Source organism: Pyrus communis, chromosome 16, assembly GCF_041283825.1.
Source record: "Pyrus communis isolate YQ-2024b chromosome 16, ASM4128382v1, whole genome shotgun sequence".
NCBI classification, from domain to species: domain Eukaryota; kingdom Viridiplantae; phylum Streptophyta; class Magnoliopsida; order Rosales; family Rosaceae; genus Pyrus; species Pyrus communis.
The window spans coordinates 6,184,197-6,323,347 of record NC_142580.1 but is presented as its reverse complement, the minus strand read 5'-3'; the positions used below and the strand labels follow the sequence as shown (position 1 = coordinate 6,323,347).

Genomic DNA, 139,151 nt, shown 5'->3' with positions numbered 1-139,151 from the left:
GAGTGCTCTTGAAGAAAAAGAAAATTCTTGTGTTGGATGAGGCTACAGCTTCTATTGATACAGCAACAGATATTGTAATCCAGGAGACAATAAGGAAAGAAACGAGTGGATGCACCGTGATCACTGTGGCTCACCGGATTCCTACTGTTATTGACAACGACTTGGTTCTAGTTCTTGACGAAGGTAGTGTAAGAATTCTTAAAATAGGGCTTTTTCTTACAGTAAATTTAATAAATATAAAACAACATGGACTTTTACGACCAGCGAGAAACATGGAACTTTACGATCAGCGAGAATACTTATGATTCCTAGTATAACCTGGTCCCTAGGTTTTTCCCAAAAGTGATAGAACATTTCACTTTTGCGGATTATTGGAAAACGTATTATTGCTCAGGTGACATGCCCTGAAATGATTTTTTTAACTTGTTTGAATCATACAGGCAAGGTTTTGGAGTACGATTCTCCAGCTCGGTTACTTGAGGATAGTTCTTCGGCATTCTCCAAGTTGGTGGCAGAATTCTTGAGGAGATCTTCCATGAGCGGCTGCTACAGAGATTCATGATTTTAACGATTTGGTAGAGATATGCAGGAACCTTAATCATTCCAAATATCCGAAATGGTTGGCAACATACTCCTGCACAGGCCTATGCCTTCCCATGCTAATCCACGCAAGGGAATGTGCAAAGCTATATCAGAAAAAAAAGGCTTCCCTCGGCTGAGTACAGAAAATATGGATGCCAGTTGACGCTCGGGAAGTAGAGGCACATCTTTGTAACTCTCAAACGATGCAGTTGGTTCGCGTTATTAATCTTACTACCCAAATGTTGACGTGAACGGATGAAAGATGATATTCTGCAACTGAAAGGTGCAGTACCGATGGAAGTTGAAACGCCGGAAGAACCTGCAGCTGGAATGGCACTCTTTCGTGCATGCGCAACTGATGTCGCAATGTCTCGCACGGTGCAAATCTGTTCGTATCCCTGCCTGTGTCGACTTCAGAAGCCAGGCAACAACCTCAGAAACATGTCTAACGACTCGTGCTGGGGTCGCTCACGGCACCATTACCAGTAGAACTTGACAGCCTTTCGATGGAAGCTCATACCGTGAAGATTGAAGTCCCAAAATGCTGGGACTGCAAAACAAAGTCCTAAATTATTTAAGTCCTAAATATGTTATTTAGCTTTTGTAATAATCCCAAATTCCTTCTTTCATTTGTCCACGGAATCATCGGCTAATTAGTTTACACAAAGATCGGCTAATAAGTTTGTGTAGAAAAATTACATGTGCAATGTGAATAAGTGAAAAACTCCAAATATAAAGGTTGCTAGCATTTCTCCAACATATAAACTTTTGAGTGTAGGTTAAATTATTATTATTATACAATAATTTAGATGTCCTTAATTGACTGCAACATAATGAAAGAGAAATTAATGTAAATAGACTAGAAATATTAATTGAATAAGCATTTTTTTATTGCTACAGTTCAAATTATTTGAGTTTAACAGTCAACATATTATTTGAAATTTTAAATGTGCAATATTGTTTTAAGCCTTCCTGCTTGACACGTCCCGATCCCAATGTCCTCGGGATTTCGGGATGATCACGTGCTGGTCGACATTTGAGGGGTGACGAAAGCCATTTAATTAATGTAAATGCTAAGAACATGCAAAACATGCATATAAATTGGGACTAATCATGCAATAGGGACGAATAACACAATACTAAAGTTCAACTACTAACAATTTAATATCAAGATAATGCATGACATGTTCAGAGCATATGTCTAATACAGAGTACGAGCGGAAATTTAAGATAGAAAAGTGCTATTACAGTAGATGCTGAAGCAGACAGAATATAGCAAGATATCACTGGTAGGGGAATGCCTCGTAACTCAGATTGAAATCCTCGTTCCTAGGTCTTGAAGGGGGGGAAAACAAACATGAGTGGACCAAGTTGATATATATATATATATATATATATATATATATAAACAATTATCACATACTAACCCCCATTTTTTATGAAAACACATATATCATGATAAAATAGGTTTTTCGAAACTTAGCATGACGTGCAATGTCTCAAAATATATCTTGTATAAATAATAATCACTAGTGAATATCCAATAACCCTCGAGCCTCATGCCAGCTCCCATTTTCTGTGCCAGTTGCCAGAGGAAAATTACCCCCAGGTCGTTATCTCTCAGCCTTCACCTGTTGGCCGATAATACATTTGCTCACATAATTCGCCACATCATGCTTCATTCCAACCCAGTAATAGAACGGACGGATAGTGCGATACAGTTTGGTGCTTCCCGGATGCATGGCATATGCTAAAATGTGTGCTACATCCAAGATTTCCTTCTTCACCGCTTCATTATCCTGAGGCACGTACAACCTGTTTTCCAACATCAAGGCTCCATGCCTTCGGATATTAAAATCTTTCCTCTTCCCCTTCTGCACCTGACTCTTTATGTCGGCACATTCCTGATCAAGTTCCTGGGCTTCCCTGACCATATCCACCAAAACAAATCTAACATGAAAGTATGCCAACCAAGCTCCCTGATCACCTAGTTTCATAGTAACGCCGGTTTCTTGAAGAGAAAATAATAGCGGAACATGGATAGCTCTAAGGGAAGCAAGTTATCCGTGATATTTCCGGTTAAGTGCATCCGCCACTACATTGGCATGTCCGGGATGATATTCGTTCGTGCAATCATAGTCAGTGAGCGTGATTAGGAGTGACCTAAAGATAAGGAAGTGTTAAAGCATGTGGCTGTGGTTGAGCGTGATTAGGAGTGAAATAGATGACCGAGGGCCCTTCTAGATGGAGCCAGGTTAGGTCACTTTGATTGCTTAAGCCTAGCTAGCCTTTAATGACAGTTTATTCTCAAGTTGGCATATAAGACTGAAAGAAACATAATGTTATTGTCAACCAAATGGGATAAGTCCAACTGCCCAAGAAAAAAGAATCAATTGGCAAATGTCTAAAATGCCCATACACAAAATCTTCCTCACTATATGGTTAGCTAAGCACAATAAAAAAAATTTCCTAGAGATAGTGAAGTGTTAAAGCATGTGGTTATGGTTGAGCGTGATTAGGAGCTCCTTTGCATCGTACATCGTGCAATCGGTTTTTATCAAGTACTTTTTTATATTCAATTTTAAATAAAAAAAATTTACATTGATTTCTGACTACACGATGTACGATGAACAGATGTGATTGGAAGATCCCTAGGATCCTCACAAATTATGTGTTTTGGTGAGTACAAATTATACTTATGTTAAGTTTGATATTTAACCGACAATAACTAATTGATTTGGATCGATTTTCGGTTTATGGATGCGCTGCGGGCTGTTACTCTCACCCATTCCCAAAAATAGCAGCTGCCTTTTAAAAAAAAATGCATCACTTTCTCCATTCAGCCAGAAGCATACAAAAAAGTGAAAAAAAACCACACACCAACCTTTCTCTTCCGTTAGCCAAATGTAGGGAACCAAAAAACAAGGGCCACAAATTCGGCCAAAATTCAACAAAAGCCACTCCAACCCGCACGAGTTCTCTCCAGCCTCCCCTCCATCCGTCATCCTTTCAATATTTTTATTCACTTCATATCACCCTTTTCAATATTTTTATTCACTTCGTTCTTTCCGTCAAGTTTAAGAACTTTCACTCTTTCTCTTCCTTTGCTTTATCTCTCTTTCTCACACTTAGTGGTGAAGTCAGGAATTCTCAGGAGAGGGGCGAACTTAAAAGAGTGCAAAGTTAAAGAAAAATGGCAACAACCAAATCTTTTTATATAATAATGTCTTCTATAATTAATCAACACAAACAAATTACAATTGTTGCAGGCGAGGTTTCATGTCATAAAAATGTCACATAATAGGCTTATTATCAATAAAAGCAAATACATCTCCCTTAATGTAAACAACCATGCTATGACTCAACCATTGATCTCCAATTTTGTTACGCAATGGTGTTTTCACAATCCTCATAGCAGAAGAAGCTTTTGTTGGAGAACAATTTAGAAACAATAAAATAACAGAAATACAGAACCGAAATACTTATACTTTATTATTCAAAAATACTTGCAATACAGAATGCAATAACACAATAATTACAAAAAATTAATATGATACTAACTTGAATGAATTGAAGGTAGAGGCTAGCGCAAACGCTATGTCCTTCAAACAATATTTCCGTCTCACTCGTGTGCTTGTGGTTATACAACGTCTGCTCGACCAGGATACAACTACCTAATTCTACAACCCGCACTGGATTATAAAACTCTAGCGAATTGCTTTGTGTGTTTACTCTATGGAAAGTTTGTACGGAAGATAAGGAGGAAGAAGAAAAGATAATTATTGATAGAAATGAGGACTCCAGTTATATAGGCTATTTCATACCTCTTCAAACACCTTTTGGATGTATCTGAAGCTATATAGCTCTTTCCAAAAAGATACAACTCTTTCCAAAGAGTTGTGTTTATTAATCAAAACGTTTTTAATTAATTTAATTAAAAACTTAATTTGAAATTAAAACTAATTGATAAATTAATATTAATATTATAGTATAATCCTCAAGCCTAATCCACACAACCATAAGGCCCAAGTCTTCAATCTATTTTCAAATGGTCCAAGTTTTAATTACTAAGAAAAAGGAATAAGCTTATATAAAGGCTAGTGAAAAAATACTGTTGACCAACGTAGGATAAGAGAGTCTCAAACTCCAAGAGCTTTCTCCATTGAAGCGGTTGCAACCGGTAACACCAAAGTCAATGTAAGAAGCTTAGTGCTTCACAGTTTCAGGCCGAACCAAAGGGGTTCAAGTCTCGCTCCTGCCTTTGTTTTCTGGCGAGCGGAGGGGCGGCCGCCCCCCTTCACTCCTATGTAGCTTCGACAGTGCTCACACTCCGGCTCCTCCATCACTCTCTCCAGGTAGAATTCCTCTTTTTCTCTCTTTTGATTATTACCTGTTAAACAAAGAAGGATGTTGATCAACTGAAGAGACAGCAACAACGTTGGGTTTCGATGACGCAGGAGTGTGAGCAAAGGCAAGGGAAAGTGGCTCTTATGATTGATGCGGTTCCGTTAACCGCAGTTCGAAAATTCTAGGAATCACTTGCCGGACCGATTATGTTCGGTGTGGTTTGGTTTAACTAACGAAAATAAAAAATAAACAAAAAAACAAACCAAACGAACCTATTGGCGCGGTTTGAACGGTTCAGTTGATTATTTTTCATCTATTTTTTTTTTTTTTAATGCCCAGCCCTAATAATCACAAAATCAAAAGAATCAAATCGCACAAAACACTAAAACCAAATCCAAACAAGAAGCAGACAATGACCCTAATAACTCCATTAATTAGTAATTCTCCAATTCATTTCTCTGTTGAAATTTTTTCATGGTTGTTGTTATACGAATTTTATGCCAACATGACAACCAAGCAGGCAAGTACCATTGGGGCATTTTATCAAACATTGGAGTGCCTGCATGTATCTAATTTCTACTTCAAATCATCCAAACCCCACAAATCAAACTTCAAATAAATTTGATCCAAAGAATTAATAGAATCAACAAAACACACCATATACTTCAAAGACATAAAATCTAGTAATCACAGTAACCAGGACTACAAGATTTGGTGGAGATGTTTCATGTCGTCGCCGTAATGGAGAGAGGGAGCTATGGGGTATGTCAAAACTTTTACAACTTGTATTGCACGGGCCCACTGTCACCTTAACGTTTTGTGTCAATAACACAATTACATGTAAAAAAACTTTAACACATGTCATTGAATTATTAACACGTGATGCTACGTGATGGATACTCATGCCATGCAAATTCTTACCAGAACTCGACTTCAATTGTCAACAATTTCAATTCAGAATTATCTCCAAAAGGCTAGCTCAAAACTTCAAAAACATTTGTTTTGATTTAACTGTTGCACTAGTTGGAAGGCCGATGCATGCAATAGGAGTTGCATAAATTGCATTCTTTCCTTTGTGTTATACACCACCAACTTCACTCGAAGAGAAATGATTGTCACACTTTCTTTTTATCTTTCTACACTTGTCAATTTAATTTGTTTTTTTCTCTTGATTCACTATTTTATTTAGTCAAACACCATGACATGTTTGTTACCATAAACAAATTTTATTGGATCGAATCAGGAAACACATGAGCACTAAAAACATAATCAAACTGCAGAGACGCTAATTACTCATTTAATTTAAAGACGTGAAACTGATTTTTCCTTTACATTACCACCAATTGGGGACTTGAGCAACGAGATGAACCCACTGTGAAGTTCAAACTTGGCCATGTCTTCCTCCGTCAAGCTAAAATATGACTCAATTCCATCACCATTTTTGGTGTCCATAAAAACTATCTGATTAGCGATGCCCATGGCAGCCTGGCTCACCCACGTAGGCTTCCCCCAACCAAAATCAGCATCATACATAGGAAATCTGCACAAACTCGAAAAGGTCAACGTCACGAGCTCTCCTATTGCGGCCCTCTCCATTCTTTTCCTCATGAAATCCAAATGTTCTTGATATCCCTCTTGAAATCTCCTCATGTAACTATTGTCAATTTTCTTAATTTCCTCTATCGCCTGCCTCACAAGGCGGTGGCGCTCCTCCCCATTAACCGACGTTGGAGTTGCAGTGGCAGCCCTGTAATAATTCCCAAAAGCATGTTGGGACACTGGTGGATCACATCTTGACCGCAGGTCCATAATGCAAACAGCTGTGTACAAAGTTTGAGTAGTTTCAAGTGGTTCTCTAGGCCTTGATGACAGAAAGATGTTCCACAAGAAAGCTGATAAGGCCTCAACTCTTGAAGGGTGATAGGAGCATATTCATGCGACTTAAATGGCTTGTTCTCGTACATTTACGTTATGTTTCTTTAGTTATTTTAGTCCTTTATGCTTCTTTCGTGTGTTTTTAGGTTCATATGGCTAAGGAAGCAAAAAGATGCATTTTGGAGCAAAAGGAATGGACGAAATTAAAGACCAAACTATCATAACCACCTATCATCACTTATCATCACCACATATCATTCATTTATCACTTATCATAATCATTCATTTATCACTTAACATATCATTCATTTATCACTTATCATATCATTCACTTATCACTTATCATATCATTCACTTATCACTTATCATAACCATACACTTATCACTTATCATACTCATAATCATCTACACATTTCAACCATTTAAACACATGCATTTCAACTCACATGCACACCCACCTCTTTCCACCTAATCCACATGCTTTCACAACCTAAAACACATGCACATTCACCCTAAATCAATCACATACACAACCTGCCATCATTTCTCCCCCCCTTTGCCGTGCATTGCACATCAACACATTCCAGCTTTTCTCCTTCTCTTTGCAGCCACACTTCCACATGCATTCCCTCTTTTCCTAGCTGTTTTTCCATCATTATTTCAACCTAACATTCACCCACATGCACCCTTTAAACAAACCCAAACATGCAGCCACATATTCCACCCTTTGCCGTGCAAAACATCTCCATTTCAGCACACTCCACATGCAATTCCAGCTTTCCAACCTAGCCACATTCACATGCATTCACTCATAATCATTCACCAAACTTGCAGCCACATTTCCACCTATTCCTAGCTGTCATGTTCCCTCTCATTTACCTATAAATAAGCATGCATTGCAGCCACAATTCATTCATTCCATTCACAACACAACACACAACACAAAAACTGCCCTTGTGCCGTGCATCACCTTCCATTTTGTGCAGTTTTTCTCCTCCATTGCAGCCACTCCAACCATTCCCCACTCCATTCCACATACACCTAAAGCCCTAAACATCTCCTTAGACCTTGTGCTACAACAACGAGGAAGAGAAGAGTGCCTAAACGTTCATACAATTCAAGTTTGAGTTGTTAGAATGTTTAGGTGTTTCTTTGATTTCAATGTTTAAATTCAATTCTCTTTGTTTTGTACGTATGAGGAATGGAAGAGAAGAGTGCCTAAACGTTCATACAATTCAAGTTTGAGTTGTTGGAATGTTTAGGTGTTTCTTTGATTTCAAAGTTATGAGGAACTAAACCCCCCTTTAGCTAGGGGGTGATTCGAAACTATGTTTATGTTTGCAATATGAATTGATTAACTTTCGTTGGAATTTCATAAGTTGTTGATTCAATTTGTTTAACCGTTTGATTGATAACTTATTTATGTATGTTTATTAAGAATGTGCGCTTAATTTTCATGCATGAATATGACGCTAGAATATAAGTGAGTTTCACCTAATCGTTATGAACTTATATTCACAAGTAGTGGAGGTTGCTTATAAACAATCGCGTTAAATGAATTCTTGGCACGAGTTTCATGCTCATCATAGTAACGAATGCCTCGTCAACACTTATAGTTTTCATAATGCTTAATGATCTTTGATTGTATCTTTATTGTGCTGTTCACGTAAAGGACTTTTGGAGAATGTTGTGAATTGCGTTGCGCAAACCCATCCAATTCATTAACTTAAGGAAAACTTGACGGTTAATTTAAGCGGACCTAATTAACCCGGGGCGTTGAGTTTCATAATTTATCGAAAGACCAACTGAGAATCAATCTTGTATGCAAGTGTAACATGTGTGGAGAAGAACCCATTGGCTATTCCATCATCCATATTTCATCACATTCATATTTACGTTTTGCCTTTAATTACAATTTGTCCATTTAATTTAATCTCGTCCAAACACAATCCCCCCTTTACTTTATTGTTCAATTTAATTAGAAATCAATTTAGTTTGTGTTTTTAAAATATGGTTTAGTTTGGTGTCTTATATTGTGTTTTTACGTTTTTGAGTCAAATCCAAGTGATTTTGCAATCCCTCCTAATCCCCGGCCTAGAACGATCCCTACTTACATCATTACTACAATTGTCAAAAAGAGAGTTTAATTTGTGTGCGTATAAATCACGCATCAAAGGGCATTTATGGGTTTTTGAAAACTCCATGCTCTCTTGGTATCTCGATCTTAAAGCCTCAACCTTTGCCCCATCAAACACAAACCTCCTGGTTATGATTGCTTTCCTTTTGGTGATGATAGAAACCCCTAAATACCCTTCCACATTTCTTGGTGGGAAAACTGAGGCTGCAGAAAAATCTGGACAAACAAAAATATTGCTACAATTCTTAGCAATAGCTGCCCAATTGTTGACGAACATAAAATATGACAACGCATCAGCGATCCTGTGGGATATACAAGCGCCAATTGCAAATCCTCCACAATCAAACACGCTGAGTTGAACACCGAGGGGTATTTCAGTAGCTTCAGCTGTCTTGAAGGGCAAAAATCTGTTCTGGTCAGACTCAGAGAGAAGAGGGTTGGTGATCACATCGGAAAGGAGTTGGGATTTAACTTTGGCTTCAAAGAATGGGACGCCTTGGTCACTGCAGTGAACAACGAGATTGTGTTTGACTCGGCCGGCTAACGGGTAGTAATGGGTTAAGACTTTGGACAAAGAAGTCTTGAGGATGTCTGATATTTGAGTGAAGGTTTTGGTGCCGTCGCCGTCGGAGCTGTAAAAGTAGATAAATTGCATGTATGCATGGGGAGCTAATTGATCGAGAAACGAGAGCTGGTGATGGTGGAGATGGTTTGGGGTTGGAGAAGATGGTTTGATGATCTCTTTGGATATTACTTCAACTTCAATCTCCATTCTCATTTATTTCTCACCTACTAACAATTGACATTCGAAATGCAAGGCAATATATCTCAGCCATTACGCTTGCGTAGTTGACGAATGGAAAGACCCATCAGAGGAAGCTCTTGCTGGTGACAAAGGAATATTAATATTGTAGCAAACTCAACAGTGAAAGCTTTTGAACGCCCATACCTGCTTCTCCTCGGCACTTGCAAGCGGGTCTTTACCCTGCACAACATTATGTCTTCTTTGCTAAAGCCAGAAATTCCTCCTCCATTTTCAGCCATACAATTTGATCGGTTTTTAGGTTTTATTTATTTATTTATTTATTTTTTTACTCATTTATGTATTTTAGGTTTTTGGCAATTTAACTAATGATGTGGCAAGACATGATTGTGTGGTCTTTAAGTCTTTGAAGGTCATTTCAAAGTAGGTGGGAAAATAAGACTTTAGAGTGAGCTTAGTAGCATTCATAGAAAATAATCACGTTAATAATACTTAATAATTAAATCATCAACCGACATATTATTTAGTTTAAAATTTTAATTTAAAATTTTAGCACAATATTTATAACGTTAACCTGATAATTAACCTTAAAATGTAAAATGACAAAAAAATTATAAAGAATTTTATTTTAAAAGAGTTTCAATATCATTTCTCTACGACATCACAATTGAATAACCTTGTATATTTCTCGGTGGGAAAATAGGTGCTGCAGAAAAGTCCGGACCCACAAAAATATTGCTCTTCCCTTGCATCACAATTCGCTAGAGCTACCCATTTGTTCACATATGTAAAAGATGTTAACCCATCTGCAATCCTACGTGAAACACATAAGCCAATGCAAATCCTTCACAATCAAACACAAACTGAATTGAACCCCAAAAGGTATTTCAGTAATTTCATCTAGTCTGCAGGGCAACAATTGGTTGAGATCAGAGATCGAAGGGTTGGCGATCACTTCAGAGAGGAGTTGGGGTTTTGTCTTTAGCTTCGAGGAATGGGATGCCTTGATCGTTGCAATGAACAAAGAGAAAGTGTCTCACTCGGTCGGCGAAAGGTGAATATTGGGCTAAGATTTTGGACCAAGAAGTCTTGAATTTGCTGCATCAGTACATTTGAAGTTTTCGTTGAGGAACTTTTTCATTTAAATTTGCATAGCTCGGTGGTTTTTCATTTCAATTTGTATACCTTTGTGGCTTTGAATTTATATTTAATTTTGCCTACTATTTATGATTAGTATTAGCACTGATCTTTGCCATCAAACTTTTTCACTTGAATTTGCATACGTCTGTGGCCCTTATTCGCACAGATTTATTTCTTTGCAGGTAGACAATTTTATAATTTTACACGCGCGCGCACATATATATATATATATATATATATATATATAATAATCAAAGATTATTTTTGGAATAATAATGGGTGGAGAAATAAAATTTCAATTTTTTTAACTTTTTAAGGTGTGTGGAATCGTAATGTAGGTGAGAAAATAAAACAATGAGGTGGGTCTAGCAGCTCTCAAAAGCAAAAACGCCATTGGTTCATGGGACTTAATCATCACCATGACAACATCCATTGTTTTATTTAACTTGAAGACTAATGAATTGCACGAATCACAAACATAAAGAAATAAAACCCATAATGGTTTTCATTATTTTAGGAAAAACTTGAGAAGAAATAAAACCCATAATGGTTAACATTATTTGTAACATATCACACAAACATAAAGAAATTAATTTACACAGTTCAGCAGCACCCAAACAGTTGAAGAACCATAAGAGCAAGTCTATCCCTCCCAATTACCCAAGCAATTGGGTGATTGAATCCCCCAAAACCTACAAAATCCTCTCCACCCCAAACCCAATCAGTCGGGCTACATGCAAGGAAGCAGAGCGACTGCTGAATCGAGCAGGAATAGCCTAACCAACCGCATAAGGCTATGTGATGTCAGCGTGTGGCCAGCCTCATCACTCTACCTTTGTAATTCCTTCTACTCTGTCAATCTTTATTCATACTTGCATGGTGAGAATTGTGGTAGAAAGACGTTACTATGGTCAGCTTAGTGGAAAATGTGAGATGAGCAATTTGAAATGTCTACTTTCTTCTCATATAGTCATATGTATGCTTTAACATATGGCAGTTTTAATTATTCATGAGCAACTGAATTTTACTTTTCTTTTCACGGTACACTTAATTTCGTAGATCAACATGTGTGTTTTTAACGAATTTTATTAATGCGTTTGAGGACTAATTGAAGAAAATATTCAATTCTTTCAAAAAAATTGCTCTCTCCTCAATAATTACACTCTCGTTCCGTCATCTTCTCTAAAAATGTCATTGATTTACATTAACAAACTTCTAATTTTTCAATTTGTAACAGAGACGCATACATATGATGGAGAAAAAAATTTGAAGTGCTATTAAGGAAGTTTGGAAATGCTTATGAGTATACATGTGTATATAGGATTGTAATTATGGTTGTATATGTATGTGTAAATAGAGTTGGTATTGCCCCACAATCCAATTATATAAATATGCATTATCATCTTAAATTCTTAATTAGCGTGGTCTTTCATTTTGAATTAAGCATCCTTTCCACACAACCAAAGAAAATGTGCATACATACCACCCTTTGCATAGCAATAGCCTTGAAACGCTTTAGGGGAATGCCTTGATATAAGTATTAAATAAAGACATAGTAAATCATATACTTTTATTAGAAAAAAAAAAAAAAACTCCTCTTACTATATATTTGTACTATCTTTTTAATAAAGATAAGATCCATATGTGTTCATGGACCGTACATCTATTAAATTGATGGTACCAATGATAATACAAATATTTAGTAAATGTAACATTACTTAATACTTCTTTTTCTGCAATCAGACTTTGTTCCTGAGGAACAACTTATTCAATCCAAATTGCATTATACAAAACGAATTACTAAACCTTAGCATCTTGTGCTGGATAAGTACATGCCAGCAGCTGCTCATCATGTTGGAACTTAGCCATGTCTTCCTCCTTCAAATTCACCCATGCTTCAATCCCACCACTCGACCCAGCATCAATGAAACAAACCAGGTTCTTAAATGGAAAGCTGGCCGACGCGACCCACACAGGCTTGCCCCACCCGAAGTCCGTCTCATAATATGGGAACCTGCACAAGCTGCTAAAGCTAAACGACGCTACTTCACGCTTCATAGACTCCTCCGCTAGCTGCTTCAAAAACTCCACGTGCTCGTTGCCCTCTTTGATTTTGGCCATGTAATCACCGTCGATTGTCTTTATCGCCTGCCTCATCTGGCGCACCATCCCGTAACACGTGTCCTCTCTCTCGTCAAACGACGGCGAGGACATGACAAACCGGCTCACGTTCCCGAAATGGTATTCAGGCGGTGGTGGGTCCATCCTCGTCCGCAAGTTAACGGCGTGAGCCACTCTGTAAAGAGTGTTGGGGTTCGGCTTTCCTTGAGTGGAGGCAATAAACCGGGCCCATATAAATGCTGACAAGGCCTCAATCCTACTTGGCTTTATCTCATTGGCTTTATTATCTGTATATCTTGACCTAAGAGAAGCAATCGTGGAAGCACTGAAAACAAACCTTTTTGTGACGATTTTTTCTCTAGCTTTCTCAACGCTTGGTTTGAATCCTGATATGCTTCTAGGTGGAAAGAGCGTGGCCAAATCAAAAATTGGAGGACTGACTGTACTATTTTTAATGCTGCAATCTCCACGAGATATCGACGCCCAACTGTTGAGGAACGTGATGAATGACAATGCATCGGCAACTTTGTGAGAAAAGCAAATTCCAATAGCCATGCCACCACAATCGAACATGTTGACTTGGATAGCAAAAACCAAGTCACCGACATTGTCTAGTTCACATGGGAGTAGTTTGTTGAGCTGGTTTGGGTCTGGTTCGGATATGACATCGGAAAGTGGTGGGGACCTCACTCGGGCTTGGACATAAGGCGCACCTTGGTCGTTGCAATCGATGAAGGCATTTTCAATGATACGTCCAGCCAACGGATAGTATTGTGTCAAGGCCTCAGATAAAGATTGTTTTACCCTATCTGAATAAGTTCTTGCATCGTTGACATGATGATTATTGTAGAAAAAGATCATAGGCATGAAAATTTGTGTTGCGATTTGGTCGAGAAAAGAAAACTCATGCTTACAAAGATGGGGTGGGGTTGGCATAGAAGGCTTAATGTAAGCTCTCTCAATCACTTCAATCTTCATCTTGTAAGGATAATATTGTTGAGAAAAGAGAATGCAATTTGCTTTGATATGTGGAAGACTAGTTGTATATAGCAAATGGCAGCAGATGGTGTCGTATATTATTGTCTTAGGGAGTGTGACATTTATGGTGCTCGTCAGCTCGACTGGTCCCAAGCCAGTAGGCCCTCTTCTTATCTTTTTAACGCGTTGCATTCAATATGGAGGTGTTTAGTTTTCTTCAAAGCTAAAATGAAGTTAGGTTTCAATGCTTATGGCCCAAGAAGTTAATAAAATGTTTAATAAGATGGAGCCCGTGGATAAGATGATAGTCCCAATCTATTTACTTCTACAGATTTTTTAATATGTCCGAAACACGGGACGGTGTGCATTTTATGTCATTATATAAACGGAAGAATTTTTTTTTTCAATTGTCTTTCTACGTGTCTAATAATATATGGCATATGTGCTAATGTTTGGACAGTGAAAATCTCTACTCTACTTGATGCATGCCGGTTCAAAACACTTGATTAGGTGGCGGAGACTTTGAAGACTTCTGTTTGTATGGAGATTTCAAAGGAAATCATATCAAATAAATATATGCATGAGTAAATGCAAATTAAAAAATAATGAACTTTTGGGTTTTTACCGGGTTTGGCATAATAATACTCCAAAAAGAAGTGGACAATAAGGTTGGTGCGCTTTAACTTTACGCCACCTTGGCAGATAAAGGATGGCGATATGTACAGAATTATGATTTGGCCATCTTAATTTTGGAAAAGGATACTCGTAGGATTCTTTTTCTAGGGATACAGATGATCGTTTATCGTATATCGTATGATCAGTTTTCGTTAGGTATTATTTATATTTAATTTTAAATTTTAAATTTCAAATAATTTTTTACCGCATAATGTACGATGAACGGCCACGATCACGGGATCCTTTGGATCTCCACGAAAAGGATCCGGCGAGGATCCTTTTCCCTTAATTTTTGTAATGGAATATCATGTAATCAAATTTGAAGTTAGGAGCAAATTCCAACCGATATATCAATCTTATGTGGATTGATATATGAGTTTTCATATGTCAAATTTGACATATGAGAAAATGTGATGTCAAATAATTTTTAATTATTTTATTGTGTGGATCCCATTAATGCACTAATTATAGATCTTGAAATTTTATTTTAATTGATTTCTTTTTAAAATTGGTCCTACAAATATTATTTATTACAAAAAAAAACATATCGGTTGGAAAAAAAAAGAAAATCTGACATTGCCACATCAGTCATCAAATTAACATTTGACTTTTATCTTTTGACATCTCATTCAGAGATGCACTTATGCTTCAAAGTTTACATTGACTTTCCGTTTTTGTGTTACTTGGATAATTACACCATCGATAACTTGTATAACTGAACCAAGCATTGCAATGTATTATGTACGTATGTAATTTTTGTAAAACATTAACAATAACATAATTGAACACACCTTAGTTTTAGGATGTACTTTATTTTGTAGACATTTCTGACTAGAGAAGTGTTGAGAATGAATCTCAAATTAATAGGAGGAGGGATCTTGCATGAACGTTTAAGTAATTTTGTCCATTTTTCATATTGTCAATTGATTTTATGGTGGAACATCAACTTTTCATGATATCAAAGCAGGTTCTCCCATGTGTGAATCATAATGTTCACACATGCTTCACGTCACCTGGGAGTGTTGTCTGCGTGTTTGGTTTGAAAATTCACCTTGTGTGAGGAGTCGTGTTAAGAATGAATCTCACATTGATGTAAGGATGGACCTTACATGAGTTTATAAGTAAATTAAACTACTCTCCATCAATTGGTTTTATAAAAAACCTTAACTTTCTTCAAGGGTTGATCAACCCTAAGTTCTAATCTTTCCTCCCACCTCACTAATATCAACTTTGAATCTCTTTAATTAGTTGGTAAACTTAGTACGTACTTTGATTAGGAAGAACAATCGGGATTCAGATCTCTAAATTGAGCGTACAAATGTATGAGTATTATTATAGTTGTCTACACAATTTAGAAGCGTACGAGCATACAATCTTAACCAATTTTATATTTACACCGAGGAAGGTGGATAGCACTCACTGTTAAGAAATTGAATAATTCAAAACCTTGAGCAGACAGTCATTGACCAAAATCAACCAGAAATATTATAGGGAATTGTTATTAGCACTCTAAAAATTTCATTCTACACTTCTCATAAGTGTATTTATCTTTCTAATTATAGAAGGTTTGGTGTGACAAATGAAATTTTTGACGTGCTAATAACAATTCTCATATTATATTCTATAACCAAAAATTAAGGAAATATTCAAATAAAGAGTTTAGTTGGATAAAAAAATTCATCTAGAATAATCGTCAGTACACAAATCTATATTATTATTAAGAGAACCCTTCTTGTCAACTTTTTGCCACTTTTTTTTAAATTTTGCCCTCACTTTTGATACACAATACTTACATAAGGAGGGCAAAATAGTAATTTTGTATCTTTTACATTTTTTTACCCTATTTTGCCCTCACTTTTGATACACAATGCTTACATAATGAAGGCAAAATAGTAATTTTGTATCTTTGATAAATTGACAATCATATCCCTATTTTTCTTATTTTATCTTTTGATACACAATATTTACATAAGAAGGACAAAACAATAATTATGTAATATTAAGATAAAATATGCACTTATTAAGAGAAATTGTCCCATCATCATTTTTTTATACTCTTTTTAAAATTTTAAAAACTAATCACACTCCTTAATGAAAAAACAAAAAATAAAATGAAATTGTTCACAGACATAGAGTGTGTGCTCATCGGCTAGTATTCTTTAATTGCTAGCCTCATCATTGTATGCAAAACTCCACCTAGTACTCAGCTTGAAGATATTTGTATGGCAAAGGGTGACGTTCTTCTTTGCACTTTTGTGGTTTCTTTTTTTAGGAACTTTAACGAAAAGCTTCCAGTACTATTCTCTTTAACGAAAAATCATATTTGTACATTAAAAAATCAATCCTGATACTATTCATTTTATCCTTATAGTTAAAACTCAAAGTTTTGAATTCATTTTCATTAGTTTTCATTTCTTTTTCTTTTTTTTAATGGTTTTTCAGAAACTAAGAATGTATATAATGTCTTTTTTTTTTTTTTTTTTAAATTATTATTATTAAGGAAGAATGTTCAAAACTATTACAACTATTTAAGAAGTTTCATACTCAGGATGCATGATTGGAAACTCAACATCATATCTACTAAGATATTGAACCACATACAAGGATGTATATAAATATCACTTGAAATCTACACATATGAGATCGTTAAAAGGCCAAAACGTAATAGATTAAAGTAAATTTACAAAAACCTACCTAGGACTTTTCTGATCAGAAAATTAAGTGAGATCTTTCACGTAAGAAATAAGCAGTACATATATTCAGGAATCAAAATATTACCATTTCCTCCAAAGACACTATTTTTTTTCAAAATTGGGAATTGAATTCCTTATCTGTGTAGGCCCCATTTTTGTTAAGATTACAGTTAGTAAATACTTGAATAATTCACAGCTGGAATCCATTTTCTTAGGCCATCTCCAACCGAAGGGTCCAGAGGGCCGAAAATAGCCCGAAAACTGGTCCAACAAAGGGCTAGGCTAGAGGGCTCATGGAATCTGAAAGGGCCAAAAGACTGGAGGGCTGGCCAGAAAATAGAGCAATCATGTCAGTTATAACCGACAAAATTGCTTTAAAAAAATTTTGCTAATTTTTTTTTTTAAATTTTTAAAAGTTCTAATTTTTTTTTCCTATAAATACCAAAATCATTCATTAAATTTAAGTTCTAATTATTTCTGGTTTTTTGGGCCAGTTACCGTTGTAGTTTTTAAATTTAAGTTGTTGTTGAATTTGAATTTAAGTTGTTTTAGTTTTTAAATTTAAATAATAAATTATGTTTGGGCCTATGACCCTTTGGCCATCGGCTGAAGACGATTTTTTGTGACAGGGCTAAAACGAGCCCTATGGCCCTCGGTTGGAGACGAGACAAATATGGCCCTATACTGTTCATTAAAATATTAATATCTTGAAGGGTCAGGAGGCTAAAACGAGCCCTCTGACGCCATCTCCAACAAAGGGTTGGTTAGAGGGCTCGTTTTAGCCATCTGTCCCTTCAAGATATTAATATTTTAATGAACAATACAATGCCATATTTGCATCCGTCTCCAACCGAGGGCCAAAAGGTCAGAGGGCTCGTTTTGGCCATGTCATAAAAAACCTTCTCCAACCGAGGGCCATAGGGCCAAACATAATTTATTATTTAAATTTAAAAACTACAACAACTTAAATTTAAAAACAACAACAACTTAAATTTAAAAACTACAACTAAAATTTAAAAACGACAAATTAATTTAAAAACTACAAATTAAATTTGAAAACAACATTAACTTAAATTTAAAAAAGAAAAACTAACCAAAAGGGCTTCAAAATTTTGAATTTTAATAAAAAAATCATATACAAACTTTATTTAATAATAAGGATAACAAAAAAAAGAAAAATAATAAAAAAATAATCAAACCCAACCGCGAGTAAGCACGCGCCAACCAATTCAAATATCAAATAAAGGCTTTGCTGTAACTGTAAGCAGATAAAACTGATAAGAAGACTAATGTGCAATGCAAAATAAGTAGTGGGAGTAGTACAATGAATGATGAGATGGAATGGATGGATGAAATAAATTATTTTTGCAATGATGAGATGGAATAGATGGATGAAATAAATTATTTTTGAAATATTTCATTGGAAAGGAAAATGTGAGAGTGAAGCTTTAATTACTCTTTTTTCTTTTAGAGAGGGAGAGAGAGAAATCTGTTTACGTACAGAAAGAAAGAAAAGAAAAGTAGTAATTTTCAACAGAGAATCAACGATGCAAAAGTAGCACGCAAATTACTTTTTAAATATTTCATCGGGAAGGAAGAGAGAGAATGTGTAAGGAAGAGAGATTGTGAGGGTAGAGCCAACCAAATCCTTTCACACTGACATCAACAAACTCCAAAAAATTTTAAAAAGAGAGAGAAATTTGAGATAAAAAAATGTATTGCTCATAGTAATTTGTAAGGAAATAGTTTAAAAAATAGTGATAGTGCTAGTGTTCGATTTTAAGAAATAGTCAGTGTTTAGTTTAGGAAATAGTTAGTTTTTTGTTTAAGAAATAGTCAATGCTTAGTTTACGAAATAGTGACAGCACTAGTTTACTAAAGAGTGATAATACTAGTGTTTGGTTTGAAAAATAGTCAATGCTTAATTTACGAAATAGTGATAGTACTATTACTTGGTTTAATATATAGTCTATTGTGTTTGGTTTAAGAAATAGCCAGTGTTTAGTTTACGAAATAGTAATAGTACGAGCGTTCAGTTTAAGAAATAGTCAGTATTCAGTTTACAAAATAGACAGTGTTTAGTTCAAGAAGTAATGATAGTATTAGTGTTCCGTTTAAGATATAGTTAGTGTTCAGTTTAAGAATATTGTTCAGTTTAAGAAGTAGTCAATGTTCAGTTTACAAAATAGTGTTTGGTTTAAGAAGTAGTCAATGTTCAGTTTAAGAAATAGTGTTCAGTTTAAGAAATAGTGTTCAGTTTAAGAAGTAGTCAATGTTCTGTTTAAGAAATAATCACAGTATTAATGTTCATAAAACTAAATAATGAAAATTTTCTTTATTTTTGATTTTGTAATATTATTACTTAGTTTGTTCTAAAACAATTGAAAAAAATAATCAAATAAACAAATAATAAAATAAAAATAAAATGTTTATGGAGTGAGGTGAAAGGAGAGAGAAGAGTGGGGAGAGGTGAAAAAAAATAAAAATAAAAAAAGAGAAAAAATTGATGTGGATGGGTGAGGTGAAAGGAGAGAAAAAAATGGATGTGAACATACGAAAGAAGGAGAGAGAGAAAAAGGTAGAACAGTTAAGTGGGGAAGAGAGTGTGTGTGTGATGTGACGCACGTCACTCTATGTTTTTTTTTGTTTTGTTGTTACGTAAAACTTTTGTCATTTTCATTAAAATTTGAGTTCTTTTTATTAAAGTTTAAGTCTTTTTTATTAAATAAAGTTAGTATATGGTTTTTTATTAATTAAAAGTTTTGAGAAGCCATTTTCATTAAAGTTTTCATTTAAAAACTACAATAACTTAAATTTAATATCCATAATCAACAGCTTCTTCATCATCTGTCATTGTAGGAGTATAAAAAATATGAAGTTAATTATAGGAAAAAATGGAATTAATTTTTTTTTTTTTGTGAAATAGAAGTTATAGGAAAAAATGGAATTTAAAAAAAATATGAAACAGATTTTTTAAAATAAAAGTTATAGGGAAAAATAGAATTAAAAAAAAATATGAAAAATAGAAGTTATAGGGAAAATTTTGTAAATAAAAAATAATAATAAAACTGTAAAAAAAAAAAATTCAAATGCAACGGCTAGCTAACGTCAGTTAGCTGTTGCATTTAAATTTTTTTTTTAAGCATTCTTGTCGATTATAACCGACAGGAAAGATGATTTTTCTTATCAGCTCTCCAGCCCTTTCCGATTCCGTGGGGCCCTCTCAGATTTCACAGCCTTTTAGCCTAATCCTTGGTTAGAGATGATTTTCGGACTATTTTCGAACCTCTGACCCTCTTGACCCTTCGATTGGAGATGGCCTTATGTTGTAGGCATATCACAACGTAACGCTTTTAGGTTTTTACTTTTTTTAGCTAATGCTTACAGTTAATAATAAGTAAATGGCGTTAGCTCTGTACACTTTATAGGTTTAACTAATATTATAAAACTCTTTTTCATAGGATTAGGATTAACCCACTACTCTCATCAGTCCGCTAGTTGAAGTTTACGTGTAAGAATGCAGACCAGATTATAGGATCCTATCCGGATCTTTTCTATCAGGATCCCTTTATCGTATCTGTTCATTTATCATCTTGCAGTAAAAAATTATTTTAAATTATTTATTTAAAATTGAACATAAATAATAATTGATGATAACTACCAAAACTATATGATGAATAGACTCAATAAAATGATCTCAGTAATCCTTACAAAGATAATTAAAAAAAAATTCTCATCCATTTCAAAACTTGTATTCATAACGGCGTTGTCAAAGGTTAGCTCACAGTGCGCATCAACCACATTAAGTGCTCATCAACTACATTAAATGCTCGTTAAGTGCTTTGTCTGCCCTCTTAATTTTGGTGTCCGTTTGTGTTCTTCTGTTTTGTATGGTCACTGTTAAGTTACGTTAATATTTTATATTTTTTATAAAGATAATAAGATAAAAATAAATAGTAATATAAAATATTGACGTGATTTTACCGAAATCACATAAACAGAAGAGCACGAAAGAACACCGAAAGTCGAAAGGCCGACAATTCTTGTCCCTCGTTAAGTGCTCATCAACCACGTTAAGTGCTCAGATAAGTTCATCCATGACGCCTGACAAAGATCAAATCCCTAATTACATACTGACAAAAGGTCAAATCCCTAATTATAGAGTATGTCACTATCGATAGCAAATACCCAACAAGAAACCATTAATGAAAGAACTGTCTCGAAAACCAAGCACATTATTTTCAAGTTGCAATTCCATAAGGATATGTAAAAGCTGCAAGTGTTTGCTTGAGCATTTGGATAACTTGTATTCATATTAGACTCGCCTCAATGGTTAGATCCGGCTTCAACTTTTAGGTTAAATTCTAAAATTTGGGCAAATTTAACTCATAATGCTCATCAAAATTTAGATTTTAAATTAATTAAATTCTTCTTCAATGATTGTGTTTAAAATAAGTTGTGGGTTAAACATAAAATTTTAAATTTGTAAATACATTAAATTCAACGACTGAAATTGAATATGATCAAATCTAACGGTAAAAAAAGAAATCTAACGACCCAAAATTAAATCTAATGACTAAAACAAATAAAAAATATTTAAATCATAATTCACCCAAAAATTCTATAAATACATATTTTCAACTTTTTCAGATTCTAAATATTTTTTTGGTTAACATATTCATAAAAATAAATTATGATAATCTGCATCAATTTTATTTTGAAAAAAAAAACCTAAAAAAAGTAGTCTAAATTCATTCTTTAATACTCTCACACTAAACTTTTAATCTAGAACCATTAGAGTAAAAAAATTGTGACAATCCGTTCCAAATTTTACGTTTTTATTTTGTTTTAAAAGCGTGAATTTATGAAATTGCCCTAGAGGCAAGGACTTTGACTTCTGTTGACCATTGTCTAGAGAGACGTATGACTTATTCTTTTAACATATTCTCGTAATACTCATGGATGTGAACGCACAGGCGAAAGCCGTTTACGAGTCCGGATTATAACGGTATAGTTACCGATGTTCGAAATTGGTTATTCAAGGTTTAGTGTTAATTAAATTAAATCCCCAATCAGAAATTGGTTACTCAAGGTGAAGCCCAATTAGAAATGGAGGAAAGAAAAGAAAAAAAAAAAAAAAAAAAAGTGGCTTCCTGTCCACCGCACCCACCACGAGTTCCCATTTTCCAAGGCCGATTCCGGCCAACTCCGGTGGAGTTTTTCGATGCCACCACCATTATCTTGAAGCTCTCATTCCCCTCTACAAAACCCACCCAAGAACCACCTTGATTAACCATGGTATGTGGCGGTTTGAGGCCACGAAAGTTGACGAAAATCAATAGTGCTCCGGCCACCCTTTTCGATTTTCCAGCAAATCGGCAAAGCGATGGCTGATGCCACCACTTGGGCTTTGTGGCCTATTATCCCAAGAGCAAAACCCAACCAACCTTGACCCCGTTGGACCACCGTAGACGACGAATCGACGTCGGGAAGTTTTAGGCACCCGCCGGCTTTGTGGGCAAAATTGACCATCTTCCGTCCGCTTTTGGACTTCGTGGCAGGGACCAATCATTCAGGACTCCTCGATGCGTGCACTAGAGAATCATAGCGTGGACTCCAGGTGAGTGCATCTTTTCCTTTTTATTGTACATATTATTGAGAGTTCTATCGACACTTTTAAATTGATTAGGTATATTACTTTCATATATAATTATTGTGAATGCTTGAAGTACTATATGAACTACGAATGGCTTGATCCCTATTTAGGGTACGTAGGCAGTCTAACGAGACGTTAGATGCAACCATAAAATATTTGAGACAAAAACCTTGCTTGGGAAATTGAGTAATGCGAAGGAAATTGGTAAATGCAAGTTTTAGTTTTGTGAATTAGTTAGTTAAATTAGTGTTAATTGGGTTGTCATGGATAATTATCCCTGAAAATAAGTAGTTCAGGACCGTATCACGATATTGTCTGCTTTGGGCTCTGATACCAAATTGTCACATCCCGGCCCGGGGCGGATCACTTCCCGGGCCCGCTCCACCACCGTATCACGATATTGTCTGCTTTGGGCTTACCATTCCCTCACGGTTTTGTTTTTGGGAACTCATGAGCAACTTCCCAGTGGGTCACCCATCATGGGATTGCTCTAGCCCCCTTCTCGCTTAACTTCGAAGTTTCGATGGAACCCGAAGCCAGTGAGCTCCTAAAAGGCCTCGTGCTAGGTAGGGATGGGAATATACATTTAAGGATCACTCCCTTGGGCGATGTGGGATGTTACATCGATTCTCGCCAAAGACGAATTTGAACCGCATCATTGCTAGCCCATTATAAGGTTAAGTCCACCCTCTCCCCTTAGAGCATCCCCAGTGAGGAGGTATATAGGGAGCTGAAAAAGTAGTGGATATAACCCATTTTAGAGCTTTGAGGAATCTTTAGGATTTTATAAAATAATATTTCCCAATGAGGGGCTATTTCTTTCAGGCTATATATATATATATATATATATATGAAGTAATTTGATTATGCGATAATTTTTTTTTTTTTTTTTTGTGTTTACTTTTCTTAAGTTAATTTTTGGACATGCTATCTTAAATTTTTTTTCATGAACCTTTCAACCTAAAAAGTTCAAGTTGTGACAAAGTGAGATTTCATCACTTATGAATAGTTCGTTAAATTAGATTCTCTTATCTCAATCTCATCCGTTGAAAGAAACAAACCTCCACTTCGCCCTCTGAAATAATTGATGTTCACATACAACACAACAATTTACCTAGCACCAATTGGTAAATTAGTATCATACAATTTTGAAAAAAAATTATTTGAAAATTTCACCCACCAATGCCCATGAACGTTAAATCAAATTGAAAGTTTAATTCTTATGGAATTTAAAATAATCATTAATTAGCCAAATTGCAAGAAAAATAAGCAAGAAAAAAGAATAAAAAAAAAAGAATAAAATGAGAGAATAAGTGTATTCGCAAGTGAAGCCGTGAAGGGAGAGTGATAGAATTTTGCTCAATAGGTTGCTATTTTTCTGTGGGACCCACTGTTTGTTGGGGCTTGATGTAGCCCAATTTTATGCTACCAAATAAAGGAAGTTGCTAGCCCCAGTGGTGGATTTAACCCCATTTTCCGGCTCATTGGGGATGAAATTTCTCACTAAGGCTTGAAATGTAGTAACCTCATGGAGGATTCATTGTGGATGCTCTTAGTGTAGATAATATCGTGGATTAAGTCCAAAAACTCTTTCAACATTTTAAAAGCACTTTTATACAAGCTCTTATTTTTGCTAGTTCTACTTCTACTTGAAGTCATAGTCATGAACTCATTTTCGACCCAAAAAAAAAAGTTGTGGACTCATGGGGGACAAGTGTTTTGTTAGAATTTGCTCATGTGCAGAGTGGGCCTTAAGAGTGTAAAGTGGTGTCACTGCACATGGCCCCAATTACGATTTTACGTTATCTGTATATATATTTAAATTTGCAATGACATACCAAATTCTTCTCGCAATGCAATTGTCTTCCGCGTCCATGTACCATAAAACACATGACACCACCTCCAATCTAAATGTTAAAAACAATTCCGTAACTACATAGTTACACAGTTATACAAGTATATAATTACATCTAAAAGTTAAAAAACAATTCCGTAATTACATAGTTACACAATTATACAACTATATAATTACAATCGTACAATTATAGAAGGGTGGTGGTATCCAAACACTCATTTTAACCTCTCACACACCCTAGTTAATTTTTGTTTATTGATCTTCTTCAATTCCTTCAATTTGCTAGCACTGCTTTGACAGAATTGCACAATTGTGTATTACAGAACGATGTGTAGTTTAGCTCGTCTGGCCCTACATCTACTTCTAGTGTAATCACAAAACTTCGTGTGTGTATGTGCACGCGCCAAATTCCCTACTCTTCTTCATTAATATTTATCGTATTTTCTTTACAAAAATGACATATTATACGATTGCAAAGTTACACAATTAGGCCACATGAAAATGATGCAAAATGTAAGAAAGAAAAACAAAGAAACTCTCTCATGAGAGCGTAGCCTAGGTGGAGGAATTAAGAGATGAAGATGATTGTAGAATGCTCCACTAAGGCTCGTGAGAAAGAGCTGGAAATCATACAACTCTAAATTAAAACAACAAAAGTAGGAGGTGAAAAAAAAAAACACGATAGAGAAGAGGATTACATGCACTGGAGGGAGAAATTATAGGCTTTGAGGCGTTAATTTAGGGGTTTTTTTTTTTTTTGCATATTTCCTATAAATAATTTCTTGGTCAAGTAGTTTTTTTTTTTTTTGGTCAAATTATATATTTTGTTAGATTAACCACTGACAAAATTTAAACTCACATCGTGCAAGAGTTCAACACATTTCCACCATTGTGGTAAATGATCACTTTTAGACAAGTAGTTTAAAACAGTTGTAACAATAAGCTTTGCATGAATATATATATATATATATATATATTTTTTTTTTTAATTTTTTTTTTTTGAACAAACGACATCATTACTATTATTATTTTTGTCAAAACAAACGATATTATTTATCTTAAGAAGAATTGTACCAAAAAATAAAATAAAAAAAAAATTGATTTCCGACCACAAGGCTTTTCAATCGCACTTTCATCTCCGTAGCTGCTGGGACTCGGAAACCAAGACTAACGCTAAGTGATGGGCCTGATGGCTATGCTGCTAGTGACACTTTACGAGATACTGTTTTTGATGGTAGCGTGGCCATTATTGAGTGTATGATCCTCAGATTTTGAAATCTGGGCTTCCGAGTCTTATCAAAATCTAACGAAGGAATCCGTTATTAAGCGTACGATTCCTAACTACATCTGTTTTTATGCTCTCTACATTTATATGTGAAGAAGGATAATTCTGTTTTACTATCTTTCTTTCTTCTTTTTTGTGTCAAAATTCTGTAAGTGAGCCTTAATATGTTAAGATAGTAAGGATTGGCACCTATTTGAAGCTTAACGGTCACTCTAGTACCATTTACACATAAAAAGACATAAGATATGTGAAGTATCGTCTCACATCTAGATAAATTACTTCAAATTATGAATTTACTAAATTTGAAGGGAACTTATTTACTCAAGTTCTGCACTTCTACTTGAAGGTCATAGTCATGAATTTTTGTGAGAATTTGGTCATGTGTACATCACGAGGGCTGGTTTGGTATTATTGTGTTTTGAAGAAAAAAAAAAAAACTATTTCTGATGTGCTGTGAGAATAAATTTATTTTTGCTGCTTCACGTTTTCAGTTTTTTTTCACTCAAAACTATGAAAATAAGTTGTTTTTAAATATTTACCAAACACATTTTTAAGCTCTGCTTTTTTATATCAACTTTTTATAAAAACACCTCAAATACCAAATCAGTACCTAATCTAACGATATCTGCTTTTGAAGGGACAAGCCCTACGGCTCAAGTAACTACTCACGGACCAAACAAGTTTATGATTGCGTGGCTCAAATATTAGCCAACTGAAGCCAAAAGTCCTGATTGGCTCATCTTCCATTGCAGAGGCCCAAATTCTTGAACAAGTTTATGGTTTATGGAACTTACACAACTTAGAACTATTCTACAAAAATAACTTGAAAATAACAAATAACTGGTGTGATGTGTTATCAATATAAAATAAGAAATGAGGGGATCTTCTTTGTGAGAATTCCAAAAATCCTCCAATCAAATCGTTCATCGTATACATCAAGTATTGTTTATATTTAATTTTAAATAAAAAAATTTACAATAATTCATGACCGTACGATGTACGATGAATGAATATGATTAGATAATCTCTGAGATCCTTACATTTCATAAAGAGAATGTGAAGAGGATGCTCATTCTAAAATAAGTATGTACTTCAGTAATAATAACATCATATAGCTCACAAAATTTTTAGCATCACCCACTGCAAAAACAAGAACATCAATTGAGTTTAAAAAGATGATCATAAAATTCTCTTAATACAACCCCAAAACTCAGAAACCAAAATTAAGATTGAACAAAGAAAATGGCCATCACTCAACTCAACTAACATTGATGTCCAAAATCTTGGAAGTAATGGAAGCCTTCGGAATAGTAATATACAAGACCCCATCTCTAACCTCAGCCTTGATCTCCTCAAACTGAATATTCTCCGGCAACGCAATCCTACTGCTGTACCTCCCATAGCTCTTGGCAGACCACTCCTCCCCGTTTTCTTCCACCACCGCCCCATTCTCCGTCTTCTTGGCCGCCTTCTCAGCCTTCACAACCAGCATTTTATCCTCCACCCACACCTTCACGTCCTCCTTCGTCATCCCCGGCATGTCGAATCTCATATTGTAATCACTCTCCCCTTCTTTGATCTCCCATGGCGTCCTCCCCCTGCCGTACACTCCTGCCTCGCTTGGCAATGGCGTCGTGTACCCGCCAGAGCAGGCCAACGGGTCCTCCATCATCCTCTCCATTGTTTCCATCATCTGCTGCACCGTCCTCGTCGTCGGAAACCGATCCCACAACCCTGCCAAATATCAATTTGTTATTCAATTAAACTATTCAAACCTAGGGCATGTCTGAGAGACTGTTTCTGAAAATGCTCACCAAAAATAATTATGACTTAATTTAGGGCATGTCCGAGTGACTGTTTCCAATGTAAACACTACTGGCATAAGCACTTACGAACAGAAGTACTTACTACGCAAGCAATCTCAAGCAAGTCCAAGAAGCTTAAAAGTTTGAGGGGGGAACTCGAACTTACCGATGGGTGGCGCTGGGGCAGCTCTCTTTCTAGGCTGGGCTTCTTGTTGTTGTTGTTGTTGGAGCTTGGCGGCCCTCTGCAAGTGGTCGAGGTTGTCTCGTGCATCACCTGCCATGGCCTTGATTCTGTTCTTACCGTAGCTAAAACGTCCACCGCCATGAATTGGTTTGTAAAAAACTGGTATCGCACATTTTTGGTTTTTGCAGATGGCATTGGGAGAAAAAAGGCTGAAATTTGCTATGGCCTGAGACATTTTTGTATCTCTCAATTGTTGTGGGCTTTTGTTTATTGGTCGAGTGATGTTGTAAGTTGTTGGCACCAGAAATTAATGGAGTTGTAGGGTACTGTTTGGTAGACAAGAAAATCGAGCCCGAAAGTGAAGGACAATGGAATTTGAGGAGAAACGAACTAGGTTGTCCTATATTTAAAGGAAAGCGTAGACCTTTCTGGAAGAAGAAACGAAGGAAGAAGACGAGAGTTTCAGAACCTGACACTGACAGTTCTGGAAAGCTCTAGAAAGGAGAAACCTCACCTGGATAAGGAAAAATCTGGGATACTCGGTGGCAAATTCGCACGACGTCGTTTTGGTCAATTGGCATTTCGGCATTTACAGTTTTTGAAATGTACACTACTCGCGGGAACCTCATTCTGATAAGACATAATCAAATTTCTTTAGTTTGTTGAAAGAAAAGTGTTTGCAAATTTCCCACAAAAAATTGCTTAGTTATTTATGGATGAAGCATCAAATGAAAACAACACCCACCTCCATAATTACTAATTAGATTATAATTTGTTTGTGATTAATGTTGTTAATTGGACTACATTTGTTGATCACATTATTGACCACTTCTCTAATCCATGTCATTATGTAAATCTCACGTATATATGTGGGTACACCTTCTATTTTGAGAAGTGATTAGTAAATGTGATACAAATAACATTATTATTATAAACCAACATGCATATGAAAGGAAAATATATACTTGCATCCATTGCATGGAAGGGTTAGTCCTTTGCGATTAACTTGTTTTCATTGGACAAATTTCATGATCATAATCATTTAAAGTCATATTTAGAAAAAACCAACCAAACTAAAAATCACTTAGTTATTTATATGTATCACATAAATGGATTGTTTACATGGTACAAATATTTTTTATTTAATTGATACATATAAGTGATTAAGCGATACATGGTTTGATTTACATTTGTAGCGGTCATTTTAATAATAATTAAGAAAATGAACTTTTGAGGTTATGAAGTTTATACAATAAATATATGCTTATAGCAAGAGATGGACAGAGTGGTGCGCTCCATGGAATAGATGGTCCCAAGTTCCTACTCCCAAACGAAATTATAAAAAATAAATACAAATGAAAGAATATTATTTTAATTTTGTCAAGAAGAAAAAAGAGTTGGCTCAAATTTTAGGATGTGACTTTAATGACTTTAATGCTATGTAGTAGCATTCAGTGTTATGAATATTTTAACGGTTAAATTTGATTTCCACAACTATTAAATCTTCTATTTTTAATTTTAACCATTCATTTTTCATACTACTCAATGATACGTACCACATTAAAGAAATTTACAGACGGTTGTATCTGTCGTTTGTCTACATAAGCTAATATTAAATTGTTAAATTCTCTCCATAAAAAAAATTTGAGAAATGTTTGCCATAAATAAAAATGGTCAACAAAAAAGGAACTAGACGTTGGAAATAAAGCTTTAATTTTCAAATTAATGGGTCCCGAGTCACACTCCAATACAAATAAAGGTTGTTGCTTTCATATGAACGTTGAGGTGTTGATCCAATTTAGTGAAAAATTAATAAATAAAATTTCCAAGAAAACAAAATAGGAGAGACATCTCCATCCAAGAAAATCAACAAGAAACTATAAACCCAAACTCTAAAGGCAAACAAAAACTCACACTCCCTTCCCCTCTCTCTCTATAAACCTTTCTTTTTCTGCACATTTTATTGGGGTATAAACTGTAAAACCAAACATGGAATGGACCCAATAAGGCGTTTTTCTTGAATTCTAAATCACAATTCAAATTTCTAGCCATATTTTAAACGACCCCATTAGAGGAGAAGGCAAGAACACTGAAATGGGTGAATCGACCTACCTGACGAGATCATTCTCCGACCCTACTGAAGTCAAAGAGGTCAGTCGTCCTTCCGCAGAATTTTCCATTGCTTTGATTCTTAAAGTTTATCGATTCATGGGTTTTTCTTGTTTTCTCTATATCTTTGATGGGTCTTGATTCGATTGGTTTGTTTTAATCGCATTGCGGTTTGTTTGGCTGCTGAGAAATCGTGGGAAATTTTGAGAACTTGGGCCAGATTGGTGTGGATTTTTGTTATTTTTAGGGGATGAAGTGCGCGTAATATTGTAGTTTAGGCGGTTTTCAAATGGATGCATTCAGTTCTTGGTTTCGTTCAGTTTGTTAGAGAGAGAGAGAGAGAGAGAGTTTCATGGTGGTTTAAATGATATGTGTATCTCTCTAGTTCTTGCGGGATTATTGAATTTAGTGTTTGGATGGACTTGTATGATTTGGTTACGTTTTTACGAGTAGGATTTTGGAATTCACTGAGGAAATTGTGATGTGCTTTTCATTGCAGGGTGACCCCCTTCGTTGCCTAGGAGAATCGATCTCCTTTGGTAGGTATATGTCAGAACCTCTCTCTTGGGAGAAATGGTCTGCGTTTTCCCACAATCGCTACTTAGAAGAAGTCGAGAAGTTCTCTAAGCCCGGCTCTGTTGCTCAGAAGAAAGCTTATTTTGAAGCTCACTACAAGAAAAAAGCTGCTGAGAAAGCAGCAGCCTTGCTTGAGCTGACAAATGCTGGTGCCTGTAATGTTACAGCGTCATCAGTAAATATGTATGCAAATTACGAGAGCCCCTCCATGGACATAAACTCGGCGAATGGTGGGAGCCAGATGGTCGTTGATAAAGAACAGGAAAATGTTGTTCCAAATTCTGAGGTAGAAGTATACTCAGCTGATGTGAATGGCCATAATCAAAGTGTTGAAGGGAATCAACTGGATACCGCCAAGGTGGCCAGAGCAGAGGCGGTAATTCAAGAAAGTGTTAATTTGGAAATATCTATTCACGCTGAAATCTCGAACCGGTTTGAAAATGGCAAAGACCAAAATGAGATTGTTGCCACCCTAGAAGAGAAGATGCCAAATAAGGTAATTGTTGGGTTTTGCCCTGTTTGGACTCTTGTAAGTTGTAATTGCTTGATCACTTTTTCTCACCACACAAACTGTTGTCATCTTTCAGATCCTCCAGGAAGCTGCCGGTGAGGAGAATCTCGCTTCAGCGAGCAAGAAAAGATTGATGAACTCTTCCCCAAGGTTATCCACTAAAGGTAGACCACCCAAGGTACCATCGCCTCCTGCCAAACAAGCAACTCGTGTGCAAACCTTAAACGGGAAAAATGCCACTCAAATGGGTAAGAAGGTTTCATCGGACTTAGTTGACAAGAGGAGTTTAACTGCAAAATCTCTCCACATGTCAAAGCATTTCACTTCTCATGGTGGTGAAAGTGAAATCAGTAAAAGAACTTCGCCAATTGTTGAGAAGACTAGAGATTCGAGAAGTAGTACAACTACACTTAATATCTCCATGAATAATCCAGCTTCTCGACGAACTGCTATTAGGGTACGAGTTCTTACCATTTAATGTTATTCTTTATTCTTCATTCATTTGATTTCTGTGTCTAATGCGACACCTCTAATAAGAATATTCTTTTGCCAACTTAAGGCATCTGTTAGCGGGGTATTGATGCAGTCTTCAGTTGACCCATGGTCCAAAGATAGAAGGTATTCTGCATTGTACTTCACATGTTCACGAAATGTCTCAGTCCATTGCATACTCCCTCACCATTTCTGCTATTTATACATGCATTGAGTACTCTAACTTATGTGATCGATTACATTATTTCCAGGGCGAAAACATTACTTAATAAATCGGTAGCTGGACCAATTGCAGATGGGAAGTGGATATCCTCCTCAAAAGAGTAGGAACTTTGCTACTGACATGCCTATGAATTTTTCTTTATGTTCATTTCATCTTTTATTATATCTATGCTCTGGGGTGCTTACCTAAAATTGGCGTTATTCTATTTTTAACTTTGTTTTTTTTTTCAGGAACTGATAACTCTTTTTCTGTTAATTTTAGATTTACTTAACAACAAACTCTACGAACTTTTATTCGTATAATGTTCTAGATTGTATTCTGATTGGACTAAAATGGTTAGTGTACTAGATTTCAAAGGGACTACCAACATTTTCATAAACTTATGATTACGCTTTTCTGTTTGGCAGCGAATCTTCTACTGCAAATGGAAGTAAACCACGACCCCCTATTGTATCCTGTCCTTTTAGATTGAAGAGTGAAGATAGAGCAGAAAAGCGTAGAGAGGCAAGAATCGATATTATATTTTTAGTTCCCTCCTTATCGTGCCATGCTTCATTAAATATTTAGGGTTTCTTTGCTAAGAGAAAAGTCTCTTCTTTTGCTGCACCAGTTCTACAAGAGTCTGGAAGAGAAGAAAAATGCCAAGGAGGCTGAACGTGACTTGGTGCAACTGAAATCCAATAAAAAGGTTAGTTTCTTATGAAAATATTGGTAAGGGGTTTCTTCTTTTTCGAGTTTTGCAATGCGAGTTGAATTCTGTAACGTTTCATTTACTTTTATCTTTATCAAACCATTTGAAAGTTTACATAAAAGAAAGAAAATTTTATGCAGAAAAAAGCAGTGGGGGATGTTAATAAACTGCACAACAGCACTGCCTTAAAAGCGAAACTAAACCAAGATCTGTCATCGGCATCGCAATTTCCAAGTGATCACTTGAACAAGGTATACACATTTTCTTCCAAACTTTGTATTTGTATTAGAGCATGCAGTGAGGGCTTTCAATAGTATTTGGAAAGTTTCTACTGCAATAACCTTTCCATTTTATCCCTCTAATGTATGTTCTTTTATTAACGGCGGACATATATTTCTTGCACATTCCTCTGCTACAGTCTCGGTCACCAAAACTTGGGAGGCACTCTACTGTCAGCAAGGTTCTGGACTCAAGCTCTCGACCATCGGTCAATTCTCACGGCTCCAAGTACGTCACACAAAAATCTAATGTGAGCACAAATCGAACGGTGCCTCCTCATTCAAAGAAGAATGCTCACGAAAATTATCCTCCCAATATCCAGAGTTGAGGGTGTCTAGCTCATGATTATGCATGGAGATTGATTGACTCAGCCGGTTGACACCCTCTGATCAAAAAGAAAAGGGAAAGGCCGGTTACTGCCCAGAAGAGCTGCAACTACTTTCTGTAATACGAAATATGGGGTAAGAAAATAAGTATGCGAGGATAGTTTGGTTTCCTTTCGGGGAGGGGGGGGGGGGGGGGGGGGGGGCATTCTGTTGAGGTCTTTCAGTTAGAAGTGAAATTTTGCAGGGTTTATCTTTCATTTTTTACTCAATTGTTAGTTTCATATGCTTTTCGTTTCATAACTTGCGGGGAGAGAACGATGAGTTTTATGCAGAGGTACAGACTCGACAAGAAAACCATTCTGGCATAGATACAAGAAATCTAGTGCACATCTCATCAAATTTAAACAAGAAAGCTTATTATGCTAGGGTTTTGCATCACTCATATTGTACACATTTCGACATTCAAATCCAAACCGGTCAGAGATATAATATCCAGATTCATTAAGTTGGGGTACTCAACTTATATTGGCTTACCAAAACGGAAAAAGCTATAGATCATTCTTCGTTGAATTGCGCAAAAGAATAGTGCCGGCGCAGGGGCATATCACGATATGAATGGACCTTGATCTATGACAGAATATTCTGATGGGTCACGTCACATGGATAATCAAATCTCAGTGCATCGTACAAGTGAGGAACTTCAGAAATAAGTGCAGGATCATTGTACTCCGGGAACTCTATGTTTTGAAGTCCGAGATTCATGCCATAGCAATCACCTTGAAACCAACAAATTTGAAAGTCGTCATCCAAAGAAGCAAAAGGTGATGCACTTCCCACGATTAGGTTCCTTTGGGCAGATTCCAAATCAGTAATGCTACTCAAGTTGAAGCCCTGGTTCTTCATGTTTGATGTACTAGTGGAAATGGTCTCAGAAAGTTGATGGTTGACTACACAGCTCTTGATTTGATCAGGAAAGGAGTCTGCCGTGCTTCTTGTTGGACTTACATGGCTACCCTGATTATTTATGTACTCAGAGTACGAAGGCTTACTCTTAGCAGGGCCAGTTACATCTCCCTCCGCGATAGAAGGTCTTGGACTAATGGAAGGAATTGATTGTAGTCGATCAACTTGGAAATGGCTGTGTGGACCGGGCAGTGGTGGCTTGTTGAATCCACTGTTTAACTGAATAAGTGGCTTCTGCTCTTTTTTCAATTGAATTTCATTCCAAGAATACTTTGTCCGGATAGTGGATTCAAATTCTGTGAAGTTTACTTCAGATTCTACTGATGTAAATGAATGACTGGGGTGCACCTGCGGAGTCCTAATCTTCTGAGAATCAGGAACATTGCCATTCAAAACTTTTTTGGTTTCTGCATAAGAATTATTGAAGTCCAGTGGTGAACTCCTGATCTTCTGCGAATCAGGAACATTTCCAATCACACCATTTTTGGGTTCTACACAAGAATTATTGAAGTCCACCATCTGTAAACTCCTGGTCTTTTGAGAATCAGGAATATTTCCGTTCGAACCTTTCTTAATTTCTGCTACAGGCTCTGAAACAATCCCCTTTGCATCACCCTCGTGGCTCTTCGGATCCACACACTGAGCAACTAAGTTATTGCCAGAAACTCTGAAGCTGCCATGTGCAAAATCATTTTGTTGAATGCTGATCGAGTTCTGAAGGCCAAAACTTCCTTGAGCATCTTTTGAGGGAGAATCGGAATGCTTCATCCCACCAAAAGAAGATTTAAGGTCATTTTCTTTTTGCAGCCTACCCAAGTAGAGCCGGTACTTCTGCACAGGAACTTTCTCAGTGAGAATAACCATGAAATGTAACCATACTATGTATTACACTTTAGCTTTTATTACCCCTTTTGTTACAAGAGAGACTGAGTTCCATGACTTCAGTGATAAGAAAATAGTGATCTACTAATTTCAAATAGCGATCTACTACTTTCTTCATACGTATTTTAAGTTTGACTAATCAGACTGAGACCAAAGAAATGGGAGCAATGTTCGTTGTCACTATACTTGTGTGTGTGTGTGTGCGCGCGCGCGTCTACATATTAATATATTATATACATATGTATGCATATTATTGCATAAGGAAATTATCGATCGCAAGGTATTCTGGGTACCAAGTTACCATAATGAGAGTATTGCTGTGTACAAATCCTACTAGGTAAGTGTTTCAGATGTTATCAGGAAAACTAAACAGTGAGGTATTTACCTGCAAGTGGCTAGCAACATTTTCTCTTGTCAACCAAGGCACGTTCATCAGGTCCAGTATTTTCTTCGGGCCAACTTCTGCCAAACAGACATTACACATCATCGCTCTGAAGAAACATAATAAAATTGGTGGCGATATTATTGAAAAGCAGCACAAAATGTATTCAGACTTATGGTTCATGATGCTGATCCAAAAACCTAGCTTCATAAGCAAGGAATTTACTTACTGTCAAATCCAATCTGATGTACTGCTTTTACAAATTTCTGATGAAGATCTACAGACCAAACAACTCTAGCTTTTTTTGCCGACGAACAATCAGCAAAGTCTTTGTCATCGTATTTGTTATCGACATCCTTTCTTTTTCTCGATGAAGTGAGGTCATCTGCGCCAAGAAAGTATCCCTCATCATACTGATCTGATCCACTTCTTATAAGCTGAATACCTTCGACGCTTTCATGACTCTCAATGTCTTTTATCTCATGTATCTTCTTTCTAAAGACATGCTGCCATATATTACGTAGTTCTTTCATTCTTATCGGCTTCAGAAGATAATCACACGCTCCATGTTGAACTCCTTTCATAACCCTACTCGTTTCTCCATCAACAGACATCACTGCACAAGTAAAATGGATATGATAAGTCAGAAATTAAGTGGTGACAGACATTTTGCTTTTGAAGACAAAGCTTTCTTGGTCAATGGCGGAGTACTGACTAATAACTGGAAGATCCATCTCAAGTCCTACATGCTCGAGAAGTTTAAAACCATCCATGTCGGGCATGTTGACATCACTGATTACAATGTCATATCCATTTTTCTTTTCACGAAGCAAGCATAAAGCTTCTCTTGCCAAACCACATGTAGTCACTGAAACACAGACAAAAGAGGGAGGAAAATTCCATCAGAAATAATGAAAAATTTGGCTGATTATATTTTCAAACTGATCAAAGCATCCTGTCTAACAGTTGGAAAAAAAAATCCTGTAACACAGACGGAATTCATGTTCTAAGTTTTTAAGGACTGCATTATGAATGGAAGCCTTCTCTATCTTGTTTAGATCATGTATAAGTAATCATACATAAGAATCTCCCCCAACATAATCAAAGTAACTACCGTAAAGCTATGCATCTTGAGCAGTGACTGTAAGACTGCTTCAGTTCCACATATGAAGTACCACAAAAATTTGATTGAGCAAGGATCATAAAGTATGTTAAGGTATTACAAAGACAAAGAGATTGCTAGAAGGGTCTTTGATTAGCGTAGTTGAAACAAACATCGAAAGGAAAATGCACTACATGGCACTTAAACCCAGAAATCCAAGCATGACAGCAAGATTTGGACAGTATTTAACTGCAGCAAGTTGTCCATACAACTGATCAGAGTAATAATTCTACAAGTCCACTACCAGAGGCACCAAAGAACACTCCAGTTGTCTGAAATCGATCAACTTTACGCACTTATATTCGATAGAATAATAAATAATTAGAATTTGATTAAACTAACTAATAAAGGAAACAGTACACTTTGTTCCCAATTGCACTGTTATCACATTATCCTCCTGCATAGCAGCCTGTAAAGACAATCAAATACTCAATCTCAACTAAACCCTGATCATCCTGCTAATCCATTTACTTAAATCCAAAATTCGACAACTAAATTGCTGCTTCTGGGGAGATTAAAAATCCTTGCTTTTAACAAACCCAGTTGTTCAAATTACCAAACAAGATCGAAATTTTACTGATAAGTAAGAACCCACCAAAACTAAACCACAACTAAAGAAACCCATCTCAAAAACACCAAAAACATTCAGAAATACCATGAATTTCCAGAAAAAAAGTAGAGGAAAAAAAGTGTAAAAATTGGAACTTTAAAGAATGATTGAAATAGAGGAACAGTGGGAAACTGAGATAGAGTGAATTAACCTTCGTATGAGCACTTCTTGAGCATCTTTTCTAAGATCTTAAGCCAAGTGGGATCGTCGTCGACGACGAGGACCCGGAGCCCAGCCGGAAACGAATCGTTCCGGGGAGAAGAGAAGCTACTATCCATTGGGAAAAAGTTAAAAGGAAGGAGGAAGAGTTAAGATTGATGTGGGAGGGGAGCAGAGTGGGGACTTACAGCTCGAATCAGACCATATAGCTTAGGAATGTCTCCAAATTTAAAAAATGGCTTTCTTTGGATTTTATGGCAATGTTTTTTTGAGAGAGAGAGAGAGAGAGAGAGAGAGAGAGAGAGAGGAACCAACGAATATTTGGCGCCGGATGGCTTAACAGTCACTGTGGTTCACGTTAGTTTCTAATCATTTTTTTCTTGGATTGGCAAAATATATATTTAGAGACATGTGCAAATAGAATGAGTTGCAAAATTTTTTAATAAAAAAAAAATTAAATAATAATTCTCTGTACAAATAAAATTAATTATAAACTTTTAATTATCAATAGAATTCGAGGAACATTAAACAGGTGATAATTCGTGGTTTATATATTGTTTATTTTTCATTTAGTGTTTCTCAATAGAACACGTGACAAAGTTTTAATCATATAAAATCGAAGGACACTAAGCAATAAAGTATACTTCATCAATCGTCTATTGTTTGCTTAGTGTCTACAGTTGTATTTTTTTAATATGGCTAAAAATATATGCTTGGGTTATATGATTAAAAGGAATAAAAGATAAACAAGTTTTACCATTGGTATCCAAAAAGAATATGGGAAAGAAAAGTATGGTAACTATGAAAAATTGGGGGTAGAATCTTAGGTTAACCAGATAGAAGAAGTAGAATCTAAAGGTGGGAGTGAATATGCTTTGTGAAAGAATGATTGAATGAACAAGGGCATCTTGTAAAGGACACATAGGTAGCTTAATGCATCAATTTCAAACACAAATCACGACTAATATCTTCAATATCACGTTATAGTGAAATGCACGAATGAGATTTAAAGAAACAAATCTTGTTCCTTTATCGATTTCATTTAATATATATTTCTATGCATTTAAAGTTACGAAATATTGTAATCGTATGTCAAAGTGTGATTTTATTAGATTTATCTTACGTGCAAGGACTCCTTGTGTAAGGACTCCTTTATTTACTTTTCACCTAAGATCCTTTTACAATAATATTTTATTGTGTGTTCAAGGCCGAAAGAAATAAAATAAAAGGCAAAGCCTCCCTCTTTGTTGGGCAAAAAAATCTATTGTTTATTCTTGTAGACCATGAGAGGAAGGTGATAGAACAATTTGGAGTCATGTTTTTGTTGCTTTTGGTCAAAAATATGAATTCATGCATGTTGGATGGAAATATTTTTGTTATCGATGAGATTCATCACTCTATTTATCATTATTAGATAAATTTAAATTTCAAGATATGTGTAGTGAATTGACATAAATCTCAAATTTTAAACTAATCAAACGATTATAAGTAAAATGAAGAGTAATACAATCTCTTGAAGATGATGAGCTAAAATGCACCTCATGTTGGAGAGGACAGGTGGAATGCATTTGAGAGACAAAGATGAAAAGTTGTCTGAAGCATTTTTTTGTAGTGGTTGGACAAAATGCCAAGACCATATGAACTTTAAGACAGCTGAAACCCAATTGGTACCAAACTCACAAAATTTGACCTTTTAATTCTTTCAACCAATGTTTGTAAGGCATGCATGTTCTTTAGACCAGTCTGATTACACATTTTCCAAATCCTTCAGCGGAAGTGGAAGCATATGGGAAACCCCTTTTCTTAATTTACTTGTTTAATGTCATTGCTAAACAAATAATTCATATAATTAAAGTATCTTTAAGTACTTAGGGTAAAGTCAAAATTTTTGGACAAATGCATGCATGGCACATTGTGCGATCCGAAAATCAGTCGCGGCCAAGACCTTAGGGCCTTCTTTTAGAGAAAAACTTGAGTGTAATAGTCGATATGTATCTCCATTTATCTATCTCATATATCACCTGACTTACTTACTCATTACGTAATTTGATTATGTCTCTCCCCTTACAGGTAAGAATGTCTATTGCTATGATTTTTCACTAGTATTAATGGACCCATAAGTGTTTAAAGAACTAAAAACCAATAAGAGAAGGACAAAACATCCTTGTTTGTTTACATTTTACAGTGGCATTAGCAATCAGCTTACACAGTGTATTTTGTCTCCATCTCATTAGTGCGTGGTTTTCAGTCTTTGTTTCTTGTCATATTTTAAACCTGAAATTAGAGAGATTTTAACCCTCATTAAATTTAGGGTAATGCTAGTAAGACTAATTTTTTAAATTAAATTTTGTAAATCATATGTCTTGATTGTTGATGATTAGATTATTATTTAAGTATTGATTAAAGTGTTTATTTCTTATTAGTGACATATCATATCATATCATTACAAATTTAATTTAAAAAATTAGTTTGCCTAACGTTGCTATTAAGTTTAACATCACGATTAAGTAACGACTTGCATGATGCTAATCTCGAGGGAACATCTAACTTTTAACAAAAGAATTAGTCCTTAAAACTATTTTCTATTCACTCCAATAGCTAACGAGGCCTCTAGATAGAGATGACATGCATTCAGTGACATAGGAGGATTCTGATTAAGAAAAAATTATTGGCCGAGTTTGCAGATTTTTTGAAGAAATATTTAAGGTTAAGGGAGGCTAATCATCATCCTTAATTGAGGCCACGATGACCCTTAGCAAAAAAAATATTGAAGCTAGGAAGGATAGTGCCATTTGCTCCATATTGGTGCAAAACAAAGTGACATCTTTTCTGAAACTCCATTTAAAAGAACGGTTTTAGTTGTGCCAATGATCACTTAATTAGGTTTCTTGACCAGCAAAAACAAGATTTTCTCACGCACTTTGTGAAAGAGACACATGTATACATTGAAGAGAAATGCTAAAGAGATTCTCTTAAAGTGAGACTCTTCATGGACTCTCTGTCACCTCACACTTTAACGTCAATAATCATGTCAACATTAGAAAATACTGTGCCAAAAATATGAGGTAACAGAGAGTCCTACTTTTAAGAGTCTCCTTAGCATTTATCATGCATACAAATAACAAACAACGATTTATATCATTATAGCAGTCTTCCAAGTTAATCATGCATTATTGTTATACTTATAATGAAACAATATCTCAAGTCAGTCATACATTATATACATTTTTAATTTTATTACACAACAGTGCATGCTTTGTTTAAGATATAGTCGCAACGTCACAGATATTTTCATTGTAAGTAAGTCTTCCTCCACTTTGCGTATCCAAAATGCAAATAATTGCCATGTGGAGTGAGCCTAAATACGTTATTTTACTGTTTAAAAATGAGAGTAGTTGATGGTTTTGTCACGACAATCCACTCTTTCAAATGCCAGAAAGACTCACAAAAGCATTTCAACCTCCATAAACCACTATCATGATTAATTAGTGGGTGAGCCATTAACCCTCGATATTTTTCTCCTACAACTCTCAAAAACTTTGAGGATTTATAAAGCCTCTAAGGGCATACTTTTGGGAGAGTGGGAGGTAGAAAAGGACTTTGAAGAGATAAAAACTCAATGGCTCTAAAAGGAAATGCCCACTTAGAAATTCTACAATAAATTACTTAAAGAGAGGGTGAGCATGATTGGTGACTAACAAATTAGGAGGATGAATCCCATTTGCAACTTCTCATCAGTGGAGTGCCTTTTTATTTGTTTATTTAAAAGTTAAAAGAATATGACTCTGCCCTTATGCTCTCCTATGATGCTTCCCCTATTCTTTACCCATTTAATCTTTTATTTTGTTTTTACTCCCCCTTTTAACTGTTGTTGCGATGCTGAAGGGAACTTTAACGAAAAGTTCTGGTACTGTTTATTTTAACGAAAAATCACATTTTTACACTAAAAAGTCAATTCTGGTACAATTCATTTTATCCTTTATTCTGTCCTTATCGTCAAAACTCAAAGTTTTCAAACTCTTTTTATTAGTTTTCCTAGTGCTGAATACAATGAGCAACCACTCTAAGAATATGTTTGGAGAAAAAGTTCAGTAGGATCTGGTCAAGTTACTCTCGCAAAATAGTATGGTATGCCTTTTTCGAATACAGATAGGATTACGTCCATGTGAAAGTGTCTAACTATTCAAATTTCGGCTGACTTACTCAAATTTTTTTCATATGTCTAAACTTGTCGACAATAAAGAATGTTGGGTTGTCAAAAAGCAATATGTGCAAAAAATAAGTGTAGTGAAGATGAGAATGCTTCGTTGGATATATGGGAACACAAGAAAAAATAGAATTAAGAATGACAATATCCAAGTAGAATTTATACAGATTCTACTTAGTGGGATAAAATTTGATGATTGTTGTTGTTGTATGTCTAAACCTGTGTGTAGGCGCACCACGTGATGCGTTAGCAGTGGGTTTGATGGATTTTTGGACCCAAAGGTTCAGAAGCTCAACCTAAATGATGAGAGATTTTGATAAATGGGCATTCATTTTCTAATTGTCACGTATTATTACCAATTCATTAATATTAATTTCTACCGGTGTATTTACGATGATTAAAACTTTGTGGCCTTAGCAATTTTACTATACTGATTTTGTTGGGCAGAACACTGTGATAGGAATATTGCATGCCAACAACTACATAAAACAAACTTGGTTTAGCTGTGCCAGAAGTTACTCAACCAGGTCTCTTAAAGATGCAGTTCAAGGTAATTCAAGCCATCCAGTGAAGTTAAACAGCATGATTTAACATAAAGGCATAGTAGCTTGCTTCCTGTTGAGGGGATGATATGTGTTTGTTCATCATGACAAGGTAGGCACAAAGGTATCCCCTCTTCGAGCATTCGGCTATCCTCACGGTATAGGCAATCTCCCGTCCTACACTTACCGATGCTCAGCGGGGAAAATCTACTGGTGGCGACTTCTGGAGCTGGATTGGAGCACAATCAAGCTCAGGATTGTTGCTCTTTAAAACAAAATCCTGGCCACATAACCAACTCCCTCAAGGTTAATCTTATTCAAAGTAAAACCTATGATTCTACTAACGCCATCTCTAATGCACCGGAGACTTAAAACTCGTATTTAATGAAATTTCATTAAAATGAAGTTCCATCGTGACATTACATTCTTAACAAAATAATTCTTGTGTGAACTTTATCATTATTTTATAAGAGATCATCAAGTAATGAGCAGAGACCATGAATTGCCTTCCATTCCAACACTCAGGTTTCAAAAAGCTGAGTTGAATACCAAGCTTACCTCTTATACATATTAATCTTTGAATATCTGGTGCTTCCGCCAGAGACTTGCAGGTGCCTTGGTCATTGGAGACGGGCAGGATGCTGCCAGATGCAACTCAAGATTCTCCAAAGCTACCTGCTTATCGTCTGAAAACAGGCATTCGGTATTTTAGTTGACTATATACAGCTACCATGAGACAGCTCGTCAACCCGCCATGGCAGTTTACATAGAACTTCCCTATATTAGACTATATATACATTGAGGTAACGAGTAATCTGTGTACTTGCAACTTCATTCTTCCTTTGTGAGTCAGAGCATGTAATCATATACCACAATAGGTGTTGCCGGCACAACAACAGGTAGATTTTCAATATAAAGATAGAAACGTCTTAGGTTCTCCTTCGCAAGGGTTACTGCATCAATAACATCGCCGATGCTAGTGAGAACCCACAAATCTCTGGAGCTGACTCTCTTTAGGCTGCCGCGGCAAAAAGGGCAGGATTTCGATCTTGCATTCCTGGAATTCAGGCACATTACAGAATATATATTTTCCACAGGATATCATCACCTCACAGGTAAGTAAAATGATTTTCAGTTTTCGTTAATAAGCGAACAAGTGAAAATGGAAATTGATCATACCAATCATGGAAGCAGGTGATGCACATGGAATGTCCACAGTTGGGCAACACCATTTTTGTACAGTTTTCCATGCATATCCCACATTCATCATCTCTCTCTAGATCGTTATCCGAATGCTTCCTCCGCTCTTCCATCCTCTTTCTGCCCAAAACATCTGTGCATCGGCTTCTCTTATTATTATTATCTTCCAGTTCGTTAAATTCACCTTCGAGTTGTCTAAGATAAGGGTATATTACAGCTGCAATGATTTCCAGCATAATGCGCTGAGATGTCGAAACAAAATTTTCCGAGTATGTTTTCAATAAGAAGCAAACAAAAGAATAGCATACCATAAAATTCCCTTAAAGTGGCGACCTGTTCTTTGGAGGACAACGAAGGCATTCCATCCTGTACAATATCATAAGCTTAATTTTGGTCTTTAGGCGACAAAAGATTTTCTTTCTGCAGGAGGCAAGGCTACCACGAAATATAACGAATAAAGCATGAAACCGAAGAGCAGCCCACCTTGTATACAAGGATGTGGAGAAGGCCTAAATAATTGGGAAGTATATCAGTGCAACGACAATCCATCCATTCAATGAGATACAGGAAGAAAGGTGCAAAGGGGCTATAAGACAATCTCATTTGGATACAGTTCCCACCATAATCTCCAGGAAGAGCAGCTGCCCTGCAAAAATCCCATCTCAAAAACCAATGAAAAAAAAAAAGATCAAAATATATTTGAACCTCATCTGGGTGTAAATTGGCAACATAAAAGCAGTAATGTATATAAAGCTGGAGAGTTTCTCACCTAAAAAACAGCCTTAAGGAAACAGTGTTAAACTTAAATGCCAAAAGGAAAATTAAGCAGCAAACTCGTCCTTCTCTCTCAAATGACAAACACCACCCAACAACCATAATTCAGTTAAATTAACCACCCAACAGAACAAACCACCCAGAAGAGGAAAATGCACACGGATTATCCACAGTTTTGATTGATCACCAATCAAGAACCGAACTTGATCATAAAGAAATAAACACCAACAAAAAAAAAAAAAAAAAAAGATTTTTAGAGAAAAGAGAGACTCACAAGGTATTGGCATGTTGGATATCAGCTTCAAGAGCTTTGATGGATTCTCCATAAGAAGACTTGCAGGCCTGAGCTTGCCACATATGTTCTTTCTCTTCTCACTTTTGAGTTTTGGGAAGGAAAAACAGAGAGAAGGGAAATAGAAGAAACACAAAAGGAGGAAAGAGGGTGGGGGATAAGATGAAAAGAGTAGACTTTTGTTTTTGGGTGGAGTTCGTTTGGTTTTTGTTTTTGTTGGTGAATTATGTTGGAGGTTGGAGACATTTGATGGTGGGGTTTATAAAAAACAGGAGAGAGAGAGAGAGAGAGAGAGAGAGAGAGGCAAAGGCTTTGCTTAGTGATCAAACCTTTTCACACTTGGAAGAAAGGGATGCCTTCTCTTTCATTATTTTATCTACTTAGTGAGGTTTGGGCTCCTACTTGCCCCTTCCATCCAACTCCAAGACCAACTCTGACTTTTGATAATTGATACTTTGGATTAAAGTCCTCCTTAATTGATGTTGTCAAAGAATAAAACCACCCACTTTTGGTACTAACGTATATTATTAATCAAAGTATTAAGCTCCTCCTTATATCTATGTTGGTAACCTTTTGGTGCCATCGCCATGTAAAGGTAATTAGGAATATGTTAGGGAGATCAATTTTCGTACCACATTTATGTATCATTTGATGTTGCAAGTTATGTGTACATGTCACATCAATTAATTAATTTATTAAATATTGATTATATTCATCACACATGTGATGGTACACCAATGTGGTATAAATATGTGGTTTCCCTAACAATACTCATGGTATTAATACAGTAGTATTATAATACATGTATTTAGTATTATAATACATGTATTTATTTTATATTTATTAATATTATGTATTTGAAAATTAACTATATTTTCACTCATATATGACATGGCCAAAGCTCCATTTTCAACAACACTGATGTTGTCTCCAACTTGGTAATTATTGTCTGCACAATCCATTTGATGTGGAGTTATGATATTTAAATTCTTATTTTCCCGAAAATATAATTGATGCAGGATGTTTCAACATGCACATCCTTAACATTACTCTCTTACTCTTAGTATCAAAATAGCCACATTGTGTTGTGCACAACACAGCCACAATAAATTGAATTATGCTTTGCATGAACTAGCAATGAGAAGATAAGTAACTTTCAGTTGTTGATGTATATTTGAATACACAGTCGACCCGATTGATTAATGCGTGTTTAGTGTGTGAGGCCAGAAGTGATGAATAGTGACCAAGTCTTGGGTGTCAAATAAATATAGTAGACCCTTAGAATGGACTTCAGCCCATCATTTACTTTTAAGGTTTGAGCTTGGCCTTTAAACTTTGTTGCTACTCTGTGCTGTGCCTAGACTTGGACACTTGGGCCCAATAGAGATGTAGAGGATATCTTCTTCTTCGATAAGCCTCCCAAGAATGCAACAGCAATGTACACAATAAATGGTGATCTTAAGTCTATCTACTCGACTGAGAATGGATTAATTTCTCATGGAAAATATTTGGCTTCTCATCTATGTATAATTTTTTCTTAGTTTTTTTTTTTTTTTTTTTTTTGAACAAACGATATTATCTACATTACAGGTAAGTAGTGAGCTAAGTCTCACAATGAACTAGTAATAATGTGATTTAAATTCGTCTTTGGTGATAATCGAATCTAAGACCCTATCATTTATCAATGATGAGGAATACCACTAGACCGTAGTACTAAGTGTCAGATTTCTTTTAAGAGTGCTAAAATTGTTTTACGATAATTGAACTCTTAAAATACTTTGGCACAAAAATAAAAAGTTCTTTTAAAGAAACGCATGTTCTTTGAGAAGCATTTCCATTTACTTCAAAGTTGCACTTGGATTGTTTTTTTTTTTTTTTTGAACAAAAGATATTATCTACATTAAGGAGAAGGGGATGAGTTTAGCCTACAATAGGCTAGCAATAATATGGTTTAAATTCATATTTGGCGAGAATCGAACATAAGACCTCTGAAGAATAATATCATTAGACCTTAGTATTAAGTGTGAATTGTTTATTTTGTGTATAATGACATTATAAGCGTTTTAGTCATCCATGTAAGTCGAACTTGATACATTTACAATTAAAAAAAATATATTAAACTGTAATATTAATAATGCACATTTATATGATCTACCTTTTGAGTTGTTATTAACTTATTAGTGATAATAGAGATGGGAGAGACCACAGGGGATTGCAATGTACGTGTCCAAAGAGAGATTTTCAATGTATCAGGAATACGATCCAATATATTAAGTATTATAATATAAATAGACAGATACTTGAAAAAAAAATTTAACCACTTATATAATGACACTTAAGACCATTTTCAAAGAAGATGTTAAATTTTGAACATAAAATTTAAATTTGACAACCTACATGGCACTTTGACATATTTTAACATTTCACTTGCCACCCGATATGTCAAATTAAACTATTACTTTATTACATTATTTTGTGTTCTTAATTTTTGTTTTATATTTTAAATTTCACAAATATAAATCATTCATGATAATTGAAACCCAACAAATAACTTTTTATTGGTTGAACACTAATAAGGACATGATCCTCATCTTGTTGAACGAATAACTTTTTTCTTGCTTCCAGACGCTGAATCAGAAGATGAGTCGAAAAAATTCGAGGTATGTTCACTATATGAAGTTCTTTGTTGAACCCAGCACCACGAATAACTTTTTTCTTGCTTCCAGACAACAAAATTTCGTCAGTTTAAACACTGAGCTCTCTCTCTTAGATCGAAAGAATATCTATCTTTTTTATTCATGTGATCAGGAGATGAATTGTCTTCAGAATCTCACAGGGTTTCTCATCCATTCCGTACACACATATTCCATAAACATTCACCAATTTTCTTTACCAATTAATTAATCTTTTTTCATTTCATTTTTTTTTTCCACATCTCATATCCTCTGTTTTGCCTCTCCATAGCTTCGGGAGCTAATCCTAGGAGACCTTCGTTCTCTAATCTCTATCGCTACTCTATCATTGATTAAAAAAAGAAAGAAAGAGGTAGGATATCAACTGACTGCACGTTCAACAATCAATATTTATTATAATAAATAATTAAACTAATTAAAAACATTTAATAATTAATTAAAAAATATTTGAAGTTGCTGTCAAATTTGACAGCAAACTCTTTTGCTGCCATTCCATGTCATGCCACATAAAATTTGACATTTCAGTTGGAAACAATTAAGGACCGTCTTTTTTTACTGTTATATCTTATAAGAACATTTTAGTATCTCCTTTGAAAATACTCTAATATGCTAAACTATATTTTCAGCATACAAAAAAATTCTGGTGTCCAAGATAATAAAGAAGGCATGAAGTCATCATCTTCATCCTTTTCAAAAGTTGATAGAAGCTGGAGACAAGTTGGTCCAAAAGGGATATCAGAAAAGATAATTCGTTGTATGCAAAAGCAAAAGCCAATTTTAAAGCAAAGAGGATATTTAAGTGCCATCAAGTCTTGATAATGTTGCTCCCTTTTCTTTCACTAAAGATGCTAAATTCTAATTCGTCAAGGCTTTCATCGTAATTCCGGTTAAGTTTTTATTTTATTATTATTATGATCATATATGCTTTGGCAAATTGTCAATTACATCTTTATGAATCTCATAGATTATACTAGTCTTTATGCATGCGCTCACGCGCATGTATAAAGTATTTTTTGAATTACGACATGATACGCGCGACTTATACGCTTTAAATGTATTTATATGTGTAAATTAACAAAAGGAAAGTCAAATATTTGAAGTAAATGAATAATTTTAGATCATGCTAGAAGAAACCCCTCATAAACCAATTAAAGCAGTTGAATTCACATAATAAAATCGATCTCTATAAAATTTACATTAAGAATAGAGAAAATAGTATTTAATAAACAATTGACTGAATCACATTATTATTAGTCCATTATAAGATTAAGCCCACCCCCTCCTCCTTTGTGTAGATAATATCGTTTGTTAAAAAAAAAAAAAAAATCATTTAACAACTAATTTAATCATATTATTATCCGCATTTGAAAGATATTTTTTATAACCGACATTACACGCATCTTAAGATGTTTTGAACGTGTTTAAAAATAGAGAAAATAATATTTAATAAACAACTTGTTGAATCATATTATTGTTAGCCCATTGTGAGGATAAACTCACCCCATCCCCCTTAGTGTAAATACCCCTTAGTGTAGATAATATTGTTTGTTAAAAAAAAAATCATTTGACAATTAATTTAATCACATTATTATCCACATGCGAAAGACCTTTTTTATAACCGGCATTATACGTCTCTTAAGATATTTTGAAAGTGTTTTAAAATAGAGAAATTGTATCACATTATTGTTATTTGTTATAAAAAAAAAAAAATCATTTGACAACTAATTTAATCACATTATTATCCGCCTGTGAAATACCTTTTTTATAACCGGCATTACATGCCACTTAAGATGTTTTGAACGTGTTTAAAAATAGAGAAAATAATATTTAATAAACAACTGATTGAATCACATTATTGCTAGCCTATTGTGAGGTTAAGCTCTGTCACATCCCGGCCCGGGGCGGACCACTTCCCGGGCCCGCTCCACCACCGTAGCACGATATTGTCCGTTTTGGGCCCCGACCACGCCCTCACGGTTTTATTTTTGGGAACTCACATGAGAACTTCCCGATGGGTCACCCATCCTAGGAATGCTCTCGCGCGCTACTTGCTTAACTTCGGAGTTCCTACGGAACCCGAAGCCAGTAAGCTCCCAAAAGGCCTCGTGTTAGGTAGGAATGAGAATATACATTTAAGGATCACTCCCCTGGTCGATGTGGGATGTCACAATCCACCCCCCTTAGGGACCCGACGTCCTCGTCGGCACATTTCCGGCCAGGGATTGGCTCTGATACTAATTTGTCACATCCCCGCCCGGGGCGGACCACTTCCCGGGCCCGCTCCACCACCGTAGCACGATATTGTCCGCTTTGGGCCCCGACCATGCCCTCACGGTTTTGTTTTTGGGAACTCACATGAGAACTTCCCGATGGGTCACCCATCCTGGGAATGCTCTCGCGCGCTACTTGCTTAACTTCGGAGTTCCTACGGAACCCGAAGCCAGTAAGCTCCCAAAAGGCCTCGTGCTAGGTAGGGATGAGAATATACATTTAAGGATCACTCCCTTGGGCGATGTGGGATGTCACAAGCCCGCCCCTCCCCCTTAGTGTAGATAATATCGTTTGTTAAAAAAAAAAAAACCATTATTTGACAACTAATTTAATGTAATTTAATCATATTATTATCCGTGTGCGAAATACCTTTTTTACAACCGACATTACACGTCTCTTAAGATGTTTTGAACGTGTTTAAAAAGAGAGAAAATAATATTTATAAACAATTGATTGAATCACATTATTGCTAGTCCATTGTGAGGCTAAACCAACCCCCTCCCTCTTAGTATAGATAATATCATTTGGTTAAAAAAAAAAAATCATTTGACAACTAATTTAATCACATTATTATCCGCGTGCGAAAGACTTTTTTATAACTTGCATTATACGCCTCTTAAGATGTTTTGAACATGTTTAAAATAGTGAAAATAATATTTAATAAACAATTGAATGAATCACATTATTGCTAGCTCATTGTGAGGCTAAGTCCACCTCCCTCCCGCTTAGTGTAGATAATATCGTTAGTGTAGATAATATCGTTTGTTAAAAAAAAAATCATTTGACAACTAATTTAATCACATTATTATCCACGTGCGAAAGACTTTTTTTTATAACCGGCATTACACGTATCTTAAGATGTTTTGAATGTGTTTAAAAATAGAGAAATTGAATCACATTATTATTAGTCTATTGTGAGATACTAATATAAAAAATAAAAATAAAACTAATTTAATGTAATTTAATCACATTATTATCTGCATGCAAAAAACCTTTTTTTTATAACCGGTATTACATGCCTCTTAAGATGTTTTGAACGTGTTAAAAAATAGAGAAAATAATATTTAATAAACAATTGATTGAATCACATTATTGCTAACTCATTGTGAGGTTAAGCCCACCCCCTCTCCCTTAGTGTAGATAATATTGTTTGTTAAGAAAAAAAATAACAATCATTTGATAACTAATTTAATCACATTATTATCCGCATGGGAAGACTTTTTTTTTATTTTTTTATTTTTTTATAACCGGCATTATACGCCTCTTAAGATATTTTGAACGCGTTTAAAATAAAGAAAATAACATTTAATAAACAATTGATTGAATCACATTATTACTAACTTATTGTGAGGCTAAGCCCACCTCTTCCCCTTAATGTAGATAATATCGTTTGTTAAAAAAAAAAAATCATTTGACAACTAATTTAATCACATTATTATCCACGTGCAAATGACCATTTTTATAACCAGCATTACACAACTCCTAAGATGTTTTGAACGTGTTTAAAAATAGAGAAATTGAATCACAAAACACACAAAAATTAATTATTTAAAAAATAGTGTTAAAATAGTGAAAATGCCCCTACCTTATTTGATGCATTATTTTGGGATGCCTTTAAAGTTTTTTGTCTTAGGGGCATTTTTATCCAAATTTGTTTGTTGAAGCTTGGTGACACCAAAATCACTATTCACATTTTCCATTGGCTTTATATATAAGATAATATTGTTTGTTAAAAAAAAATAATCATTTGACAACGAATTTGATCACATTATTATCCGTGTGGGAAGACTTTTTTTTTATAACCGGCATTACACGCCTCTTAAGATGTTTAAAATGTGTTTAAAATAGAGAAAATAATATTTAATAAACAACTGATTGAATCACTTTATTACTAGTTCACTGTGAGGCTAAGCCCACCCCCTTCCCCCTTAATGTAGATAATATCGTTTGTTAAAAAAAAAATCAATTGACAACTAATTTAATCACATTATTATCCACGTGCAAATGACCTTTTTTACAATCGGCATTACACGCCTCTTAAGATATTTTGAACGTGTTTAAAAATAGAGAAATTGAATCACATTATTGCTAACCTATTGTGTGGTACTAATTAAAAACAAAAAAACAAAAAAAAAAAACAAAAACAAACCATAAAAATTTAATTATGTAAAAAATATTGTTAAAAGGACAAAAATACCTCTGCCTTATTTTATACATTATTTTGGGATGCTTTTGAAGTTTTTTGTCTTGGGGTCATTTTTGTCCACATTTGTTTGTTGAGCTTGGTGACACCAAAATCACTATTCACCATTTCCATTGACTTTATATATAAGATAATATTGTTTGTTAAAAAAAAAAAAAGTCATTTGACAATTAATGTAACCACATTATTATCCGCTTGGGAAAACTTTTTTTATAATCGGCATTACACGCCTCTTAAGATGTTTTGAACGTGTTTAAAAATAGAGAAATTGAATCACATTATTACTAGCCTATTGTGAGGTACTAATTAAAAAACAAACAAACAAACCACAAAAAAAATTAATTATTTAAAAATACTGTTAAAATGATGAAAATGACCTTGCCTCATTTGATGCATTATTTTGGAATGCCTTCGAATTTTTTTGTCTTGGGGGTATTTTTGTCCAAATATTTTTTTTGAAGCTTGATGACACCAAAATCACTATTCACCTTTTCCATTAGCTTTATATATAAGATTTATGAGTAAATTTTACGTATTTTTGTACGTTACAATTAACTGCAATATTTTTAGAATGAGGATATGTCTCAATGTTATTAATGTTGTGTTGATGCTTTGACTTTATAGTTTTTAATGTGTACTCGGTAAAATTGTTGGAAGTCGTCGATATCCTTGATTGCATACTTAGTTGTAATACTTGTTCTAAACATGTACATTTACGTAAGTGCACATGATTGAGTTGTGTTCAATTCGGTCCAGTCTATGCCTCACATCACAACTAAATCAACGTTAGCATCACAATTTGGTTTAGTTCAAGAGTTAAGCTAGCACAAAGCAACTAAATTTTCTTACATACATGAAAGTTATCTTAAATTGAATATTGGGCTGTTTAGAAAACGTCGTACGAAACCGAACACAAATCTTCTCCAGATATGTGCAACCGGAGCCTGGGGATTAATGAATCCAGACCATTGAAATTTGATCCAACGGCTACAAACAGATGATCCCTCTAAAAGTTATAATAATTATAGCCATTGATCATATTTCAATGGCCCGGATCCATTGATCCCCAGGCTCGGGTTGCACAAATCTGAGGAGGATCTGTGTTTTACGAAACGAAACCAAATTGTTGCGGTTTTGTTCAGGTAGTTTAAGATTACACTTTTTTAGTGTGAAATTCAAATAAATTCAAATCAACCATCCCTTTAGTTTAACAGGTTTGAATGGTTCAATCAGTTTTTTTGTCCACTCCTACCATTATCACGTACTAACAATTATACACATGTTATGTATGTACTTATTAAAATTGTAAAAATAAAATTTACAAAGAAAGAATATAAAAAATGGTTGCAAAATTTTCTTGCTAACGACTTCAAACAATTAGGATGTTCATATCTTTAACGATTGACTGTTTCTGGATAATTATTTCGTCACTAAAAGCTTATTTTATTTAAAAGAAAAACGTGATAGAGAAAATGAGGACAACTAATATGCTTACCCACCTGCGAGGGTGTGAAAAAAATAAATATAAAAAAACTATTTTGTGTTTAATTTATTATATTGCCCCTAACTTTTATTTTATTTTTTGTTGATTAATAGGTAGTTTAGAATTTCTTAGGTGAATTTATCTCTCCTAGGGTTTGTCTTGGGTACCAGCCAGTCAGCAGGTCTCTACAATTTCTCCCAGAACTTTTTATCCTAACCGTTAGATGCAAAGAGCAAAACCTCAACCGCACATTTATCGTAGGTATTACAAAAGATTGATTATTGATGCTTTTGTCGGTGACGATAGAAACAATGGATTGTAGGTGGTTAGTGGTAGGGTGGTGGCACTTACTACTTACACAGTGAATTCTGCAGAACCAGAAACACATGCATGTCAACCAAACTTGTAAGTAAATAGAACAAAAGCAATAAAGATTTTGATAGCAACATCTCAAAGTGTCGTCTGTCAGTCTTGGCCACATTGTAAACATCTGCAGCAACATCATAATTTGGTAATTTGTGTACCAACGTAAGTTTTTTTTAGAGGGACGACTTGAAGCGATGCATGTATTTCAAGACATTGTTAAAAAAATCTATATACAACACAGTTCATCCGCCAAATCATTTTTGAAACGCAAAATAATGGCTTGAAAGTTGATTCTTTATACTCTTTTTCAAAGTGAAAATAAAGCTAAACCAAAAAATGAAACCAGAAATTAATTTTCTAAGATTCTAAAGATCTGAAAAAAAAAGAAACGAACGTGGATGAGCATTGCAAACTCGTAAATAAAAAAAGTGAAGGGTACGTGGACCCCTTGCTTAGACAAACATGTTCACCTAATTACAATCAGTTTCGATTTCATCGAATGAATGAACACAAATTCTCAACACTGGAGAAAACAGAGAAAAATGGTTTGTTTTGTCTCATGAAATGATCAAATGGGTTTCTCAGTCGTCCTGTTCATAATTTATCTTTGCTTTATATCATCTGTTATTTCCCAGGTTCAAGGTATGTGATTTTTTCTGGTATTTAATTACCCATTTTTAAGAGATTTTCACGATTACAGACGCATTCGTTTTGCTAGGAATTGTTGGTTTTCGGACTGACGATATGTTTGAATTGAGTATATGCAGATTTTGTGAGCATAGATTGTGGAGGGACAAGTAACCACGCTGACACAAGCACTGGACTGGCATGGATTTCAGACATGCGATTCATGTCCCAGGGAAAATCAGTCCAGGTCGAAAACCCTAATGGAAACTTGCTGCAGTTTCAGAGACGCAGGGATTTTCCCATAGACAGCAAGAAGTACTGCTATACGTTGAACACTGTGGAGAGGAGGAGGTATTTAGTCCGGGCAACATTTCAGTACGGCAGTCTCAAAAGTGAAGACACATATCCGAAATTCGAGCTTTACTTGGATGCCACGCAGTGGGCAACCGTGACTATTTTTGATGCTTCAAGAACATATGTGAATGAGATGATCATCAGGGCTTCGTCGGAATCTGTCGATGTGTGTATATGTTGTGCAACAACTGGGTTTCCGTTTATATCGACTTTGGAGCTGAGGCCTTTGAATCTTTCGATGTATGCCACGGACTATGAGGATGAGTTTTTCTTGAAAGTTGCAGCTAGGGTGAATTTTGGTGCTCCAAGCAAAGATGCTATAAGGTAGAAAACCAGATTGGATGTTGATGCTTTATTTTTTTGTAAAGGCATTAGGTAATAGAGGATTGGACGGACAGAACTGAGCACCAGAAGTAGGCTGGTTCGGATAATGTATCTAGTGATTTGATCCTTGAGTGAGAATTTATTGTTTTTCGCAGGTACCCGGATGATCCATATGACAGAATTTGGGATTCTGATCTTGTGAAAAGGCAGAATTATCTGGTTGGAGTGGCACCAGGTACAGAAAGAATCAGTACATCAAGGGATGTAGACACAAGGAGTAGAGAGTACCCCCCTGTTAAAGTAATGCAGACCGCGGTAGTTGGCACAAAGGGAGTGCTGAGCTACAGATTAAATCTGGATGGCTTCCCAGGAATGGGTCGAGCCTATGCTTACTTTGCGGAAATTGAGGATTTAGGCGCAAATGAGATCCGGAAATTCAAGTTGGAGCAACCTTTCTCGGCAGACTATAATAGTGCAGAGGTAAATATTGCTGAGAATGCAAATGGGGACTACACGCTTTATGAGCCGAGCTACATGAATGTGAGTCTGGAGTATGTTCTGCCATTTTCCTTTGTTAAGACCCCTGATTCTACGCGAGGGCCGCTTCTAAATGCAATGGAGATAAGTAAATATGTTCCAATCGCTGCAAAGACCGATAGGCGAGATTGTAAGTCCATGATCTTGGTGTTGTTTTACTTAAAAAAGTTTGCATCGGATTGGATGCGGTTTATCATTGATGAGCTGATTGCTATGCTTGGTTTTTAATCAGTAGTGGCGGTTCTGAATGTGCTTCAGTTCATGTCTGCTGAAAGTCTATCAGTAGATGAAGGTGATCCTTGCGCTCCAACTCCGTGGGAATGGGTGAATTGTAGCTCCACAGCACCACCAAGAATCACAAAAATGTAAGTTCTTCATACCTTTGCGACAACTCTGCTTCATGTCGATTTCTGTTACATTGCTATTCAATACTAGGATATTTAGTTGCCAACAAATTTTTACTGAATATTGTAGCAACCAACTTGAAACATGCAAAACCATCTGAAAGAAAATATACAAATCACAGGGAAATTTCTAGACGCTAAGTGAATGGTTCAAAGTTAGAGTCATCGAGTTAGCTTTGAATGTTCATCAAAAGCACCTTTTAGGGTGCAGTGCTGATATACAAAACCTGAATTCATTGACAGAAATTGCTTCTACATCAAGCATTCAGATATCAGATCTTCATCTTCACTTCTGAACATCACACCGGAAGATATCACTCACTCGTTATTTCATTCAGCACAGTTGCTTGCTTATAAGTTTGTCGATGGATGTCTATTAAAACCCCTTTTTTCACAAAACAGTACAAGGTATTGCATCAATGGACTATTTTAAGTAAAACATCGTAGGTCATGAAAATTTCGTCATGACTGAAAACTTAAAAATTGATCAAATGTCTCTACAGATATTAAGCATTTTAAGTTTACGGAACCCTCTAACTTGTGGTATAGTGACCTTTCAGGAAAGAATGTGAAGGGTGAAATCCCCGTGGAGCTTAAAAATCTGCAGGAGTTGACAGAGTTGTATGTGCTATTATCCTCTAAAGATGCACGCCTTTGTATTTTTTAATCATTACATTAAGTTTGCTTGCAATCTTTCTGTGCACTTAGGTGGTTGGGTGGTAACTACCTTACCGGACAATTTCCTGACATCAGTAATCTTATCAATTTAAAGATTTTGTAAGATCTTCGAATTTTCTCCAAACTTACATATTTGAATTCGGAGAACATAATTTTGCTTCAATTATGCTTTTCTTTCATATTTTGTCAACTTGGAAGGCATCTAGAGAACAACAAATTGAGTGGTTCACTACCTTCTTACCTGGCTAGCTTGCCAAGCTTACAAGAACTGTAAGTAGCTATTGGATTGTGAGTTGGATACTTCCATGTATCATTTGGATTAGTATTGAACATTTTCCGTCGTGGGGAAATGCTGTAATCTGATTATCTGAAATCCTTATGTGGCAGGTACATACAGAACAACTCTTTCAGTGGGGAAATTCCTGCAGGACTGTTAAGGGGGAAAATCACATTTAAGTAAGTTTGCTTTTCACTGATCTATGCAATGAAACAAACATGACAATATATTGTAGCCTAGAAACTTATCGACAGATATACTATTTCATCGTGCAGATATGAATATAATCTTGGATTACGTAAGGGGGAACGAAAACAGAAGCATTTCAAGTTGATAATTGGAATTTCTGTTGGAGTAGTTGCAACTGTATCATTGTTATTATTAGGGACTCTATTGATATTGCGTAATCTTCAAAGAAAGTCATCTTTTCAGAGAAGTAATGGAAAAGGTTTGTACGCAAGAATCTGTTTGCTCTGCTGTTCACAATTTCTGCAATGTAACATCTTTTCTTGTGCATCAGGTGACTCGCTGCGTGCCCGCACCAAGCCTTCAACTGGCTATTCAATTTCTCGTATGGATGAAGGCGTAGCTTGCTACATTACTCTCCCTGATCTGGAAGAGGCAACTAGCAGCTTTTCGAAAAAAATTGGCAAAGGAAGCTTTGGGTCTGTATATTATGGAAAGATGAAAGATGGAAAGGAGATAGCAGTTAAAATGATGGCAGAGTCATCTGCCCACATGAATAAGCAATTTGTAACTGAGGTAGCACTCTTGTCACGTATTCATCATCGGAACTTGGTTCCTCTAACTGGATATTGCGAAGAAGAACATCAATGCATTCTGGTTTACGAGTACATGCACAATGGAACCTTACGCGATCACATACACGGTCTGCACTCTCATAAAAAAGTTGTTCTTTGAGTTTATGTTCTTAGTTCTAACAATTTCATCCAAATCCATGACAAAATTTGGTGACAACAGGTTCTACAACCCAGAAGCGCTTAGACTGGCAAACTCGCCTTCGCATTGCAGAAGATGCAGCTAAAGGTATAAGAGGGAACTTCTGATACTAATGTATGCATACTTCATTTTTCAAGCTCATGCTATTGACACGAATTTACGTATGTATAGGTCTCGAGTACTTACATACTGGATGCAACCCTAGTATCATCCACCGGGACGTGAAAACAAGCAACATTCTCTTAGACATAAACATGAGAGCAAAAGTGTCGGATTTCGGATTGTCTAGGCAAGCAGAGGAGGATTTAACGCATATCTCAAGCGTGGCTCAGGGAACAGTAGGCTACCTTGATCCTGAGTAAGCCCCATGAATCGTATACGAAAAATTAATTATGTTCACAATCTCTCCTGTATGCACTTAAATCAGCCATGTTAATTGTCGGATGCAGGTATTATGCTAGTCAGCAATTAACTGAGAAAAGTGATGTGTACAGTTTTGGGGTTGTTCTTTTGGAGCTGATTTCAGGAAAAAAGCCAGTTTCAACAGAAGACTTTGGTTCTGAGTTGAACATTGTTCACTGGGTAAGCTTTCTGATTCACTTAAAAAGCTTGTCTGAAAAATTAGCAATGCCTCTTTAACTTAGTACCTTCTTCTGGTTTGCTCCTCTCGACTTTCAATTTGGTTTTGAGACTCCATAATCTATTAAAATGTGCCAATACTCTCAAACTGTCAAGTTTTCCGTCCATTTGAGGGCTATTTTTCGTCAATCCATTTGAAGAAAACTAATGGAAAATGCGATAAATTTGACATTTGGGAGCAAAATGGTGCGCTTGAAAGATTAGGGAACTCATGTGGTCAGGAAAGGCTGAAATGCCTCTGTGAGTCTTCCCGGCCTTTGGAAGGGGTGGATAACCGTGGCTTGCCACCAGTTATCCCCCTTTAAAAAAAAAAAAAAAATGGATTAGGGAACTCATAACCAAACTGAAAGCCGAAGGAGCAAATTGAAAGCAGGTTTATAAATTCAGGGGCTTTGCCAATTTTTACGGAATAAAAATTCAATGGCCGGTTGATATGCGCGGGATTTTCTAGTATACTCTAGTGTGTACAACACCGACATCCGCCCCACATTCATTACGTCATTCATTCTGTGCATACCATACACCGGAACATAATAGAATTTTCGTGTTATACACACCATGTAATCCTAAAAAATTGTTGTTTTTCCAGGCAAGATCCTTGATTCGTAGAGGAGATGTTGAAAGCATCATAGATCCTATCCTAGCAGGAAGTGTGGAAGTTGAGTCCATTTGGAGAATTGCTGAAGTAGCAATCCAGTGTGTTGAGCAACATGGAGTTTCCAGGCCAAGAATGCAGGAGATAATCGTGGCCGTTCAGGATGCTACGAAGATTGAAAAGGGCAGTGAATCCAACCAGAAAATATCACCCAGCAGTAGCAGTTCAAAAGCACAACCCTCCAGGAAAACTTTGCTAACAAGCTTTCTGGAAATTGAGAGCCCTGATTTGTCCAAGGATTGTTTAGTCCCATCTGCCAGACGAGATGATGATATATGAATGCGCTTTCTTTTGACATTTCAGCACTTTAACACCAACATTACTTTTCTTTCTCATTTGAAAATTGTAATTATTGGTTGTACACGCTATATATGTAGTGGCGAATCAAGAATTAGAATTTTGTGAGAATTTCAAGTTTTTTATAAAAACAGACCGCGATGAGCGTAAAAAAAAAAAAAAAAATTCAGTTTATATTGTGAGAATTTGTCGAGTGTTGTTCATGTAATCTTTCTAGATATGTCTAGTAGGTACAAAGTGACCCGTACAAATGATTCAAAATGTCTATGGAAGATCTTCACATGTATATTTTCTAAACTCCAGTCCTGGGACCACCTAGGTCCCAATGTGCATCCACCTCTATGTACACACATAGAGAAGTAATTTCTATTACAAATAGTTTGACATGTTATGTTGCCGCACATGTCGGTTATGGTTATTGAAGTGGGTGGACGTGCCTTTGGTGCGAAATTGCACTTCTTGAAAAGTATATTAAGCCCTATTAACCTCAGTTTATAAAATGGTTTTAGTAAGAACTCTTGTTTATGTGTAGAAGAGTATTTGCCATCATCAATCACTCATGTTAACGGATCTAGCAATTGGTTTACTAGATGGTTCAACATGGTTAATTTCCGTCTTAATTTGTGTTAACGTGACAACTTCTTAATTATTTGTTTTACATGCGTGACTCCGTGACACCTTACTGAACTGATATCTCTCTTAAAAAAATTATATTAACAAATTGTCGATGCAAGTGAAGTGTTAAAACGTCTGAACGGTCTATAGTCGTCCATGGTGCGTGCAAAAGATGCTAAAACATAACCCGTGTGGAAAACGACATGTACTTAGACAAATCATATATAGAAATGTATGATGCATATATTCCATGTATCCGTCGGGGACGGCGTGGGTTATCATGGCAAATCCTACCCAAATTATGTCGGCTCGCTCAGTGTTGTCACCACTTGCCCCACAAGTGGCCTTATAAAGGGAACGGGATGTTCCGCAACTTGTTTTATAGGAAAATTAATAAAAATAGATTGAAAATTTTGAATTTTAACGGTAAGGATAAAATAAAGGGTAAAGTGAATAGTACCATGATTGACTTTTTAGTGTAAAAATATGGTTTTTTTTTGTTAAAATGAACAGTACTGTGAGTTTTTCGTTAAAATTCCCTTGTTTTATTTGTTACTTTCTCTTTTTGTTTCTGTTAAATGTCTTATTTTTCTTTGTGAAAATGGTTTAACTAATTTAGCAAAAAATGGAGAAAGAGCCCCATAAATTAAAGACCATCTGTCTTAATATTTTTTTTTAACAAGCGATATTATTTACATTAAAAAGAAAGAGATAGACTTAGGGCTGGTTTCGTATTGCTGTGCTTTGAAAAAAAGCTGCTTCTGCTGTGCTGTGAGAATAAGCAGCTGTGAAATAAAGCAGCAGAGTGTTTGGTAAACTTTTTTGTAAAAGTGCTTTTGAAAAGAAAAAAAAAGCAGTATTAGAGTGTTTGGTAAACTTTTATGTAAAACAGATGTGAAAAAAAGCCAGTTTTTCAAAGCTAGGTTTTGTAGCTTCTTGTTTTTGGCTTTTTTTCATCCAAAACTGTGAAAAAAAGCTGAAGCTGAGTGTTTACCAAACACAAAAACAGCTCCCAGCTTTTTTTGATAGCAGCTTTTTTCAGAATCAACTCAGTACCAAACCAGGTCTTAGTCTCACCATATGATAATAATAATTTGGTCAAATTTTTTTTTAGCGAGAATAATTTGCTTAAAAAAGGATATATTCACTGCAATAGAGGAGAACCAATGGATTTTTTTTTATAGAAACTTGAAACATGTCTAATTTTATGGCACAATATTAGGTTTAGTTTAATTCTTAATTATTTTTTTAATTAGATCATCAGTAGAGAATTCATGCTAAGCCACACGATGACTTTGCTATAAAAAAATATATTAAAATTACTGTATTTGAACTTAAATTTTTTAACTTATATGTAAAAAAAAAATTATTAAGTGATAAATCAATACAATTAAACAAATGTCAAATCATCATAGGAAGGCCGCAAGAATAATTAGATATAATTAACATAAACCAAAATATTTAAAAAAAAAATATCCACATTAATAAGATAGGATTCGACCCCCTTTCTTTTTAGGTTTTAATGGATAGAAAGTGGTTGATTAAGTTTTAAGGGACTTATTTGTATCTCCACCACAATAATATTTTTCATTATATTGCTTTCCATATGGGTTTCTCCACATGATCTGCTTCAGTCCATGGATAAGCCTCCAAATGTGGGCCCTTTCATCAGATGATTGCAGATGAACGGTTCTCATACACAGAAATAAAAACCCACAAATTTGAACAAAAATATAATAAAAACCCACAACCAAAAACACACCCACATACGCATTGAGTAAGTTTCCGTTTGACCTCCTCTTTCCGTTTGACCTCCTCTTTATTATCTTAGTTGAAATTGACGATTTGGATTTTTTTTTTTTTTTAATTACCTCATTTGCAAAAAATGATAGGTTTTTTAGCCAAAATTGTTTATGAGATTCGCATAATTTCTCATTTGGTCCTTGAGATTTGAAATTAATAGAAGTGGTTCCTGAGTTTGTCCACCATCAATTATTTTGGTTATTCCATGAAATTTTTTGTTAAATAATGACCAAAATGACAAAAATACCCTCAAATTAATAAACGTTAGGCCAAAATGATTTAACAAAAATTGAGAGTATTTTTGTCATTTTATCTCCATTTCATAGAGATTTTTCAGGGGATAATCAAAATGATTGATGGTAGACAAACTCAGGAACCACTTTTATTGATTTCAAATCTCAAAGACCAAAGTGAAGAGTTCTACAAATCTCAATGATCATTTTGGCTAAAAGCCGAAATAATATTTTATACCAAATTCTTCTAAAGTTTGGAAAAGAGAATTTAAACTTTAATGCATAAAGGAGAACACATTATTCTAATCAACTTAGAATATCTCTAAAGGAGATAGCAAAAAGTTTCTATAACCATTTGGCACTTTTGTGCTACTTTAAAATCTGTCACTCCAAATCATTCTTTAACTAACTCTTTAAATTTTTTTCTCACTTTAAAATATTAATATCTTAACTTTATTATACCTCATCGGCCCAAAATTTTATTCTAAAAATCTTTACTAAACAATATTTTTGAATAAAATATATTGTGAAACGCAACTTGTTAGCTTGAAGAAGTACCAATTGACTAAATGGTTGCTAACTCTCTAGTTTGCTAATTGGATTCCACCTCCGCTGAAGAGGTATTTTCTACGTGGCTAACAAATTTAACTTTGCTGCCCAAATGCTACCTTGTTAAAGATGCTATTAGTTAAGCCCACTTCTACCAAATATGAAGAAAAACAAATTATATGTGATTTGCTAGTCTAGCGGTACCTAATACTCATCGTCTGTTTAGTTGGAACAAAATCAAATTGACTTAAATGAATGTGAATATAATATATATTTATATCCTATGTCAAGCTTGTATAACAAGATTCATTCATAAAATAACCCAAAACCAGAAAATAATTATCCCAAAACATAATAATATTCGTAAATACCATTGATTAAAAAAAATTAGAAAGAAGCTGAGAAAAGGCACCTTGGCAATATAAAAAAGAGAAGCAAATATACATAAAGGAAAAGATTATGATAATTAAGAAGTAAGAACACAAATTAAATGAGGAGGCAAAAGACGCAGTTTATCCTGAATACGTATGCCGCTCTGACCGTATAAAGCAGGCAAACTCCGAAAAAGGTCGGTCTCAGGTCCGCCCCCCGTTGAGAAAAAAGATAAGGAGAAAATAGCCTGGGGATATAAACCTTTGTGTCCCTGTCTCTCTCTGCTTTTAGTTAGTTTGTTTGTTTTTGGTGCTTGCTGGGTATTATTTAATCTCCCTGCAGAAAGTAGAAAAAACCCAACAAAAAAAAAAAGGGAACTTTCTGGGTGATCTTTGTACTTGGTAGTCTCTGAGAAGAGAGGGGAGTTCTTGCTCTCTGTTCTTTGTTAGAGAAAGATAGGAGAGAGAGATGGAGATGATTTATTACCAGCCGTCTTACCAGGAGTCCTTGAGTGCTTTAGAAGCAGATATACAGCATGCAAATTCTCTGTAAGTTGCTTTATTCCTCTGGAAATTCTTTGTTTTTGTTTCAATTTCTCTGTTTTCCTATTGTGGTTGTGAATATCCTTTTTTTCCCCAAGTGGGTAGTTTACTTTTATGTTTAACTGCAAAAAGCTGTATTTAGGTCATCTGATCATCACAACCCACATCATAATTTTTCAATTTAGGCAAGAAAATGCAAAACCCTTTGTCAAATTTGCCAATTTGGGATTTTTCTGGGGAGCAAGTTTGTTTATTTATTTATTTATTTTTTTTGGGGGTTTTGATTTTATCATGGTTGGTTATTAGATTGAAATGTAAAGTTTACAACTTTTGACATATTACTAATTCTGATTTTGATTTGGGATTCTTCTGGGGAGAAAAGTTGTGGTATTCTTCTTGGGTTTTGACTTGATCATGTTAGAGTTATCAGATAAAACTGTGAAGTTTGCAACTTTTGACATGTTACTAGTTCTGATTTTGATTTGGTCGTGTGCAGAGCTGCTGCAATTCCGAGAGGCAAAGGCGGTGCCCGGTTTCAGATGAAATTGGTGTACAATCACTTGGCTCCCCTCTTTCTGTTTTTGTTGCAATGGTTTGATTGCTCATGCACTTGCCTGCTCCCAAGATACCTATATTTCTTCCATATACTTGTCTACAAGGTTTGGTTCTTTTCTTCCTCTCTAGTCTATTCGTTGTTAATCGATGCGGAAAGGGAATTTACTTTTGTTGCTCCACCTAATTCGGGCATGCCGGTCTTATTTTGATACAGGTATACACAGATGGCAGGCCTAGCATTTCAACTCATGGAAGGAAGGCTTCTATAAGGGACTTCTATTGTATGTCGAATTTCCTACTTTATGATCATTGGATGTCGTTTGGTTGTGATTTGCTCGATTAGGTTTCTAACTTAGTTTGCTTTGTTGAAAACCGAATTGCAGCCGTTATCTTACCGTCTCTTCAGCGGCTGCACGGGGATTTGGGGGAGTTAGATGATTCTAAAGATGGACATCCTAGGGTTCCCAGCATGGAAAGCTCTGGAAAGAAGATGATTAAGGGAGATGGTAGCCTTGTCAATGCTGAAGGGGAGAGAGAAGAGGAGTGTGGGATATGTTTAGAGCCTTGCACCAAAGTGGTCTTGCCTAATTGCTGTCACGCAATGTGCATCAAATGCTACCGCAACTGGTAAGTACAAGCCTTCGCTATATCCCTTATCCGTATCCATGTCTGCTTGTTTCTCTAGACAGTTATTTATTCTTTGCACTTGCAATGCTCTGGTTTAATTTCAGGAGTAGAAAGTCGGAGTCTTGCCCATTTTGCCGTGGTAATATAAAGAGAGTTAAGTCTCAAGACTTATGGGTGCTCACTTGCAACGAAGATGTGGTAGACACCGAAACGGTTTCAAAAGAGGACTTGTTGCGTTTCTACCTCTATATCAACAGCCTGCCGAAAGATTACCCGGACGCCCTCTTCTTGGTGTACTACGAGTATTCTAATTTGTTTTAAGAGAACGAAGAATGGTGTAGAGATAGAAAAGGCCCTCCTGTTAAATGTAAATACAACTCGGTAAGGAACTTCTATTCGATTTTTACACAAAACAACGGTTTCAAATGTTATGCATATCGAAAATTTACAAGTCGTTGTAATACTGCTTCATTTACTGATGTCAAAGTTTTCATCTTGAGAATCAAGTTCTGTTATAAGTTAGATCCCCTGATCTATTACTCTAGTTAAAATTGACCTCTCAAATTTTTTTGTTTGGTAAATTAATTTCTGAACTAATTGAAATCAGCCAATTAACTTTTTTCACGGTCAGAGATGAGATTTCATCCACATTGCCTTCAAATATTGTCATGTGACCAGCACGTGATTCACTCTTGAAGATGAAGTCGTGCTAGTGTTTGATGGCAAATTGGATAAATTTTCATTGAATCTTACGACAAATGGTTAATTGGCTGATTTTAAATAGTTCATATAGTTAATTTTCTAAAAGAAAGATTAGGTTGTCAATTTCAATTGAGGTAATAATTGGAGGTTTGACTCTGAATTTAACGGTCAAAGCTCGAAAAAACTCGACGACTCTTGGCCTTTTAATTATGTAGAGCATTAATGTGATTGGACGTAGGATACGTCAAGGGTAAACAATTATCGCCTCCTGTTGAGCACATCTTTAAGTATGACTCGAAGCCCTCGACGGGGTTAGTGGGTGGATGGACCGCAGAAGCAGATAATGTGCTCTGGCAGCCTATACATGAAATGAAATCAGACTATGTGCTGTGGTCTCTTTCTTCCATCTAACCGTCAAGTTAACATGTAACGCTTTCTCTAAAGAAAACTCGATCTTCCATATATAGTGAGGGATAAGAAATGGATGACAGAGCTATCGATTAGCATCCAAACAAGTGAAAGGTAGACTCTGCCTGCGTAAAAAAGTAACGGTTAACTTGATAGTTCGACAAAAAAGAGTGAGAATGTAATTTAACTCTTTATTCATAGGTTGTTTTTGTTAATTTCGAAATGACATATTACATATCCTATGTTGAATGTATTAGTAACGTTAGGTTATGATCATGGTAAATTGGTAAAAATGAAAATTGACCTTGAAAGCTTAGTAGTAGTTTAGTAATGAATTGAGATCCTCTCCGGATCACTCTACACTGAACAGTCAGAATCGGAAATCCTGATCGTTCAAAGAGAGAGTGAAGTTCAAAAATGAGATGAGCTAATAAAATGAACTAACGAGGACTGCGAGGTTTAAATTGAGCAGTCCAAATTTTTTAATCTTGCGACTTTCCTGTGTCCGTAGAGATCTCGACGGGTTCAATAATTTGGTAAAAGTTTAGTGTAATTCACCAAACGTGTAGTAACGGTAGCCATTGACTGCACCATAACGGAAAGATCAAAACACAAAATAAAATAAATAAAAAGAAAAATAAAAATAAAATTGGTGGGAGAAACCAGAGCAGGGGGTAACGTGGGAAAATTACAGTCAGCTCCGCAGTCTGCAGGATCAGAGAGACACCGCCCACGGTGGTCCTTATTCATCGTATCCAACGTTTTGAACTGTTACCGGATTCCACAGGTCAAATTTCTAGGGTTTTGGTCTCAATCGGTGATCATTTCGGAGCTCTCTGATTGATTTCTAGGGATTACGGGGATTGAATACTCCGGTTCGGTTGGGTTTCGGATCCGGGCCTTGTGGCTGAGGAGGGAGGGATTGGTTTATGCGCGCCATTCCGATGTCTGAGAAACCTGGCTTGAAGCAGGTTCTGGAGGACTCGGCAGCTGAGGCGGAGGGAGATCATGCGATTCGGGGTAGTCCAATTCCGAATGGTTTGGCCAAGGATTCGAATGTGATTCGAGACGACGTCGCCGAGCCGGTGAATCAGGTAAGCGGAGAATTCTGGAATTGCAATTTGCGAAACGGTGCCGTTTCAATTCAATCGGGGGTGCATAATAGCTATGGTATCGGTTTTAATTGCAGGAATTAGGGTCGGGGTCGCCGGCGGCGGACGGAGTCGAAGACGACGATGACAGGGTTCCGGGAGATAAGGGCAAAGTGACGGAGGATTCGGGGAAAGAGGAGTTCGTCGATTGCTCGGAGGATTACGCCATGGATGAGGTGGATCGCCTGCGGCTTTTGCTGGAGACTACTGTTAGCGAGAAGGAAAGTTTAGCGCGCCAATTCGAGGTTGGTATTTGTTTTATTCAATCGAAAAGACTGATGCTTTTCGAGGCATTTTCGTGTTTTTGGTATTGATTGTTGGTTGTTGTTGTTTTTTAAAATGTAGGAAGAAAGAGAGGCTTTTGGCAGAGAAATAGCAAGTCTTCGGTTTCAGCTCAATGCTTTCACTGATCCACAGCCCTCGATTGGCGAAAGCGGTAATTTTGTTAATACCCGATGGACTGAGTTGATAAATGAATGTTCTGGACTTGTTAAGACGGCGTTGGAAAAACAGGTGCAGACTGAGGCCGCAGTGAGAGAGCTTGAAGGAGTTGTGTTTAAGAAGGATCAAGAGATTGAGGAACTCAATGCCAAGGTCAATGAGTTTTCGGTATTGAATGATGTGGTATCAATTTTTTTGAATTCTGCTCAGATGTCTGTGGAAGTGTCATCTGAGGCTCAGATTGAGAAGGATACACACGTTGAATTTGTGACTAACAGGATGTTGGCTTCCCTTAAGGGTGTTGTTGATCAACAAGAAATGGTGGATGGTTCTATAGGTGGAAAATTAGCACATGTTGAGCAAGGCACTTCGATCTTAATTCAAAAGTTGACAGGGATGCTTTCTGAAATTGAGCAACTTAGACAGTGTTTACCGGAGGCCAGGTCAGATCTTGACTCGCAGGAGTTAGGGGGGATCTTCACTGCTGCCCGTGATGAGTTACTTGAGCACAAAAGAAAGGAAGCAGAGTTTGTTGAAAGATTGAGCCATCTGGAGGATGAAAATAGGAAATTGATTGAAGAACTTGAAAATCAAAAAGGAATAGTTGAGATGGTAAATGCGGCTCTAGGACAAACAAAAATGGAACTAGAGCAGGAGAAGCATAGGTGCGCTAATACCAGAGAGAAGCTTACTATGGCCGTGACAAAAGGGAAGGCATTGGTACAGCAACGGGACTTGTTGAAGCAGTCCATTACTGAAAAAACAAGTCAGCTTGAGAAATGTTTGATTGAATTGCAAGAGAAGTCAAGTGCACTTGAAGCTGCTGAGTTAACCAAGGAGGAATTGATTAGAAGTGAAAAATTGATTGCATCCTTACAAGAAATAGTATCCCAGAAGAATGCAATCATTGAAAGTTTGGAGGAGGTTATGTCTCAGACCGGTGTACCTGAAGAACTTCAGTCTATGGATATTCTAGAGAGACTTCGGTGGCTTTCGGATGAAAATGATAAACTCAAGGGCATTTCCCTTGAATTCCAAAACTTGAGAGATGCTATGCATGCAATTGATCTACCAGAAGTTATTTCATCTTCTGATTTAGAGTATCAAGTGAATTGGCTTAGGGAATCATTTTCTCAGGCCAAAGAGGAAGTTCTTATGTTGCGCAATGAAATTACTGCAACTAAGGAAGTGGCACATAAAAATATCGACCACTTAACTGATTCACTTTCAGCTGAGTTGCAGGCAAAGGAATATCTCCAAGCAGAGCTGGACAATCTGACATCTGAATACCAAGAGATTGTCAAGAAAGAGCAACAGGTGTCTTTGGAGAAGGCTGATATGGCCAAAGAGGAAGTACTTATGTTGCGTGATGAAATTACTGCAAATAAAGAAGTGGCGCGTAAAAATATTGAAGACTTAACTGCTGCACTTTCAGCTGAGTTGCAGTCAAAGGAATATCTCCAAGCAGAGCTGGACAATCTGACATCTGAATACCACGAGATTGTCAAGAAAGAGCAACAGGTGTCTTTGGAGAAGGCTCGTAGGGCCAAAGAGGAAGTACTTGTATTGCGTGATGAAATTACTGCAACTAAAGAAGTGGCGCGTAAAAATATTGAAGACTTAACTGCTTCACTTTCAGCTGAGTTGCAGTCAAAGGAATATCTCCAAGCAGAGCTGGACAATCTGACATCCGATCACCAAGAGATTGTCAAGAAAGAGCAACAGGTGTCTTCAGAGAAGGCCAATATGGTCAGAATGTTACTCGATGTGTCTGGAGTTGTAGTGGACAATGAAAAGGTCTATGAGCCTTCCTCGGACACTGCGTTGCTAATTGACAGATGCATTGGGAAGATAAAAGAACAGAGTAGTGCCTCACTTGATTCTCCAAAGGTTGATGCTGAATTGTTTGAAACAATTCAAACCCACCTGTATGTAAGAGATCAGAAATTGATGCTTTGTGAGACTTTACTAGAAGAGGAGACTCTGGTGAGGTCAGAGGTGAATAATCTATCGAATGAGTTGTGGGATGTTTCTCAAAAACTTGTAGTTTTGAACGAGGAAAAGGGGACCCTGCAGAGAGATTTTGAACGATCAGAGGAGAAAAATACTGTGCTAAGGGAGAAGTTATCCATGGCAGTCAAGAAAGGTAAGGGACTGGTTCAAGACAGGGAAAACTTGAAACATCGTTTGGATGAAAAGAAATCGGAAATTGAGAAGTTACAGCTTGAGTTACAGCAGGAACAATTGGCACTTGCTGAATGCAGGGACAAGATAAGTAGTTTGTCTGCTGATGTAGATCGCATCCCAAAGTTAGATGCTGATCTAGTTACAATGAAGGAACAACGGGATCAACTCGAACAGTTCTTATTGGAGAGCAATAACATGTTACAGAGAGTAATCGAATCTCTTGATGGCATTGATCTTCCTGTCGATCCAGTTTTTGAAGAGCCTGTGGGGAAGGTGAAGTTCATTTCAGGATACATAAATGAGTGTCAGGATGCGAAGGAAAAAGCAGAGCAAGAATTGGGAAAAGTAAAAGAGGATGCCAATGATCTGGCTGATAAGTTAGCAGAAGCTCACTCAACTATAAAGTCTCTGGAAAATGAGTTGTCAGTTGCAGAGAATGATATTTCTCAACTTGTTGAACAAAAGAGGCAAATGGAAGTGGGTAAGACCAATGTTGAGAAAGAGTTCGAGAAAGCAATTGAGGAAGCTGAGTCTCAAGCTAGCAAGTACGGTGAGGTTTGTGCATCAAAAAAGTCACTGGAAGAGGCGTTATCACTTGTAGAAAATAATATATCTGTGCTTGTCAGTGAAAAAGAGGGAGCTTTAGCCGGTAGAGCTGCTGCAGAGACAGAGCTAGAGAAAGTAAAAGAGGAAGTTGATATTCAGACTGGCAAACTAACAGAGGCCTATAAGACCATAAAGTTACTCGAAGATTCCCTATCGCAGGTACAGGACAATGTTTCTTTACTCATTGAACAAAACAATGAAGTTCAAATTGGTAGGACCAGTTTAGAGGGTGAGCTAAAGAAACTGCAAGACGAAGCTCGATTCCACGATAACAAGGTAGCAGATGCCCAGGCAACCATAAAATCACTGGAAGATGCATTGCTGAAGGCTGAGAATGATATTTCTGTACTTGAAGGTGAAAAGAAAAATGCTGAAGAAGAAATATTTACTCTTAATTCCAAGTTAAATACATGCAATGAAGAGTTGTCTGGAACTAATGGCAGCACAGAAAGCAGGTCCATAGAGCAAAGTGGTCACCTACATAATCTTCACCTGTTACTGAAGGATGAAACTCTGTTGTCCACTGTGAAAAGATGTTTCGAGAAGAAATTTGAGGGCCTGAAAGATATGGAACTCATTCTAAAAAATATAAAGGACCGGTGTGTTTCCATGAATTTAGAAGAGCTGCAAAGACACCAAGTGTTGGAGGTATATATGCTTTTCTGTGGAGAAAGTTTTGTTCCTTACGGTTCACTTTATTTTTTCTTTTGTGCATGCCATGCAGATGCTGGTGGACCAGAATCCATTTTGCATTTTGAGCTTTCCTTTTTCTTCTTTTTATATTCTCTTTTTGTTGTCAATTTCTTACTTCTTCCCGGGAAGAATATGTTTGGCTCTGACAAAACCAAACTCCTTTATAATTAGAATGTCGCTGTGATGTGTTCCCAATGACTGAATATTTTTTATCTTTGTTTTAATGAGCTCCTTTTATTACTTATTCCAGGAAGATTTATATGTGACGAAGTCTTTCTCAGATGGCCTTGACAACATTTACAGTGTTGAAAAGGATAATGGTGAGGCCAGTGTTTCCGATGCTGATATGTCCTCATATTTGAAGAAGACTGCAGAAAAGTTTCAGTTGCGAGACAATATTCTTGCAGAAAATGTTGAACGCTTCTCTTCTTCTGTAGATGAGTTTATTGCAAATCTGTTGAGAAATCTACAGGCAATAAGGGATGAAGTAATCACTGTGTCCGAGAACATGGAGTCTGTCAAAGAAAAAGCAACTAATCTGGAAATAAGTAAACAGGAACAGGAGGATACAATAGCCAGTTTAGAAAATGATCTTAACTCTCTACTCTCTTCTTGTACTGATGCTACTGGAGAACTTCAGTTTCAAGTCAAGAACAATTTACTTGAACTGAGCTCTGTTCCTGAGCTTGAAGAATTGAAACAGTATCTGTTCCCAGAAACAGGAGAAATTGGTGGAGAGACCACAGAAACCAATGAGCAAGGTCTATACGGCAGCAAATATGGGAAAACCGCAGAAATGTTGTCCATTTCTATTAGAAAAGTTAAAGCTTTGATTAAACAGTTTGAGAGCACAAGTAAAGTGGCAGCCTCTACAATTGAAGATTTGCAGAGGAAACTGACAGAAGCGAGGACGACTGTTGAGAAAGCTGTTGAAGAAAGGGATCTTGGACAAAATAGGATTTCCAAGTTGGATGCTGATGTAGAAGCATTACAGAATTCATGCAGTAAGCTGGCACTTAGACTAGAGGATTATCAATCCAAAGAGGATAAGTTTAACGAAAAAGAGGCTGAAGTTTTATCACTGCGCAATGCTTTGTCAATGAAGGAACAAGGTGAATATCTTCTCTTTGCTTTCTTATTCTCTTTCTGATGTTGCTGAACATATTTACTTTGATGTTGTAATGACTGTAAGTGCTCTAATGACTTACTTATTCATGTTGCTTGTTTCAGAGGCGGAAGACTCACTCCTGTCAGCATCTGAAATCAAAATCCTCTTTGACAAGATCAGCGGGATTGAAATCCCTATGCCAGAGTCACTAGGAGGAGAATTGGAGCCCCACATTTCATCTCATGTGAATAAACTATTTTACGTTATTGATAGTATTACTGACCTTCAGCATCAGATAAACTTGTTGTCTTATGAAAATGATGAGCTGCAGTCAACTCTTGGGACTAGGAATCTCGAAATTGAACAATTGAAGGAGGAGGTTGAAAGTTATGATGGAGATAGACAAAGTAGAGAGAAGATGAAAAATGAACTGTCTCTGCTCTTATATAGTTTGGAAAAAATTATAGATATGTCAGGAGGTAATGATTTAGTAGGAGACCAGAAATCTTCTGGTGTGACGGGACTTCTATCAGTATTGGAGAAGCAGGTTAGGGCTTTACAACTGGAATCCGAAAGTTCAAAATCAAAAGCCCAGGAACTTGGTACTAAGTTGGGAGAGAGCCAAAAGATTGTGGAGGAATTATCGACTGTGGTTAATTCACTTCAAGGAAGGACTGCTCAGTCAGAGATTGTCCAGGACAGGAGCATCTTTGAAGCACCTTCGTTGCCTACCGGTTCAGAGATATCTGAAATTGAAGATGGGGTAAATGTTCATTTATATGATTCCATTATAATTCCATTCTCTGCGTCGTTACCATTTGACTCCTTTTGAACATGTTGATATATGCTTTAAAATTTCCAATTAAGTTGAGGTGTCTTACGGTGCAAAAAATAGTAGGTGTGCCTATTGTTAGTTGCATGCCGAACAATATCAGTTGTGGTTTTTTGTACGGAGACCTGTAAGAGTTGAAGTTTAATCAAAATTTTCAGGGATCACATGGAAAGAACGGGATATCTCCTGTCCAATCAGCAGCTCATGTGCGAACTATGCGAAAGGGTTCAACTGACCATCTGGCAATTGAAATTGGCTCTGAATCTACCCGGTTACTCAACAGTGAAGAAACTGATGAGGACAAAGGTGTGCACTTTATGATTTGTCTATCGTTCCAAACACTTTTAAGGCATGGTAAAACTTATTTCCTTCTGTTTTTATTTTCTTGTCCTTTTCCAGGTCATGTATTCAAGTCTCTCAATGCATCTGGTCTCATTCCAAGACAAGGAAAGTTGGTTGCAGATCGAATAGATGGAATTTGGTAAACTCCCGAGATTAACCTTGTTATATAGAGAAGGGGGTCGCGGTGGAAAACATCAAAATCCTTTCTTCCTTTCACCTTGTTTTTCTGAAACCTTATTACACGAAAACCTTAGTAGCTGCCTAACATCTAACACAGCATATTTAGCCGTTGTTTTGATCAATGCAGTCTGCCACATTTCCTATGTTTCACCTTGATTCTTATTTGTTTTTCTAATCTATATACGCAGGGTATCTGGTGGGCGGGTTTTGATGAGTCGCCCGAGGGCAAGGCTCGGACTTATCGTCTACTGGCTCTTCTTGCATCTGTGGCTGCTGGGAACCATTTTGTAACCAATCAAGTCTCTGGTTGTCCCTCATTAGGGTGTGCAACCAAATTGTATCATAGACAGACATTTCGTCATTTCCTTTTGCCGTTCATTTCTTTCGCTTTGCATATATGTCCCATCCCCAAACTATAAAATTCGATGCAATCACATTTTTTTAGGTTGCAGAGAATCAAATCGCAGGTGGAAATTTTTCCACATTTTGTTACTTGTTTTGTTTCATCCTAGTAGTTTGGTATACGACACTCAGTGAACCTCATATCTCTGTCGTAAATCCAGTAACACAGACGCACTTCTCAACATTCGGAATTTCTCATTTGATGTATCGTGTTTCTAAAAATTATTCGTGTGATATGACACGAGAATAACTCATGGTACGGATTCACCGTCATGATGATGTTCGTTGTTAATAATACAAACATATAGGAAAAAGGTAATACATATTTTTATATTATCAACATGTATCCGTGCATGCAAGTCTTTAATGATCAAAGATTTATGGTTATTCACCATTCTATTTGGCATCAAACGATTGAAATTATAACATCAAAAGCACATCAGCAGATAAATGATGGTACACGAGAACATTTCTGCGAAAAACATACAGGATCCATCCCTGGTGTTGTACCGGCTTTCAACTTTAGGATATCCCTTGTTTGTTGTCTGTCTTCAAATATCCACGTGGCAGCAGTTGTGGTGGTCGTTGGTTGTTCGATCTTGGGACTTGAAGCTCCGGTCGCTCCCTTGCTTCTTTAGCTGTAAAGCACGGGGCTTTTAGCAGCCGTTTTTACTCCATAATTTTACTCACTGGTTCGTAAAACGCTCGTTAAATCTTCAACTTCCATTTTTTTTTTGCTCAAATGAATAAAATCTAAACCGAAATTTCATTTCCTAAACTGGGTTTTTACAGGAAACCAATTTTGGATTGGACTGTGGCCTGCAATTGGCCAATGGGTTCCCTTTCTGTGATCCCATTGAGTTGGGGAAGCTCTATCTTCGTTGGTTAGTCCTTTACACTACTTAAAGTTATTTCTTTCTTCGGATAAATTTTTATGGTATCGAGAACACAAGTCACGTGGTGGTATAATTTGAGTAGAATTGTATCGCCATGCGGCCGGTACACTGAAAAATTGGCCTTCTGTATTGGAGTTTATGATTATGCTTCTTGATTTGGTAGTATAAAGTTTGAACCTTTTTGTTCAGGTGGGAAGTTTGACGTGCACAAAGTTTTGCCTCCCAAATTATGTAGTGTGAGAATTTCGTGTATATTTTGTTTTTTGTACAGTATTTGGTGTGTAGAAGTTGGGTTTTGATTTTGTTATGATGTGAATTCAATTGTGTGTTTCTGTTTTGGCAGGGAGTTGCAATTAGCCCGAGAGCTTTTGCAAGTCAGAATTCGGTGAAGAAATTGAGAAGGGACGGGCAGGCACGAAAAAAGGTAGCAGATAAGAGCATTGCTTCCGAAGATGATTGTGTTAAAAATGACGAGAATGTGGAATCTTGTGTTAATTTAGCTGCAGAGGAACCGGTTGCATTCCCTTCCAGAGGTGCTGTGCTTCAGGCTTGCACTGTTACATCCGGGTTGATAGCGGCTTTGGGTATAATTATTCGACAGGTAGGATTTACTTAGTGTATTCCTGAATCGATGTTCTTTCAAATTTTCGATTCACGCAAATCAACTGTTTTCACTGTCCTATTTTACCTTGTTGAGAACAGGATCGTAGGCCAGTCTGTTTTGTAGACCAGGATATACATTTTGGACCTTGTCGAACGCACATGCTGCACTGAAATTTCTTAAACATCATGCTGTGACACAATTGTCCTTGTTTCTGATTATTTTATGTGCTAAAGTTCATATTTTGTCTGAAAAAATCAATATGTTTTCCCATGAACGTCGACTAGTCATGACCATACACATCTTCCATCAGAACCTGAATTATAAATTAAAAGTTGAAACCTTTTCACCGAGGCTCGAGTTTAGTTAATAGTTAAGACATTCTACTCTAGAGTATAATGTTATTTTCAGGTTTTGTAAAAGGAACAGAAAAATATGGTTGGAGTTTTGCTTAACTTGGCAAGTAATCTGCATTTTAAATTTTATATCTTATCTGCAACTTGCAGGCATCTCATGTTGCATCAATGGAAGGATTGCCTGTCTTTGACTGCTCATTGGAAGTACCATGTATGAACATTCACATACTATCTCGATGCAAGAATTCCCCGTGAAAATTTTATTCTTTTTCTCTTTGATTAGAAGCAACAACTGCATCTTTGGCAAGGACAGTCTGTAAGCTGTTGCTGAAGCAAGATTTGTCTAGAGTGGGTTGTTTCAGTCCCAAGTCTTATACTACAGCACAATACTTTTTATTGCCTTCTTCTGTGTTTTCCTTTATGTTTCCGATTTTAATGTCTTTTTCTGGATTTAGTTGTTTCATTAGTTTCAAAAGCATAACTTGTTTCTCCCATCGGGTGCAGTTGATTTTGAGGTGTGGCATCTTCAGTTGATTTCAGGATTGGTCATTCTGATATCACTTAGCCGATATCTATTATTGAAGACATGGCCGGATTTTGCGGAGTCCAGCGAAGCAGCCAATCAGCAGGTATCTACTTTCTGTTCTAGCTGTATATCTGCAAGGACTCAGAAGAGTTACCACAAAGGATTTGCAGTCAATAGTTGTCTCTGTCAATATAATAATTCAGTCCCACATTGCTGCTTGAAAACATCCCCTTTTATTGGTAGTGTCGTCCATAGTTGATTCTGCATCTTTGACACAAATTGTTTCCTGCAATTTAGGTTCTTACATCACTTCAACCTTTCGATTACATAATCGTTGCATTTTTGCCCGGGGTCAGTGAGGTTAGCTAATACTTGTAAACAGATTGTAGTATTGTTCAACTCTTCTCTGCTCAGCTAATTTTGCATTAATTCATCGTGCATTGGACGGGCAGGAAATTCTTTTTCGGGGTGCCTTGCTACCACTTTTTGGATCTAATTGGAGGAGCGCCTTGGTAGTCGCCATCATTTTTGGTGTTCTACACCTGGGCAGTGGCCGAAAGTATTCCTTCGCTGTTTGGTACTTATCCTCTTATCTCTAACACTTCAGAAATGGTTCATTCATGCCATTGCTAGACAGTTTTTCTTTTTTCATTTCATGTCACGTATAATTATTTCGATGAACTCTCATGAAACTGCATTGAAGATTAGTTATGATTTTGCGTTAAAACGTGTTTCAGGGCAACTTTTGTGGGTCTTGTGTATGGTTATGCAACCGTCGTCTCCTCTAGCCTTATCGTGCCAATGGCTTCTCATGCAGTCAACAATTTGGTTGGAGGGATGTTATGGCGTTACCGATCAGATTCATCACGGAAGATATGAGAAGACTGCCACTGTCACCCTTACTAGAAAATGTACATAATTTGTCTTGTAACTTGGGGAATGTATAGCTAGTGAGGCACTATTACTAAAACGTATTACTTCTGTTTATCTGTGAGGAAGAAAGTTGAAACAAAACTAATGCACGCACGTTTGCATAACCACGCGAATATTGTGCAAGTTTTGATTCATTTTGTCGGTGTTTCGTACCATGTATGTACTCCAGTCAATTCCATTATTTTTAACGTATTTGTGTACTTTTAAAAGAACTTTTGTCATCTTTTTTATGCCATCAAAAAACTTAATGATGTAAAACTAGTAAAACTAAAATTTTGAGGTGAGCAACTAAGATGACGCAAAGACATCAATACTCGATCAGTTGTCTCTTCATGATATTGTATGATTGACATAGAACGCTATGATTATGGTATATCCATGCCAAGTTCTTCTAACATTGTAGTTAAAATGCTGTTAATCCAAACAAGTTCAAATAAAAACAAACAAAATTAAACATGAATTAACCAACAAAAACCTGTTTAATCTAATTTTTGGCACCGTCGTTGACCAATAAAAACAAGAATCGAAACCGCGAGTAGTGTTGCAAGTTGCAACAGCTTTATTCGAAGTTTGGAAACGCAGTGACGGGTACGAGTACATCCCCTTCCCGCAAAAGCTGCCGTGGTTATTCGCGGTTTGCTTAGAAATCATCAAATTAATAGGGACGCCAGCGTTTTGGATAATTAAGCAGAAGAAGCAGCAGCAGCCTTTGACCAAAAACGCGCTTTTTCAAACGGCAAGTTTTGTTCCCGCGTCCGATTTGAGTGGGCGCCTACTCGATCTAGGAAATACCGAACCCTTCGACCTTATCCTTTTCTGCCTTTTTACTCTCTAATTTCCCTTTATATATTTTCTCTTAATCCCTTCTTTTCAATCAAACAGTAACTCCTAATCTCTCAGATTCTTTGAAGTTTAAACCCTCTCTGTGAATTGATTCCAATCTCCCCAGATTTACCCATCAATGGCAGCGGTAAGTTTTTTTTATTTTTTTTTCCTTCATGTCTTGTAAATCTTGTTTTCCTGATCTTAGAGATGTAGGGTTTGCTTTTCTATCATCTGTGCACGAGACGTACGTGTGTTAGGATTTTTAAAAAATGACAGATTTTGTATCGATAACACGTGAGTGACGATCCATCTTATACAGAAAAATGGACGTTCGAAGTCCAAAAGTCACAGAAAGATCAAATGTGTGATTATTACACAGGAAATTGTTTCCATGAATAACATTGTTTGCTTACTGTATAAATTGTAGTATGAGAAGGGAAGGGCGTCAGTAGGGGGAGGGGGACCTCTACCAAAATTTGGGGAGTGGGACGTGAACGATCCGGCATCGGCTGAAGGATTTACAGTCATATTCAACAAGGCCAGAGACGACAGAAAGTCTGGTGGAACTCCATTGATTAATGTTGCAGCAGCACCAGAAAAATATGCTTCCCGTAAAAAAAGTGACAAATATAATAATCACCCCAAAAAGGTAATAATAATTATTAATATCCATGCCTAATTATTTAACAAATTAAGTCTGTTTATATCTCTAAATTCTGATTAACCTAATTGAATGTATATCACAACTAATTATCTACCTACACTTTGTGGATGCAGAACAAGTGGCTTATTTGCTGCGGTTCTTAGGGTTTCTGCCCATTGACTCATTCGAAAGAATCTTGCACGACAAGAAAACAATATTGTTCTTCTTATTCCTTGATCCTTATTATTTTTTTTTTCTTTTCAATTTTGATGTGTTACTCCTTGATTTTTCCGTTTCAAGGGGAGCGATATATTGAGGAACGAATAATGAAATACTATTTAATTTTTTTCATTAGCTGTTTTGTTTTATTTTATTTGCCCAATCTGTTGAATGCTAATGCAACTGGTTGACAAATCTGTAATAGTCACCTCTAGATCACATTTTCAAGTACTCTTGGCCAAATCATAGAAAAATTCTTTCGTTACGGGATATCACGCGTGCGATCATATTTAAAAAAAAAAAATTAGACTCCAAGTATTTGAGACGGGGGAAAATTTTGAGTCAGATTGCTTTACCAGTTGCATGGTGCCACATCATTTAATAGTTCCGCATAAACTTTCATTGACAAATATATCGATATATTATTGACAATTATTTAAGTAAATGTAGTGATGGAATTAATAAGATGAACAAATGCGGTAGTCAATAATGTGTGAATATACTTATTGATATTGAATGATTTGACAAGCCAATTAATCAGATAGTTTCAAATTCTGCCGGTAATACACATTGATGTATGCTCACCACCGTTTAGTGTGGTGTATGCTCATCACCTTATTTATTACCGTTAGATGAGTTTGAATTTTGAGATTTATGCCTATTTACTACATAAATCTCTTTAACAGTGATAAATAGGGTGGTGAACATATACCACACTAAATTGTGGTGAGTAAAACTGCTCTTAAAAATTTGTCCAAATGATGGCCTTGGTACTTACATAAGCTTGGTGTGTTGTTTTCACGATGGATAAAATTTGGATACTCATTAATGAGTACCTTTTGATTTTGCTCAGTAATATTTGAACACATGTTTTTGTTTAAAAAAATAATGACTGCGTAATTAGGTTTTTTTTTTTAACTTTTAAAAACAAAAAAACACGCAAACACTTTTTTATTAAAATTCGGATCCTCGTCGGATCCTCTTTGTGAGAATTTAGAGAATCTGTAAATTGTGTCCGTTCATCATACATCGTGCGGTCATAAGTTTTTTTAAATATTTTTATTTAAAATTAAACACAAACATTACTTAATAAAAATTGACCACATAATACATGATGAATGGACATAATTCACGAATTCCTAAGATTTTCATCAAAATGATACGGAGAGGATCTAGGTTTTTATTAGGCACTAAAACATTATCCTTGTGATGAGATGGCTTTTTAACGAGCCCCTTGCAATCTTAGGGCCTGTTTGTTTGACCGGATTAGGGGGGACTGGACTGGACTAGATTGTAGTCCCTTGTTTGGTCTGCACCAGGATTAGATTTAATGAGCTTAGGTCGGACTCGCTCGGATTATTCACCTCGCTACAAGTTCTTAACGAGGATCCCCAAAAACTACGGGATTGCTAGTCCCATCTCCCTCTTCTGCAAGTAGCGTCGCTCAAACCCGCATGAGCAGCATCAACCCTCCCTTCTCCACTAACCAAACCAGAAACGACTGTCGTCGATCTCTGTCGTCTGGTAAACCTAGCGCCCTTTTGGCATCTGGGTTGGTGATTTGGGGTTTTTGGCCATCTGGGTTGACCCGAACGACGGTAAAAAGGGGTCTCATGGTGACCCAGATTCTTCCGTCAACAAGATTGAAAACTTTAGCATGAGTGTCGTGACTGTGAGTGATTTTTCTTGACCAAACTATGATTTTCCCAGAAAATACAGGTACCAAATCTGAAGAAAAAAGAAATACAAAGAGAGCGATGGGAGAGCATAGAGGTGAAGCGAGAGAAAAAAAAAAGAGGGGAGTGAGACACTGCATATGGGTCTCTCAAAGATGCAAGAACAAACTCATAGAGGACATCGTATTACTCTTGCGTTTTTTGTTTTTGGAAGAACCAAAACATGCATGAAAGCAACCCTTGATTTCGATATCTCTCTCTTTCCCTCCTGTGGGTCTCTCAAAGATTGTGTCTTTCTGAAAAACATGACCCTGAAAAAAAGGTGGGGCAAAAATGGGGAGAAAAGGGAAATAGGAGGGAGAGGCGGAGATACAAAAATGGGGAAAAAGGGAAGGGGAGATAGAGAGGTGGAGTGAAAAATGAAGATTACAGATATTGGAGAAGGCTGATTCTAGAAAGAAAAAAAAAAAAGGAAAAAGATAAAGTAATAATAAAATATTAATTAATATATATTAAATTAATATAAAATAATATAATATTGCAATCATGCTTCTTAGTCCAACGCTGCACCAAACGCTTTACTAAATCAGTCCAGCTTAGTCTAGTCTACAATCCAACTTAGTCTTTGAATCTAGTATAATCCGAAACAGTTCGATGCAACAAATGCAGCCTTAGAGTCTTCGAATTGTAACAAATGAAAACAATATTTCCACTGTGGTCCCTACTGGTCCAAACATCATGTGCGAAAGCCAAGCTGCCATTGTCCGATGGCTTGGAGAAATTTTTACAAGTGACGGGAACACCATGACACGTGGTGTTCCCTCACACATTAGGATTTGACATCTTGAATATTTTTTAATTTTATATTTCAATAAATATAAAAAATTAAATCCTAATGTGTGAGGGAACACCACGTGTCATGGTGTTCCCGTCACTTGGAAAAATTTCTCGATGGCTTGCACTGCACAGAAAAAGGACGCACCTCGAAGCTGATGACTTGGTGGGCGGGGCGTCCTAAAATCTTCTGATTTCGGATCCTAAAAACGTACTGGGTGAACCCGAATACCCCAAATGCAAAGAAAATGGCAAGCTGCGCAGTGGAAGGTGGCTGTGCCTGCGACTACTTAGCCGTCGCCATATCCGCCGTCTGTTTCATTCTGTAAGTTTTTCTGGCTCTAGTGGGTCTTTATGTGATTAAATTCATCACAGTTTAATAGGTTTTGTTGGGTTTTTTCAAATTAGTTTGCTTTGGGGTTTTGGGATTCTGATGCTCTTGCTGATGGGGAAGTTAGATTGGGTGAAATCTTGTAACATATTGCTTGCTGGGTATCTGTTTGATTTAATGTATCAGAGAGAATTTTGAGTTAAAGCAAAAGATTTGAAATATCCATGTGAAAGGGTGCAATAGGGTATCCAAATTTGTAGCCTTTAGCTTTCTATGAGTTAATTAGTTTGGATAGAAGTACTATTTGATGTTCAAAGTTTGATAAGCAAAGTTGTTGACCTCATTGTTCATAGTGAATGAATGGAAAGAAATTATAGAATTTTCAGATTATATATGCTGATTTGTTTGTTCATGTGCTTTGAGTTATTCTGTGATTATTATACTTTTATGCTGAACAAACCTCGCTCATAAAATAACTCCAGTCTTTTGTATGGTTGGTTTCTTTCTTTCAGGCTTCTTTCACGGGCAATCTTACCCTTTGCCGTTCACAAAATTCCTCTTCCGAAACGCAGTAGCTTTTGGATTCCAGTGATTCAAATTTACGCCAGCTTCAACCTTTTGTTGTCGCTTGTGGTGATTATCGATTTCTATGTTCAATAATCCATCAATATGGTTCTTAATAACTTCTGTTATAAGTTGTGTTATGGGAATCTTTTGTTACCATTTATAAATAAAGCATGTTTCCCTGCAGATGTCTCTCAATTTTCTGAAATTCGAGAAGACATATTGGTGGCAGTCTTGCTATCTTTGGGCAGGTTGTATACTGATTTTATCATGACTTTGAAGTTAATTTTACAGTTTCTCGTTTGTGAATATCTTTAGTCTTGTGTACTCTTTTAAGTATCTTTTTTTCTTTCAGTCTGGATTGGAGCTCCTCTTGGCTTTGGTTTACTACTTAGCTGCCGCATATCACAGGCCTTTCAACTGTATTACATTTTTGTAAAGTAAGCATATGTTTTACATACTTAAGAAATCAATGTTGAATTGTAAAGCTCAATATTACAATTGGGCTGCAACTTGCCAAGTATTCAATCAGAAAATTAAGCTGCGGAACCAAAACCAATTAAGAAAGAGATTTAGGTTGCATTTGTATTGGTTTTTATTGATAACCTGTGTGCTACACTTATATGCAATTGAAATTTCAGGAGGTGTCTACCACCAATCAGATCTTATATTTTTCTTCCACTAATTCTCTTGCCATGGATTGCTTGGGCTGCTTGTAAGGCTCTCTGAATTGATTTCTACTTGGGATATCTACTCCGGAGGCCTGTGTCTTACACGGTGTCTTATATGATTTGTAGTGATCCACATCAAAGAGCCTCTAAATCATCGATGTCACATGGGAGCTCAGTGGATCATCCCAGACATGTCCCTCCACGCACTATATGTTGCCATTTTGGTAGGATTCACAGGGGCTATTCGGCATATAGAGTTCAGGTTTGACGAACTTAGAGACCTCTGGCAGGGAATACTTGTCTCAGCCTCTTCAATTGGTACACCACGGTGATCTATTTTTGGTTTGTTCGATGAATATCAAAAATGATACTCCAAATTTTTTCCAGTGAAGGGTGTTCATCTTAATCCAATTCAGATTAGATTTCTTTAGTTTGAATGTCAAGTGGTCCCAAATGTAGTCTTGTTGTATAGGCCTTATTGGTATCTCTGTCATAAAGTTTGTGGGGGGCTTTCGACCACATAAAGTTGTATATTCCTGCTCATAACTCATAAGGGAAAACATAGTAGACGCGGATGTACTCATTTGTTGGACCTCACTAATTGTCTGCCTCACATGGCAATCAAACTATACACTTTGACCTGCAATTTGTTTCTCTGATAGGAGTCGAAATAAATGTTTTAGGCATGACATAAAAAATCTCTACTAATGTTTCGTGCTTCCATATTAATCTTGAAAAAGAGGAAGGCACAATAGTCCTAGCATTTTCATTTGTTTCCTTGGCTGCTAAAGAGGCTAGTTTACTTCTGCTCTTAGATATCGTGGAAGAAACTATCATGTTACTGAAAACTGCGTCATTGATTCTTAACTTTCTTGTAAGATGATGAAGGCTGCAATATAGCAGTAATATATGGTTAATTGAATCAGTACAACTTGTTTGACCGGCTTTTGACTGGTTCTCCTTATTGCTTCCAGGAGTATGGGTTGTTGCTTACATTTTGAATGAAATTCATGATGATATCTCGGGGCTTCAAGTTGCCTCTAGATTTGTTCTCTTAGTTACGGTATGATTTATCATCTGGTAGTAGTAGTACCTTTTCATGTTATGCACCAGTGTAAAAGTACTTACGTGTTATGCGTGTGCTAACATTTCTAAGGTATATGTGATAGGCAAGCATTCTTGTGTTAGCTTTATTTTCGATATCAAGTTCACAACCTCTTCTATCACAAATCAGCTTGAGGAAAAGGGAGCCCCTATCATTTGAGACAATGGGTAAGGCTCTGGGCATACCTAACAGTGGAATGCTATTGCCAAGGGAACCAGCACCTGTGGTGGATCCTAATGAACCACTTGATAAACTTCTTATGAACAAAATATTCCGTCAGTCCTTCATGGAATTTGCAAACAGGTATTCCTTTTTTCACTAAGTTACATATTTTAAAATACATTTGCAATAATAATTATTATGCTGAAATATCCTCTTGAGTACAGAACACGACTTTCTCCTGAAGCTAACTGAAAAGAAATAATGAATTGCCCAAAGGCTGAAAGTAATTTTATCCAGCCAAATGGAACCTTCAAAGATTATGCATTTTTCTATCAAAAACTTGCAGTGGTATCTATTTTCTGCACGGACAATTGAGATAAAGAATAAATCATTGATCACGTGGAGTATTTATTTTGTTCTATTGTTCTTCTTAATCACAGTTGTTTGGCAGGGGAGAGTGTCCATTTTTATGAGGAAGTGCATGAACTTGGTAAAATACCAGCGGATGATCCTGTAAGAAGGATTTACATGGCACGGCATATCATTGACAAATACATAATTGCAGGTTTGTGATTTTGTCAGTGAAAGCCAACATTTTTGTTCTGCTGCTTAAAGATATGATTTACCGTCTTCAACCTAGTCTCACACGAACTAGGAGTTAAGTCTCACAAGTATGTGGGGGCATTTTTGTTCCAATTTCACCATACAGGTGCAGCAATGGAGGTGAACATTTCTCACCGAAGCAGACAAGCAATTTTGACTACTTCCAATCTGGCACAACCAAATCTTTTTAACGATGCTTTAAATGAGCTGATACAGCTGATGAAAACGGTAGGATGAATATTTCAGGCTCCAAAAAATTTTCTTCAACTGACTTCTATTTAGTTTAATATTACAGTGGAATAGTGGATTGATTTCTAAGCTTTTCTTTCTCTTTTTTTACCCTCTGAAGAACTTGGCAAAAGATTTCTGGTCATCTATATACTCCATGAAGTTCAAAGAAGAAGCCAGTATGAGATCTCATGAGCTGGAACAGATGACAAGTTGGAACCCCTCTCCCACGCCTAGGTTGAGTTCTGTACATGGCGTTGATGATCCATTTCACCAAGAACAAGAATCATGACTTTGGCTGTAACACTCAGCACCAAGGCCTACAATGAGCCAGGCATCATGGAAAAATATGGTAACTGGAAGCTTGTTAGATCCACAAAGGTATGCTATCGTTGAGTGAAGATTCTGCTTCCGACAACATTATCGCTTGGACGGTATAAACTAACTGAAGATTAAGAAAAGATATGGAAGTTTCATGAAAGTATAGTATATTTTTGTTTGGCGATTACCGGACACATGAAGAAGTGTTTGATTGTAGCTAGTTTATGAAGGCGTAGCGTCACTTGATCTGTACATACCACCTCTTCAGATATGTTATGAGTTACACTACCTTCTAAAAATTGAAAAAATGATTCTACAAGTAGTTTCCAGCTGTTGTGATCTTCATGTTTTAGTTATGGAGAGGAAGCATAACAAGGGCTCGGGAAGAACTTGCGTGTAAGTTTCATGCGGTCTTCTTTCTTGATCTTTAATCACGACTATAATCATGTGACGAGGAACACTAAAAGAAGAGCGATACGGAAACCAGTTGCAGTTAAGTATTTGCCAAGGGCTCATGTATAACTAGGGTCAAAGGAGTGAGGATCCTTGCTGAATCCTTTTTGTGAGGATTCTGGAGATCCTCATATCACATTCGTTCATTGTATATCGTGCGGTTAAAAATCATTGTAAATTTTTTTATTTTAAATTAAATATAAACAGTATCTAATAAAAACTGACCGTATGATGTAAGATGAACGTATATGATTAAAGGATTCCCAAGATCCTCACAAAGAGAATCCGACGAAGATCCTTTATCCGAGTGAAAGTTAGGAAACTAGTACTATATTTTTTTCAATAAATAAAATAAACAAGTTTTCCCAAAGGGAATTGTTATTTGCACTCCAAATTTATCATTCTACAATCCAAACTTTCTATATTTAGAAAGAAAAATACAGTTGTGAGGAGTGTAGAATGAGATTTTTGGAGTGTCAATAACACTTCCCTTCCCAAAAGTAAAAACAGTATGTACTGTCTCCCCAAAGCAATCCCAATGACAGATCACACCAATAAAAGCTGCTACTATATATAGACAGCTCTCACATGGTGTAGAACTTCCCAACAGCATATGGATCACATTTCATGAAAACTGCATGAATGTTACAGGTGAAACAATGCAAACCACACTCGCTCTTTTCAGCAGCCGTGGCCTCAGTGAATTGCAATTCTGGTAATCACATTTTATATCTCGTTACCATCTTCCCTTGATCAAACACCTCATTAATTAAACCAAATTACCAAATTTCTGAATCAAACCAACTGTATATTATATGGGGATGCTACCTACCGTTTGTTAAAGAAATCAACCCCATCTCATTGAAAGACCTACACAAATCTAGAATAAAGAATTATAGAACATTCACTAAAGTTGATTAGCTAGGTTATCCAAGTTAAAGTAGTCTTTTGTAGAAAGGACTAGAAAGTTGTTTCTTAAGTTGGTGGAAGAGTTTAGAAGAAAGGTGAGGTTTCCACCAACATGCAAAATTAGTGTAGATAATTCTAGCTTAGGAAGATAGTGAAATTATCTAGATAACTCTAGCATGATGTTTCCATGCTTCTCCAAGGTTCTATCCAAGCCTATAAAAGGAGAAGGCATCCACACTATTTGTATCAATTAAGAATAAAGAAACCAAGTAATCAAGCAAGTAGGCAACCAAGTGAGAGTGAGAAATAAGAGTAGTCTTGTAGGAGTGTGAGTGGTCTAGAGTGTGTCCCTAGAAAGTGAGAGAGTGTTATAGCTTCTAAAGTGTGTCCTTGAGAGTGTGTGTTGTAATATTTTGTGAGTGCAATACAAGTAATTTGTTTACTTGTTTGTCTCTTCAACAATTGTGTTAGAGTTGTGTACTCTTAGTTTTTCCTCAACACCGTTTTAGTTAAACCTTTTTGTTCTACCTTTCCGACTATCCTTGTTATACTAAGATGTGATACGAAGATTAAAACCGTCTACTTTCTAATTTATAAAAAAAAAGATAGAAAAAGAACTTTGGAATGAAAAGCTCGTTAGCATCCATCATTAGATAAAGGAATATGACCCGTAACTAATCACTTGTTTCCTGCACTTAAGGGATTATTTTTGTTCACTATCCTCAAGTGATAGTAATTTAAATTTATCGAATGATAATAAATAAGATGATGAGCATTACTACCATTTGAGGGTAGTGAGTAAAAATGTACCCGCACAAAAGTGAACCTAACATAACATGCCCTTTAATAAATATTCTAACGTGCACCGTAAAATTAAAGCAAATTTCCTTCCAAACCCCAATAAGAAACCCTATAGTCTGTCTTTTTTCCCCAAAACCCAAAAAAGATGGTGCCTCCATGCATTCATGACCTAACGACCCAACCCCTCTGGCTTCTCCTTCCTTCCACTCTTGGCTTCTTCATCCTCCTCAAGCATATCACCTCTCTGGCCAAATGGGTCTTCATCCTCCTCCTCAGAGCCCCCAAAAACCTGAAAAATTACGGCTCGTGGGCGTTGGTCACCGGTGCAACCGACGGCATAGGAAAAGCATTTGCCTTCCAACTTGCCCAAAAAGGCCTAAACCTAGTCCTAGTCAGCCGGAACTCCACCAAGCTCAAATCAGTCTCCGATAAAATCCATGCAAACTCTCCCTCTACCCTAATAAAAAACATTGCATTCGACTTCTCAGGCAGCGGCTTGGACGGGTTGGAGGAGCAGCTGGAGAAGGAGATCAGGGGTTTGGACATCGGCGTTTTGATCAACAACGTCGGGGTTACATACCCGAGTGCCGGATTCTTTCACGAGGTTGGTGAGGAAGTGTGGATGAATGTTGTGAAGGTGAATGTGGAGGGTACAGCTAGAGTGAGCATGGCAGTTGTGCGAGGGATGGTTGAAAGGAAGAGAGGTGCAATAGTTAATATTGGTTCTGGGGCTGGCATTGCCTTGCCTTCTCATCCTCTCTTCACGATCTACGCTGCTACAAAATCGTAAGCATCAAATTTTAAGTTAATTTATCTCTCTCTCTCTCTCACATATATACATCTACACACACACATACACACATATTTTCCTTGAATTTACAAGATTTGCTAGATTAAAAAAAGAAAAGAAGTTATAATTGAATGCGTGCTACTACCCTCGATCTTGTTATGTCATAAAACCCATACTATCTAACCGACGTATTAACTGTATTCATCTACTCCTCTGCTATACTGCCGCATGCAGTTTCATGGGTGCCCATCAAAGCTTTGCACCTGACACTTTTGACCTACTGAGTTATTTGTTTATATTTCATGCATTAACGTAATGTTTTCATCCTATGCGAAACATCCAATGTCAAAAGCATTAACAAATTAACCTTTGTACAGCATCCCTATTAATTGGAAGTTCATGGGAATCAATACTCCATCAATTTGACCACCTATATATAATATGTTGTCCAACTCTTTAAAGAATGCATGTGCAACACACCATTGTGAATTTGTGGCTGTGTGCTGGTACAAAAAAGAATATAAAAACACAAAAATATTTATGGTACTCGAGGGTATAAGATATTTGAGGTATTTTAATAATTAGATCTTGATTTCTACGTTTTTGACCAAAAATTTAAGGTATATCTAACGAGTTGACAAATATTTCTGAATATTTTAATAAAAACGATTTTGCTTATACACACATTATTTGGTAGTGATTTATTAAAAAATAAAAATATAATAAATTTTAATTAAAAATGATGTGTGTCAATGCTTTTCTGAAAAAGCACCATTTGAAATTTTCTCAAAAAATTTACCTTTGATTTTGTTTTGTTATCATTTAGTAATTTTCTTTCTTTGGTAAAAGTAGCGTCAAACAAGCCTTTTAGTTGTCTTCAGATTTCAAAAACACTTTTACATTTTTTTTTTTAAATGCCACTTTTTTATTTTGTTATCGTTTTTAGCTTGTCAAACGATCCTTTAACTAACTGTTTTTATGTTGGCCATGCTTAACGATCACGAACACATTTTACATATCTAGTTAATTGTTATTTACTCTTATTAATTGGTCTAATTGGATTGGTTTTACTATCATTTTTAGGGACTTTTAGAGATAAGGACTTATTAAAGATGATTTTTAGAATATAACATGCAAGGTTTTTAACATTTAAAAAAGATCATTCATTTTAATGCATCATGACATGTCACCTATAATAATACCACATATTTTACCACAATTTACATGGTTACCATCTTAATTTTTTAGAATGTAACCTACACTTCCTGATTTCAGAAACGTAATAGATGGGGCGTGAAAACATTCATGTCACATAATTGAAAACAAGACGTGAAAGCAGGCTAAAATTGCACCTGTAATCAATGAAAATTTTCAAATTTTAAAATGGCAACTGTCACAAAATAGTATTTTAGGTATTGTTACCTTCTACAACTCCATAAAAATCTATTTGAAGCTACAATAAAAAGAGAAATTATTGTTCGGCTTAACGATTCGATGCCTTCGTTGGAACCCAAGAATCACTTGTAAGCTACGGTTTGTATTTTTATTATTTTAATCAACACAACAGTTGGTACGGTTTGTGTTGTTGTTGTCTTAATCATAAGCTATATGGTGTGGAAAAAGTGTGTAGCTCTCATAATCAACACACCAATTGATGCTTGTATAGCTTGTTAGTACAGTTGGTATGTTTAGGTTTGATAGTTTTCATTGTTTTAGCAAAAATAGATTGTTTTGCAATGCACACCATGCGTTTGTTGAAAGCGTATGTGGTAAATTTTCCTTTGGTGGTTTTGTTTTTAATTTAGGTACGACCAATTAGGTCCGATCGATTCAGTACAGTCAATTAGGTACGCTATATAGGATCTGAAGCACAAATGGAAACATTGTAAGTAGAATAGGATGTGATGTGAAGGTGGGGGATGAAATCTCATTGAAAAATAGTGTAATGTACATCGTAGCTGGATAGGGATTGAGGCTATGGCCTAAAGTATTTGCTGTCTGTAAAGTGCCATCATTTTTTTGAATTTTTATACGGTCATTTAGCTCCGATCGATTCGGTATGATCAGTTAGGAACGTTATTTAGGATAGGTTCAATCGTTTCGGTACGGTCAATAAGGTATGAAAAACTTATGTTTGATTCCAAATAACACCTGATGACTTATATTTGATTATGAACAACAGCAGATTAGCCACTGCTGCAATTGAAAAACTTATATATGTTTGCTTAGTTCTTTGAGCTTGACAATGCTTTTTACAACAATGGGTTGCCTTCAAATCCAACACTAATCAGCAATCCCACATTGGATTAATGGTTCAAAAGCGTGGAAATTGCCAGTCAATATCACAACAGCTTCACAACACTGTAGGTGCAGTTGATGATGAGTAATAAAACTGAAATCACTAAAAAAAACATAGTTCTATCGAGAGATGTGACATCCCATATCGTCCAGGGGAGTGATCCTTATATGTATATTCTCATCTCTACTTAGCACGAGGCCTTTTGGGAGCGCACTGGCTTCGGGTTCTATCGGAACTCTGAAGTTAAGCGAGTAGCGCGCGAGAGCATTCCCAGGATCGGGAAGTTCTCGTGTGAGTTCCCAGAAACAAAACTGTGAGGGCGTAGTTGGGGCCCAAAACGGACAATATCGTGCTACAGTGGTGGAGCGGGCTCGGGAAGTGGTCCGCCCCCGGCCGAGATGTGACAATTTGGTATCAAAGCCTAACCCTGGTCGTGGTGTGCCGACGAGGACGTCGGGCCCCTAAGGGGGGTGGATTGTGACATCCTACATCGCCCAGGGGAGTGATCCTTATATGTATATTCCCATATCTACCTAGCACGAGGCCTTTTGGGAGCTCACTGGCTTTGGGTTCCATCGAAACTCTAAAGTTAAGCGAGTAGCGCGCGAGAGCATTCCCAGGATAGGTGACCCATCGGGAAGTTCTCGTGAGAGTTCCCAGAAACAAAACCGTGAAGACGTAGTCGGGGCCCAAATCGGATAATATCGTGCTACGGTGGTGGAGCGGGCCCGGGAAGTGGTTTGCCCCGGGCCGGGATGTGACAAGAGATGTGAAGAATCAATAAATACAAAACATTAAAACATTGATTTGTACCTAAGGGTAAATAGGAAAACTAAAACTACAATAATTCTATAAAAAAAATGATTAAATATGAGATGGAATACTATAATCTGACATGAATGACTATTTTTAGTTTTTAATCTTCCATATGGTATTACTGAAAAAATAATCTTATTTAGGGATTAAAATGAAGTTTTCTAATACATATATTATGCAGTTTTGTGGATCAACTGTCTAGATCCCTCCACGTGGAATACAAGAGGTACGGAATTGATGTGCAAAGTCAGGTACCATTATACGTAGCAACAAAACTGGCGTCGAGGGTTGCTTCGATCGAGAGGCCCTCCCTCTTCATACCAACCCCAGATGCTTATGCAAAGGCAGCCATTCAGCGGATTGGCTACGAACCTCGCTGCTCACCGTTCTGGGCTCACTCAGTCCAGTGGTTCTTCTCGCGCTTGGCCCCCGACTCTCTTCTCGATGCTTGGCGCCTCTCTATTGGTTTAAAAAGAAGGGGGAAGAAACTCCATGAAGAACTAATATAATACGTACTCTGTTTTTTGACCAAAAAATGACACTCTTTGTTATTTCTCTCGTGTGAGCAGACAAGTTTATGCAATTAATCTTAGATTATATATGAATTGACATGAGAGGAACTGTGATATTACTATTTAAGTTTTTCTCCCACGTAACTTAATTAAAGCGCTTTTGATTTATCCATAACTTATTTACATTTTCGTAAGCAATGAAAGAGTAGTTAACTTACAATAGTCTCAGTATTATAGGAGAAATTTTTTTAGTGCCCGGTATTTAAATAGGTAGTATACATGTCATAAAATAAGCATAGGAACACGAAAAAATATATCATTTCTTCTCCTTATATTATAACATGTAGAATACCGCTTAAATATCCAATACTTAAAAAAATCTCTCATATAATAGAAGTATGGTTTATTGTGGGTTTTTCTTCAGTGCCGTTGGGCTTTCATGAATTCATGTTACAAAAACAAAAAGAAAAGGTGAAATAAATAGCGGGTCATGCACTTGCAGTTTTTAAAGTTTTTGCAACCCACCTAACCAAAAAGACGTTTTGGCCAAATCATTGAAGTTTTGTGTCAGCCTCTAGCATTTGCAACATCCAACTACTCTTCTTTCTTCTCACCATCATACTCAATGGCATGGTCCATTTTTTCAGCTGCTCAACATTAAACTTGTCGTTCAGTCTCTTTACAAAAACAAGAGATTTTTCAGTGTGACCGGTATACGAAGTGGCACACTACGTGTCACTATACGAATAGTATGATATGTGTGCTAAAAGTTAATAACTTTAAAAATAAAATTTCTCACAACTTTTACGAAAACAAGTGGTGTACCACTTGTATTCCCACCACAATTAAAATTTTCTCTACAAAAACAAAGTCCTTGATTTTACTCACCACGTGGCAACATCAGTAATGGAATTACATGAATTTGTGGGAACCACTATAGGGTTCATCTCTCTTTGCAAATCCTCCTCCAATTTTTTCAGATGGGTATGGGTCACGTTCCTGACACCCCCAAAGAATCTCAAGGAGTATGGCTCGCAGGCACTTACGAGCTCTGATGGAATCAACAGACCCTTGCCTTTGAAATAGCTTCAAAGGCTTCGTTATTTATATTGTGTTTGGCATTGAACTGAATTTAAAAAAAAAAATGACAGGAAGCAAATCTTATCTTCACGATAAGAAGCAAATGAAAAGCCCCAAATTATAGCAAAACCTAATTTGAAAAAAAAAGGGTAAATTAAGGATTATTCTTTGGCAGCGTTTGTCCCCAGTGGCATGCAATGGTTGATAGCAATTGGGTCTGGTACGATGCGGGGGTGACTCAATGGATTTTGTGGTTTCTGGGTTTGGGTTCGTGCAGTGGTTCAAGGTGGCAATAATTCGCAACCATGGGATCTTGTTTCAAGATACAATAGCAGTGGCAGACTTGTGTGCAAGATGATGGTGCAAGCAGTTATAGAAAAGCAGTGGGTCAAGGGCGGCTATGATGCGGGTTCTCAGAATGAGTTGATTCAGGTGGCGAAGACGGCTCTTCGGTTCTAGTTCGATCCGCCACCATGGATGTCTGAATAGGGACGGCATGACCTAGGTTTAATTTGTCACCTCGGATTTTCTGTTTGTATGATGTTGATCGGAGGTGAGGAGGGAGAAAAGAGAAGGAATACTTGGATGAGGTTTCGCGATGCGAGCAGAGAGGTTGAATTTGTGACCCGACTAAATTATACGGAGGTTTTGGGGAGTACAACTTAGCGGGTGTGAGGGTATTAAAATGGTGGGACCAGTTTAATTTATCCAATGCTTAATCAGTACATATGAGCACCAAACAACTTATACCATATTACTTATATTATCCGATCTTTTATACGGCGTGCCAAATGAGACCAAAGTGTCTTAACCTAGTTTTGCTTGATCGAAACACTTCAAAGCTTGAAGCTACCTCCAATGAAGTACGTGAAAAATATGGTGGAAAAATTGGCATTAAGAATAAGGAAAACTATTGAAAATGACTTGAAAATTTTGAGTTTTAACGATAAGGGTAAAGTGAATAGTACCATGATTGACTTTTTAATATAAAAATATGGTTTTTCGTTAAAAAGTTCCCTTAAGAATATTCATGGACTTCGCAAAGTTTAGTGGGGGAGGAAATAGCTAATTCCATGGTGGAAGATAGACCTGGCATTCGTGTTGTGTTTTCTATGTTCGTGTCATACCCGATATCTTAACAGGTCGTGTCGTGTAACACTCGTTATAATAAATGGGTAAAATGACCCGATCCAAAATCGACCCGATAATATTAACATGTAATATGACCCGACCCGTTACCCGTTAAGGAAAATATATTTTAAACCAATAAATAATCAAATGAAAAACATAATACTAAATAAGTACATACATACCCTATTGTCACATCCAAAACATAAAAACACATTTTTCTTTTAAATATATTTTCGCTTACCTAAATTGATCAAATGGTAAAATTGGAAAAAATTGGAATAGAGATAGGGTTTTTTCGTCCAAAAAAATTCTAATAATATAAGTGAAATAGAATCCAACGGTATATATTTACTTTCATTTATCTTACGGTTGTTATTTAAGTAAAATCTTTAATAGTTTTTTACTTAATGTAGAAGTGTAAATATATATATATATAAACGCTCGTAATGACAAACTTTACAACTTTCATAAAGAGCTTAACTTCAAAATTCGCCACTATAATCATATAAATCATAGATCAAAATTTAACCATTGATTGTTGTTTACATTTATGCTTCACTGTTCTCATCAAATTTTGTTTTTTTTTTTTTTTAGATTTTCTTTTTTGAAAACATGATCTATTAGAGAATGTAGGAAGATGAACGGTTTGGATAGTTGATATTATATTCAAAGTTTTACGGTTAGTGAAAATATTGCTTGATGTTTATAAAGTTTCTACAAACTATATGACATCGACTCATATTTTAGTTAACCGTAAATATCGAAACTTGATATCAAAGATCTGAACCGTTCATCTTCTTACATTCGCCAGATGATACTGTTTTCAAAAAAGAAAATTTAAAAAATGAAATTCAGTAAGAAGAATAAAGCATAAATGACAATCGATGGTTAAATATAAAATTAAGGTTTATGGATTATAGTGTAGAATTTTGAAGCTGACCCTTTCATGAAAGTTGTAAAGCTTGTCACTATGAGTGATTGTGTATTTTTTTTTTTTTTTTTTTTTTACATTTTACAATAATTATTATTAATTTTGCCCTCAAATAAAAAAACATTATTCACGAGGGTTTGGAGGATTTTAAAAATCTAAACGATAATGTAAGTGTAACCATTATCTATGAATCACGAGTGTTTATATATTCTTTCACATTTTTCATACTTGTATGTATGTCTTCTTAGTTCTTGCCTATACAAATATTATACTAGTTTATTTTAATTTTGGACAACAACATGTTAAGTAAAATTTATCCTAGTAATGATAATAAGGAACTCTCATAATAAAAATAAATAATGACTAAAACTTTTTTTTTTAACTTATATAGAATAATAATACAAAACTATATATATTTAATATAGAATATATTGTATATATTAATATGGCTATTGTATTTTATAATAAATCTTTTAGTAATTAAACTTTAAAATTATCAAAATAATTTTTTTCTTAGCGGTCGAAACAGGTTATCCACGTGTTACCCGCGTGTATACCCGTTAAGAACCCGGGTCATCCGATAATGACCCGATTAGTTATCGTGTTGACCCGAAACCTGTTATTTTCGTATTGTGTCAGAAACTGCCGGGTCTAGTGGAAGAGGTAAAAGGACTTGATGTTGGTATTTTGGTAAATTGTGCAGGAGTGGCTTACAGATTTGGTAAGTTAATCCATGATGTGGATGATTGGGAGTTGATGGAGATCCAAGTACGCTCAAGAAGAAGAAAGGACCAATTATCAATATTGGTTCTGCCTCTCATGCCGTCCTTTCCTCTGTTCACCAATTATGCTTCTTCCAAAGCGTTAGTTCATTTATTTCTTAAACTTTTTCTTCTTTCAAACGATATTCTGCTTTAAGTTTAATTATATAATCGTAAAAATCGAAGAGATTAAAATTTGGGTGTAGACGAGGAGCACATCATTTCTAACCAAACCTTTGTTTCATATTTTTATATCTCGTGGTTAGGCCATTAGTATGTGTTTAAGTGCAAAGTCTATGTAGCCTCGTAGATTGAAGCCCTTACACTTTTACTTCACATGGGCACCAACACTTTCACGTGTACTCCTCTACGTGAGTCCTAAGATTGCACCAACATTTTCACGAGTACTCCTCTGTGAGTCCTAAGATCTTCCCAAGTGTGTATTGAACATTAATTTCGGAGAAATTAAACATGTTGATAATATCATACATGTCTTGACTCTTTTGGAAAGTTCAATTAATTTATTTAAATTTTGATCGGAGAAAATCTTAGATACAACCGATTATTTTTTATGGAATTTTTTTTTCTTTCAATGGGGTCGTAATTAGATTTTTAAAGACTCTTGCTTATTGCAATACAAAGTTCGTATATATTAACCCTTATGACTATGTATTTCTTTAAAAAATTAAAAATTAAAATAAAAATAAAAAAAAAAACGTTTATATGATTAAGAATGCAAGCGTTATGTTGTATATATAGGTACCTTTCAAAGTTGTCAAGAAGCATTGGTTTGAAATACAAGCAGCATGGAATTGACATTCAGTGCCAGATTCCTATGTTCGTGGCAACAAAGCGGACAATGGTGAAGGCATCTCCCTTCTTCTTCCCATCACCAGATATACAGCATAGCAAGCATGCGATGGATTGGCTATGAGAACCAATGTTCGCCCTACTAGTGCCACTCTGTGCAGTGGCTCATATTACATGGATTGCCCGATGCGTTTTTGAGTGCTATGGTTTTTTGGTACTCCCATCGGTTGCGAAAGATTGGCCAATTGAAAAGGTTGGACAATAAAACGATGCAGCAAACAACACGAAAATGATGAAAATCCAGTGCGCGCATTCTTTGTTTTGGTTAAGATTGTGAGGTGTTATTTGGTTTGCAGTGGCTAAGGAATCTTAACAAACAAAATCACAATGGACATATGATTCACCGATGGGAAAATTAATGTGAGTTATGGGAACATTGTCACGTGTTTAGTTCAGTTCGCACGTTACTAAAATTATACTTTAAATCATAATTTTGTCTTTCATTTATATTATATACAACACTAATGTGAAAGCCAGCATGTAGGGTGGAAGTAGGGAACAAGGTGGTCCTAGGACCACTCAGAGTTCGGAAAATATCTATGGTGCTCTAGGAATCCTCTGAATGTTTGGTACGAGTCTTTTTTGTGCCTACTAAATGTTGGATATAATGCATGCTAGGCATATCTCGATAGGTTACGTTGACAACACTCGACAAATTGCTTCGGCATATGTCGTTATCTGTTGACATGTGCGCAACATGGTTTAGTTGTTGACAACAAGCCTGCCAAGAGTTCCACGAAATACCTTAGTGAATAAACTTTTTTTTTTTTTTTTTTTGAGGGCGTCGCGTTCTATTTCCATCTAAAAAACTTGTATTTAACACTCAGACCCCCAAGATTTTAATCCTAGATCCACCACTGCATGCATGTAAAATAAGTGTGGATTTTATTATGATGAGTAATGCTAGGTAGACGAATTGTTTAGATTGAATCTGCAAATTAAATAATGTGTCACCAATAAGAAATAAGTACGTTAATCAATACTTAAGTAATAATTCAATTATCAATAATCATGACACATGATTTACAAAATTTAATTTAAAAATTTGTTCTCCTTATCGTTACCCTTTGATGATTGAAAAATAAATGTAGCTTCAATACTACGATCAGCCACTTAATACTAAGTGATATTCCTCCTTATTTGTAAGTGAGAGGTTTTAGCTTAGATTCTCGTCAAATGCAAAATTAAATTATTATTGATAATCCATTGTGAGATTTAGTCCACTTCTCCTATCTTTTAGTGTAGATAATATCGCTTGGAAAAAAAAAATAAAAAAATGTTACGATCAATCTTTTTGAAAAAAATCATATTTCAGTCATGGCATCTGACACACATTCTTTTTTGGTCAATGACACACACACATCGCAAGTTGCACTAGCAATTAATGCTTTTCTTAGTCTGCCTCACTGTTAGGCAAAAACATGGCGTCTTTAATTATTCTTGGCCGCCTCACGCCTTCTTACTGACTAGCCTCCCTGATGCGCGTGTGAAAGGCTCTTCTATAATTACAACGTTCTACGCATGATTTATACAATTTAAATGTATTTATGTACGTGGATTTGAAAAGTGAATTAAACATTAAAAGAATGAATGTAACCTTGTCACAATGGACATATATATGATTCACCAATGGGAAAATTAATGTGAGTTATGGGAACATTGTAACGTGTTTAGTCCAGTTTGCATGTTACTAAAATTATACTTTAAATCATTGTTTTGTCTTTCATTTATATTATATACAACATTAATGTGAACGCAAGCAGGTGGGATGGAAGTAAGGACCAAGGTGGTCCTAGGACCACTCAGAGTTTGGAAAATATCCATGGTGCTCTGGGAATCCTCTGAATGTTTGGTACAAGTCTTTTTTGTGCCTACTAAATGTTGGATATAATGCATGCTAGGCATATCTCGGTAGGTTATGTCGACAACACTCGACAAATTGCTTCGGCATATGCCGTTATCTGTTGACATGTGCGCAACATGGTTTAGTTGTTAACAACAAGCTCGCCAAGAGTTCCACGAAATGCCTTAGTGAATAAACTTTTTTTTTTTTTGGCCGACTTCGCGTTCTGTTTCCATCTAAAAAACTTGTATTTAACACTCAAACCCCCAAGATTTAAATCTTAAATCCGCCACTACATGCATGTAAAATAAGTGTGGATTTATTATGATGAGTAATGCTAGGTAGACGAATTGTTTAGATCAAATATGCAAACTAAATAATGTGTCACCAATAAGAAATAAGTATGTTAATCAATATTTAAGTAATAATTCAATTATCCATAATCATGATACATGATTTACAAAATTTAATTTAAAAATTTGTTCTCCTTATCATTACCCTTTGATGATTGAGAAATAAATGTGGCTTCAGTACTACGATCAGCCACTTAATACTAAGTGATATTCCTCCTCATTTGTAAGTGAGAGGTTTTAGCTTAGATTATCATCAAATGCAAAATTAAATTATTATTGATAATCCATTGTGAGACTTAATCCACTTCTCCTATTTTTTAGTGTAGATGCTATCGTTTGAAAAAATAAAATAAAAAATACTACAATCAATTTTTTTGAAAAAATCATATTGCCGTCGTGGCATCTGACACACATTCTTTTTTTTTTGTCAATGACACACACACCTCACAAGTTGCACTAGCAATTAATGCTTTTCTTAGTTTTTCTTATTGTTAGGCAAAACATGGCGTCTTTAATTATTCTTGGCCGCCTCACGCCTTCTTACTGACTAGCCTCCCTGACGCGCTTGCGGAAGGCTCTTTTATAATTAGAATGTTCTACGCACGATTTATACAATTTAAATGTATTTATGTACATGGATTTGAAAAGTGAATTAAACATTAAAAAATGAATGTAACCTTGTCACAATGAACATATGATTCACCAATGGGAAAATTAATGTGAGTTATGGGAACATTGTCACGTGTTTAGTCCAGTTCGCACATTACTAAAATTATACTTTAAATCATAATTTTGTATTTCATTTATATTATATACAACATTAATGTGAACGCTAGCAGGTGGGATGGAAGAAGGGACCACTCAGAGTTTGGAAAATATCTATGGTGCTTTGGGAATCCTCTGAATGTTTGGTAGAAGTCTTTTTTGTGCCTACTAAATGTTGGATATAATGCATGCTAGGCATATCTCGATAGGTTACATCAACAACACTCGACAAATTGCTTCGGCATATGCCGTTATCTGTTGACATGTGCGCAACATGGTTTAGTTGTTGACAACAAGCCCGCCAAGAGTTCCACGAAATGCCTTAGTGAATAAACATTTTTTTTTTTTTGCCAACTTCGCATTCTGTTTCCATCTAAAAAACTTGTATTTAACACTGAGACCCCCAAGATTTAAATCCTAGATCCGCCACTGCATGCATGTAAAATAAGTGTGGATTTATTATGATGAGTAATGCTAGGTAGACGAATTGTTTAGATCAAATATGCAAACTAAATAATGTGTCATCAATAAGAAATAAGTACATTAATCAATACTTAAGTAATAATTCAATTATCAATAATCATGACACATGATTTACAAAATTTAATTTAAAAATTTGTTCTACTTATCATCACCCTTTGATGATTGGGAAATAAAGATGGCTTCAATACTACGATCAGCCACTTAATACTAAGTGATATTCCTTCTCATTTGTAAGTGAAATGTTTTAGCTTAGATTCTCGTCAAATGCAAAATTAAATTATTATTGGTAATTCATTGTGAGACTTAGTCTACTTCTTCTATCTTTTAGTGTAGATACTATCGTTTGGAAAAATAAAATAAAAAAAATACTACGATCAATCTTTTTGAAAAAATCATATTGCCGTCATGGCATCTGACACACATTCTTTTTTGGTCAATGACACACACACATCGCAAGTTGCACTAGCAATTAATGCTTTTCTAAGTTTGCCTCACTGTTAGGCAAAAACATGGCGTTTTTAATTATTCTTGACCGCCTCACGCCTTCTTACTGACTAGTCTCTTTGACGCGTGTGCGGAAGGCTCTTTTATAATTACAACGTTCTACGCACGATTTATACAATTTAAATGTATTTATGTACGAGGATTTGAAAAGTGAATTAAATATTAAAATAATGAATGTAACTTTATCATATATATATATATATATTTTTTTTTTGAGAAGAAACGATAACACTTTATATAAATAAAAACAAGAATTACAAAATAGAGGATAAGAAATCCACCATGCAGCAAAGCTAGCTAAGACCTCTCAAACAGATCTGATTACAAATAACATAACATCAACCATAATCATTTTACGACTGCTAACATATCCCACACTATATGAGAGAGAATAATCCTTGAACTCATTCGAAACTGATGCCCAGTATCTTACTCTACCCCATAGTTCTGCTACCCTCACTCCATTATAATCTTCAAAAACTCTTCTGTTATCCTCCAACCAAATGTTCCAAAAAAACTGCCAACACCAAACAGATCCACATAGCTTTAAGTTTCCTCCCCTTTCCTAAAGCCTCAAAATTTGTGCTTAGCAGCTCAAAACAACCCTTTGGAATGACCCAACTAACTCTAACTTCCTGAACTAATTTCCACCACAACTGTAATGAGTAAGAACAATGGAGAAAAATATGATTAACACTATCCTCCTCATATTTACACAAACTGCACCAATGAGGAGAAATACAAATAAAAGGCCTTCGCCTTTGAACTTGATCATGAGTGTTGACCTTCCTTGTAGCCACGAACCACACAAGAACTTTGACCTTCTGAGGAGCTTTTGATTTCCAAATCTGAGAAAAAGGTGGAAAATGTTGCACAATTCCATTGTTGCTCAAGAAAGAGCTATAAGATTTGCAAGTAAACAATCCTGATAATTCTAGTTTCCACCTTCTATTATCCGCTCTTGATTGAATCAAACAAACATTTTCTAGCTTCTGTAATAACCTAGCCGCCTCTTCTATCTCCAACTCATTCAAATTTCTCCTGAAATCAAAATTCTAGGTCAAAGAATGAAGAAAACAATCCACAAAACTTAAAATGCTCTAGTTGTGCATTCTCAATAACAAGAATAATCTAGGATATTACTTTTTCAATGGTCCACCTTCCAACCAATCGTCCTCCCAAAACCTCACCCTCTCCCCATTGGCCACCTTAAACTTGCAACATTCTAGGAACGATTGAAGACCAGATGAAATATCTTTCCAAGGGCTACGACTTGAAACATGCAGCGAAGGATTTGCATCCCACCCATTATCCTGCAACTCGTACTTGCTTCTTATTACCTTGTGCTAGAGAGAATTTGATTCCTTTGGGAATCTTCACAACCACTTAGCCAATAACGCTTCATTCCATTTCCTCAAATTCCCCACACCTAAACCCCCATCCTCCTTACTTTTTATAACTACCTCTCATTTCACCAAATGGTTTTCCTTTCCTTCATCTACCCCTTTCCTAAAGAAACCATTTCAGTAGTTTTTCCAGCCGTCCAGTCACCCCGCAAGGAATTTTGAACAAAGACATGTAATAAATTGGCAAACTTCCGAAAACAGATTGAATCAAAGTTAATCTACCACCTCTAGATAAGAAATCATTCTTACAACTTTGAAGTCTTTTTTCCATCTTTTCTACAACTGGATCCCAAAACGTAAGTGCTCTTGGCCTTCCCCCAAAAGGGAGACACAAATATGTTATTGGCCAACTACCCACCTCACAACCCCAAGAATCTACCATCCTTTTAATTTTCTCACAATCCCAGTTTATTCCAGCCAAAGAGCACTTTGCTTTGTTAATTTTCAAACTTGAAACAGTACAAAATAAATTGGGCAACTCTAATAAGTTTTTCCAAACTCCCTCAGCCCCCGCCAAGAAAAAAATGGTGTCATTAGCAAATTGAAGATGCAAAATCTCCACCTTTTCTTGCCCAATGCACAAACCTTTGATCATATTATTCTCTTGTGCCTTCTCCAGCAATCTACTCAAGACATCAACTAATAAGGTGAAAAGAAAAGGTGACAGTGGATTACCTTGTCTCAAACCTCTTGAAGCTTTAAATTTTCCTCTAGGCCTCCCATTGATCAAAACTGAGAAATTTGCGGAACTTAGACAACCTTGCACCCTTCTCCTCCATCTATTGCCAAAGCCTTTTCTTTGTAAGACTTCATCCAAAAATCTCCACTCCACATGATCATAAGCCTTTTCAAAATCAATCTTGAACATCAATCCCTCCTTTTTCTTTTGCCTCACCTCTTCTACAACCTCATTTGCAAGGACCACATCCAAAATTTGTCTACCTTTAACAAAAGCTCCTTGATTTAGAGAGATTGTGCTACCCATAACGTCCTCTAGTCTTGATGCAAGGACTTTCGCCACAATCTCATATAAACTAGTAGCTAGGCTTATAGGCCTGTAGTCCGTCACGTTCAAAGAATCTGACTTTTTCAGAATAAGACAAATGAATGTTTCATTTGTCACCGCATTTATTATCCCTTTCTCAAAGAACTCCTCCATCACCTTCAAAATATCTACTTTCAAGATATCCCAGCAATTTTGAAACATTAGCAAAGAGAACCCATCTGGACCTGGCGACTTATCCCTTCCACAATCAAAAACTGCTATTTGAACTTCGAATTCCTCAAAATGCCTCTCAAGCCAAGCTGCCTTATACTCACTTATTGAGCACCAATTAATGCCTTCCAAACCCCAACACACCTCTTCATTGCTGCTAAACAGGGACTTGAAAAAATTGACTATTTGTTTGTCTATCTTTTCTGTATCCTCTACCACTCCACCATCTTCCACTTCGAATCTTTCTATATAATTTCTCTTCCTTCACCCATTTGCTATTTTATGAAAAAATTTAGTGTTACCATCCCCATCTTTAGCCCACTTCACTTCACTTCTTTGCCTCCACTTCACTTCGTCCTTGAAAGCCAAACTCTCCACAAGGAAAAGTAACTCTTCCCTCTTTCTTTTTGAAGCATCATCTAACCATTCCATCCCTTCTTTTATATCTAATTCCTCTAAACTAGCCTCGGCTTCCTTAATATCTTTCTCAACATCACCAAAAATCTCCTTACTCCATCTTTGCAACTTCCTTTTAAGAGCTTTTAACTTACTCAAAATTTTATAACCCTCCCAACCCTCAACCTACTTAGATTGCCACTATTGTTTGAATTTGTTCCTTAAGTCTGGGTGTTGTAGCCACATGTTTTCGAACCTGAAAGGATTTGGCCCCCGTTTCACCTTGTTAGTATCCAGCTCGATTGGACAATGATCTGAAATTACCCTTGCCAAAGTATTTTGTCTTACATTTGGAAAGATCTCTTCCCATCCAACAGAGAACAAGAATATGTCTAACCTCCGACACACTGCTTCTTCTCTAAAATTTGACCAAGTAAATTGAGCATTGAGCAAATCTAGATCTTTGAGTTCTGTATCTTGAATAAACTCGTTAAAGGTCCTCATGCTTGTAGTCGTCCTTCCCCCACTTGATTTCTCATTTACATATCTCACCACATTAAAATCTCCTCCTACAAACCATCTTGGTCCACAAAGCCCATAAAGACTTGCCATTTCTTCCCAAAACTCCCTTCTTTCTCCCCTGATAGCCACCAATCCAACCCATTCAATGCTTTAATTTTTATGGAGATTGAGAATACTCCAACCAAAGGTTCAATAACTAAGATTTGTTTTGTGTTCCGTATCACTACTATACCCCCAGACCTTCCTTGTGTAGGGGCGGAAACCCACTCTCTCTAGTGATGCTTTCTTGGTTTCTTGTAAAATTACGATGTCGGGCTTTAAGGAACGAAACTGCTCTTTCGAAGATACCCTTTTTCTGCCTACTTCCCAGACCTCTAACGTTCCAACTACTTATCTTCATTAAGTTTGACAATGCCCCTTTGAACTTTTTTATCTCCCTTCTTTCCACTCACATACTCGCTAAAATTGACTTTCCCAATATTCTTTCCATGAAATAAAGACCTTTTGTGTGGAACCAAAGAAACTTTCATATTTGACTTGAAATTGATAGTTCGACTATTTGCCTCACATTTGACCAATACGAATCCCAACCTTTTCCTCATGCTATACTTTAACAAATTCTTGTTCTTTTCAGTATCCTTGAATTCAACTTGTTCTGTAGCGCCTGAAACTCCTCTATAATACGACTCAGAAGAGATTCTCAACCACACCGTCAAAGCGTTCAATAACAACAAAGATTTCTTTTTCATCTTGTGAAGAATCACCAAGCTCCTCTTCTGAGTCTGACGATTGCGACATGTTTTCTTCTTCAACAAACTCGAACGAACACAAAGAGTCAAAACCAAAATCCTCTGTCAATCTGGACTTGTCCACAAAACTGTTGTTCGAGGTTATCTCCTTCAACTCTCACCACACTAAAAAAAAAAAAAAAAAAAAAAACTGAACCCTTCCGACCTCTCTCTTTGTTCAGATAATTCCCCCTCAATCAACTCGCCTGATGGGCATATTGTATCGTCATCATCATCAATCTCCTTTTCTTCTTCCTGTTCACAAGCACCATCTAAGAGTGTGAGATTGGGAGATTTAAATTCCTTTTCTCCTTATCATATATTTAATGGAAGCAAAATATCTTTCTACACAACATGGTTAGTGCAAAACTCAATTTCACATAAAACTGTTTTCTCGTCAGTTCAAATAGGAGTCCAACGCTTTCTGTGGTCTTTAAAGAGAGTCTTGGTAAAAACACTCTAGTTCCAACAAATTGGTCAAATAAGATTTCAGCATCAAATAGATTATTATAAGCTCCTTGGTAAGCTAGTCTTGTACCTATTATTTTGTATTGCAATAAGGATTATACTAAACAATGTTTTCACAAAATTTAATGATAAAAAGACCAGAACAGAAGTTTAACATGAGAGTCTACCTCTAAAATGATAATCCTACCACTCCCCTACATACTTGATGTCTTTTAAGTCCACCTGCCCGATGAAAAAAAAAAACACAAAATCAGTGACACAATTTGAACAAAAAGAGAGTTCTCAATCATGGAAAAATTCAATTTCATGTGAAAAACCTATGTTCTAATTTCAGGGCTTGACAATGGAATATAAAAACAGCAAAGCATTCGTTGAGGATATATATATATATATAACGTATTTGGTTCTTTATATCTAAAAGAAAAACATTGGCTTTATTGTATGGACTGAAGTATGCATACGTGTCGGAAATTTACAATCTATAGAGGCTCAATCTGAGACTCGAAAGACATTTAAAGGAAAAGTAATACGAAAAATAAGTAGTGATTTTACCTATACTCCATGTGCGGACTGTAATTTCCAATCACAATTCAAAATTCAAGAGGCCTATAAATCAAACATACGTGAAGAGTCACAAGTCTGGAATCTTTTCCTTTCTTCCTGTTAACTGGTTTTCTAACTTTGATTTTCTAACTTTTCTTTACTTTAGTTTAAATCTATTTTCTGAATATTAATATAATATTCATACCCAAGAGTTATTGTAGCGGTGGAATCGAGATTCTGGTGTTAATATGCTTATCCATTTTCAAGGGTTTAAGTATTAGTTATTATCTTATGTTAATATGTATTTTACTTCTTGTATTTTGCTTTTTTTTTTTAGTTGTTGTCCATTTAAGTTATGTTATTTAGTATTTTAATTAATAAAGGGATGATATATTAGTCAACTAATACTTTTTTATCATATAATGGACACTTATTTATATGATATATAATAAATTAATTTAAATCCGCCTAGTTCACCTAGGCCCCCGCCTGCGCCTAGCCGCCTACGCACTAGGCACCAACCCGTCACCCGACTAGCACCGAGCGTCTTTTAGAACCATGCATATAAGTAATTTAACGGAATACCATCAGGTCATGCATATATACAACGTACCCAATTAGGTAAGTAGCACATCAAAACTCTGCATAAAATTAAAGGAATAGAAAAACAAAAATTTGACACATACCATTTTTTTGGTCTTAACCAACCTCATTCGGGAATCTTCATTAAACCCTAAACATCAATAGAAATTGAGGATCATAAAGAATTAGACAAAATCACATATTTCAAATCAAAGATCAAAGCCGCCGAAATACCAAACTATCCATTAAAATGGCTGAAAACTAAAAAATTAGATGTGTTAAGAAAAAACCTTATCGTAGGTCGAGCACCGGCTTCGAGGAATAAGAATCGAGACTCTAGTCTCCTTTCATTCATCAAGATCTTCGTCACCATTGATACTCGACATTGGTTCTACTCAATTGTAGACTTCAGCAAAGGACTAAAGTAACTGGACATTCACTCCATCCAAAGATAAAATAAAACATCAACATCACACTACGAAATTTGAAGTTGAATTAAATCTCTAGATTGATCGACAATTGTAGCTAAATTTTTTACAAAAACCCAATTTTGAATACAAAATTCTAAAATTTGAAACAATCCACAAAAAGGTGTACTATAACATTGATCAACCTAAATAGAACTACCTTAGCAAAGCAGACAATTGTATTCCCTCTAGGAATATTCTTGTTTTGTTACTTTACAAAGCTGATTTGTTTCAAAAGATTGAAAGCAAGTGGTTTTCATTTTTGAAATCCCACAACATGAGTAGATTAAAGAGACAGTTTCTCCAATTGTATTGAATACCACTAAACCATGTCATGACATCATCTAGCTGGCAAGAAAAAGACATTTATTTAAACAATCAGAATCAAAAGAATTATAAATGTAAGTTATGTGATCTAATGGTTGAAAACTATGTAAATCGCCTAGATATCAAGAAATAAAAAGTATATGGAAACTGAGAACTTACTTGAGCAGATAATGTTTTTAAGAGCAGTAAAAGTTTTGTGGGATTGAGTTGGTTGCGAAGAGGTATTTCCTTGCTGGACAAAGCTATTTCCTTGCATGTTAAAATTATTAGGCTAACTTAGATTTACAATATTTGAGAATTGCATTTATACATAAATAATTACACATAGATAAAAATAAAAAGAATAAAGGAAGATAGAAAACAGGGAACTGCATGTATAGTATGCTTTTAGTGTCAAATATGACAGTAATGTTGTTAGAAGGCAAGCCAATTTCTTATCACTTTGTAATACCTGGTGAGCAGGAACTTGCAGGTGAGCTTGAGGTTAAGGTAGTTTTGAAATAAAGAAGGCTAAGAAAGATAACAACACCTGAATAACTGCAGGGAAACTGAAATCCCATTACTTTCATCGCAAGGGTTTTTAGGGTGAATCTTATAGAAATGATGTTTTGAATTTCATTTTGTGAACCCGACTAAAGGAAAATTGTAATAAAGTATGCTCTTGAAAATTCTTTCTATTTCAAAATAACATCAATATAGAGAAACAAAAAACCAAAATGAAATAACAATTAGGCAAAAACAAAAAGAATGAAAACAAAAAAGTGTTCTTTCTTTAGCTATATTGTGGAGAGGCATTAAAAATTACAAAAAGAACGAAGCAGCACAATAAAATATAACATATAAAGTATTTAACACTATTAAACATGAAATACCACAATTTAGGGAACTAATAAGGCTTAGAAAAATTGATCCATATGCTTTGTATATATTTTGGTCATTATAAATCCACTGTAAAACAAAATTGTGTACTAAGCTAATTATAATTGTTGTGGTACACAGAGTTCGGTGTAGATCAGTTTGATAAATGACTAAAATTCACATAAAATTTGATATCCATTTAAAGAGTTCACGTTTGCAGAAGCAGAGCCTCAAAAATAACTAACCTCATCGACAACCCTTCCATTTGAAAGATCAAAGGCTGCATCATTCAGGTTCAGACATGCCCAAAACACAATTTCAAAAACTCTGCCATCTCAAAAGTCACATTATCTATCAAATTCAACAACTGGGTAATCCACACAGAATGAAAAAACTCTACTCACATCGAGACGGAGATCTTTCTGAAGCAACAGAGAGTAGTCGTGTGGAAGATCAAAGCTGTTCTGTACAGAAAATAAATAAAAAATGATAAAAATATCATTCAGCTTCACACATGCCAAAAAACAATAATTTTACTTAAAATACAATTGTTTTGGGAAAGCAATTGCCTGAATGGGCTAGACTGTAAACTAAAGTACCGTAAGTAAATAAAAATGACAATTAGCCAATTTTATAGGCACCCAAATGAGGGGGAAAGAAGAAAGAGAAAAACATTAAGATACAGGGGCAATGGGGATTGCAGATGATAAGCATTAATCAATGGAAAATGGCGATTGATAAGTAAATTAGCAAATGAGAATATCTGCACATTGAATGTAACAAAATTTCAATTACATGAAATCAATTGTTGGAATTAAGAATATCTGGACATTGAATGTAAAGAAATTGCAATTAACAGGAACACACCTGCATAGCCTTCGCTTGCATCTTGACATGTAGCTGCAAAATTCGAACACCAACGTTTCCTTTTTTCTGAAAGAAAAAAAAACTGAAATCAGACAGCATCCGAGCACACAGACAAAACCCCCCAAAAATTACAAAATAAAAGCAACTGGGGAAATGCTAATAGATTCATTTTCCAACCCTTATATCTATTTCCCCACAAAACCAAAAACGAAAGGTTAGTTTTCTCCTCTCCGAAGCAAAAGGAAAGAAAGAAAGGAAGAGCAAAATAAAAGAAAAGGTCGCCAAGCATGATAAGTACAACTACTGCTAAAACCATTTGTCGGATCATAAATTTGATAATGCTCAATTGTTGCATTCTACCACACTTCTTGAAAGGACCACAGAATGCGACAACTCAGCATTATCAAAATTAACAGATCAGCAGGCAATAAGCATACAATCTATGTGCCAAGTATATAAGAACAACAACAATTCAGCCAAAGAAGCAGACATCATATAGCATTTGAAATCTTTAAAGAGCTTGGAAGTACTTCTAACCTTTTTTTTTTTTTTTTTTTTTTGGGTTCAATTTTAACATCTTTAACTTAGAGCTTTGCTTCATGCAAACGTAAACGAACCAATTAGCGAATAAATTAATTGCATATTTCATCATCACCCAGATACACATTATCAAGAAGTATAAAAAATTGCATGAATTTAAGCGTCAAACGAAAATTACATCAAAACCAAAATTTAAACAAAAGGAGTATCTGCAATTTATTCCACCCTAAATTTCATAAACTTCATATCCTACAATGTGATCCACCTCTCTAAAATTTCCTTAACCCTAAATTTTTACCAGAAAATTTGAAACACACAAATCTGAATTTCTCAATCAAAGATTACAAAGAAAAAAGAGAAAACAAAACAAAAATCTAAAAACACATATCAAAAAACAATGACAGTACCTCTGAAACTCTAGAATTATAGTTCGCCTTGACAGAAATCGTCGAAGAGAAATCAGGGTCCAAATTTCTGTCACTTTGCAAATCCAAATTTACATTCTTCAACAGCCAGAACACAATAAACCGAAACTGAAATAGAAAAACTCACTAAAAAAAAAAAAAAAAAATCTTCTATAAATATAATAAAAAATTAAAGCAAAAGAAAATATCTCAAATCTGGGAGATTCATCAGCAAGACAGAGCACGAAAGGTAAAAGAAAGAAGATGTTGTCAAAAACATTTGAGTGACAGAGCACGAAGCGAAAAGCAAGAGAGGAAAAAAATTTGAGAAACAGAAAAGTGAAGACGAAAGAGATAGCCCAGTGATCGAAACCAATTTTATGAATTTGGACAAAACGCTCAAACGTCATAGCGGCAGCACCGCCTGAAGTATCGCTGCTGGTCGAAGCAGCAGCAGAAGAAGAAGAGGAGGAGGAAAAAGATGGATGTTCATAATCGAAGAGTTCGAAGGGATTTAGGCGGTTTGGTATGGCTGATTCTGAAAAAAAAACTGTTATCAAAAAAAAGTTGGGAGTTGTTTTTGTGTTTGATAAACATTTAGCTTCAACTTTTTTTCACAGTTTTGGGTGAAAAAAAGTCAAAAACAAGAAGCTGCAAAACCCAGTTTTGAAAAACTGGCTTTTTTTCACATTTATTTTACATAAAAATTTACCAAACATTATAATACTACTTTTTTTTTATCAAAAGAACTTTTACAAAAAAGTTTACCAAACACTCTGTTGCTTTATTTCACAGCTGATTATTCTCACAACACAACAGAAGCAGCTTTTTTTTTCAAATTACAGCAATACCAAATCAGCCCTTATGTTTTGATTCTTCGGCTTTCATATGCAGTTTGCTTGTGTGTGGGCCTGCAAAAGAATGTGTGTGGGCCTCCAAACGAATGTTTTTCGGCCGAGGGGTATTTTCGTCCAATTATTGGATGACCCCAAACCGAACCTCCGGCTTTATGTATAAAAGATAAACAAGAAACCCTACCAATTTCTCCACCGTGGTTGCTGGCAATGGAATTCCAACAGTTTTTCCTAGTGGCAGTAAGCACTCTAGGGGTCATCTCTCTCTGCAAATCCTTCATCAATTTTCTCAGATGGGTCTGGCTCATGCTCCTCAGACCCCCAAAGAATCTCAAGGAGTACGGCTCGTGGGCTCTCATCACTGGCCCCACTGACGGAATCGGAAAAGCCCTAGCATTCGAAATGGCTTCCAAGGGTCTTAACCTAGTTTTGGTTGGTCGAAACCCTTCGAAGCTCGAAGCAACCTCCAACGAAATACACGAAAAGTACGGTGAAAAAATTCACACCAAGAATATTGCCATTGATTTGGCACAGTTTACTGGGCAGGAAATTGCTGATGCGATAGAGGAAGGAATAAAAGGGCTTGACGTGGGCATTTTGGTAAATAACGCTGGGGTGGCTTACCCTTATGCAAGGTTTTTTCATGAGGTTGATCTGGAGCTGATGGAGAGCATTGTGAAGGTGAACATGGAGGCCGCCACGTGGATCACTAGGGCAGTGCTTCCGGTTATGCTGAGGAAGAAGAAAGGAGCAATTGTTAACATTGGTTCTGCCTCCTCGGAGACCCTCCCTTCTTACCCTCTATACACTGTTTATGCTGCTTCCAAAGCGTGAGTACAATTAGTTGTCAACTAAAGGTAGATTAATTAGTACGAGTAAATTAGTAACAGCACGTCACGATGGGTGGGAGTCACGTTGAAAAACTACTCCCTCTCGGGAATTCTCAATAAATCTTAGCATATTGTCAAATTTGTAACATGTGACATAAATCCTTGTGAGGTTTGGCATTGGCAGGTACATATCAATGTTCTCAAAATGCATTAGTTTGGAGTACAAGCAGCAAGGAATTGACATTCAGTGCCAGGTTCTCATTTTTCCCATTTTTATGTTTTCTTTTTATCCAGTTCAATGAGAAAAATACTACCTACTTGGGGCAATCTGTTTTTATTTATGTATATTTAAACAAAATTTGGGGAAAAAAATTGTCTATCACCATATGTGATTGTGGTGTTATTGAAGTCCTTCATATATAATCCAACTGCATACGATTCAATGCAGATTCCTAGTTTGGTGGCAACAAAGATGACAAAGATGAAGCCGACTTCCTTCTTCATTGCATCACCAGAGATGTATAGCAAAGCAAGCATGAGATGCATTGGTTATGAGCATCTGTGCACACCCTACTTGAGCCATTCTGTGCAGTGGTTCGTAACAAATGCACTGCCTGATGTGTTGTTGAATGCGATCATGTTTAAGTATTTCATTGGGATGCGAAAGAGAGGTCAATTGAAGGAGTCGCGAAACAAAGCAATTTAGCAACATAAAATGGAAGGGAAACTTCGGTAGGCTGCCCCTCCTACACCGGCTGAGTGAGACCAAAATAAATAGCTTCCCAGCACAAATGTTTCTCTAAAAAGTGTGAGCTGCGTTAAGGATGGCGTGATCACGGTGCACCTACACAAGTGAGAGCTACGTTAGGATGGCATGATCTCTGGAAACTAAGAGGAAAAGTCTATTGTTAGTTGCATTTGATGCCTTATGGAGTTAATCTTTAACACCTTTCCACCACTGTAGTAAAGGGTCACTTGCAATTGGAGTAAGGTGGTTGAATTTAAAACAAATAAGTCTTCTCTCATCAAAAATTTTGATGGTTTTTGGTTGTGTTTTGTGGTGTGTCACATCCCTATCAGTAACACTCTATTTGCAGACAGTGGCAAAAAATTGTGCCGTTGGGTTTACCACTTGACTTTAATCTGTCCCTTTTGCTTCTCAAGCAGGGTAAAGATTGGGCCATTCTATACCCACATTTAATATAATTTTATTACCAATATAATGAATGAAATCCATGGAGATATAAGCAAAAGATTGAGATTCAACAAGTTGTATTCAAATTGCAAGAGGTTATGTAACTCGAGTAATTCAGAGTATCTATTTCTGCACTCGAAATTTTATGTTCAATTTCACTTCCCTAACATTACTTGTATGAAAAATAAAAAATAAAATAAACTTGTTGGACAAATTGTGATTGCATGTTAGTAGATGATAATTAAATAATGCCTAAGTTTTTAGTTTACCCTCTAGAACTGTCCCCGAACTGCTATAGCTGCAACATTGGAAGAAAGCTCTATGGGTTGGTGTACAATCAAAATTTTAACAAATAAGGTCCATCCTACGATTCAATCAAGAAAGCACTGTCACATCCCGCCCCAAGCCCCCACTACATCTCAGGTCTGACTCCACCGTAGCACGATATTATTCGCTTTGGGCCTCAACCACGCCCTCATGGTTTTGTTTCTAGGAACTCACATGAGAACTTCCGAGTGGGTCACCCATCCTATAAATGCTCTCATCCCGAACTCGCTTAACTTCGAAGTTCCGATGAACTCCAAAGCCAGTGAACTCCCAAAATGTCTTGTGTTATATGGAGGTGGGCATGTACATATAAGGCATATCACCCCCCCCCCCTCTCCGTTAATCGATGTAGGATGTTACAAGCACCCTCTAAGACTACATTTTTAAAAAAGATAAATCACATTTTGGTAAATCACATTCAAAGTTTACCTTTAAATGTCATTTAATACTATGATTTAATGATATATTTCTTCACTTTTAAGAGAGATGTTTTAGGTCCGATTTTCGTCAAAATCGAATCAAATTAATTATATGCATGGCCGAACATATGATGTAATTCTTAGATACTATCGCCTGTAACAAGGTCGGCCTTGGCTTGAAGTCAAACCACCACCAAACTTTTGAGTAAGATGTATTTTGTTCACTTAGCCAAAGAAAAGGAATAAAACAAACATTCAAGAGAAAGGAGAATGAAATTTGGGTTTTTTAAGACAAATTTGACCCTCAAAATAAAGAGTTAATTAGAAGTTTATGTAGAAGTTTGTAGCTTAAGTTGTTAACAATATTACATGTGCACTTAAAGTTTTAGGTCGATTTTTTCTTTCCCACGATGCTTATATGTAAAAAAGGAGTTAACGTTACTTGTTTCAGCGTTGAATGTTGACATAGATGACTTTCCTTCTTCTCGTGACATTCAAATTTAGCTTTTACCTTATTTGAACGTTATACCTCATTATAGATGACCGAAACGATCGCTAACTTTATTAAATTTTTTTGCATAAAAAAACATCAAATGATGCTTGAAAAAATTAACCACATTGTTTGCCAAAATTGTAAACACCCAATTATTAAGATGATTGTATAACCACCTTGTTGCTTGCCAAAAGTCATTTCTTCAAATAGGAAAATATGGATGTATTCAATTGAAAATTTGAGAGATTTTGATGGATTTATAAATCCGTGGATTTTTATGTAGTTTAATTGATTTATAGAGATTTCATATAAAATTTTGATTCAATTATCTCGAAATCTCATGGGGAGATGTGAGATTTGTGAATGCTTAAAATACACTGTGAAATATATCTAATTCTCTCTAATTGCTCAACTTTCTGAAATTCTTTAAAATCAATTTCTAATTGAATACACCTAGAATGTTATAATCTTCTTTAAATTCCTAATTGAATCCATTCGGATTTCAAAAGATCTTTAAATTCTAATTAAATACACCATAATTCCTGATTGAATACCCTTTAAATTCATTAAAACAATTAAAATCTTTCTAAATCTCAATTGAATACAACCGCTTCATCTCTAAACAATTGGTAAACCAAGAAATTTCCTTCACTTGTACAAACACACAATAAAATGTAGTTGTCGTTCATCGTCCCCCCGGAAACAGAGGTAGTTAATTAGGGTGGTTATTCGCTCAACTACTTCGTCCAACATTTCCTCTGTACCAGTTTCAGACGCTTCTATAAATTTAATCCCACCGTTCACTCCCTGATATGCTCTTCTTCCTCAAACCACTCCCTCCTCTCTCCCCACTCTAATTCCAAAAACCCAAATCTCAGAATTCAAGAATTCAGATCCAAAGCAAGAAGCAGACATGGGTTCCTACTTACTCGAGCACCTCAAGGCTCAGCCTGTCTGGGTTCTTGTGCTCTTCACTCTCGGCTCTTTCTCTCTCCTCAAACTCTCTCTCTCTTTCCTCCAATGGGTCTACGTCAATTTCCTTAGACCTGCCAAGAATCTCAAAAAGTACGGATCTTGGGCACTCGTCACCGGACCCACCGATGGCATTGGCAAGGCCTTCGCCTTCCAACTGGCTCGGAAGGGGCTCAATCTGATCTTGGTAGGTCGGAATCCGGACAAGCTCAAGGACGTCTCGGACGCTGTCCTGGCCAAGTACGGCAAAACCCAGATCAAGACCGTCGTGGTCGACTTCACCGGCGACCTCGACGACGGCGTCAGGCGCATTCGGGAGACGATTGAAGGGTTGGATGTGGGACTTTTGATTAACAACGTTGGGATTTCGTACCCGTATGCTCGGTTCTTTCATGAGGTGGATTCGGAGCTGCTGAGGAACTTGATTAAGGTTAATGTCGAAGGTACTACGAAGGTTACTCAGGCTGTTTTGCCGGGGATGGTGCAGAGGAAGAGAGGTGCTATTGTAAACATTGGTTCGGGTGCTGCGATTGTGATCCCCTCGGATCCTCTGTATGCTGTTTATGCAGCTACAAAAGCGTGAGTATATTGGACCTAGTATTTCACTTCTTGTTTTTATTTTATTTTTATACAAGCAATATTGGAGGAGGGGAAATCGAACTCGAAGTTCGAGTTTGGGTTTAGAACGCTGTTGAATTAATTGAGCTACGGGCCCCTTGCGTGCGTAATTTTTTGTGTATTCTTTTATCTGGGATCCATTTGTGCTTATTGTTGTAATCGTTTTTCAGGTATATTGATCAGTTCTCTAGGTGCCTGTACGTTGAATACAAGAAAAGTGGGATTGACGTGCAGTGCCAGGTAATGTTTCTGTGATTTTTTTTTACTTATCATGATAGCTAGCTCAGTTGGTATAGTTTTCGGGTTTTGCGGGTAATTGATCAACGATTTGTTTGGCAAATAGAAAATGTTCATTTGATCTATAACTTTGATATTAAGTCAATTGTAAGTAATTGAAGCCAACTCTCAAATGATTAAAAGTAAACCTATAGAAAGGTGGTGCGTTGTGGATATCTTTATGCAGTGAAACACAAAGTGGCTCTGGCTTTACAAGTACTTTGAAATTATCAGAATCTTTCCCCCTGCTGCATATACCATAGTAGTTATATGTTGGCGTTTAAGTAGCTTCAGATCGTTTATCTGGTTTCCTTTTTAGAGTCCATGAGTACATCACTATGGTCGTCATGTATTACCTGATTGTATCACAGGTTGATGTATATGGGAACTGTAAAAACTACCGTTGAGATGTGATCGGTAATGAAACTGATGTCAACACAAATTAAAATTGGACCAATTGGTGCAGATTTGAATGGAAATTGAAGATCTCTGAATGTGAAAGGCAGTCAGTGAGGATGTCAGTAGCTATAGTTGAAATGAGTCTTAAGAGTCTTGTGCATCATGCTTCCTGCCTTTCTAATTTTGAACGCTACCCTGTCCGGGTTCTGATTTTAAGCGTAAACTTTGCGGTTGAGTGATATGTTGCATTAGGAAATGGCAATTAAACGTGTCCTAGACTACATTCAAAATTATTAAATGGTTTCTAATACATGGAGGGTGAGAGCACTGAGAAGAACCCATATACCCTGACTCTTCGTATGCATATTGCCATAGTTTGGCAACTTATCTGTTGAGCATTGGATGCTTGCCACTAGGGAGTAGGGATGATTGTTAGTATCGACTTTGCTTCGAGTTGTTTCCATTATAAACTAAGGAGTTTCTCTTTGCAGGTTCCATTGTACGTGGCAACCAAGATGGCATCTATCAGGAGGTCTTCCTTCTTTGTACCATCAACTGATGGTTATGCCCGGGCAGCTCTGCGCTGGATAGGCTATGAGCCTCGTTGCACTCCTTATTGGCCGCACACACTTCTTTGGGGTTTGGCATGCTCATTGCCGGAGTCTGTTGTTGACGCATGGCGTCTGCAATTTTGCCTGGGGATTCGGAAGAGAGGACAGCAGAAAGATTCTTCCCGGAAGCAGGCATAGATGACCGAACGCTACTGTTACGTTATTCAGATGCGTTGTTGGGTAGGTCATGCCAGTTTGGTTTAGCGGATTAGGACGTCGGAAATCTGATTGTATGCTTGGACTTCATCTTCTGTTGTATGTTTTGAAATTCCATGGTCGTTGTTGATTAGTGATCAACTGTTTTCTTTCTTGTTAATTCCTTGAACTGCTCTCTAGTGAAATAGCCAAACTGTTTGAAGATCCATTAATTCAAGGGAACTTTAACGAAAAGCTATTCACTTTAACGAAAAATTACATTTTTATTCTAAAAAGTCAATCCTGGTACTATTTATTTACAACATTTTTTTGTTTTTTTCATTAAAACTCAAAATTTTCAATTATTTTTCGTTAGTTTTCCTTTAATTCAATTGGACTAACAAGAACAAACTAATTGAAGCACCTTTCTTACAGGCGCAACTTGGATAGGAATATCCGATTCTAATCTCTTTGTTTGTACAAGGCTAGGTTGCAATACGGGTTTTCTTTATAATTCTCCATTTTATTCTCATAAAAAAAAATTGTCGCTTGGTACTATTGTTTGACTGGTATTCCTTATCACTTATACATGAGAATATGAGTCGAAACATATCTCTCAATTGGGTCTCAACTTGGAATTATTACCTCACACCCATTCTATATTTTCTCCCTGATTAATTATAGGCATAATTCAAATAATCAATGCAGCTTCACATCTCCAATTGCGCCCGGTTTTGGTGTAGTAGCTATATCTCGATTTATCCTTTTTTTTTCCAGAGGTTTTATAATTGGACATTGAACCCATTTCATACACTATACTAGCTTATGCTTAAAACAAATTGAAGGGATAAAAAGAAAATACAAACATGTGTCACGTTTGATGATATATAGTAGTGGGAGATTACGGGACAAAAGGTCATCATTCACTTTGATTTGCACAACCAAAAATTATTCAAAGGATGTACAAGAAGATAAAAAAATACGAGATTGTATAAAAAATTATGTGCAAAATAATATGAAAAATATAATGTTGAGGGAATTGCAAGTATAGAGTTAAAAAAATATCGATAGTACAAATTCTTCATTTTTTGGTACGTCGTTGTAATGAAACAAATTAAGTAGATAAATAAAAAATCAAGTCTATAAGTGAGCAGAAATTGTCACTATAAGAATCTGGCCCGGCCTTTTATATTCCTTGTTGGGCTTGAAGCACATTATCTCAGGCCCGTAAACATATACCCGCCCTTCGCATACGCCTTGAGCGCATTACGCACCTTCCTGTTAATATACACAGGCCGACTGTTGCCGCCATTGAAATACCTACGAAGAAAAATTGGAATGTGGGTCTCCTGTGTTTTTATTTTTAAGTCATAGGAAGTTACCAGGTCGATCAATGAGGAAGGAGAACTTGAGTTTGGTCTCCCATACGGTGGAGGCCACGGTGTTCGTCGACACCAGCCTCGGCACCCACATCGCCGTCACCATCGACCCCAACGACACCGTTTCTGCACTCAAAAGTAATATTATCCCGTCCCTTCTCTTTTAGCATTCAGTCTGATACTGTTTTTTACCTCCCATTCAAAAAATTTAATCGCTTTTATTGTTTTTCTGGGTAAAGAATGCTGCTTTGAATAATTATTACCAAATTGGAAAAATTGGGTGTTAATATTTATGAATACAATTTGTTCGGCTCCAAATACCCAATTAAATGCATTGTTTTCGGGCTTTGAAGAGTCTTAGAAATCACAAGGCGGTTTGTAGCTCGAGTAGTTAAGAGCGTTTATCTTGCAAACAAGGTCATGAGTTCGAATCCTCCATCCCGTAATAATTCTTGTACAAAAGAAAAAACTGATCTTAGAAAGCTATAGGAAGATGCGTTTATATCACAACTTTTTGTATGATTGAAGGAGTTTGGTGTTTCTGGTCATTGATGTGATTCACTTAACAGCTACATTGTTCCATTAGTTATCATCCTTCCACTTTTTTTACCGTGAATACTCGAAATTTGCGTTTTTATGTACTGTGAATGATTGTGTGAATGCCTTCACTGTGCAGGGAAAATAGAACATGAACATCTATTGTGCTTTACTAGGGCGGGAAAAATCGAAGTTGAAGCTCTAAAGGTTTGTTTTTTTTCTTAGTGAATTGTTAATTTACCTTTGCTGAAATATAGCCTTGGTATTGAGGATGATTTGTATGCCTGGTAGGTAAAACGCAAAGGATTCTTTTATCACCTATCAGATTCCATGGTTGTTAGAAATGCTTTCAGGGTCAACAATAACTGGTTTGTTTCTGCCGATGCTAAAGATGTTCGGGGGAAAAGATTGTCCAATTTTAATGATTCAATGCCATTGTTACTTGAGGGGAACAAGCGTGCAGAAGAGAAAGTTAATATTGCTGACCAGGCTGGTTCAGTTGATTCTGCTAGAGAAACTTCAAAACAATTGGAGATAGGGTTCAAGAGTTCTGGTATTGATCATTGTGCAACTTCATCTGATGAGACGGGGAATCGGCTGGAACCTGAAATACAGGAGGACCACAGCCTACGTAGCAAGGGGTACAGAGTTCCCAAAACACAAGATTGCAGGGAAGATGGCTCGAGGAAAGAAATTGATGTCCAATGCGACGTCTCTTCGGAAAAAGCTCTGCCGGCTGAAAAGAAAAGACAACGCAAGACTAAGCAGAGAAATGAAAAACCAGTTCAGTTAAAAGAAGACGGTGCTTCAGTTCTTGGATTTGGTAAAGAACAGTCACAGCCAGATATTATACCACCTGAAAATTCATTAGGCAATCAGAGTAGAGATGTTCTATGTGACGTGACTATTGGAAAGAAAACTACTACCGGTAAAGATGTTTCACAGGATACAGCAGCTGGAAACAAAAACACTACAGAAGAACCTTGCAGGAGTTCGGCTTCTAGTATGGATAACAGGTCACATTCTGGAATTCATATGACAAATGATGCGTACAAGGGCACTGAAGTTCTTGGAAAACACATCGGGAGCAGGGAGACTACATCTAAGCATGGCAGTCTTGTGGTCTCCAATATAGCAGTGGAAGATGCTTCACAATCTCAGCCTGCTGCAAAGAAAAAGCGGAAGTTTGAAAACATATCTGGTCTTGAGGATTCACTGAAAGAAAATGATAACGTGACTTCCAAGTCAGCGATTGCATCTGAATTCTCTTTAAGGGACACACAGAAAAGTGCAAGTGCTATCTTATATGGTTCAACTGCCGAATCTACGGAGAAGAAGAAGAAAAAGAGAAAGATTTCACCAAATTCTCTTCATGAAGTAGTTGCTGCAGCTCCTTCCGGAAGAGATGTTTTACAAGAGAGATCTGCTGTTGCTGCTTCAGGAAGTAATGATAAAAATTCAGGTGTAGAAGACAATGCTGCTTCTATTAATGAACAAGGTATACAAGCTTTAACACCACCTAAACTCAATGGAATCTCTCAGAAGGGATCTTTTATAGATGTTAATAATACTGCCGATGCTGGCAATGTGGAAAACAAAAGTGGTGAGGCTGAAGAAGGATTGGACAACCGTCCTCCCTCTGTTTTCAAAGTTCCCAGTGAAGGTGTAATTGATTGCGTAGAAAGAGTCGGAGAGGAGATGGAATCATTACAGAGAAAGGATTCTGAATTGGTGACGTCTGAAAAGACACAGTTGCCTGGTCAGGATAAGAGGGATAGGAATGATACAGAAGTCATTGTGAAATCTGAATTGTTGGATGCAAATGGAATGGTCACCCCTAATAACACTAGTAAGAAGAAAAAGAAGACCAGAAAAACCAAGGGATCCATAGGAGAAACTTTGGTTGAATCAGGTGCAGGACACATTAAAGGTTCTGAGAATGGAATTTCGTTGGATGAACCTCATGAAGCTGTACATGGTGAACATGCTAGTGATAAAGCTAAGGAGGAGGAAAGTAATGTTTCTAAGAAAAATGGGATAGACGTATCAGAAAAAGAAACGGAGAGTTCTCATATCGTTGCAAAAACTGATAACCTTGATCGCAGTGAGGTGGGGAACCTGGAGCAAAATGGCAAACCTCAAGAAAATGCAGAAAGTATGAAGCAGAACGTCATAAAGAAATCTAAGAGGAAAAAGAGTACCATGACAAAAGAAATCCCAAATTTGAAAGCTGAAGTGCAAAAAGTCGGTCACCAGGTTCCAACACCGACAACTCATATGTTGGACAAAACAAGTCCCATTGAACAATCAAATGGGAAAGCTGTGGAATCTGATAAGGGTTATGGCATGGAAACTGATTCGGTCCCTGTTCGGTCAAAATCCAAGCGTATTGAGCCTACTAAAGCTCCTTCTCATGCACTAGAACACACTAGCATAAGTTTTGGGAACCCTTCTGAAAATGGATGCTCTAACGAGGCTGATAAGAACATGGAAGTTTCTTGTGAAGGCAATAAGGACAACTTTGACAACCATCAGGAACCTGGACTAGGCCAGCATGAAGTTGCTACCTCTAAAGAAGTGCACGCTGAGGTGACTAGAACAAACAGAGCAGATGATAAACCAAAAAAGAAGCGAAGAAAGCTTGATGTACAAAGTGGTCCCTCGCCTGATCTGCAAAGTTCGCTCAAGTCTAAGGAGAACCAAGGGATCGATGGAAAGTCTGAAGCTGGCAACTCTAGCTCCATACAGCCGCAAGGATCATCATCCAAGGGTGACGATGGAAAAATGTTTTCGAAGAAAGTTCCTAAAACTGGGACCAAAGCCCCAACACCGGATAAGTCTGATAAGATGAATTCCATTTCTAAAGCAGCCCGAAATCACAGCGGTGCTGACGTTTCTGGTATTGATACTCGTATAGGGAAAAAGAATGATTCTTCAGCTGTATTGAATTCTAAATTGGAAAAATCAAACAATAAACCTCACCAAAATAAAATGGATAACAAATCTCAATCAGGTGTGAACCGAAATCGTGTGGCCAGTCGAAAACCTTATGGTATCGATTATGGGGAAGTTGTAAACAGCCCAGAAAAGAGAAAGATCTTAGCTACACCAAGGAAAATTTTCAAGGATGATGACAGTAGTGGGAGTTCTGAAGATGAAGGTAAAGATGAACTTTCAAAGGCCAGCACCCAAACTCCATCAGATTATTCGTCATCTGGCTACTCAGATGGGGAAAGCAATGCAGATATGAGCACGCCAAGAAGCGGTAAGTTGAAAAAGAATTCATGTCTTGGATATGTATACCCACCGCAGTTTTCATGATTTCATTATCTGATACATTGCATTTTCCACAGGAAAGGCTGGTGGGAGAAGCGTCATAAAATCCTGGTACGTTTGTTAGCAGCCATGCCTCTTTAACAACTTTGTACCTTTCATCTAATTCGCTTGTTCTGTCGCTCGTAAGAAGATTTGTTTTTATTTTCTCTTTAAGAAAAACCCGGCATTGTAATGGGGATCAATCTGTCGCTAAGAACCACAGAGCATTGTTACTTTTATATTGAAATGTTCGTTCTCATCAATATCTGAGGCCCTTCATGTATTGTTTCGTTGTGGAGCAGCACTTCCGGCATAAAGGACATGAATTGGGATGAATTGGCCAAAAGTTCAAGCACATTCAAGAAGGCAAAACTTACAGCGTCTCAGTCACAACCGGAGGAGGACAGCGAGCCCATTGAATCCGTTCCCGACAGTCAGCCTGTATCATAGTCATTGAACCGTCGCCAATGTTTTCGCATTCTCTCCGAGGCCTTGAGATTATTTTTGTTTTCTGTTTTTACGTTTAGTTTGTCTCCCCTCCTTTGGAACCCTTTCAGCTGCATCGTATCTGTGCAGCAGTTTTGTCACAAATCAAAAGGGTCTAAGTGCTTGTAGAATCTGTAGATTGCTTCCTTTTTCGCCCCTTTTTTTTTTCCCCGCACTGTATAATTAAGGCATGTTTATGGATTATTTAAGGTTGCAATTAAAGTGGATTTTGTAGGACGATTTGTCGCGGAAAGAAGTAACAGATTTTCAGTTTGTCAATCGGATTAGCAGGCTAATAGAAGCTATTAATCTCCTATCTTTACGTTAATTTTTACTTTATGTTATGCAACTAGTCAACAAAATCATGCATTGGGGCCACTGCAAATGCATTGTTTTAGTCGTTATGGAAATCATCGTCTAAAGTATAATTTCGAATTAACCAAGTATTTTATTAACTTTTTAGGCTTAAAAATTCCAAATATTCCAAGCATAATGTAATCAATATATCTCACCATTCGCATACCCACATTGGACAACAAATTTGATGTTTTGGTGTTTATTTTCAGCAATTAGGTCATACATATAAATCAAAGAAAAATAAAATGATAAAAATATATAAGGTGTGCAGAGAGAAAGAGAAGGACGATAATAGTCCCAAAAATATACATAAACAGAATTACCATCAAAACTATTATATGTTCACATTCTCAACTTTGGATTTGACTACTATATTGACATGTATTCACATTCTCAATTTTCGATTCGGCTACCATACTTACATGTATTTAATATACAATCACCATTTTGATTGTCAGATGGTAATTGTATTAATTACATATATTTACATATCTGACCTTTAGATGGTGATTATATTAAATACATGTAATCAATCCCCTCAATTTGTCATCATTGATAAAACAAAATGACAACAAACTCAGAATGTGAATAATAGAAATGCTAATTAAGGAGACTCTCTGAATAGTTAAATTCTTCATAAACTATATGCCGTCTCTTTTTTGAGGCACAACATTTTATAATTCTCAGAGTCTTCTTATCATTTCTCATGTGAAGAAAGATTATGTTTCTCTAACAGAGATTAGATGAAAATCATTGCTCAAGCAGGAATGCATATACACAAATAATGACATGATTTGAATAATTTTTTTCCCATTAAACAAGAAATTATATTGCACATATTTGCAGAGTGACAATTGGTTTATATCAATCAATTGGGACCGTTGGATGGGCTCCCCTTTTGCCGTTTCTGAAAAACCACCTCCGTGTTTGCCCCAAAACCGTCAACCTCCTTGACATGAACCAACTTACTCCTCCGAAACATCGCCACCAACGGCTTCACACTATACAGATCATTCGCCGAGTACTTATCCGTCCGCCGCGAGATTGCTACGTGTAAAACGCAGACCCCGCCGGGCCTCAACGTCCGTTCGATCTCGGAAACGAACTTCCGCGGGTACAGAGCGTGGTCGAACACGTTCGAGAACTCGAAGTCGAAGGTGTCGTCGCCGAACGGCTGGTTGTGGAAGTCGCCCTTGACCACGAGCGGAGGGAACGGTACGAGGTCGATGCCGACCGAGTCGGACACCCCGACTCGCTTCAACGCCTCAACCTCCTGGCCGACTCTAGCCCCGATGCAGAGGGCCTTGCAATTGTCGGTGAGGAGGTTCTGGCGCTTCATTTGTTGGAAGACTTGGGAGAAGACTTGGATTTTTCGGTCCCAGTCGCGGGTGGTCCATAACTGGCGGAGCCTAGGGTTGTTGGTTTTGTTGACCTGCCGCTCGAGGTAGGCTTCGTAGGAGGTGTAGCCTGGTCGGATTCGGATGTCTTTAGCGGATGTGGTATTGGTTTCTGTTTCTTGTTGGGATTCGGGTTGTATAACCGGGAGGATTTTATTGTGTGTAGTGGTGACGGAGGTGGCGGCCGTCCTGTGGAGGTTGTGGGGTTGGAGACGGAGGACGAGAAGGAGAATGGGAAGAGTGAGAAGGAGGAGAGAGAGGAACAAGTACTTGAAAGTCGGAGTGTTGTTTTTCATGTTATCTCTGCATGAGTTCCTCTCTCTCTCTCTCTCTCTCTCTCTAAAAACCTCCGTCAGTTCTCTTCGGCTTGTGTCTTCTTCCTCCTATCCCTTGAACCCTATATTATATAGGCATCTATTTTGTAGGAATTTGTTGGAGGGGGATGGAGATGTATATATTTTCCAAGTTTCCAGCAACAAAAAGGAAAGAGATGTATTCGCTCAATCGTATATGTTTCCTAGCTGAACTCCTCATTTTAAAAGGGTAAATTGAAACTAAAACTAACGTCCCCTAAACTTACTAAAAAGAAAAACTCTAACTTCACATCAATTACGTTGCCAGATGGAAGTTTTTTGTTTTGTTACCAGACTGCAAATTTTAACTATACAACGGAATCTATTTTTAGATTCACAATTCGATAATATAAATTACTTTAACAAGAAATTATTCTAATAATAAATATATTGGTAGTCAATTATATAATTCGGCAAAAAAAAATGATGAGACCAAGGTCCCAATGTCCTAATGTAGCATGACTAAGGAGGAAGTCATTAGTCATATAATGGCATGTATTATATAATAAAGAATATATTAATTGACACGTATAAAAGTTAAAACATTGTAATCTTGTTAGCCAGTTAATTAATTAGAGCTACTTGAACATAACAGATGGATAGTGTAAATAATTATATGATATTAAACTTCCTTCTTATCTTTAAGACCTTTATTAAACACCATGTCCTTATTTGCATGAATAAAAAAGAAAGAGTAATGTTAGAGAGACCATATGTTTAAATCATATTTTTATAGATTACATAATGTGGCGAGTGATGGTTAGATTTAGGGACGGAGTTAGAAATTTCCTCTAATGGGGGCAATCCGAAAATAACTAACAAAACCTTATTATGGTATGGCTTATACCGAATATGAAAATGGGGATGGTTCAAATGATAATTCATCACAATTTCAATGTTATAAAAAAATTTGTGTGGTAATAGAAAGTGGCAAAATGAAGAGAAAAATATTAATACATGAGAGGCGAGAAATGGGTTTTTCCTTTGAATGATGAAACAGGAGCACTTTTGCTCTTGTTATATTTTATATAGGAGTATGCTTGATATTAAATACATATACTTTCTTCAAATATAATATGTGTATGTGTATAACTGCAGTAGCTTAACAAGAAATGACTTGAGTTGGGGCATTTACCTCCAGTGAGCTTTCATTAACTCATTCTATGGTTAGATTTCTTCTTTAAATTATTAGAAAAATTCAATCATTAATCAACATATTATGTAGTCTATACAATATGCTCTAAAAACATGGTCTACCTAGCATTTTCCAAAAGAAAATGGAGATTATAATGAATGGAATTATGGAATGCACCAACCACTCAGTTGCCTCAGCCACAAAACTATGCGTTAATTAATTATGTAAAAAGTAACTGTAGTTTAAGGAAGATCATTAATAAATGAAGAAGATTAATATAAAACTTTACTATGACCAACCAGAGAGGGGAAAAGTGGTGTGTAAGTGTGCAAGCACGAGTCGAAGTGGCATTCTTCTGGAGTCCTGATCGACCTGATATTTGTTAACAAAGTGATGAACATTGCATTGGTTACATACGCAAATGCATATTGACATTGTTGCATGGCTTCCATGACCTGTGATCACATCTGTTGTTTATTGTTGAAGCCTAGCTACGTCTTCCATCTTGATTAGTTGCGATGAACACCACTCAGGCTCCTCCATTTCATGTGCCGCACAAGCCTCAAAAGAATAAAAAATGTTATCGTCACTACATTTTGTACAGCGCAGAAGCAAATTTTACAATGTATATCCGTACTACTTCTTTTAGGTGTCTTTGAAAGTGATTTTAAAATGTCTAAATCGCTTTTGATGAAAGAGTTTTTAGAAAAACTCCTTAGTAAAATGCAAGTGAAATCCTGTAAAATCATTGAAGTGTTTCCTGCAAAAAGAACCACATAACTGATACTTCTTTCAAACTGCATTTGAAGTGCTATTGGAACCCAAAAATACTTACAACAAAAATCCCTTCAGTCATTTTGAAAGAACTTCCAAACGATCTAATCATGGATGTGAAACCTGTTTGTATTAGTGAGTCCTATATTGACGGAGCAATGGTGCAAATGTGATGTACAAAATGTGGTAAGTCTAGCAGGTCACTCAAAGATAAAGTTTGGGATCATACCGACTAATTCTTCTGAAATTTTCTAGTGCACATCAAAAGTACACATTTAAGTTACACATCTGAACATAACATGATATAATGGCTCTTGCTTAAATGTGGAACTTAAATATGCAATTTTGATGTACACTAGGGAAAACTTCCTAATTCTTCTAATAAAATTTTTTGTTTTTGGATAATGCTTGTGTCCCAACCCCTTCTCTTGGGGAACTTTCTTGCCCCTCACTTACAATTAATGAACTTTTACCATCTGAACATCATAGTCGGAACTGTTCGTTCTCTTTATCATCAACTAATTAAAGGTCATATATGCAAACAATCATTCATACGTGTTAAACCAATTAACGGTTTTGATAACAAGTAGCATCCTTAAGATGTTCCGTTCATTTGTTTGATGCATATGAATGGCTCAGGATCTCCAAATCAAATAATTTTTATTTTTTTTTTATATATATATAATCTTTAAGTGATGATAAAGATAATGAATAGTTTTGTATATGATGTTCAAACGGTAAAAGTTTGTTAACCTTAAATAGAAGGACAAGTAAGTCCCCTACGAGGGGGACACAAGTATTTTATTTTTTTATTGGGCCGAATTCCTTTGGTAGATGGGATTGGGGTGTCCACAATACCATTATGGACCGGGTTATTACTTGCTTTGAATAGGGATTTTTTAGGTGTGGTTCGGCCCAAAAAATAGTCAGAGGAGAGTATGGAGATTCAAGCACAGATTCTCAACTGTTATTTGTCAATGCGTTTACCCTTTCAGGGCGATGTTTACCGGTAAAAGAAATTATAATTATTTTTATTCTTTACCTGCGAGTACATATGAGATATGGCCACCTTGTGTTTGAGGTTCGTTGTACGAATCAATCATAAAGTCATGAGACTTTAGACAATCTCCAACCGAAGGGTCTAGATGGTCATAGAGCCGAAAATAGCTCGAAAATCGTCTCTAACTGAGGGCCAGACTAAAGGGCTCGTGGGCTCCACTGGACAAAAAGGGGCCAAAGGGCCATTCGGCCAGCCCAAATGAGCCAGCCAACAGGCCCGGGCAAGGCCACATGCTGACATCATATTTGTTTTTTTTGTTTTTGTTTTTTTTTACATTAAGTAACATGAAACAACATTAAACAATATTAAACAACATTAAATAACATTAAGTAACATTAAACAATATAAAAAAATTTTAACAACATGAAACTTAAAAAACATTTTTAAAAACATTTAACAACATGAAAATTATTGACAATCCATAACATAAAATTATTGAGGTAATTTAATTTAAGTAACATAGTAATTCAATTAAAATAATAAATTATGTTTGGCCCTATAACCCTTTAATCCTCGGTTGGAGATGGTTTTTTGTGACAAGGTTGTACTTGACCTGGCCCTCGGTTGGAGACGGTAAGAAATATAATCATGCATTGTTCATTAAAATATTAATTTATTGAAGTCTTTGGTTGGAGATGTTCTCAGAGTGCATCAAGTTCGAAATATTTTTGGCGAAGCTAAAATGTGAGTTGATGCCTTATCTAATCCAGGACTCTAACACTAATCTTTCACTAGACTATTAACTAGCACCTAGCAGATGTCCAACTGTAGAGAACAACTGCATTACACTTGTAATGTCACTGTTACGAAATGACTAGCTAATTGTGTATCGTTAAGTAAAAAAGTTAAAACACAATGATATAATTTAACTGATTTGAAACACCGACACAAAGTTATCAAATTGACGATATATAATGTTTCTCTCCCAATTGTACATTACAATTGGTGACAACATGACCATGCATTATCGTGGAAACCCATGAGCTTCAAACTCCGTTTTGCTCGAGTGAATAAACAGATTATATAGACACATATTAATATGCCATTAACACAAAGGTGCAATTACAAGCAAGTTCATCAACAATTGTGCCATCGCACCCTATACAAAAAAACCATCGCTCTAAGACCTCATCCTGTTGATTTGGTTCAAAGCCGGTTGTAGAATGTTGTACAGCACCCACAGAATCGCCGGAGCCACCACAAACAGCAACAGCTGCCCCCTGTTGTCACCGGCGGCATCAGCAGCAATCATGGCTATTTCGCCGGCGGACGCCTCGGGCGTCGAGACAAACCCGGACGCAGCCAATCCACCAAGCCCGAGCCCGACGACCACGCTCTTGTTTGTCATGCGGTTGATTTGGTTGAGAGCCGGTTGGAGAATGTTGAACAGAACCCAAGCGATGGCGGGAATGATGGGCAGCAGGAGGGCGAGCCCGCGGTTGTCGCCTTCGGCGATTTGGGCGACTTGCTGGGCGGCCAGGGCGGGGTCGGAGGCGCTCAGGGTGGAGAAGATGGCTCCGGCGATGGCGGTGCCGGCGAGGGAAGGGGACATGTTGGAGGGTTCAATAGGTTTTGAGAGGGTTAGACCTTTTGGGAGGTTTTGAAATGAGAGGAGGGAGGTGGGCTTTGCGGCGGTTAGCTTGGTGGCGACTTTGGGGGTGGTGGTGGAGCTCAAGCACTTTGCGTTGATTATTGCCACTGTTGCCATGGTCGCTGCCATTTGTTTAGGGTTTTCTTGTGGAGAGCTTGGGATTGGTTGGTTTGGTTTGGTTTGATGTTTCAGTTGTGTGCAGTGCAGAGGGAAGTGAGATCAGATGGGATTCAATGGTTGGTTCGGAGTGGGGAGTGTGGGAAATATAGATGTGGGGCAAAGTTAGGGGGGTGGGAACCAATAGAAATGGGGTGTGTGGATTCTTTCCTTATCTAGAGTGTGAATGGTGTAACAAGGACCTCATATTTACAATTTCTTATCACTTCTTGTAATTTGAGTTTATTGATGGCTAAACCCACAAATTGTGTTAAGTTCTTTTCACTAATTAGCCTCTAGGATAGTCGGGAAACATGCATGGCTATATGCATATATCAAATCTACAATGACATTTAGTTATGTGATATAAGAGAAGTTGTGAGTTAGGAGAGTCGGGATTAGAGTACAGAACGAGTGAGTATGAGATCATCTACATCCTAATCAATATAATACATGATCAAGACAAGAATAGAGCGTAGCAGGAGTGAGTACGGGATCAACTACCTCCTAACTAATCTAATATCTGATCAAAACAAGAATAAAACATAAACGAAGTGAGTACGGGATCAACTACCTCCTAACCAATCTAATATCTAATCAAAACAAGAATAGAACATAAACGAAGTGAGTATAGGATTAGCTACTTCCTAATTAATCTAATACATGATCAAGAAATAGAGCATATAAATCCATAATTACGATACCATGGGCCCCAAGCCATTGAACCTCTAACATGGCCTTTTGCCATCGACAAGGAGAAGGTGCTTGTCATCCAATAGATTTTAGGAGGCAACAAAGCCCAAAACTCTTGGAAAATAGAAACAAAGCTCAAAACTCGCAAGTTCAACAAATGGGTGAAAACGAAACGACAAGTCGTTGAATTGATATTTTGCCATTTTGGTCACCCTCCCAACTTCCGAGAGTCCCGTCAAATTGGAAAACCAAACATTCGCAATCGCATGAATCGGAGCAAGAGATGCTAAAAACCCACACTCATCTCTCTGCTCCAGCTCAAGCTTTTAGGGTTTCTAAATTTCCCAAATTCCCAAACCCCTCAAAAAATGGCTACTTTATCGTCGTTTCGACCCAGCCCAGTCCTCGCCCCATCTCCCAAGCCCCCGAACCCTCTCCTCCCTCGAACCCACCACCACTACGGCTTCCCCCACTCCAATCCCCTCCTCCGCGGCTCGCTCGCCGTGGCCCGGCTCGGCCTGGGTCCCGGTCTGATTCCCGAACCGGAAGATGCCGGAGCTGTGCTGAAGGAGCTGTTCGGTAAAGCCGAGAGCTTGCTTTACACGGTGGCCGATGCGGCGGTGTCGTCATCGTCGTCGGATAATTTGACTACTTCGAAACAGAGCAGCGATTGGCTTTCTGGGATTACCAGTTACCTCGAGAGCGTTCTCAAGTTTCTGAAAGATGGGCTTTCTGCTGTGCACGTTCCGTACTCCTATGGCTTCGCAATCATACTGTTGACCGTTCTTGTTAAAGCTGCTACCTTCCCGTTGACCAAGAAGCAGGTGGAGTCCGCCATGGCTATGCGGTCCTTGCAACCTCAAGTGAAAGCTGTGCAAGAGCGCTATGCTGGGGATCAGGTGCAAATGCAATGCATACCCATCTTTCTTTCACCTAATTTAATCAAACCCATTTCATCAATTATTGAAAATTAGATTTTTATGAGCTCAAGTTGTAAACTTTTACTTGTAGGAGAGAATTCAACTCGAAATTGCTCGATTATACAAGTTAGCAGGCATAAACCCTTTGGCAGGTATAAGCTAATTCCAAAACTCTTCTAACTTACAATTTGATTATATATCTTATCCTTCTTGGTTTTTCACTTCGTTTTGCGCCAGGATGTTTGCCTACACTTGCAACAATCCCAGTGTGGATTGGGTTATATAGAGCTCTTTCAAATGTGGCAGATGAGGTACCATCCTCTCGTATTCGTGTTAATTAGTTTTTAGTAACCTCCTGTTATTTATTTACATTTTGCTTTATAATCACTCCGAGCTCTTATTAAGTGTGTGGCATTTCTATATAAAGGGACTCCTTACAGAAGGCTTCTTCTGGATACCCTCCTTGGCTGGTCCTACAACGGTTGCTGCTCGACAAAATGGAAGTGGCATCTCTTGGCTTTTTCCATTTGTAGTGAGTGTTTCTTCACCTTCAAGCTAAAACTCTCCCTTTATCTCTGTTTATTGCCCTGAGTAACAACAAATCTTTATAACTTGTATTCTATACAAGCCTTACAATTTTTTCCTCGAAATTATGTAGCTATCTAGTTCAGACTCAACACTTTCGCAAATCTCAAATTGCTCTCTAATTTTGTTTCCAGTTTTCTACTCTTAAATGTCTTTATTTTTTGTTTTTGTGGAGATTTTGTATTCGCTTGAAATTTGATCGTTCTGATGTTCACTTTACTAGATATATATTTACGACCACCTATGGTTTGTGGATCTCATTTTCACTTTTGGTTTCTTATAAATTTTCAGGATGGTCATCCACCCCTTGGATGGTCAGACACGCTGGCATATCTTGCGCTGCCTGTTTTGCTGGTTATCTCACAGTACATATCTGTTCAAATTATGCAGTCAACACAGCCACAGGTCAGTCATTTGACTCATTTCCCCGGTCCAAAGCCTGGTTAGATAAAGTTCACTAGCGCTTCTATGTCTGACCTTCTTTGGTACAGGGATTTCTGATTTGAGCCAGATTTACAATTACTCATTCTTTTCACGTGGTATCCTTTTTTTCAGAGCAACGATCCGAATGTGAAGAGTTCTCAAGCAATTACCAAGTTTCTTCCTTTGATTATCGGTTATTTTTCTCTATCAGTGCCTTCTGGTCTAAGTCTCTATTGGTGAGCATATGTAAAACCCTTTTGTTCTATGAACACCATAGAAGTTTTTATTTGTATTTTTCATATTCTAGTGGATCATCAATCTGCATCAGAACGACACTGGTAACTTTACCTTTTGGTGATAGTCTTCCCTATGTTATCTTACATCTTTCATAAATGTTTGTGCAGGTTCACAAATAACATATTGACCACAGCACAATCAGTATGGCTTCAGAAATTTGGGGGTGCAAAAAATCCTGTTACTCAATTAAGGGATAACATTAGCAAGGAAGATGAACCCCAAATTCTAAAGTCTGTCTCCGAATTAAAATCAATACCAAAGGATGCTAAACGAGAAGAAAAGTTGACGCCAGAGGGTCTACGACCCGGTGAAAGGTTAATAGTCTTTCCTGTCATTTCTCTATGTTTTTGGCTGTACTTGAGGGTTTATGTTCCTAATATTTTGTGATATTCCAGATTCAAAATGATAAAGGAGCAAGAAGCGCGAAGGAAACAACAAAGAGAAGAAGAAGAAAAGAGGAAAGCTGAAGAGGCTGCAGCAAAAGTGACTCAAATAACTAATGAGAGACATGAGGGAGAAGCCAGGTTACATGAGAATGAAAATGGAGTTAAAGTTGGATTAGTTGAGGACAAGAGTGACGAACATCAATCTCAGACCACAACTTACGATTCCTCTGATGTTAGAGTTTCTGTGAATGGTGATCGGTCTAGACAGGACACGGAAGGAGACCACAACAAAATGCCCAAGTTTCAGATGGAAAACAGTGAAATTTCTACTGATTTTGAGGCTGATAGGAGGGATGAGCAGAAGTTGAATGGAAGTCTAGGTGACAAAGGTATCTTGGCTATGCTTTGATATTTGCAGTTAGCGCTTTCTTTGTTAATGTGTAGGGTTACTACGGTATAATAAAGAAGATTTAGACGAGAACAATTAGTTTAGGCTTCTCATTGGAATTTATCCTCCGTAATACAATCGTTTGACTTAAGAAAAAGAAAAAGGGCTCTAGTAAACTAAATCAACGTATGCTTGAATTATTTTAACTTGCCTTCTGATTAGCAACTGCAATTTTTTTTTCTTTGATTTTCAGGAAGCAGTTGAAGTACAAACTTCCACGATCACTATGGATATAAAAAGGTTCTGGGGAAAGCACACATCAAGTGAGAGGGGAGTGACCAACCAACCAGAATGCAAGCATTGCGACAGTACTGGTGAGTCAAGTTAATCAGATCGACAACGCTAGTTATATATTGTCAAAGTAGAAAATGGGAAGCAGGCCGAACATTCTAAAAAGCAATCACAGGGTGTATATTACATCATATCCAAGACAGACGAGTAGGATCAACGAGAAGATTTTGAGGTTTCTGCATTGTAGCTGGAAGTTTTTGAATGCGTGTATGATCTATGTAACAATTTTTCTTTATTTTTTTGTTATTTTAGGTGAGAAGAGGGAAGATGGATAGGAGATTTATGCAGATGTTCTTAGAGATTTTTTTAATGCTCATTGTGTCACCACACAACTTACCAATAAATGATATAAAATTTCAGCTGGTTAAATTCGTTGTGTAGCTCTCTACCTGTCTGTTTGTTTATTTTTTTGCACACCAATTGTTCTCAGCTGGTTTCCTGCTTGGTTTTTTATGGTCTCCTAGTTCCCTTCAATTGGAGAGATTAATGCTTGGGTGTAGCCGGTTCAATCACGATTGTATACAACTTGTGATATGACATATTTTCTTCGTCAATGGTGTGAGTCGCCATGTATGGTATTTTGAGACATGTATGTATAGGCGTAGACAGTGTTTAGCGGAGACATGTGCAGCCGGTAGTTAACGTATATGTGTTTATAGCCTTAGCGTACGCGTAGAAGGTAACCTAAAATAATGTTTCTTCAATTAGAAAAGTGTAATATTTAACTCGTTAAATTGAAGCTAATTCTCTTCTTTATACTCAATAATATCTTAACCTAAACTTTTTTTTTTGTCTTAATGGTATCTTATGGGTTTTTATTTTATTGTTTCAGAGTTACCCTCCAGTAGTTATTTTATAGTTACTTATTTACCCGAGTAACTTTATTTGTCAACATTTGTTTTTAATAAAAATATATTAATTTTTGCGTTAAAAAGATGCATTTTACATAAATAAAATCTTAATTTAAAATACTATATACTCCTTAAAAGAAAATAAATAAGATACTCTATATTTCTATATACATATAATATATAATTTGAAGTACAAGCTTGTTCTATTTTTTTTTTTAAGTATAATTTTATTACATGCAATTCACATGTCAGTGTCAGGTGTGTTATTGAGATTATTTTTCTCCTGAACTTGAGTGTGTTAGCTAGTTTGTCAGCACGACAATAATTGATGGCATTTGAAAGGAGTTGATTTCATTGACCCAAGAAAAAAAGGAGGAAAGAAGTTAATTATTTCTCACCGGAACTTGATAGTGTTAGATCATGCTACAAGTAATTGATAATTTAACGATAGCATTATAATTAATTGCAAAATAATGCTGCTTAATTAGTGATCAGTGAGAGTTGAGAACACAATTCGTAGATATTAAAAGTTGACTAGATGTTATATTATGTGATGAATAATTTGACCCATGGCATTTGATAAAAGTGAAAAGACTTAAATGCAATAATTAGCAGTTTAGTACTATAATTTAATGGTATTTTTTTTCATTTGTAAATCAGAGATCTTAAGTTTAATTCTTGTTAAAAGCGAATTTAAACTACATTGTCAACCGATTATGAACCTTAGCACCATCCCTCGTCCTCTTCGTATAAATAATATGCAAAAAAAAAAAAATGCAAATATTAGTGAAAACTTTACTAACACTCTCAATTCTACATGCATGCATGATTCATGCGCAAAAAAAAAGTCAGGAACTTTTCTTATCAGCCATGGCATGCATGCAGCCGAAGTATGTAAGTAGAGGCTGTCAGCCTGCAGTGCACAGTGCAGACACATGCAGATCGAGTGCATGGCACGCATTTTCATTTTGTCTGCCGTGCATATGTCGCAAAAGCTTTGGAAACTAATTTGTCAAATTAAAGGAGTTTAATGATCATATTAATGTAAATTATGCAATCGTTAATTATCATCCCATGTAGCTATCTGGCTCGAACGTTGGTTTGGAAATGAAGCTCGACTTGGTTTGGTCAGGCATTCTTGTTAAGAATATTTCAGAATATAGCCAACGACTACTATTAGTTACACTTATATTATATCGATTTAACTGCTTTCATAGTCTGACAAATCTTTAAGTTTTATTATAAAGGATTTCGGTGCAATTAAAAATATATTTTTTTTTATTATATTTGATATATTTGATTGCGTTAAATGCTATTGATAATATGATATTTCATATGACAAATCATTCCTTAGAAGTTAGAACAGCGAGAAACTCTTTTAATTTTGGCTGGACAGATCAACTTTAACCACACTCATCAAGCAATAGTTTTCAGGTTTGTGAGAAACGTAATCGTGGAAGGATCTTAGAGAAATATTACACCTTAGATCCAGCAACCCTAGCGAGCAACAAGGTGACATGAAAAAATAATATGAAATGACTATATTAAACAAATGATGAGTTTACTTTACATTAACAAAACGACAGATGGTGCAGCAGCAGCAGCTGTCTGTTTCACAAGTGTCATGTAAATATATAAATATACAAATTACTGCATGCATTTTTTATTCGTGTCGACATTGAAATCTTGCTAATAATGATGTTGATGATGAAGCTGATCCATGCCTGCATCACCATTGTTTTGGATCTTCCCCTCAAGGGCATCCATATCACCATTGTTTTGGATCTTCCCCTCAAGGGCATCCATATCACCATTGTTTTCGATATTGATCTACCGAATTGTAATCAGATAATCAGACATAAATATTGGCCACTTTAACTTCCTAAACCTTTTCAACATCAATATTATCATATGTTGTAGGGAAATTTATTTGGGACTTATTAAAGTCCCATTTACAGAAATATATTACTAAATATATATATATGTATATATATATATATGTATATATATATATATATATATATATATGGACTTCGCCCTGGTAAGTTTATGACATATACTTTTTTTATTATTACTGTACAAAAATATACTTTAGAAAGTAGTTAATATAAGTTATTTGTAATAACATAGTGTGTATAATGACTTATTTAGAGTGGTAATGACTGTTTTAAATGTTCATTAAGTTAGCTAAAAGGGTTTGTGGACATATATGATCTCATTTTGAAAAGGAAGCAAAGGGATTTGAAGGAGAAAGTCCCGTGTAAGCCTACTCGGTAAAGGAAAAAACTAGAAAAGAAAATAGTAAATTAGGGTTATTATGAGAACTATTTTGTTTTTAGTTTTTATTGAAGTTTGATATGCTTGAGATACAAAGAAAGTATATGGCACAAATGAGAGGGAGAAGAATGATGGAAGAGAGGGAAAAGAAAAAGAAATAAGGAATGAAAATAAAAAATGAAAAGTGAAAATAACTTAAAATTGTTTTTTGTATGTTGGTTTTTAGTTGTTACTTTTTATGTGTTTCCTTATATGCTTTTTCTACATCTTTCATATCATCCATCATTGATCTTCTTCATCTCTCTGAACCAAACACTATAAAAAAAATAGTTATTAAACAGACTCTCAGAGTACTTCAATTACAAAGAATAACGTTGTATGTAAAGATAATATTAATAATTACAATTGGCACACTAATTAATGGAGATCAAAAGGAAAAACTATGATTTTAAGCTTTTTAACTTTTTTGCATGATGGAAATTGGGTTCCATTTTTATGCAAGTCTTGAACATGCAAGACGGTTTTTGTGTCGTCGATACAAGTTGCATGCATGATGAAGGCCTATGCTTGATGTTTCCTTCCATTTTCGACAGCTAACTCGATTGCATGTGTGTCCCTCCAACACCTGCCTTGTTGATCGACAGATCCCATTCACGTTGCTTTCGGACGATGAAGATCATTTAGACCTCACTCTACAACTTTTGAGGAAGTAAAATAAAAAAGGAACATCTCTTTTATCTTAAAAAAAAAATTATTCGATTAGCATATTCTTGTAATTTAAGTTTTTGGATCATCCCTTAATTTCATAAATCAAATAGAGCACCCAATTGTTTCGATCATTCTTCAAAGCTCATTACTTTGATTTTAATTTCCATATTATTTTAATTACTTTTATGGTGTCATATCAATTGTTTTATGGTATTAGAACAAATTGTTTCACGTGTGAAGTCCAACAGCCACACGTGCTCCACATCATCCCGTTTGTGTTTTTCATGTGTTTGGTTTGAAAATTTGACACATTTTGAGGGAATGTGTTAAGAATGAATCTCACATTGATAGAAGGAGTAATCTTGCATCGGCTTATGAGTTGAATTACTTTTTATATTGCCAATTAATTTTATGATGAAACTTTATGTTAATAATTCAACTTACAATTTTGAAGATAATTGATACCAGCTACACCAGTCCTTGACAGAAAATATGGGGTACAATGACACTCAATACAACGAATTCTGTCAAACTGGGCAAGCAGTAGTTTTCATTCTTTGATTTCCTTCTAAATATAAAATATCTTAGGTATTTTAGAATTGTTGATCTCTTCAATTATGTCCTTTCATATTGGACATTTTACATATAAGTTTTTAGGGTAAAGTACAAAAAAACTACCTCAATTATTGATGTCACGACACTTTCATACCTCATCTTTTAAAATTGATAATATCATACCTCATCTTACGAATTTGTGTCAATGTTATACCTTCCGTTAGCTTGACCGTTTATTTCTCAGTTAAATGCTGATATGGCGATCCCAGACCCATTTTTAATTAAAAAATTATTAAAAACTAAAAAAAATCCTTTAATATTTTAAATATTAAAATAATAAAGAAAAGTTATTAAAAAAAATTAAAAAAAAAAAAAAAACCAACATCAGTTCGTCCCCTTCCCCCTTCTCTCTCTTCTTCCCATCTTCATCTTCTTCCCCCTTTCTGCAAGTGCAACCCAGAAAAAAAGAAGAGAAAAAAAAAAAAAAACCCAATTTGTTTTCCCCACTCCCCACCCCCTCTTCTCCCCGCACCCACTCTCCGCACCCAACCTCCCCACCTTCGCACCCAACCTCGCACCCATTACCTGCAACCCAAAAAAAAAAAAAAAAAAAAAAAAACCCAGATCCCGTTGAGGTGGAATCGGGAAACCTTTGCCAAGCCGATTCTGAAGGTTGAGAACTTGGGCACGGAGAAAATGGGGGGAATGGGTGTGGAGGGAAGAAGGTGGGTGCAGGGGGGACGGACGAACTGGGTTTCCCATTTTTTTTTTTTCCGTCTTTTTCTTCTTCCTCTTCTTCTTTCTTCTTCTTTCTTCTTCTTCTTCTTCTTCTTCTTCTTCTTCTTCTTCTTCTTCTTCTTCTTCTTCTTCTTCTTCTTCTTCTTCTTCCTCTTCCTCTTCTTCTTCCTCCTTCGGGTTGGGTTGGGGTTTTTTTTTTTCCTTCTTCTTCCTCCTCCTTCTTTCTGGATTGCAGGGGGTTGAGTTTGTGGTGGGGGGAGGGGGGACGAATTGGGTTTGGTTTGGGGTTTTTTTTTTTTTTTTCTCTTCTTCTTCTTCTTCATCATCTTCTTCTTCCTCCTTCTTCTTTCTCCTTCTTCTTTCTGGGTTGCAAGAAGATGGGGAAGAGAGAAAGGAGGGAGGGACGAAAGTAGAGGTTTATTTTTTATTTTTTTATGTACTTTTTTTATTATTTTAATATTTAAATAATATTAAATGATTTTTTTGTTTTTAATAATTTTTTAATAAAAAATGGGTCTCGGATCAAGCCACGTCAGCAT

General features: G+C 36.4%; 19 protein-coding genes, 1 long non-coding RNA gene and 2 pseudogenes across 29 annotated transcripts in view; 15 read left to right on the top strand and 7 right to left on the bottom strand.

Moving 5' to 3' along the window:
• The window catches only part of LOC137731560 (putative ABC transporter C family member 15), a 6,659-nt gene extending 5,318 nt beyond the window's left edge, over positions 1–1,341 (top strand). For both annotated transcript variants that reach the window (XM_088688342.1, XM_068470698.2), the window contains 2 exons: positions 1–183; positions 441–1,341. The exon at positions 1–183 is cut by the window's left edge and continues 57 nt beyond it. In XM_088688342.1, coding sequence (XP_088544468.1) covers positions 1–183; positions 441–562 — 305 coding nt within the window. In that variant the 3' untranslated portion in view covers positions 563–1,341. The remainder of the gene's footprint in view (positions 184–440) is intronic.
• A 4,623-nt stretch (positions 1,342–5,964) lies between these two features.
• Positions 5,965–9,911, top strand: LOC148689874 (uncharacterized). Its single transcript, XR_015957436.1, has 2 exons — positions 5,965–6,846; positions 8,981–9,911. It is a non-coding gene; the product is annotated as an uncharacterized LOC148689874 (long non-coding RNA).
• LOC137732427 (stemmadenine O-acetyltransferase-like) lies at positions 6,196–9,719 on the bottom strand. The gene is made up of 2 exons (XM_068471736.2): positions 8,972–9,719; positions 6,196–6,836 (listed from the first exon to the last, which is right to left on the bottom strand). The coding sequence occupies exons 1-2, from the start codon at positions 9,717–9,719 to the stop codon at positions 6,232–6,234; spliced, it is 1,353 nt and encodes a 450-aa protein (XP_068327837.2). The 3' UTR covers positions 6,196–6,231.
• Positions 9,912–12,463: 2,552 nt separating the features above from the next.
• Positions 12,464–14,078, bottom strand: LOC137732080 (stemmadenine O-acetyltransferase-like). Its single transcript, XM_068471377.2, has one exon. It carries the CDS (start codon positions 13,941–13,943, stop codon positions 12,645–12,647), a length of 1,299 nt encoding a protein of 432 aa, XP_068327478.2. The 5' UTR covers positions 13,944–14,078; the 3' UTR covers positions 12,464–12,644.
• Positions 14,079–27,202: 13,124 nt separating this feature from the next.
• On the bottom strand, positions 27,203–28,454 carry LOC137731432 (small heat shock protein, chloroplastic). The gene is made up of 2 exons (XM_088688281.1): positions 28,079–28,454; positions 27,203–27,841 (listed from the first exon to the last, which is right to left on the bottom strand). The coding sequence occupies exons 1-2, from the start codon at positions 28,329–28,331 to the stop codon at positions 27,366–27,368; spliced, it is 729 nt and encodes a 242-aa protein (XP_088544407.1). The 5' UTR covers positions 28,332–28,454; the 3' UTR covers positions 27,203–27,365.
• Positions 28,455–29,878: 1,424 nt separating this feature from the next.
• On the top strand, positions 29,879–35,243 carry LOC137731465 (uncharacterized). The gene is made up of 9 exons (XM_068470574.2): positions 29,879–30,247; positions 30,705–31,277; positions 31,369–31,749; positions 31,852–31,910; positions 32,036–32,107; positions 32,415–32,511; positions 32,618–32,695; positions 32,839–32,949; positions 33,117–35,243. Exons 1-9 carry the CDS (start codon positions 30,191–30,193, stop codon positions 33,303–33,305), a joined length of 1,617 nt encoding a protein of 538 aa, XP_068326675.2. The 5' UTR covers positions 29,879–30,190; the 3' UTR covers positions 33,306–35,243.
• On the bottom strand, positions 33,646–37,799 carry LOC137731464 (two-component response regulator ARR11-like; annotated as a pseudogene). The gene is made up of 5 exons (XR_015957838.1): positions 37,454–37,799; positions 36,246–36,398; positions 35,760–36,146; positions 35,534–35,610; positions 33,646–35,097 (listed from the first exon to the last, which is right to left on the bottom strand). The product of XR_015957838.1 is annotated as a two-component response regulator ARR11-like (transcript).
• Positions 37,800–42,585: 4,786 nt separating this feature from the next.
• LOC137732371 (E3 ubiquitin-protein ligase AIRP2) lies at positions 42,586–44,707 on the bottom strand. 2 transcript variants are annotated; one of them, XM_068471681.2, is made up of 5 exons: positions 44,459–44,707; positions 43,894–44,056; positions 43,719–43,776; positions 43,390–43,627; positions 42,586–43,267 (listed from the first exon to the last, which is right to left on the bottom strand). In XM_068471681.2, exons 1-5 carry the CDS (start codon positions 44,539–44,541, stop codon positions 43,060–43,062), a joined length of 750 nt encoding a protein of 249 aa, XP_068327782.1. In that variant the 5' UTR covers positions 44,542–44,707; the 3' UTR covers positions 42,586–43,059. The 2 variants fall into 2 exon arrangements, with proteins under 2 accessions (XP_068327782.1, XP_068327781.1); XM_068471680.2 differs by having other exon boundaries at positions 43,894–44,071; positions 44,459–44,680.
• An 8,983-nt stretch (positions 44,708–53,690) lies between these two features.
• Positions 53,691–59,429, top strand: LOC137731896 (putative LRR receptor-like serine/threonine-protein kinase At1g67720). 7 transcript variants are annotated; one of them, XM_088687946.1, is made up of 15 exons: positions 53,819–54,134; positions 54,260–54,797; positions 54,953–55,464; positions 55,570–55,699; positions 55,982–56,146; positions 56,288–56,359; positions 56,447–56,515; positions 56,615–56,686; positions 56,804–56,872; positions 56,969–57,141; positions 57,214–57,582; positions 57,675–57,740; positions 57,825–58,011; positions 58,103–58,235; positions 58,882–59,429. In XM_088687946.1, the coding sequence occupies exons 1-15, from the start codon at positions 54,065–54,067 to the stop codon at positions 59,224–59,226; spliced, it is 2,970 nt and encodes a 989-aa protein (XP_088544072.1). In that variant the 5' UTR covers positions 53,819–54,064; the 3' UTR covers positions 59,227–59,429. The 7 variants fall into 7 exon arrangements, with proteins under 7 accessions (XP_068327246.2, XP_088544072.1, XP_088544071.1 ...); XM_088687945.1 differs by having other exon boundaries at positions 53,947–54,134; positions 55,567–55,699; XM_068471145.2 differs by lacking the exon at positions 55,982–56,146 and having other exon boundaries at positions 53,691–54,134; positions 55,567–55,699.
• Positions 59,430–63,099: 3,670 nt separating this feature from the next.
• On the top strand, positions 63,100–65,042 carry LOC137730736 (E3 ubiquitin-protein ligase AIRP2). Its single transcript, XM_068469694.2, has 5 exons — positions 63,100–63,364; positions 63,855–64,017; positions 64,128–64,194; positions 64,297–64,540; positions 64,645–65,042. The coding sequence occupies exons 1-5, from the start codon at positions 63,285–63,287 to the stop codon at positions 64,859–64,861; spliced, it is 771 nt and encodes a 256-aa protein (XP_068325795.2). The 5' UTR covers positions 63,100–63,284; the 3' UTR covers positions 64,862–65,042.
• Positions 65,043–66,261: 1,219 nt separating this feature from the next.
• Positions 66,262–73,682, top strand: LOC137730735 (trans-Golgi network-localized SYP41-interacting protein 1). Its single transcript, XM_068469693.2, has 8 exons — positions 66,262–66,744; positions 66,840–67,046; positions 67,147–70,683; positions 70,979–71,840; positions 71,959–72,599; positions 72,827–72,974; positions 73,068–73,149; positions 73,379–73,682. Exons 1-8 carry the CDS (start codon positions 66,580–66,582, stop codon positions 73,479–73,481), a joined length of 5,745 nt encoding a protein of 1,914 aa, XP_068325794.2. The 5' UTR covers positions 66,262–66,579; the 3' UTR covers positions 73,482–73,682.
• Positions 73,683–74,077: 395 nt separating this feature from the next.
• LOC137732171 (uncharacterized) lies at positions 74,078–77,096 on the top strand. The gene is made up of 9 exons (XM_068471472.2): positions 74,078–74,284; positions 74,385–74,476; positions 74,678–74,724; positions 74,832–75,089; positions 75,596–75,656; positions 75,950–76,074; positions 76,269–76,331; positions 76,424–76,548; positions 76,709–77,096. Exons 2-9 carry the CDS (start codon positions 74,425–74,427, stop codon positions 76,848–76,850), a joined length of 873 nt encoding a protein of 290 aa, XP_068327573.2. The 5' UTR covers positions 74,078–74,284; positions 74,385–74,424; the 3' UTR covers positions 76,851–77,096.
• Positions 77,097–77,665: 569 nt separating this feature from the next.
• On the top strand, positions 77,666–78,726 carry LOC137730784 (protein NOI4-like). Its single transcript, XM_068469744.2, has 3 exons — positions 77,666–77,874; positions 78,157–78,378; positions 78,507–78,726. The coding sequence occupies exons 1-3, from the start codon at positions 77,866–77,868 to the stop codon at positions 78,534–78,536; spliced, it is 261 nt and encodes an 86-aa protein (XP_068325845.1). The 5' UTR covers positions 77,666–77,865; the 3' UTR covers positions 78,537–78,726.
• A 2,442-nt stretch (positions 78,727–81,168) lies between these two features.
• Positions 81,169–85,408, top strand: LOC137731577 (regulator of G protein signaling 1). Its single transcript, XM_068470716.2, has 11 exons — positions 81,169–81,426; positions 81,945–82,065; positions 82,184–82,247; positions 82,352–82,436; positions 82,638–82,711; positions 82,794–82,985; positions 83,642–83,730; positions 83,837–84,075; positions 84,375–84,499; positions 84,644–84,765; positions 84,887–85,408. Exons 1-11 carry the CDS (start codon positions 81,350–81,352, stop codon positions 85,055–85,057), a joined length of 1,359 nt encoding a protein of 452 aa, XP_068326817.2. The 5' UTR covers positions 81,169–81,349; the 3' UTR covers positions 85,058–85,408.
• A 1,895-nt stretch (positions 85,409–87,303) lies between these two features.
• On the top strand, positions 87,304–91,834 carry LOC137730586 (very-long-chain 3-oxoacyl-CoA reductase-like protein At1g24470). The gene is made up of 2 exons (XM_068469572.2): positions 87,304–88,035; positions 91,336–91,834. Exons 1-2 carry the CDS (start codon positions 87,395–87,397, stop codon positions 91,661–91,663), a joined length of 969 nt encoding a protein of 322 aa, XP_068325673.2. The 5' UTR covers positions 87,304–87,394; the 3' UTR covers positions 91,664–91,834.
• A 1,703-nt stretch (positions 91,835–93,537) lies between these two features.
• Positions 93,538–98,284, top strand: LOC137731430 (very-long-chain 3-oxoacyl-CoA reductase 1-like; annotated as a pseudogene).
• A 12,501-nt stretch (positions 98,285–110,785) lies between these two features.
• On the top strand, positions 110,786–112,597 carry LOC137732076 (very-long-chain 3-oxoacyl-CoA reductase 1). The gene is made up of 3 exons (XM_068471372.2): positions 110,786–111,455; positions 111,640–111,709; positions 111,904–112,597. Exons 1-3 carry the CDS (start codon positions 110,836–110,838, stop codon positions 112,159–112,161), a joined length of 948 nt encoding a protein of 315 aa, XP_068327473.1. The 5' UTR covers positions 110,786–110,835; the 3' UTR covers positions 112,162–112,597.
• A 1,898-nt stretch (positions 112,598–114,495) lies between these two features.
• LOC137730897 (very-long-chain 3-oxoacyl-CoA reductase 1) lies at positions 114,496–117,155 on the top strand. Its single transcript, XM_068469897.2, has 3 exons — positions 114,496–115,440; positions 115,650–115,719; positions 116,646–117,155. Exons 1-3 carry the CDS (start codon positions 114,803–114,805, stop codon positions 116,901–116,903), a joined length of 966 nt encoding a protein of 321 aa, XP_068325998.1. The 5' UTR covers positions 114,496–114,802; the 3' UTR covers positions 116,904–117,155.
• A 961-nt stretch (positions 117,156–118,116) lies between these two features.
• Positions 118,117–122,896, top strand: LOC137732123 (uncharacterized). The gene is made up of 5 exons (XM_068471422.2): positions 118,117–118,417; positions 118,956–119,023; positions 119,108–122,081; positions 122,170–122,203; positions 122,434–122,896. Exons 1-5 carry the CDS (start codon positions 118,294–118,296, stop codon positions 122,579–122,581), a joined length of 3,348 nt encoding a protein of 1,115 aa, XP_068327523.2. The 5' UTR covers positions 118,117–118,293; the 3' UTR covers positions 122,582–122,896.
• An 868-nt stretch (positions 122,897–123,764) lies between these two features.
• On the bottom strand, positions 123,765–124,739 carry LOC137730619 (uncharacterized). Its single transcript, XM_068469600.2, has one exon. It carries the CDS (start codon positions 124,665–124,667, stop codon positions 123,843–123,845), a length of 825 nt encoding a protein of 274 aa, XP_068325701.2. The 5' UTR covers positions 124,668–124,739; the 3' UTR covers positions 123,765–123,842.
• A 3,847-nt stretch (positions 124,740–128,586) lies between these two features.
• On the bottom strand, positions 128,587–129,547 carry LOC137732351 (photosystem II reaction center proteins PsbY, chloroplastic). Its single transcript, XM_068471660.2, has one exon. It carries the CDS (start codon positions 129,411–129,413, stop codon positions 128,814–128,816), a length of 600 nt encoding a protein of 199 aa, XP_068327761.2. The 5' UTR covers positions 129,414–129,547; the 3' UTR covers positions 128,587–128,813.
• Positions 129,548–130,362: 815 nt separating this feature from the next.
• LOC137731035 (ALBINO3-like protein 1, chloroplastic) lies at positions 130,363–133,610 on the top strand. The gene is given in 10 exon segments (XM_088687558.1): positions 130,363–131,032; positions 131,145–131,205; positions 131,291–131,364; positions 131,481–131,585; positions 131,930–132,043; positions 132,194–132,297; positions 132,466–132,672; positions 132,754–133,133; positions 133,390–133,427; positions 133,429–133,610. Coding segments are annotated over 10 exon segments (1,656 nt in total). The 5' UTR covers positions 130,363–130,501; the 3' UTR covers positions 133,471–133,610.
• The last annotated feature ends 5,541 nt before the right edge of the window (positions 133,611–139,151 follow it).

Coding starts and splice junctions, on each gene's coding strand:
- LOC137732427 (XM_068471736.2), bottom strand. CDS start 9,719: ATGAGAATGGAGATTGAAGTTGAAGTAATATCCAAAGAGATCATCAAA. Junction 6,837..8,971: donor CCATAAATGCCCTTTGATGC/GTGATTTATACG, acceptor ACCCTTCAAGAG/TTGAGGCCTTATCAGCTTTC.
- LOC137732080 (XM_068471377.2), bottom strand. CDS start 13,943: ATGAAGATTGAAGTGATTGAGAGAGCTTACATTAAGCCTTCTATGCCA.
- LOC137731432 (XM_088688281.1), bottom strand. CDS start 28,331: ATGTCTCAGGCCATAGCAAATTTCAGCCTTTTTTCTCCCAATGCCATC. Junction 27,842..28,078: donor TGCCCCAGCGCCACCCATCG/GTAAGTTCGAGT, acceptor GATATTTGGCAG/GGTTGTGGGATCGGTTTCCG.
- LOC137731465 (XM_068470574.2), top strand. CDS start 30,191: ATGGGTGAATCGACCTACCTGACGAGATCATTCTCCGACCCTACTGAA. Junction 31,750..31,851: donor CTCGACGAACTGCTATTAGG/GTACGAGTTCTT, acceptor TGCCAACTTAAG/GCATCTGTTAGCGGGGTATT. Junction 32,512..32,617: donor GAGCAGAAAAGCGTAGAGAG/GCAAGAATCGAT, acceptor TTGCTGCACCAG/TTCTACAAGAGTCTGGAAGA.
- LOC137732371 (XM_068471680.2), bottom strand. CDS start 44,541: ATGTGGCAAGCTCAGGCCTGCAAGTCTTCTTATGGAGAATCCATCAAA. Junction 44,072..44,458: donor ATCCAACATGCCAATACCTT/GTGAGTCTCTCT, acceptor TTGGTTTTTGAG/ATGGGATTTTTGCAGGGCAG. Junction 43,777..43,893: donor TCCACATCCTTGTATACAAG/GTGGGCTGCTCT, acceptor GATATTGTACAG/GATGGAATGCCTTCGTTGTC.
- LOC137731896 (XM_088687945.1), top strand. CDS start 54,065: ATGGGTTTCTCAGTCGTCCTGTTCATAATTTATCTTTGCTTTATATCA. Junction 57,142..57,213: donor TCAGAGAAGTAATGGAAAAG/GTTTGTACGCAA, acceptor CTTGTGCATCAG/GTGACTCGCTGCGTGCCCGC. Junction 58,236..58,881: donor AGTTGAACATTGTTCACTGG/GTAAGCTTTCTG, acceptor TTGTTTTTCCAG/GCAAGATCCTTGATTCGTAG.
- LOC137730736 (XM_068469694.2), top strand. CDS start 63,285: ATGGAGATGATTTATTACCAGCCGTCTTACCAGGAGTCCTTGAGTGCT. Junction 64,018..64,127: donor TCCATATACTTGTCTACAAG/GTTTGGTTCTTT, acceptor ATTTTGATACAG/GTATACACAGATGGCAGGCC. Junction 64,195..64,296: donor TTCTATAAGGGACTTCTATT/GTATGTCGAATT, acceptor ACCGAATTGCAG/CCGTTATCTTACCGTCTCTT.
- LOC137730735 (XM_068469693.2), top strand. CDS start 66,580: ATGCGCGCCATTCCGATGTCTGAGAAACCTGGCTTGAAGCAGGTTCTG. Junction 72,975..73,067: donor AGAAACTGATGAGGACAAAG/GTGTGCACTTTA, acceptor GTCCTTTTCCAG/GTCATGTATTCAAGTCTCTC. Junction 73,150..73,378: donor GATCGAATAGATGGAATTTG/GTAAACTCCCGA, acceptor CTATATACGCAG/GGTATCTGGTGGGCGGGTTT.
- LOC137732171 (XM_068471472.2), top strand. CDS start 74,425: ATGGGTTCCCTTTCTGTGATCCCATTGAGTTGGGGAAGCTCTATCTTC. Junction 74,725..74,831: donor TGCCTCCCAAATTATGTAGT/GTGAGAATTTCG, acceptor CTGTTTTGGCAG/GGAGTTGCAATTAGCCCGAG. Junction 76,549..76,708: donor AAGTATTCCTTCGCTGTTTG/GTACTTATCCTC, acceptor AACGTGTTTCAG/GGCAACTTTTGTGGGTCTTG.
- LOC137730784 (XM_068469744.2), top strand. Junction 78,379..78,506: donor ATAATAATCACCCCAAAAAG/GTAATAATAATT, acceptor TTGTGGATGCAG/AACAAGTGGCTTATTTGCTG.
- LOC137731577 (XM_068470716.2), top strand. CDS start 81,350: ATGGCAAGCTGCGCAGTGGAAGGTGGCTGTGCCTGCGACTACTTAGCC. Junction 82,986..83,641: donor TGTCTCAGCCTCTTCAATTG/GTACACCACGGT, acceptor TATTGCTTCCAG/GAGTATGGGTTGTTGCTTAC. Junction 83,731..83,836: donor GATTTGTTCTCTTAGTTACG/GTATGATTTATC, acceptor TATATGTGATAG/GCAAGCATTCTTGTGTTAGC.
- LOC137730586 (XM_068469572.2), top strand. CDS start 87,395: ATGGTGCCTCCATGCATTCATGACCTAACGACCCAACCCCTCTGGCTT. Junction 88,036..91,335: donor ATCTACGCTGCTACAAAATC/GTAAGCATCAAA, acceptor TATATTATGCAG/TTTTGTGGATCAACTGTCTA.
- LOC137732076 (XM_068471372.2), top strand. CDS start 110,836: ATGGAATTCCAACAGTTTTTCCTAGTGGCAGTAAGCACTCTAGGGGTC. Junction 111,456..111,639: donor GTTTATGCTGCTTCCAAAGC/GTGAGTACAATT, acceptor TGGCATTGGCAG/GTACATATCAATGTTCTCAA. Junction 111,710..111,903: donor GAATTGACATTCAGTGCCAG/GTTCTCATTTTT, acceptor GATTCAATGCAG/ATTCCTAGTTTGGTGGCAAC.
- LOC137730897 (XM_068469897.2), top strand. CDS start 114,803: ATGGGTTCCTACTTACTCGAGCACCTCAAGGCTCAGCCTGTCTGGGTT. Junction 115,441..115,649: donor GTTTATGCAGCTACAAAAGC/GTGAGTATATTG, acceptor ATCGTTTTTCAG/GTATATTGATCAGTTCTCTA. Junction 115,720..116,645: donor GGATTGACGTGCAGTGCCAG/GTAATGTTTCTG, acceptor TTCTCTTTGCAG/GTTCCATTGTACGTGGCAAC.
- LOC137732123 (XM_068471422.2), top strand. CDS start 118,294: ATGAGGAAGGAGAACTTGAGTTTGGTCTCCCATACGGTGGAGGCCACG. Junction 118,418..118,955: donor CACCGTTTCTGCACTCAAAA/GTAATATTATCC, acceptor TTCACTGTGCAG/GGAAAATAGAACATGAACAT. Junction 122,204..122,433: donor AGAAGCGTCATAAAATCCTG/GTACGTTTGTTA, acceptor GTTGTGGAGCAG/CACTTCCGGCATAAAGGACA.
- LOC137730619 (XM_068469600.2), bottom strand. CDS start 124,667: ATGAAAAACAACACTCCGACTTTCAAGTACTTGTTCCTCTCTCTCCTC.
- LOC137732351 (XM_068471660.2), bottom strand. CDS start 129,413: ATGGCAGCGACCATGGCAACAGTGGCAATAATCAACGCAAAGTGCTTG.